Raw genomic sequence first — 133,819 nt, forward strand, 5'->3', positions numbered from 1 at the left:
CCAGGCTTGCCTCGCTCCTATGCTTCATGCCCCGGAAGGAGCAGGCTGTGCGATTCTGGTAGAGGCCACTGGCGCCTTCCTGGCCTCAGCTCCACTCCTGCCTTGCCTTTGCACCTAGGCCCCAGGCGTCCTTGGGGAAGGCTTAGGAGCCGGTGGCTTGCACACTGCCAAGCCCTCCAGCAGTGAGGCCTCTCTTAGAGGGGAAGGGAGGGCAAGTGCAGGGCTCCTCCAGCGGTCGCTTGGCCGCCCAGACTCAGCGCCGCACGGAGAGCACAAGGCTCACAGGTCCCGTGGCTGTGGTCTGCAGCCCCACACACCCGGAGGCTGACTCTGTGGGCGCCCAGAAGGTGCCTGACAGAGGTCATTTCCCTAGCGCTCTCCTCCCCAGCAGAGACGTGTGCAGGTGGTGGGGCCTGCCCCTGCGTGTCTAGGGTCCTGCCGGCAGCCCCAGCTCAAGGGAAGCAGCCCCTGAGCCAGGACATGTAGCAGGCGCGGGGCGCCCACGTCTGGAAGCCTAGTGCACAGCATGTGGGAAGCGAGCCTCCTCGGGGAAAGAGGAGGCAGCCCAGCTCCGTGCGGCTGCAATCACTTCTTGGGCGGAGCCCAGTGAGCCTCCAGTACGGCCGAGCTCCAGCTCTGCTCAGAGGCCCGATATGGCAGAGTTCCTGACGTGATGCTGCTCTGCTCTGGGCGAGCCTTGCCCAGACTTGACTCGCTGCTAGGCTTCCTGACCAGGAAGGAGCAGGCTGCGCGAGACGGGGAGATGCTCCTGGCGACTTCCTGGCCTCAGCTCCACTCCTACCTTGCCTTTGCACCTAGTCCCCAGGCGTCCTTGCGGAGGGCTTAGGGGCCAGTGGGTTGCCCGCCGACAAGGCCTCCAGCCGTGAGAGCTCTGTCATAGGGAAGGGAATGGCAACTGCAGGGCTCCTCCAGCGGTCGCGTGGCCGCCCAGACTCAACACAGCACGGAGAGCACCAGGCTCCCAGGGCCCCTGGCTGTGGTCTGCAGCCCTGCAATCCCACAGGCTGACTCCGTGGGCGCCCAGAAGTTGCCTGACAGACGTCATTTCCCTAGCGCTCTCCTCCCCAGCAGAGACGTGTGCAGGTGGTGGGGCCTGCCCCTGCATGTCTGGGCTCCCGCCGGCAGCCCCAGCTCAAGGGAAGCAGCCCCTGAACCAAGACCTGTAGGAGGCGCGGGGCGCCCCCGCCTGGAAGCCTAGTGCACAGCATGCGGGAAGCGAGCCTCCTAGGGGGAAGAGGAGGCAGCCCTGATGCGTGCGGCTGCAATCACTTCTTGGGCGGAGCCCAGTGAGCCTCCAGTACGGCCGAGCTCCAGCTCTGCTCAGAGGCCCGATCTGGCAGACTTCCTGGCGTGCGGCTGCTCTGCCCTGGGCGAGCCTTCCCCAGGCTTGCCTCGCTGCTAGGCTTCCTGCCCGGGAAGGAGCAGGCTGCGCGAGACTGGGAGAAGCCCCTGCCGCCTTCCTGGCCTCAGCTCCACTCCTGCCTTGCCTTTGCACCTAGTCCCCAGGCTTCCTTGCGGAGGGCTTAGGGGCCGGTGGGTTGCATGCCGCCAAGCCCTCCAGCCGTGAGAGCTCTGTCATAGGGAAGGGATTCGAAACTGCAGGGCTCTTCCAGCGGTCGCTTGGCCGCCGAAACTCAGCACAGCACGGAGAGCACTAGGCTCCCAGGGCCCCTGGCTGTGGTCTGCAGCCCCACACACCCGGAGGCTGAGTCCGTGAGCGCCCAGAAGGTGCCTGACAGACGTCATTTCCCTAGTGCTCTCCTACCCAGCAGAGACGTGTGCAGGTGGTTGGGGCCTGCCCCTGTGTGTCTGGGCTGCCGCCCACAGCCTCAGGTCCGGGGAAGCAGCCCCTGTGCCAAGACTTGCAGGAGGCGCGGGGCGTCCCTGCCTGGAAGCCAAGTGCACAGTACGCTTGCATGGGAGCCTCCTTGGGAAAAGTCGAGGGAGCCAAGCCCCGTGCAGCTGCAATCCCTGCTTGGGCGGAGCCGAGGGTGCCTCCAGTATGGCAGAGCTCCAGCTCTGCTCAGAGGCCGGATCTAGTCAAGTTCCTTGCGAGAGGCTGCTCTGCCCTGGGCGAGACTTGACCAGGCTTGCCTCGCTGCTGTGCTTCCTGCCCAGGAAGGAACAGGCTGCGCGATGCTGGGAGAGGCCACTGGCGCCTTCCTGGCCTCAGCTCCACTCCTGCCTTTCCTTTACATCTAGGCCCCAGGCCTCCTTGAGGAAGGCTTAGGAGCCGGTGGCTTGCACACTGCCAAGCCCTCCAGCAATGAGGCCTCTGTTAGAGGAGAGGGGAGGGCAAGTGCAGGGCTCCTCCAGCGGTTGCTTGGCCGCCCAGACTCAGCACCGCACGGAGAGCACGAGGCTCCCAGGTCCCCTGGCTGTGGTCTGCAGCCCCACACTCCCGGAGGCTGACTCCGAGATCGCCCAGACGTTGCCTGAGACGTCATTTCCCTAGTGCTCTCCCAACCAGCAGAGACGTGTGCAGGTGTTTGGGGCCTGCCCCTGCGTGTCTGGGCTGCCGCCCACAGCCTCAGCTCAGGGGAAGCAGCCCCTGTGCCAAGACTTGCAGGAGACGCGGGGCGTCCCTACCTGGAAGCCCAGTGCACAGTACGCTTGGATTCGAGACTCCTTGGGAAGAGTGGAGGGAGCCAAGACGCGTGCAGCTGCAATCCCTGCTTGGGCGGAGCCGAGTGTGCCTCCAGTACGGCAGAGCTCCAGCTCTGCTCAAAGGCCGGATCTAGTCAAGTTCCTTGCGCGAGGCTGCTCTGCCCTGTGCGAGACTTGCCCAGGCTTGCCTCGCTCCTATGCTTCATGCCCTGGAAGGAGCAGGCTGTGCGATGCTGGGAGAGGCCACTGGCGCCTTCCTGGCCTCAGCTCCACTCCTGCCTTGCCTTTGCATCTAGGCCCCTGGCGTCCTTGGGGAAGGCTTAGGAGCCGGTGGCTTGCACACTGCCAAGCCCTTCAGCAGTGAGGCCTCTCTTAGAGGGGAGGGGAGGGCAACTGCAGGGCTCCTGCAGCGGTTGCTTGGCCGCCCAGACTCAGCGCTGCACGGAGAACACAAGGCTCACAGGTCCCCTGGCTCTGGTCTGCAGCCCCACACACCCGGAGGCTGACTCCCTGGGCGCCCAGAAGTTGCCTGACAGACGTCATGTCCCTAGCGCTCTAGTCCCCACCAGAGACGTGTTCAGGTGGTGCGGCCTACCCCTGCGGGTCTGGGCTCCCGCCGGTAGCCCCAGCTCAAGGGAAGCAGCCCCTGAGCCAAGACCTGTAGGAGGCGCGGGGCGCCCCCGCCTGGAAGCCTAGTGCACAGCATGCGGGAAGCGAGCCTCCTCGGGGGAAGAGGAGGCAGGCCAGCTGCGTGCGGCTGCAATCACTTCTTGGGCGGAGTCCAGTGAGCCTCCAGTACGGCAGAGCTCCAGCTCTGCTCAGAGGCCCGAACTGGCAGAGTTCCTGGTGTGAGGCTGCTCTGCCCTGGGCGAGCCTTGCCCAGACATGCCTCGCTGCTAGGCTTCCTTCCCAGGAAGGAGCAGGCTGCAAGAGACTGGGAGACGCTCCTGGCGCCTTCCTGTCCACAGCTCCACTCCTGCCTTGCCTTTGCACCTAGTCCCCAGGCGTCCTTGTGGAGGGCTTCGGGGCCGGTGTGTTGCACGCCGCCAAGCCCTCCAGCCGTGAGAGCTCTGTCATAGGGAAGGGAATGGAAAGTGCAGGGCTCCTCCAGCGGTCGCTTGGCCGCCCAGACTCAGCACAGCACGGAGAGCACCAGGCTCCCAGGGCCCCTGGCTGTGGTGTGCAGCCCCACACACCCGGAGGCTGAGTCCGTGAGCGACCAGAAGGTGCCTGACAGACGTCATTTCCCTAGTGCTCTCCCAACCAGCAGAGACGTGTGCAGGTGGTTGGGGCCTGCCGCTGCGTGTCTGGGCTGCCGCCCACAGCCTCCGCTCCGGGGAAGCAGCCCCTGTGCCAAGACTGGCAGGAGGCGCGGGGCGTCCCTGCCTGGAAGCCAAGTGCACAGTCCGCTTGGAAGCGAGCCTGCTCTGCCCTGGACGAGACTGGCCCAGGCTTGCCTCGCTGCTAGGCTTGCTGCCCAGGAAGGAGCAGGCTGTGCGATGCTGGGAGAGGCCACTGGCGCCTTCCTGGCCTCAGCTCCACTCCTGCCTTGCCTTTGCATCTAGGCCCCGGGCGTCTTGGGGAAGGCTTAGGAGCCGGTGGCTTGCACACTGCCAAGCCCTCCAGCAGTGAGGCCTCTCGTAGAGGGGAGGGGAGGGCAAGTGCAGGGCTCCTCCAGCGGTCGCTTGGCCGCCCAGACTGAGCGCCGCACGGAGAGCACAAGGCTCCCAGGTCCCCTGGCTGTGGTCTGCAGCCCTACACTCCCGGAGGCTGACTCCGTGGGCGCCCAGAAGGTGCCTGACAGACGTCATGTCCCTAGCGCTCTGCTCCCCAGCAGAGACGTGTGCAGGTGGTGGGGCCTGCCCCTGCGTGTCTGGGCTCCCGCCGGCAGCCCCAGCTCCAGGGAAGCAGCCCCTGAGCCAAGACCTGTAGGAGGCGCGGGGCGCCCCCGCCTGGAAGCCTAGTGCACAGCATGCGGGAAGCGAGCCTCCTCGGGAGAAGAGGAGGCAGCCCAGCTGCGTGCGTCTGCAATCACTCCATGGGCGGAGCCCAGTGAGCCTCCAGTACGGCAGAGCTCCAGCTCTGCTCAGAGGCCCGATCTGGCAGAGTGGCTGGCGTGAGGCTGCTCTGCCCTGGGCGAGCCTTGCCCAGACTTGCCTCGCTGCTAGGCTTCCTGCCCGGGAAGGAGCAGGCTGCGCGAGACAGGCAGACGCTCCTGGCGCCTTCCTGGCCTCAGCTCCACTCCTGCCTTGCCTTTGCACCTAGTCCCCAGGCGTCCTTGCGGAGGGCTTAGGGGCCGGTGGGATGCCCGCTGCCAAGCCCTCCAGCCATGAGAGCTCTGTCATAGGGAAGGGAATGGCAAGTGCAGGGCTCCTCCAGCGGTCGCTTGGCCGCCCAGACTCAGCACAGCACGGAGAGCACCAGGCTTCCCAGGGACCCTGGCTGTGTCTGCAGCCCCACACACCCGGAGGCTGACTCCGTGAGCGCCCAGAAGGTGCCTGACAGACGTCATGTCCCTAGCGCTCTGCTCCCCAGCAGAGACGTGTGCAGGTGGTGGGGCCTGCCCCTGCGTGTCTGGGCTCCCGCCGGCAGCCCCAGCTCCAGGGAAGCAGCCCCTGAGCCAAGACCTGTAGGAGGCGCGGGGCGCCCCCGCCTGGAAGCCTAGTGCACAGCACGCGGGAAGAGAGCCTCCTCGGGAGGAGAGGAGGCAGCCCAGCTGCGTGCGTCTGCAATCACTCCTTGGGCGGAACCCAGTGAGCCTCCAGTACGGCAGAGCTCCAGCTCTGCTCAGAGGCCCGATCTGGCAGAGTTGCTGGCGTGAGGCTGCTCTGCCCTGGGCGAGCCTTGCCCAGATTGCCTCGCTGCTAGGCTTCCTGCCCGGGAAGGAGCAGGCTGCGCGAGACAGGCAGACGCTCCTGGCGCCTTCCTGGCCTCAGCTCCACTCCTGCCTTGCCTTTGCACCTAGTCCCCAGGCGTCCTTGCGGAGGGCTTAGGGGCCGGTGGGGTGCACGCTGCCAAGCCCTCCAGCTGTGAGAGCTCTGTCATAGGGAAGGGAATGGCAAGTGCAGGGCTCCTCCAGCGGTCGCTTGGCCGCCCAGACTCAGCACAGCACGGAGAGCACCAGGCTTCCCAGGGCCCCTGGCTGTGGTCTGCAGCCCCACACACCCAGAGGCTGACTCCGTGAGCGCCCAGAAGGTGCCTGACAGACGTCATTTCCCTAGTGCTCTCCCAACCAGCAGAGACGTGTGCAGGTGGTTGGGGCCTGCCCCTGCGTGTCTGGGCTGCCGCCCACAGCCTCCGCTCAGGGGAAGCAGCCCCTGTGCCAAGACTGGCAGGAGGCGCGGGGCGTCCCTGCCTGGAAGCCAAGTGCACAGTGCGCTTGGAAGCGAGCCTCCTTGGGAAGAGTCGAGGGAGCCAAGCCGCGTGCAGCTGCAATCCCTGCTTGGGCCGAGCCGAGTGTGCCTCCAGTACGGCAGAGCTCCAGCTCTGCTCAGAGGCCGGCTCTAGTCAAGTGCCTTGCGCGAGGCTGCTCTGCCTTGGGCGAGACTTGCCCAGGCTTGCCTCGCTGCTAGGCTTGCTGCCCAGGAAGGAGCAGGCTGTGCGATGCTGGGAGAGGCCACTGGCGCCTTCCTGGCCTCAGCTCCACTCCTGCCTTGCCTTTGCATCTAGGCCCCGGGCGTCCTTGGGGAAGGCTTAGGAGCCGGTGGCTTGCACACTGCCAAGCCCTCCAGCAGTGAGGCCTCTGGTAGAGGGGAGGGGAGGGCAAGTGCAGGGCTCCTCCAGCGGGTGCTTGGCCGCCCAGACTCAGCGCCGCACGGACGCACGGAGAGCACAAGGCTCCCAGGTCCCCTGGCTCTGGTCTGCAGCCCCACACTCCCGGAGGCTGACTCCGTGGGCGCCCAGAAGGTGCCAGACAGACGTCATGTCCCTAGCGCTGTGCTCCCCAGCAGAAAGGTGTGCAGGTGGTGGGGCCTGCCCCTGCGTGTCTGGGCTCCCGCCGGCAGCCCCGGCTCCAGGGAAGCAGCCCCTGAGCCAAGACCTGTAGGAGGCGCGGGGCGCCCCCGCCTGGAAGCCTAGTGCACAGCACGCGGGAAGCGAGCCTCCTCGGGAGGAGAGGAGGCAGCCCAGCTGCGTGCGTCTGCAATCACTCCTTGGGCGGAACCCAGTGAGCCTCCAGTACGGCAGAGCTCCAGCTCTGCTCAGAGGCCCGATCTGGCAGAGTTGCTGGCGTGAGGCTGCTCTGCCCTGGGCGAGCCTTGCCCAGATTGCCTCACTGCTGGGCTTCCTGCCCGGGAAGGAGCAGGCTGCGCGAGACAGGCAGACGCTCCTGGCGCCTTCCTGGCCTCAGCTCCACTCCTGCCTTGCCTTTGCACCTAGTCCCCAGGCGTCCTTGCGGAGGGCTTAGGGGCCGGTGGGGTGCACGCTGCCAAGCCCTCCAGCCGTGAGAGCTCTGTCATAGGGAAGGGAATGGCAAGTGCAGGGCTCCTCCAGCGGTCGCTTGGCCGCCCAGACTCAGCACAGCACGGAGAGCACCAGGCTTCCCAGGGACCCTGGCTGTGGTCTGCAGCCCCACACACCCGGAGGCTGACTCCGTGAGCGCCCAGAAGGTGCCTGACAGACGTCATTTCCCTAGTGCTCTCCCAAACAGCAGAGACCTGTGAAGGTGGTTGGGGCCTGCCCCTGCGTGTCTGGGCTGCCGCCCACAGCCTCCGCTCCGGGGAAGCAGCCCCTGTGCCAAGACGTGCAGGAGGCGCGGGGCGTCCCTGCCTGGAAGCCAAGTGCACAGTGCGCTTGGAAGCGAGCCTCCTTGGGAAGAGTGGAGGGAGCCAAGCCGCGTGCAGCTGCAATCCCTGCTTGGGCCGAGCCGAGTGTGCCTCCAGTACGGCAGAGCTCCAGCTCTGCTCAGAGGCCGGATCTAGTCAAGTGCCTTGCGCGAGGCTGCTCTGCCCTGGGCGAGACTTGCCCAGGCTTGCCTCGCTGCTAGGCTTGCTGCCCAGGAAGGAGCAGGCTGTGCGATGCTGGGAGAGGCCACTGGCGCCTTCCTGGCCTCAGCTCCACTCCTGCCTTGCCTTTGCATCTAGGCCCCGGGCGTCCTTGGGGAAGGCTTAGGAGCCGGTGGCTTGCACACTGCCAAGCCCTCCAGCAGTGAGGCCTCTGGTAGAGGGGAGGGGAGGGCAAGTGCAGGGCTCCTCCAGCGGGTGCTTGGCCGCCCAGACTCAGCGCCGCACGGAGAGCACAAGGCTCCCAGGTCCCCTGGCTCTGGTCTGCAGCCCCACACTCCCGGAGGCTGACTCCGTGGGCGCCCAGAAGGTGCCAGACAGACGTCATGTCCCTAGCGCTCTGCTCCCCAGCAGAAAGGTGTGCAGGTGGTGGGGCCTGCCCCTGCGTGTCTGGGCTCCCGCCGGCAGCCCCAGCTCCAGGGAAGCAGCCCCTGAGCCAAGACCTGTAGGAGGCGCGGGGCGCCCCCGCCTGGAAGCCTAGTGCACAGCACGCGGGAAGAGAGCCTCCTCGGGAGGAGAGGAGGCAGCCCAGCTGCGTGCGTCTGCAATCACTCCTTGGGCGGAACCCAAGCCTCCAGTACGGCAGAGCTCCAGCTCTGCTCAGAGGCCCGATCTGGCAGAGTTGCTGGCGTGAGGCTGCTCTGCCCTGGGCGAGCCTTGCCCAGATTGCCTCACTGCTGGGCTTCCTGCCCGGGAAGGAGCAGGCTGCGCGAGACAGGCAGACGCTCCTGGCGCCTTCCTGGCCTCAGCTCCACTCCTGCCTTGCCTTTGCACCTAGTCCCCAGGCGTCCTTGCGGAGGGCTTAGGGGCCGGTGGGGTGCACGCTGCCAAGCCCTCCAGCCGTGAGAGCTCTGTCATAGGGAAGGGAATGGCAAGTGCAGGGCTCCTCCAGCGGTCGCTTGGCCGCCCAGACTCAGCACAGCACGGAGAGCACCAGGCTTCCCAGGGACCCTGGCTGTGGTCTGCAGCCCCACACACCCGGAGGCTGACTCCGTGAGCGCCCAGAAGGTGCCTGACAGACGTCATTTCCCTAGTGCTCTCCCAACCAGCAGAGACGTGTGCAGGTGGTTGGGGCCTGCCCCTGCGTGTCTGGGCTGCCGCCCACAGCCTCCGCTCAGGGGAAGCAGCCCCTGTGCCAAGACTGGCAGGAGGCGCGGGGCGTCCCTGCCTGGAAGCCAAGTGCACAGTCCGCTTGGAAGCGAGCCTCCTTGGGAAGAGTGGAGGGAGCCAAGCCGCGTGCAGCTGCAATCCCTGCTTGGGCCGAGCCGAGTGTGCCTCCAGTACGGCAGAGCTCCAGCTCTGCTCAGAGGCCGGATCTAGTCAAGTGCCTTGCGCGAGGCTGCTCTGCCCTGGGCGAGACTTGCCCAGGCTTGCCTCGCTGCTAGGCTTGCTGCCCAGGAAGGAGCAGGCTGTGCGATGCTGGGAGAGGCCACTGGCGCCTTCCTGGCCTCAGCTCCACTCCTGCCTTGCCTTTGCATCTAGGCCCCGGGCGTCCTTGGGGAAGGCTTAGGAGCCGGTGGCTTGCACACTGCCAAGCCCTCCAGCAGTGAGGCCTCTGGTAGAGGGGAGGGGAGGGCAAGTGCAGGGCTCCTCCAGCGGGTGCTTGGCCGCCCAGACTCAGCGCCGCACGGAGAGCACAAGGCTCCCAGGTCCCCTGGCTCTGGTCTGCAGCCCCACACTCCCGGAGGCTGACTCCGTGGGCGCCCAGAAGGTGCCAGACAGACGTCATGTCCCTAGCGCTCTGCTCCCCAGCAGAAAGGTGTGCAGGTGGTGGGGCCTGCCCCTGCGTGTCTGGGCTCCCGCCGGCAGCCCCAGCTCCAGGGAAGCAGCCCCTGAGCCAAGACCTGTAGGAGGCGCGGGGCGCCCCCGCCTGGAAGCCTAGTGCACAGCACGCGGGAAGAGAGCCTCCTCGGGAGGAGAGGAGGCAGCCCAGCTGCGTGCGTCTGCAATCACTCCTTGGGCGGAACCCAAGCCTCCAGTACGGCAGAGCTCCAGCTCTGCTCATAGGCCCGATCTGGCAGAGTTGCTGGCGTGAGGCTGCTCTGCCCTGGGCGAGCCTTGCCCAGATTGCCTCACTGCTGGGCTTCCTGCCCGGGAAGGAGCAGGCTGCGCGAGACAGGCAGACGCTCCTGGCGCCTTCCTGGCCTCAGCTCCACTCCTGCCTTGCCTTTGCACCTAGTCCCCAGGCGTCCTTGCGGAGGGCTTAGGGGCCGGTGGGGTGCACGCTGCCAAGCCCTCCAGCCGTGAGAGCTCTGTCATAGGGAAGGGAATGGCAAGTGCAGGGCTCCTCCAGCGGTCGCTTGGCCGCCCAGACTCAGCACAGCACGGAGAGCACCAGGCTTCCCAGGGCCCCTGGCTGTGGTCTGCAGCCCCACACACCCAGAGGCTGACTCCGTGAGCTCCCAGAAGGTGCCTGACAGACGTCATTTCCCTAGTGCTCTCCCAACCAGCAGAGACGTGTGCAGGTGGTTGGGGCCTGCCCCTGCGTGTCTGGGCTGCCGCCCACAGCCTCCGCTCAGGGGAAGCAGCCCCTGTGCCAAGACTGGCAGGAGGCGCGGGGCGTCCCTGCCTGGAAGCCAAGTGCACAGTCCGCTTGGAAGCGAGCCTCCTTGGGAAGAGTCGAGGGAGCCAAGCCGCGTGCAGCTGCAATCCCTGCTTGGGCCGAGCCGAGTGTGCCTCCAGTACGGCAGAGCTCCAGCTCTGCTCAGAGGCCGGATCTAGTCAAGTGCCTTGCGCGAGGCTGCTCTGCCCTGGGCGAGACTTGCCCAGGCTTGCCTCGCTGCTAGGCTTGCTGCCCAGGAAGGAGCAGGCTGTGCGATGCTGGGAGAGGCCACTGGCGCCTTCCTGGCCTCAGCTCCACTCCTGCCTTGCCTTTGCATCTAGGCCCCGGGCGTCCTTGGGGAAGGCTTAGGAGCCGGTGGCTTGCACACTGCCAAGCCCTCCAGCAGTGAGGCCTCTGGTAGAGGGGAGGGGAGGGCAAGTGCAGGGCTCCTCCAGCGGGTGCTTGGCCGCCCAGACTCAGCGCCGCACGGAGAGCACAAGGCTCCCAGGTCCCCTGGCTCTGGTCTGCAGCCCCACACTCCCGGAGGCTGACTCCGTGGGCGCCCAGAAGGTGCCAGACAGACGTCATGTCCCTAGCGCTCTGCTCCCCAGCAGAAAGGTGTGCAGGTGGTGGGGCCTGCCCCTGCGTGTCTGGGCTCCCGCCGGCAGCCCCAGCTCCAGGGAAGCAGCCCCTGAGCCAAGACCTGTAGGAGGCGCGGGGCGCCCCCGCCTGGAAGCCTAGTGCACAGCACGCGGGAAGAGAGCCTCCTCGGGAGGAGAGGAGGCAGCCCAGCTGCGTGCGTCTGCAATCACTCCTTGGGCGGAACCCAAGCCTCCAGTACGGCAGAGCTCCAGCTCTGCTCAGAGGCCCGATCTGGCAGAGTTGCTGGCGTGAGGCTGCTCTGCCCTGGGCGAGCCTTGCCCAGATTGCCTCACTGCTGGGCTTCCTGCCCGGGAAGGAGCAGGCTGCGCGAGACAGGCAGACGCTCCTGGCGCCTTCCTGGCCTCAGCTCCACTCCTGCCTTGCCTTTGCACCTAGTCCCCAGGCGTCCTTGCGGAGGGCTTAGGGGCCGGTGGGGTGCACGCTGCCAAGCCCTCCAGCCGTGAGAGCTCTGTCATAGGGAAGGGAATGGCAAGTGCAGGGCTCCTCCAGCGGTCGCTTGGCCGCCCAGACTCAGCACAGCACGGAGAGCACCAGGCTTCCCAGGGACCCTGGCTGTGGTCTGCAGCCCCACACACCCGGAGGCTGACTCCGTGAGCGCCCAGAAGGTGCCTGACAGACGTCATTTCCCTAGTGCTCTCCCAAACAGCAGAGACCTGTGAAGGTGGTTGGGGCCTGCCCCTGCGTGTCTGGGCTGCCGCCCACAGCCTCCGCTCCGGGGAATCAGCCCCTGTGCCAAGACTTGCAGGAGGCGCGGGGCGTCCCTGCCTGGAAGCCAAGTGCACAGTGCGCTTGGAAGCGAGCCTCCTTGGGAAGAGTCGAGGGAGCCAAGCCGCGTGCAGCTGCAATCCCTGCTTGGGCCGAGCCGAGTGTGCCTCCAGTACGGCAGAGCTCCAGCTCTGCTCAGAGGCCGGCTCTAGTCAAGTGCCTTGCACGAGGCTGCTCTGCCCTGGGCGAGACTTGCCCAGGCTTGCCTCGCTGCTAGGCTTGCTGCCCAGGAAGGAGCAGGCTGTGCGATGCTGGGAGAGGCCACTGGCGCCTTCCTGGCCTCAGCTCCACTCCTGCCTTGTCTTTGCATCTAGGCCCTGGGCGTCCTTGGGGAAGGCTTAGGAGCCGGTGGCTTGCACACTGCCAAGCCCTCCAGCAGTGAGGCCTCTGGTAGAGGGGAGGGGAGGGCAAGTGCAGGGCTCCTCCAGCGGGTGCTTGGCCGCCCAGACTCAGCGCCGCACGGAGAGCACAAGGCTCCCAGGTCCCCTGGCTCTGGTCTGCAGCCCCACACTCCCGGAGGCTGACTCCGTGGGCGCCCAGAAGGTGCCAGACAGACGTCATGTCCCTAGCGCTGTGCTCCCCAGCAGAAAGGTGTGCAGGTGGTGGGGCCTGCCCCTGCGTGTCTGGGCTCCCGCCGGCAGCCCCGGCTCCAGGGAAGCAGCCCCTGAGCCAAGACCTGTAGGAGGCGCGGGGCGCCCCCGCCTGGAAGCCTAGTGCACAGCACGCGGGAAGCGAGCCTCCTCGGGAGGAGAGGAGGCAGCCCAGCTGCGTGCGTCTGCAATCACTCCTTGGGCGGAACCCAGTGAGCCTCCAGTACGGCAGAGCTCCAGCTCTGCTCAGAGGCCCGATCTGGCAGAGTTGCTGGCGTGAGGCTGCTCTGCCCTGGGCGAGCCTTGCCCAGATTGCCTCACTGCTGGGCTTCCTGCCCGGGAAGGAGCAGGCTGCGCGAGACAGGCAGACACTCCTGGCGCCTTCCTGGCCTCAGCTCCACTCCTGCCTTGCCTTTGCACCTAGTCCCCAGGCGTCCTTGCGGAGGGCTTAGGGGCCGGTGGGGTGCACGCTGCCAAGCCCTCCAGCGGTGAGAGCTCTGTCATAGGGAAGGGAATGGCAAGTGCAGGGCTCCTCCAGCGGTCGCTTGGCCGCCCAGACTCAGCACAGCACGGAGAGCACCAGGCTTCCCAGGGACCCTGGCTGTGGTCTGCAGCCCCACACACCCGGAGGCTGACTCCGTGAGCGCCCAGAAGGTGCCTGACAGACGTCATTTCCCTAGTGCTCTCCCAACCAGCAGAGACGTGTGCAGGTGGTTGGGGCCTGCCCCTGCGTGTCTGGGCTGCCGCCCACAGCCTCCGCTCCGGGGAAGCAGCCCCTGTGCCAAGACTGGCAGGAGGCGCGGGGCGTCCCTGCCTGGAAGCCAAGTGCACAGTCCGCTTGGAAGCGAGCCTCCTTGGGAAGAGTCGAGGGAGCCAAGCCGCGTGCAGCTGCAATCCCTGCTTGGGCCGAGCCGAGTGTGCCTCCAGTACGGCAGAGCTCCAGCTCTGCTCAGAGGCCGGCTCTAGTCAAGTGCCTTGCGCGAGGCTGCTCTGCCCTGGGCGAGACTTGCCCAGGCTTGCCTCGCTGCTAGGCTTGCTGCCCAGGAAGGAGCAGGCTGTGCGATGCTGGGAGAGGCCACTGGCGCCTTCCTGGCCTCAGCTCCACTCCTGCCTTGCCTTTGCATCTAGGCCCCGGGCGTCCTTGGGGAAGGCTTAGGAGCCGGTGGCTTGCACACTGCCAAGCCCTCCAGCAGTGAGGCCTCTGGTAGAGGGGAGGGGAGGGCAAGTGCAGGGCTCCTCCAGCGGGTGCTTGGCCGCCCAGACTCAGCGCCGCACGGAGAGCACAAGGCTCCCAGGTCCCCTGGCTCTGGTCTGCAGCCCCACACTCCCGGAGGCTGACTCCGTGGGCGCCCAGAAGGTGCCAGACAGACGTCATGTCCCTAGCGCTCTGCTCCCCAGCAGAAAGGTGTGCAGGTGGTGGGGCCTGCCCCTGCGTGTCTGGGCTCCCGCCGGCAGCCCCGGCTCCAGGGAAGCAGCCCCTGAGCCAAGACCTGTAGGAGGCGCGGGGCGCCCCCGCCTGGAAGCCTAGTGCACAGCACGCGGGAAGCGAGCCTCCTCGGGAGGAGAGGAGGCAGCCCAGCTGCGTGCGTCTGCAATCACTCCTTGGGCGGAACCCAGTGAGCCTCCAGTACGGCAGAGCTCCAGCTCTGCTCAGAGGCCCGATCTGGCAGAGTTGCTGGCGTGAGGCTGCTCTGCCCTGGGCGAGCCTTGCCCAGATTGCCTCACTGCTGGGCTTCCTGCCCGGGAAGGAGCAGGCTGCGCGAGACAGGCAGACGCTCCTGGCGCCTTCCTGGCCTCAGCTCCACTCCTGCCTTGCCTTTGCACCTAGTCCCCAGGCGTCCTTGCGGAGGGCTTAGGGGCCGGTGGGGTGCACGCTGCCAAGCCCTCCAGCGGTGAGAGCTCTGTCATAGGGAAGGGAATGGCAAGTGCAGGGCTCCTCCAGCGGTCGCTTGGCCGCCAGACTCAGCACAGCACGGAGAGCACCAGGCTTCCCAGGGACCCTGGCTGTGGTCTGCAGCCCCACACACCCGGAGGCTGACTCCGTGAGCGCCCAGAAGGTGCCTGACAGACGTCATTTCCCTAGTGCTCTCCCAAACAGCAGAGACCTGTGAAGGTGGTTGGGGCCTGCCCCTGCGTGTCTGGGCTGCCGCCCACAGCCTCCGCTCCGGGGAAGCAGCCCCTGTGCCAAGACTGGCAGGAGGCGCGGGGCGTCCCTGCCTGGAAGCCAAGTGCACAGTCCGCTTGGAAGCGAGCCTCCTTGGGAAGAGTCGAGGGAGCCAAGCCGCGTGCAGCTGCAATCCCTGCTTGGGCCGAGCCGAGTGTGCCTCCAGTACGGCAGAGCTCCAGCTCTGCTCAGAGGCCGGCTCTAGTCAAGTGCCTTGCGCGAGGCTGCTCTGCCCTGGGCGAGACTTGCCCAGGCTTGCCTCGCTGCTAGGCTTGCTGCCCAGGAAGGAGCAGGCTGTGCGATGCTGGGAGAGGCCACTGGCGCCTTCCTGGCCTCAGCTCCACTCCTGCCTTGCCTTTGCATCTAGGCCCCGGGCGTCCTTGGGGAAGGCTTAGGAGCCGGTGGCTTGCACACTGCCAAGCCCTCCAGCAGTGAGGCCTCTGGTAGAGGGGAGGGGAGGGCAAGTGCAGGGCTCCTCCAGCGGTTGCTTGGCCGCCCAGACTCAGCGCCGCACGGAGAGCACAAGGCTCCCAGGTCCCCTGGCTCTGGTCTGCAGCCCCACACTCCCGGAGGCTGACTCCGTGGGCGCCCAGAAGGTGCCAGACAGACGTCATGTCCCTAGCGCTCTGCTCCCCAGCAGAAAGGTGTGCAGGTGGTGGGGCCTGCCCCTGCGTGTCTGGGCTCCCGCCGGCAGCCCCAGCTCCAGGGAAGCAGCCCCTGAGGCAAGACCTGTAGGAGGCGCGGGGCGCCCCCGCCTGGAAGCCTAGTGCACAGCACGCGGGAAGCGAGCCTCCTCGGGAGGAGAGGAGGCAGCCCAGCTGCGTGCGTCTGCAATCACTCCTTGGGCGGAACCCAGTGAGCCTCCAGTACGGCAGAGCTCCAGCTCTGCTCAGAGGCCCGATCTGGCAGAGTTGCTGGCGTGAGGCTGCTCTGCCCTGGGCGAGCCTTGCCCAGATTGCCTCACTGCTGGGCTTCCTGCCCGGGAAGGAGCAGGCTGCGCGAGACAGGCAGACGCTCCTGGCGCCTTCCTGGCCTCAGCTCCACTCCTGCCTTGCCTTTGCACCTAGTCCCCAGGCGTCCTTGCGGAGGGCTTAGGGGCCGGTGGGGTGCACGCTGCCAAGCCCTCCAGCCGTGAGAGCTCTGTCATAGGGAAGGGAATGGCAAGTGCAGGGCTCCTCCAGCGGTCGCTTGGCCGCCCAGACTCAGCACAGCACGGAGAGCACCAGGCTTCCCAGGGACCCTGGCTGTGGTCTGCAGCCCCACACACCCGGAGGCTGACTCCGTGAGCGCCCAGAAGGTGCCTGAGAGACGTCATTTCCCTAGTGCTCTCCCAAACAGCAGAGACCTGTGAAGGTGGTTGGGGCCTGCCCCTGCGTGTCTGGGCTGCCGCCCACAGCCTCCGCTCAGGGGAAGCAGCCCCTGTGCCAAGACCTGCAGGAGGCGCGGGGCGTCCCTGCCTGGAAGCCAAGTGCACAGTGCGCTTGGAAGCGAGCCTCCTTGGGAAGAGTGGAGGGAGCCAAGCCGCGTGCAGCTGCAATCCCTGCTTGGGCCGAGCCGAGTGTGCCTCCAGTACGGCAGAGCTCCAGCTCTGCTCAGAGGCCGGCTCTAGTCAAGTGCCTTGCGCGAGGCTGCTCTGCCCTGGGCGAGACTTTCCCAGGCTTGCCTCGCTGCTAGGCTTGCTGCCCAGGAAGGAGCAGGCTGTGCGATGCTGGGAGAGGCCACTGGCGCCTTCCTGGCCTCAGCTCCACTCCTGCCTTGCCTTTGCATCTAGGCCCCGGGCGTCCTTGGGGAAGGCTTAGGAGCCGGTGGCTTGCACACTGCCAAGCCCTCCAGCAGTGAGGCCTCTGGTAGAGGGGAGGGGAGGGCAAGTGCAGGGCTCCTCCAGCGGTTGCTTGGCCGCCCAGACTCAGCGCCGCACGGAGAGCACAAGGCTCCCAGGTCCCCTGGCTCTGGTCTGCAGCCCCACACTCCCGGAGGCTGACTCCGTGGGCGCCCAGCAGGTGCCTGACAGACGTCATGTCCCTAGCGCTCTGCTCCCCAGCAGAGACGTGTGCAGGTGGTGGGGCCTGCCCCTGCGTGTCTGGGCTCCCGCCGGCAGCCCCAGCTCCAGGGAAGCAGCCCCTGAGGCAAGACCTGTAGGAGGCGCGGGGCGCCCCCGCCTGGAAGCCTAGTGCACAGCACGCGGGAAGAGAGCCTCCTCGGGAGGAGAGGAGGCAGCCCAGCTGCGTGCGTCTGCAATCACTCCTTGGGCGGAACCCAGTGAGCCTCCAGTACGGCAGAGCTCCAGCACTGCTCAGAGGCCCGATCTGGCAGAGTTGCTGGCGTGAGGCTGCTCTGCCCTGGGCGAGCCTTGCCCAGATTGCCTCGCTGCTAGGCTTCCTGCCCGGGAAGGAGCAGGCTGCGCGAGACAGGCAGACGCTCCTGGCGCCTTCCTGGCCTCAGCTCCACTCCTGCCTTGCCTTTGCACCTAGTCCCCAGGCGTCCTTGCGGAGGGCTTAGGGGCCGGTGGGGTGCACGCTGCCAAGCCCTCCAGCCGTGAGAGCTCTGTCATAGGGAAGGGAATGGCAAGTGCAGGGCTCCTCCAGCGGTCGCTTGGCCGCCCAGACTCAGCACAGCACGGAGAGCACCAGGCTTCCCAGGGACCCTGGCTGTGTTCTGCAGCCACACACACCCGGAGGCTGACTCCGTGAGCGCCCAGAAGGTGCCTGACAGACGTCATTTCCCTAGTGCTCTCCCAAACAGCAGAGACCTGTGAAGGTGGTTGGGGCCTGCCCCTGCGTGTCTGGGCTGCCGCCCACAGCCTCCGCTCCGGGGAAGCAGCCCCTGTGCCAAGACTGGCAGGAGGCGCGGGGCGTCCCTGCCTGGAAGCCAAGTGCACAGTGCGCTTGGAAGCGAGCCTCCTTGGGAAGAGTCGAGGGAGCCAAGCCGCGTGCAGCTGCAATCCCTGCTTGGGCCGAGCCGAGTGTGCCTCCAGTACGGCAGAGCTCCAGCTCTGCTCAGAGGCCGGCTCTAGTCAAGTGCCTTGCGCGAGGCTGCTCTGCCCTGGGCGAGACTTGCCCAGGCTTGCCTCGCTGCTAGGCTTGCTGCCCAGGAAGGAGCAGGCTGTGCGATGCTGGGAGAGGCCACTGGCGCCTTCCTGGCCTCAGCTCCACTCCTGCCTTGCCTTTGCATCTAGGCCCTGGGTGTCCTTGGGGAAGGCTTAGGAGCCGGTGGCTTGCACACTGCCAAGCCCTCCAGCAGTGAGGCCTCTGGTAGAGGGGAGGGGAGGGCAAGTGCAGGGCTCCTCCAGCGGGTGCTTGGCCGCCCAGACTCAGCGCCGCACGGAGAGCACAAGGCTCCCAGGTCCCCTGGCTCTGGTCTGCAGCCCCACACTCCCGGAGGCTGACTCCGTGGGCGCCCAGAAGGTGCCAGACAGACGTCATGTCCCTAGCGCTCTGCTCCCCAGCAGAAAGGTGTGCAGGTGGTGGGGCCTGCCCCTGCGTGTCTGGGCTCCCGCCGGCAGCCCAGGCTCCAGGGAAGCAGCCCCTGAGGCAAGACCTGTAGGAGGCGCGGGGCGCCCCCGCCTGGAAGCCTAGTGCACAGCACGCGGGAAGCGAGCCTCCTCGGGAGGAGAGGAGGCAGCCCAGCTGCGTGCGTCTGCAATCACTCCTTGGGCGGAACCCAGTGAGCCTCCAGTACGGCAGAGCTCCAGCTCTGCTCAGAGGCCCGATCTGGCAGAGTTGCTGGCGTGAGGCTGCTCTGCCCTGGGCGAGCCTTGCCCAGATTGCCTCACTGCTGGGCTTCCTGCCCGGGAAGGAGCAGGCTGCGCGAGACAGGCAGACGCTCCTGGCGCCTTCCTGGCCTCAGCTCCACTCCTGCCTTGCCTTTGCACCTAGTCCCCAGGCGTCCTTGCGGAGGGCTTAGGGGCCGGTGGGGTGCACGCTGCCAAGCCCTCCAGCCGTGAGAGCTCTGTCATAGGGAAGGGAATGGCAAGTGCAGGGCTCCTCCAGCGGTCGCTTGGCCGCCCAGACTCAGCACAGCACGGAGAGCACCAGGCTTCCCAGGGACCCTGGCTGTGGTCTGCAGCCCCACACACCCAGAGGCTGACTCCGTGAGCGCCCAGAAGGTGCCTGACAGACGTCATTTCCCTAGTGCTCTCCCAAACAGCAGAGACCTGTGAAGGTGGTTGGGGCCTGCCCCTGCGTGTCTGGGCTGCCGCCCACAGCCTCCGCTCCGGGGAAGCAGCCCCTGTGCCAAGACTGGCAGGAGGCGCGGGGCGTCCCTGCCTGGAAGCCAAGTGCACAGTGCGCTTGGAAGCGAGCCTCCTTGGGAAGAGTCGAGGGAGCCAAGCCGCGTGCAGCTGCAATCCCTGCTTGGGCCGAGCCGAGTGTGCCTCCAGTACGGCAGAGCTCCAGCTCTGCTCAGAGGCCGGCTCTAGTCAAGTGGCTTGCGCGAGGCTGCTCTGCCCTGGGCGAGACTTGCCCAGGCTTGCCTCGCTGCTAGGCTTGCTGCCCAGGAAGGAGCAGGCTGTGCGATGCTGGGAGAGGCCACTGGCGCCTTCCTGGCCTCAGCTCCACTCCTGCCTTGCCTTTGCATCTAGGCCCTGGGCGTCCTTGGGGAAGGCTTAGGAGCCGGTGGCTTGCACACTGCCAAGCCCTCCAGCAGTGAGGCCTCTGGTAGAGGGGAGGGGAGGGCAAGTGCAGGGCTCCTCCAGCGGGTGCTTGGCCGCCCAGACTCAGCGCCGCACGGAGAGCACAAGGCTCCCAGGTCCCCTGGCTCTGGTCTGCAGCCCCACACTCCCGGAGGCTGACTCCGTGGGCGCCCAGAAGGTGCCAGACAGACGTCATGTCCCTAGCGCTGTGCTCCCCAGCAGAAAGGTGTGCAGGTGGTGGGGCCTGCCCCTGCGTGTCTGGGCTCCCGCCGGCAGCCCCAGCTCCAGGGAAGCAGCCCCTGAGCCAAGACCTGTAGGAGGCGCGGGGCGCCCCCGCCTGGAAGCCTAGTGCACAGCACGCGGGAAGCGAGCCTCCTCGGGAGGAGAGGAGGCAGCCCAGCTGCGTGCGTCTGCAATCACTCCTTGGGCGGAACCCAGTGAGCCTCCAGTACGGCAGAGCTCCAGCTCTGCTCAGAGGCCCGATCTGGCAGAGTTGCTGGCGTGAGGCTGCTCTGCCCTGGGCGAGCCTTGCCCAGATTGCCTCACTGCTGGGCTTCCTGCCCGGGAAGGAGCAGGCTGCGCGAGACAGGCAGACGCTCCTGGCGCCTTCCTGGCCTCAGCTCCACTCCTGCCTTGCCTTTGCACCTAGTCCCCAGGCGTCCTTGCGGAGGGCTTAGGGGCCGGTGGGGTGCACGCTGCCAAGCCCTCCAGCCGTGAGAGCTCTGTCATAGGGAAGGGAATGGCAAGTGCAGGGCTCCTCCAGCGGTCGCTTGGCCGCCCAGACTCAGCACAGCACGGAGAGCACCAGGCTTCCCAGGGACCCTGGCTGTGGTCTGCAGCCCCACACACCCGGAGGCTGACTCCGTGAGCGCCCAGAAGGTGCCTGACAGACGTCATTTCCCTAGTGCTCTCCCAAACAGCAGAGACCTGTGAAGGTGGTTGGGGCCTGCCCCTGCGTGTCTGGGCTGCTGCCCACAGCCTCCGCTCCGGGGAAGCAGCCCCTGTGCCAAGACGTGCAGGAGGCGCGGGGCGTCCCTGCCTGGAAGCCAAGTGCACAGTGCGCTTGGAAGCGAGCCTCCTTGGGAAGAGTGGAGGGAGCCAAGCCGCGTGCAGCTGCAATCCCTGCTTGGGCCGAGCCGAGTGTGCCTCCAGTACGGCAGAGCTCCAGCTCTGCTCAGAGGCCGGCTCTAGTCAAGTGCCTTGCGCGAGGCTGCTCTGCCCTGGGCGAGACTTGCCCAGGCTTGCCTCGCTGCTAGGCTTGCTGCCCAGGAAGGAGCAGGCTGTGCGATGCTGGGAGAGGCCACTGGCGCCTTCCTGGCCTCAGCTCCACTCCTGCCTTGCCTTTGCATCTAGGCCCCGGGCGTCCTTGGGGAAGGCTTAGGAGCCGGTGGCTTGCACACTGCCAAGCCCTCCAGCAGTGAGGCCTCTGGTAGAGGGGAGGGGAGGGCAAGTGCAGGGCTCCTCCAGCGGTTGCTTGGCCGCCCAGACTCAGCGCCGCACAGAGAGCACAAGGCTCCCAGGTCCCCTGGCTCTGGTCTGCAGCCCCACACTCCCGGAGGCTGACTCCGTGGGCGCCCAGCAGGTGCCTGACAGACGTCATGTCCCTAGCGCTCTGCTCCCCAGCAGAGACGTGTGCAGGTGGTGGGGCCTGCCCCTGCGTGTCTGGGCTCCCGCCGGCAGCCCCAGCTCCAGGGAAGCAGCCCCTGAGGCAAGACCTGTAGGAGGCGCGGGGCGCCCCCGCCTGGAAGCCTAGTGCACAGCACGCGGGAAGAGAGCCTCCTTGGGAGGAGAGGAGGCAGCCCAGCTGCGTGCGTCTGCAATCACTCCTTGGGCGGAACCCAGTGAGCCTCCAGTACGGCAGAGCTCCAGCTCTGCTCAGAGGCCCGATCTGGCAGAGTTGCTGGCGTGAGGCTGCTCTGCCCTGGGCGAGCCTTGCCCAGATTGCCTCGCTGCTAGGCTTCCTGCCCGGGAAGGAGCAGGCTGCGCGAGACAGGCAGACGCTCCTGGCGCCTTCCTGGCCTCAGCTCCACTCCTGCCTTGCCTTTGCACCTAGTCCCCAGGCGTCCTTGCGGAGGGCTTAGGGGCCGGTGGGGTGCACGCTGCCAAGCCCTCCAGCCGTGAGAGCTCTGTCATAGGGAAGGGAATGGCAAGTGCAGGGCTCCTACAGCGGTCGCTTGGCCGCCCAGACTCAGCACAGCACGGAGAGCACCAGGCTTCCCAGGGCCCCTGGCTGTGGTCTGCAGCCCCACACACCCAGAGGCTGACTCCGTGAGCGCCCAGAAGGTGCCTGACAGACGTCATTTCCCTAGTGCTCTCCCAACCAGCAGAGACGTGTGCAGGTGGTTGGGGCCTGCCCCTGCGTGTCTGGGCTGCCGCCCACAGCCTCCGCTCCGGGGAAGCAGCCCCTGTGCCAAGACTGGCAGGAGGCGCGGGGCGTCCCTGCCTGGAAGCAAAGTGCACAGTCCGCTTGGAAGCGAGCCTCCTTGGGAAGAGTCGAGGGAGCCAAGCCGCGTGCAGCTGCAATCCCTGCTTGGGCCGAGCCGAGTGTGCCTCCAGTACGGCAGAGCTCCAGCTCTGCTCAGAGGCCGGATCTAGTCAAGTGCCTTGCGCGAGGCTGCTCTGCCCTGGGCGAGACTTGCCCAGGCTTGCCTCGCTGCTAGGCTTGCTGCCCAGGAAGGAGCAGGCTGTGCGATGCTGGGAGAGGCCACTGGCGCCTTCCTGGCCTCAGCTCCACTCCTGCCTTGCCTTTGCATCTAGGCCCTGGGCGTCCTTGGGGAAGGCTTAGGAGCCGGTGGCTTGCACACTGCCAAGCCCTCCAGCAGTGAGGCCTCTGGTAGAGGGGAGGGGAGGGCAAGTGCAGGGCTCCTCCAGCGGGTGCTTGGCCGCCCAGACTCAGCGCCGCACGGAGAGCACAAGGCTCCCAGGTCCCCTGGCTCTGGTCTGCAGCCCCACACTCCCGGAGGCTGACTCCGTGGGCGCCCAGAAGGTGCCAGACAGACGTCATGTCCCTAGCGCTGTGCTCCCCAGCAGAAAGGTGTGCAGGTGGTGGGGCCTGCCCCTGCGTGTCTGGGCTCCCGCCGGCAGCCCCAGCTCCAGGGAAGCAGCCCCTGAGCCAAGACCTGTAGGAGGCGCGGGGCGCCCCCGCCTGGAAGCCTAGTGCACAGCACGCGGGAAGCGAGCCTCCTCGGGAGGAGAGGAGGCAGCCCAGCTGCGTGCGTCTGCAATCACTCCTTGGGCGGAACCCAGTGAGCCTCCAGTACGGCAGAGCTCCAGCTCTGCTCAGAGGCCCGATCTGGCAGAGTTGCTGGCGTGAGGCTGCTCTGCCCTGGGCGAGCCTTGCCCAGATTGCCTCACTGCTGGGCTTCCTGCCCGGGAAGGAGCAGGCTGCGCGAGACAGACAGACGCTCCTGGCGCCTTCCTGGCCTCAGCTCCACTCCTGCCTTGCCTTTGCACCTAGTCCCCAGGCGTCCTTGCGGAGGGCTTAGGGGCCGGTGGGGTGCACGCTGCCAAGCCCTCCAGCCGTGAGAGCTCTGTCATAGGGAAGGGAATGGCAAGTGCAGGGCTCCTCCAGCGGTCGCTTGGCCGCCCAGACTCAGCACAGCACGGAGAGCACCAGGCTTCCCAGGGACCCTGGCTGTGGTCTGCAGCCCCACACACCCGGAGGCTGACTCCGTGAGCGCCCAGAAGGTGCCTGACAGACGTCATTTCCCTAGTGCTCTCCCAAACAGCAGAGACCTGTGAAGGTGGTTGGGGCCTGCCCCTGCGTGTCTGGGCTGCTGCCCACAGCCTCCGCTCCGGGGAAGCAGCCCCTGTGCCAAGACGTGCAGGAGGCGCGGGGCGTCCCTGCCTGGAAGCCAAGTGCACAGTGCGCTTGGAAGCGAGCCTCCTTGGGAAGAGTGGAGGGAGCCAAGCCGCGTGCAGCTGCAATCCCTGCTTGGGCCGAGCCGAGTGTGCCTCCAGTACGGCAGAGCTCCAGCTCTGCTCAGAGGCCGGATCTAGTCAAGTGCCTTGCGCGAGGCTGCTCTGCCCTGGGCGAGACTTGCCCAGGCTTGCCTCGCTGCTAGGCTTGCTGCCCAGGAAGGAGCAGGCTGTGCGATGCTGGGAGAGGCCACTGGCGCCTTCCTGGCCTCAGCTCCACTCCTGCCTTGCCTTTGCATCTAGGCCCCGGGCGTCCTTGGGGAAGGCTTAGGAGCCGGTGGCTTGCACACTGCCAAGCCCTCCAGCAGTGAGGCCTCTGGTAGAGGGGAGGGGAGGGCAAGTGCAGGGCTCCTCCAGCGGTTGCTTGGCCGCCCAGACTCAGCGCCGCACAGAGAGCACAAGGCTCCCAGGTCCCCTGGCTCTGGTCTGCAGCCCCACACTCCCGGAGGCTGACTCCGTGGGCGCCCAGCAGGTGCCTGACAGACGTCATGTCCCTAGCGCTCTGCTCCCCAGCAGAGACGTGTGCAGGTGGTGGGGCCTGCCCCTGCGTGTCTGGGCTCCCGCCGGCAGCCCCAGCTCCAGGGAAGCAGCCCCTGAGGCAAGACCTGTAGGAGGCGCGGGGCGCCCCCGCCTGGAAGCCTAGTGCACAGCACGCGGGAAGAGAGCCTCCTTGGGAGGAGAGGAGGCAGCCCAGCTGCGTGCGTCTGCAATCACTCCTTGGGCGGAACCCAGTGAGCCTCCAGTACGGCAGAGCTCCAGCTCTGCTCAGAGGCCCGATCTGGCAGAGTTGCTGGCGTGAGGCTGCTCTGCCCTGGGCGAGCCTTGCCCAGATTGCCTCGCTGCTAGGCTTCCTGCCCGGGAAGGAGCAGGCTGCGCGAGACAGGCAGACGCTCCTGGCGCCTTCCTGGCCTCAGCTCCACTCCTGCCTTGCCTTTGCACCTAGTCCCCAGGCGTCCTTGCGGAGGGCTTAGGGGCCGGTGGGGTGCACGCTGCCAAGCCCTCCAGCCGTGAGAGCTCTGTCATAGGGAAGGGAATGGCAAGTGCAGGGCTCCTCCAGCGGTCGCTTGGCCGCCCAGACTCAGCACAGCACGGAGAGCACCAGGCTTCCCAGGGACCCTGGCTGTGGTCTGCAGCCCCACACACCCGGAGGCTGACTCCGTGAGCGCCCAGAAGGTGCCTGACAGACGTCATTTCCCTAGTGCTCTCCCAAACAGCAGAGACCTGTGAAGGTGGTTGGGGCCTGCCCCTGCGTGTCTGGGCTGCCGCCCACAGCCTCCGCTCAGGGGAAGCAGCCCCTGTGCCAAGACTGGCAGGAGGCGCGGGGCGTCCCTGCCTGGAAGCCAAGTGCACAGTGCGCTTGGAAGCGAGCCTCCTTGGGAAGAGTGGAGGGAGCCAAGCCGCGTGCAGCTGCAATCCCTGCTTGGGCCGAGCCGAGTGTGCCTCCAGTACGGCAGAGCTCCAGCTCTGCTCAGAGGCCGGCTCTAGTCAAGTGCCTTGCGCGAGGCTGCTCTGCCCTGGGCGAGACTTGCCCAGGCTTGCCTCGCTGCTAGGCTTGCTGCCCAGGAAGGAGCAGGCTGTGCGATGCTGGGAGAGGCCACTGGCGCCTTCCTGGCCTCAGCTCCACTCCTGCCTTGCCTTTGCATCTAGGCCCCGGGCGTCCTTGGGGAAGGCTTAGGAGCCGGTGGCTTGCACACTGCCAAGCCCTCCAGCAGTGAGGCCTCTGGTAGAGGGGAGGGGAGGGCAAGTGCAGGGCTCCTCCAGCGGTTGCTTGGCCGCCCAGACTCAGCGCCGCACGGAGAGCACAAGGCTCCCAGGTCCCCTGGCTCTGGTCTGCAGCCCCACACTCCCGGAGGCTGACTCCGTGGGCGCCCAGAAGGTGCCAGACAGACGTCATGTCCCTAGCGCTCTGCTCCCCAGCAGAAAGGTGTGCAGGTGGTGGGGCCTGCCCCTGCGTGTCTGGGCTCCCGCCGGCAGCCCCAGCTCCAGGGAAGCAGCCCCTGAGGCAAGACCTGTAGGAGGCGCGGGGCGCCCCCGCCTGGAAGCCTAGTGCACAGCACGCGGGAAGCGAGCCTCCTCGGGAGGAGAGGAGGCAGCCCAGCTGCGTGCGTCTGCAATCACTCCTTGGGCGGAACCCAGTGAGCCTCCAGTACGGCAGAGCTCCAGCTCTGCTCAGAGGCCCGATCTGGCAGAGTTGCTGGCGTGAGGCTGCTCTGCCCTGGGCGAGCCTTGCCCAGATTGCCTCACTGCTGGGCTTCCTGCCCGGGAAGGAGCAGGCTGCGCGAGACAGGCAGACGCTCCTGGCGCCTTCCTGGCCTCAGCTCCACTCCTGCCTTGCCTTTGCACCTAGTCCCCAGGCGTCCTTGCGGAGGGCTTAGGGGCCGGTGGGGTGCACGCTGCCAAGCCCTCCAGCCGTGAGAGCTCTGTCATAGGGAAGGGAATGGCAAGTGCAGGGCTCCTCCAGCGGTCGCTTGGCCGCCCAGACTCAGCACAGCACGGAGAGCACCAGGCTTCCCAGGGACCCTGGCTGTGGTCTGCAGCCCCACACACCCGGAGGCTGACTCCGTGAGCGCCCAGAAGGTGCCTGAGAGACGTCATTTCCCTAGTGCTCTCCCAAACAGCAGAGACCTGTGAAGGTGGTTGGGGCCTGCCCCTGCGTGTCTGGGCTGCCGCCCACAGCCTCCGCTCAGGGGAAGCAGCCCCTGTGCCAAGACCTGCAGGAGGCGCGGGGCGTCCCTGCCTGGAAGCCAAGTGCACAGTGCGCTTGGAAGCGAGCCTCCTTGGGAAGAGTGGAGGGAGCCAAGCCGCGTGCAGCTGCAATCCCTGCTTGGGCCGAGCCGAGTGTGCCTCCAGTACGGCAGAGCTCCAGCTCTGCTCAGAGGCCGGCTCTAGTCAAGTGCCTTGCGCGAGGCTGCTCTGCCCTGGGCGAGACTTTCCCAGGCTTGCCTCGCTGCTAGGCTTGCTGCCCAGGAAGGAGCAGGCTGTGCGATGCTGGGAGAGGCCACTGGCGCCTTCCTGGCCTCAGCTCCACTCCTGCCTTGCCTTTGCATCTAGGCCCCGGGCGTCCTTGGGGAAGGCTTAGGAGCCGGTGGCTTGCACACTGCCAAGCCCTCCAGCAGTGAGGCCTCTGGTAGAGGGGAGGGGAGGGCAAGTGCAGGGCTCCTCCAGCGGTTGCTTGGCCGCCCAGACTCAGCGCCGCACGGAGAGCACAAGGCTCCCAGGTCCCCTGGCTCTGGTCTGCAGCCCCACACTCCCGGAGGCTGACTCCGTGGGCGCCCAGCAGGTGCCTGACAGACGTCATGTCCCTAGCGCTCTGCTCCCCAGCAGAGACGTGTGCAGGTGGTGGGGCCTGCCCCTGCGTGTCTGGGCTCCCGCCGGCAGCCCCAGCTCCAGGGAAGCAGCCCCTGAGGCAAGACCTGTAGGAGGCGCGGGGCGCCCCCGCCTGGAAGCCTAGTGCACAGCACGCGGGAAGAGAGCCTCCTCGGGAGGAGAGGAGGCAGCCCAGCTGCGTGCGTCTGCAATCACTCCTTGGGCGGAACCCAGTGAGCCTCCAGTACGGCAGAGCTCCAGCACTGCTCAGAGGCCCGATCTGGCAGAGTTGCTGGCGTGAGGCTGCTCTGCCCTGGGCGAGCCTTGCCCAGATTGCCTCGCTGCTAGGCTTCCTGCCCGGGAAGGAGCAGGCTGCGCGAGACAGGCAGACGCTCCTGGCGCCTTCCTGGCCTCAGCTCCACTCCTGCCTTGCCTTTGCACCTAGTCCCCAGGCGTCCTTGCGGAGGGCTTAGGGGCCGGTGGGGTGCACGCTGCCAAGCCCTCCAGCCGTGAGAGCTCTGTCATAGGGAAGGGAATGGCAAGTGCAGGGCTCCTCCAGCGGTCGCTTGGCCGCCCAGACTCAGCACAGCACGGAGAGCACCAGGCTTCCCAGGGACCCTGGCTGTGTTCTGCAGCCACACACACCCGGAGGCTGACTCCGTGAGCGCCCAGAAGGTGCCTGACAGACGTCATTTCCCTAGTGCTCTCCCAAACAGCAGAGACCTGTGAAGGTGGTTGGGGCCTGCCCCTGCGTGTCTGGGCTGCCGCCCACAGCCTCCGCTCCGGGGAAGCAGCCCCTGTGCCAAGACTGGCAGGAGTCGCGGGGCGTCCCTGCCTGGAAGCCAAGTGCACAGTGCGCTTGGAAGCGAGCCTCCTTGGGAAGAGTCGAGGGAGCCAAGCCGCGTGCAGCTGCAATCCCTGCTTGGGCCGAGCCGAGTGTGCCTCCAGTACGGCAGAGCTCCAGCTCTGCTCAGAGGCCGGCTCTAGTCAAGTGCCTTGCGCGAGGCTGCTCTGCCCTGGGCGAGACTTGCCCAGGCTTGCCTCGCTGCTAGGCTTGCTGCCCAGGAAGGAGCAGGCTGTGCGATGCTGGGAGAGGCCACTGGCGCCTTCCTGGCCTCAGCTCCACTCCTGCCTTGCCTTTGCATCTAGGCCCTGGGTGTCCTTGGGGAAGGCTTAGGAGCCGGTGGCTTGCACACTGCCAAGCCCTCCAGCAGTGAGGCCTCTGGTAGAGGGGAGGGGAGGGCAAGTGCAGGGCTCCTCCAGCGGGTGCTTGGCCGCCAAGACTCAGCGCCGCACGGAGAGCACAAGGCTCCCAGGTCCCCTGGCTCTGGTCTGCAGCCCCACACTCCCGGAGGCTGACTCCGTGGGCGCCCAGAAGGTGCCAGACAGACGTCATGTCCCTAGCGCTCTGCTCCCCAGCAGAAAGGTGTGCAGGTGGTGGGGCCTGCCCCTGCGTGTCTGGGCTCCCGCCGGCAGCCCAGGCTCCAGGGAAGCAGCCCCTGAGGCAAGACCTGTAGGAGGCGCGGGGCGCCCCCGCCTGGAAGCCTAGTGCACAGCACGCGGGAAGCGAGCCTCCTCGGGAGGAGAGGAGGCAGCCCAGCTGCGTGCGTCTGCAATCACTCCTTGGGCGGAACCCAGTGAGCCTCCAGTACGGCAGAGCTCCAGCTCTGCTCAGAGGCCCGATCTGGCAGAGTTGCTGGCGTGAGGCTGCTCTGCCCTGGGCGAGCCTTGCCCAGATTGCCTCACTGCTGGGCTTCCTGCCCGGGAAGGAGCAGGCTGCGCGAGACAGGCAGACGCTCCTGGCGCCTTCCTGGCCTCAGCTCCACTCCTGCCTTGCCTTTGCACCTAGTCCCCAGGCGTCCTTGCGGAGGGCTTAGGGGCCGGTGGGGTGCACGCTGCCAAGCCCTCCAGCCGTGAGAGCTCTGTCATAGGGAAGGGAATGGCAAGTGCAGGGCTCCTCCAGCGGTCGCTTGGCCGCCCAGACTCAGCACAGCACGGAGAGCACCAGGCTTCCCAGGGACCCTGGCTGTGGTCTGCAGCCCCACACACCCAGAGGCTGACTCCGTGAGCGCCCAGAAGGTGCCTGACAGACGTCATTTCCCTAGTGCTCTCCCAAACAGCAGAGACCTGTGAAGGTGGTTGGGGCCTGCCCCTGCGTGTCTGGGCTGCCGCCCACAGCCTCCGCTCCGGGGAAGCAGCCCCTGTGCCAAGACTGGCAGGAGGCGCGGGGCGTCCCTGCCTGGAAGCCAAGTGCACAGTGCGCTTGGAAGCGAGCCTCCTTGGGAAGAGTCGAGGGAGCCAAGCCGCGTGCAGCTGCAATCCCTGCTTGGGCCGAGCCGAGTGTGCCTCCAGTACGGCAGAGCTCCAGCTCTGCTCAGAGGCCGGCTCTAGTCAAGTGGCTTGCGCGAGGCTGCTCTGCCCTGGGCGAGACTTGCCCAGGCTTGCCTCGCTGCTAGGCTTGCTGCCCAGGAAGGAGCAGGCTGTGCGATGCTGGGAGAGGCCACTGGCGCCTTCCTGGCCTCAGCTCCACTCCTGCCTTGCCTTTGCATCTAGGCCCTGGGCGTCCTTGGGGAAGGCTTAGGAGCCGGTGGCTTGCACACTGCCAAGCCCTCCAGCAGTGAGGCCTCTGGTAGAGGGGAGGGGAGGGCAAGTGCAGGGCTCCTCCAGCGGGTGCTTGGCCGCCCAGACTCAGCGCCGCACGGAGAGCACAAGGCTCCCAGGTCCCCTGGCTCTGGTCTGCAGCCCCACACTCCCGGAGGCTGACTCCGTGGGCGCCCAGAAGGTGCCAGACAGACGTCATGTCCCTAGCGCTGTGCTCCCCAGCAGAAAGGTGTGCAGGTGGTGGGGCCTGCCCCTGCGTGTCTGGGCTCCCGCCGGCAGCCCCAGCTCCAGGGAAGCAGCCCCTGAGCCAAGACCTGTAGGAGGCGCGGGGCGCCCCCGCCTGGAAGCCTAGTGCACAGCACGCGGGAAGCGAGCCTCCTCGGGAGGAGAGGAGGCAGCCCAGCTGCGTGCGTCTGCAATCACTCCTTGGGCGGAACCCAGTGAGCCTCCAGTACGGCAGAGCTCCAGCTCTGCTCAGAGGCCCGATCTGGCAGAGTTGCTGGCGTGAGGCTGCTCTGCCCTGGGCGAGCCTTGCCCAGATTGCCTCACTGCTGGGCTTCCTGCCCGGGAAGGAGCAGGCTGCGCGAGACAGGCAGACGCTCCTGGCGCCTTCCTGGCCTCAGCTCCACTCCTGCCTTGCCTTTGCACCTAGTCCCCAGGCGTCCTTGCGGAGGGCTTAGGGGCCGGTGGGGTGCACGCTGCCAAGCCCTCCAGCCGTGAGAGCTCTGTCATAGGGAAGGGAATGGCAAGTGCAGGGCTCCTCCAGCGGTCGCTTGGCCGCCCAGACTCAGCACAGCACGGAGAGCACCAGGCTTCCCAGGGACCCTGGCTGTGGTCTGCAGCCCCACACACCCGGAGGCTGACTCCGTGAGCGCCCAGAAGGTGCCTGACAGACGTCATTTCCCTAGTGCTCTCCCAAACAGCAGAGACCTGTGAAGGTGGTTGGGGCCTGCCCCTGCGTGTCTGGGCTGCTGCCCACAGCCTCCGCTCCGGGGAAGCAGCCCCTGTGCCAAGACGTGCAGGAGGCGCGGGGCGTCCCTGCCTGGAAGCCAAGTGCACAGTGCGCTTGGAAGCGAGCCTCCTTGGGAAGAGTGGAGGGAGCCAAGCCACGTGCAGCTGCAATCCCTGCTTGGGCCGAGCCGAGTGTGCCTCCAGTACGGCAGAGCTCCAGCTCTGCTCAGAGGCCGGCTCTAGTCAAGTGCCTTGCGCGAGGCTGCTCTGCCCTGGGCGAGACTTGCCCAGGCTTGCCTCGCTGCTAGGCTTGCTGCCCAGGAAGGAGCAGGCTGTGCGATGCTGGGAGAGGCCACTGGCGCCTTCCTGGCCTCAGCTCCACTCCTGCCTTGCCTTTGCATCTAGGCCCCGGGCGTCCTTGGGGAAGGCTTAGGAGCCGGTGGCTTGCACACTGCCAAGCCCTCCAGCAGTGAGGCCTCTGGTAGAGGGGAGGGGAGGGCAAGTGCAGGGCTCCTCCAGCGGTTGCTTGGCCGCCCAGACTCAGCGCCGCACAGAGAGCACAAGGCTCCCAGGTCCCCTGGCTCTGGTCTGCAGCCCCACACTCCCGGAGGCTGACTCCGTGGGCGCCCAGCAGGTGCCTGACAGACGTCATGTCCCTAGCGCTCTGCTCCCCAGCAGAGACGTGTGCAGGTGGTGGGGCCTGCCCCTGCGTGTCTGGGCTCCCGCCGGCAGCCCCAGCTCCAGGGAAGCAGCCCCTGAGGCAAGACCTGTAGGAGGCGCGGGGCGCCCCCGCCTGGAAGCCTAGTGCACAGCACGCGGGAAGAGAGCCTCCTTGGGAGGAGAGGAGGCAGCCCAGCTGCGTGCGTCTGCAATCACTCCTTGGGCGGAACCCAGTGAGCCTCCAGTACGGCAGAGCTCCAGCTCTGCTCAGAGGCCCGATCTGGCAGAGTTGCTGGCGTGAGGCTGCTCTGCCCTGGGCGAGCCTTGCCCAGATTGCCTCGCTGCTAGGCTTCCTGCCCGGGAAGGAGCAGGCTGCGCGAGACAGGCAGACGCTCCTGGCGCCTTCCTGGCCTCAGCTCCACTCCTGCCTTGCCTTTGCACCTAGTCCCCAGGCGTCCTTGCGGAGGGCTTAGGGGCCGGTGGGGTGCACGCTGCCAAGCCCTCCAGCCGTGAGAGCTCTGTCATAGGGAAGGGAATGGCAAGTGCAGGGCTCCTCCAGCGGTCGCTTGGCCGCCCAGACTCAGCACAGCACGGAGAGCACCAGGCTTCCCAGGGCCCCTGGCTGTGGTCTGCAGCCCCACACACCCAGAGGCTGACTCCGTGAGCGCCCAGAAGGTGCCTGACAGACGTCATTTCCCTAGTGCTCTCCCAACCAGCAGAGACGTGTGCAGGTGGTTGGGGCCTGCCCCTGCGTGTCTGGGCTGCCGCCCACAGCCTCCGCTCCGGGGAAGCAGCCCCTGTGCCAAGACTGGCAGGAGGCGCGGGGCGTCCCTGCCTGGAAGCCAAGTGCACAGTCCGCTTGGAAGCGAGCCTCCTTGGGAAGAGTCGAGGGAGCCAAGCCGCGTGCAGCTGCAATCCCTGCTTGGGCCGAGCCGAGTGTGCCTCCAGTACGGCAGAGCTCCAGCTCTGCTCAGAGGCCGGATCTAGTCAAGTGCCTTGCGCGAGGCTGCTCTGCCCTGGGCGAGACTTGCCCAGGCTTGCCTCGCTGCTAGGCTTGCTGCCCAGGAAGGAGCAGGCTGTGCGATGCTGGGAGAGGCCACTGGCGCCTTCCTGGCCTCAGCTCCACTCCTGCCTTGCCTTTGCATCTAGGCCCTGGGCGTCCTTGGGGAAGGCTTAGGAGCCGGTGGCTTGCACACTGCCAAGCCCTCCAGCAGTGAGGCCTCTGGTAGAGGGGAGGGGAGGGCAAGTGCAGGGCTCCTCCAGCGGGTGCTTGGCCGCCCAGACTCAGCGCCGCACGGAGAGCACAAGGCTCCCAGGTCCCCTGGCTCTGGTCTGCAGCCCCACACTCCCGGAGGCTGACTCCGTGGGCGCCCAGAAGGTGCCAGACAGACGTCATGTCCCTAGCGCTGTGCTCCCCAGCAGAAAGGTGTGCAGGTGGTGGGGCCTGCCCCTGCGTGTCTGGGCTCCCGCCGGCAGCCCCGGCTCCAGGGAAGCAGCCCCTGAGCCAAGACCTGTAGGAGGCGCGGGGCGCCCCCGCCTGGAAGCCTAGTGCACAGCACGCGGGAAGCGAGCCTCCTCGGGAGGAGAGGAGGCAGCCCAGCTGCGTGCGTCTGCAATCACTCCTTGGGCGGAACCCAGTGAGCCTCCAGTACGGCAGAGCTCCAGCTCTGCTCAGAGGCCCGATCTGGCAGAGTTGCTGGCGTGAGGCTGCTCTGCCCTGGGCGAGCCTTGCCCAGATTGCCTCACTGCTGGGCTTCCTGCCCGGGAAGGAGCAGGCTGCGCGAGACAGACAGACGCTCCTGGCGCCTTCCTGGCCTCAGCTCCACTCCTGCCTTGCCTTTGCACCTAGTCCCCAGGCGTCCTTGCGGAGGGCTTAGGGGCCGGTGGGGTGCACGCTGCCAAGCCCTCCAGCCGTGAGAGCTCTGTCATAGGGAAGGGAATGGCAAGTGCAGGGCTCCTCCAGCGGTCGCTTGGCCGCCCAGACTCAGCACAGCACGGAGAGCACCAGGCTTCCCAGGGACCCTGGCTGTGGTCTGCAGCCCCACACACCCGGAGGCTGACTCCGTGAGCGCCCAGAAGGTGCCTGACAGACGTCATTTCCCTAGTGCTCTCCCAAACAGCAGAGACCTGTGAAGGTGGTTGGGGCCTGCCCCTGCGTGTCTGGGCTGCTGCCCACAGCCTCCGCTCCGGGGAAGCAGCCCCTGTGCCAAGACGTGCAGGAGGCGCGGGGCGTCCCTGCCTGGAAGCCAAGTGCACAGTGCGCTTGGAAGCGAGCCTCCTTGGGAAGAGTGGAGGGAGCCAAGCCGCGTGCAGCTGCAATCCCTGCTTGGGCCGAGCCGAGTGTGCCTCCAGTACGGCAGAGCTCCAGCTCTGCTCAGAGGCCGGATCTAGTCAAGTGCCTTGCGCGAGGCTGCTCTGCCCTGGGCGAGACTTGCCCAGGCTTGCCTCGCTGCTAGGCTTGCTGCCCAGGAAGGAGCAGGCTGTGCGATGCTGGGAGAGGCCACTGGCGCCTTCCTGGCCTCAGCTCCACTCCTGCCTTGCCTTTGCATCTAGGCCCCGGGCGTCCTTGGGGAAGGCTTAGGAGCCGGTGGCTTGCACACTGCCAAGCCCTCCAGCAGTGAGGCCTCTGGTAGAGGGGAGGGGAGGGCAAGTGCAGGGCTCCTCCAGCGGTTGCTTGGCCGCCCAGACTCAGCGCCGCACAGAGAGCACAAGGCTCCCAGGTCCCCTGGCTCTGGTCTGCAGCCCCACACTCCCGGAGGCTGACTCCGTGGGCGCCCAGCAGGTGCCTGACAGACGTCATGTCCCTAGCGCTCTGCTCCCCAGCAGAGACGTGTGCAGGTGGTGGGGCCTGCCCCTGCGTGTCTGGGCTCCCGCCGGCAGCCCCAGCTCCAGGGAAGCAGCCCCTGAGGCAAGACCTGTAGGAGGCGCGGGGCGCCCCCGCCTGGAAGCCTAGTGCACAGCACGCGGGAAGAGAGCCTCCTTGGGAGGAGAGGAGGCAGCCCAGCTGCGTGCGTCTGCAATCACTCCTTGGGCGGAACCCAGTGAGCCTCCAGTACGGCAGAGCTCCAGCTCTGCTCAGAGGCCCGATCTGGCAGAGTTGCTGGCGTGAGGCTGCTCTGCCCTGGGCGAGCCTTGCCCAGATTGCCTCGCTGCTAGGCTTCCTGCCCGGGAAGGAGCAGGCTGCGCGAGACAGGCAGACGCTCCTGGCGCCTTCCTGGCCTCAGCTCCACTCCTGCCTTGCCTTTGCACCTAGTCCCCAGGCGTCCTTGCGGAGGGCTTAGGGGCCGGTGGGGTGCACGCTGCCAAGCCCTCCAGCCGTGAGAGCTCTGTCATAGGGAAGGGAATGGCAAGTGCAGGGCTCCTCCAGCGGTCGCTTGGCCGCCCAGACTCAGCACAGCACGGAGAGCACCAGGCTTCCCAGGGACCCTGGCTGTGGTCTGCAGCCCCACACACCCGGAGGCTGACTCCGTGAGCGCCCAGAAGGTGCCTGACAGACGTCATTTCCCTAGTGCTCTCCCAAACAGCAGAGACCTGTGAAGGTGGTTGGGGCCTGCCCCTGCGTGTCTGGGCTGCCGCCCACAGCCTCCGCTCAGGGGAAGCAGCCCCTGTGCCAAGACTGGCAGGAGGCGCGGGGCGTCCCTGCCTGGAAGCCAAGTGCACAGTGCGCTTGGAAGCGAGCCTCCTTGGGAAGAGTGGAGGGAGCCAAGCCGCGTGCAGCTGCAATCCCTGCTTGGGCCGAGCCGAGTGTGCCTCCAGTACGGCAGAGCTCCAGCTCTGCTCAGAGGCCGGATCTAGTCAAGTGCCTTGCGCGAGGCTGCTCTGCCCTGGGCGAGACTTGCCCAGGCTTGCCTCGCTGCTAGGCTTGCTGCCCAGGAAGGAGCAGGCTGTGCGATGCTGGGAGAGGCCACTGGCGCCTTCCTGGCCTCAGCTCCACTCCTGCCTTGCCTTTGCATCTAGGCCCCGGGCGTCCTTGGGGAAGGCTTAGGAGCCGGTGGCTTGCACACTGCCAAGCCCTCCAGCAGTGAGGCCTCTGGTAGAGGGGAGGGGAGGGCAAGTGCAGGGCTCCTCCAGCGGTTGCTTGGCCGCCCTGACTCAGCGCCGCACGGAGAGCACAAGGCTCCCAGGTCCCCTGGCTCTGGTCTGCAGCCCCACACTCCCGGAGGCTGACTCCGTGGGCGCCCAGCAGGTGCCTGACAGACGTCATGTCCCTAGCGCTCTGCTCCCCAGCAGAGACGTGTGCAGGTGGTGGGGCCTGCCCCTGCGTGTCTGGGCTCCCGCCGGCAGCCCCAGCTCCAGGGAAGCAGCCCCTGAGGCAAGACCTGTAGGAGGCGCGGGGCGCCCCCGCCTGGAAGCCTAGTGCACAGCACGCGGGAAGAGAGCCTCCTCGGGAGGAGAGGAGGCAGCCCAGCTGCGTGCGTCTGCAATCACTCCTTGGGCGGAACCCAGTGAGCCTCCAGTACGGCAGAGCTCCAGCTCTGCTCAGAGGCCCGATCTGGCAGAGTTGCTGGCGTGAGGCTGCTCTGCCCTGGGCGAGCCTTGCCCAGATTGCCTCGCTGCTAGGCTTCCTGCCCGGGAAGGAGCAGGCTGCGCGAGACAGGCAGACGCTCCTGGCGCCTTCCTGGCCTCAGCTCCACTCCTGCCTTGCCTTTGCACCTAGTCCCCAGGCGTCCTTGCGGAGGGCTTAGGGGCCGGTGGGGTGCACGCTGCCAAGCCCTCCAGCCGTGAGAGCTCTGTCATAGGGAAGGGAATGGCAAGTGCAGGGCTCCTACAGCGGTCGCTTGGCCGCCCAGACTCAGCACAGCACGGAGAGCACCAGGCTTCCCAGGGCCCCTGGCTGTGGTCTGCAGCCCCACACACCCAGAGGCTGACTCCGTGAGCGCCCAGAAGGTGCCTGACAGACGTCATTTCCCTAGTGCTCTCCCAACCAGCAGAGACGTGTGCAGGTGGTTGGGGCCTGCCCCTGCGTGTCTGGGCTGCCGCCCACAGCCTCCGCTCCGGGGAAGCAGCCCCTGTGCCAAGACTGGCAGGAGGCGCGGGGCGTCCCTGCCTGGAAGCCAAGTGCACAGTCCGCTTGGAAGCGAGCCTCCTTGGGAAGAGTCGAGGGAGCCAAGCCGCGTGCAGCTGCAATCCCTGCTTGGGCCGAGCCGAGTGTGCCTCCAGTACGGCAGAGCTCCAGCTCTGCTCAGAGGCCGGATCTAGTCAAGTGCCTTGCGCGAGGCTGCTCTGCCCTGGGCGAGACTTGCCCAGGCTTGCCTCGCTGCTAGGCTTGCTGCCCAGGAAGGAGCAGGCTGTGCGATGCTGGGAGAGGCCACTGGCGCCTTCCTGGCCTCAGCTCCACTCCTGCCTTGCCTTTGCATCTAGGCCCCGGGCGTCCTTGGGGAAGGCTTAGGAGCCGGTGGCTTGCACACTGCCAAGCCCTCCAGCAGTGAGGCCTCTGGTAGAGGGGAGGGGAGGGCAAGTGCAGGGCTCCTCCAGCGGGTGCTTGGCCGCCCAGACTCAGCGCCGCACGGAGAGCACAAGGCTCCCAGGTCCCCTGGCTCTGGTCTGCAGCCCCACACTCCCGGAGGCTGACTCCGTGGGCGCCCAGAAGGTGCCAGACAGACGTCATGTCCCTAGCGCTCTGCTCCCCAGCAGAAAGGTGTGCAGGTGGTGGGGCCTGCCCCTGCGTGTCTGGGCTCCCGCCGGCAGCCCCAGCTCCAGGGAAGCAGCCCCTGAGCCAAGACCTGTAGGAGGCGCGGGGCGCCCCCGCCTGGAAGCCTAGTGCACAGCACGCGGGAAGCGAGCCTCCTCGGGAGGAGAGGAGGCAGCCCAGCTGCGTGCGTCTGCAATCACTCCTTGGGCGGAACCCAGTGAGCCTCCAGTACGGCAGAGCTCCAGCTCTGCTCAGAGGCCCGATCTGGCAGAGTTGCTGGCGTGAGGCTGCTCTGCCCTGGGCGAGCCTTGCCCAGATTGCCTCACTGCTGGGCTTCCTGCCCGGGAAGGAGCAGGCTGCGCGAGACAGGCAGACGCTCCTGGCGCCTTCCTGGCCTCAGCTCCACTCCTGCCTTGCCTTTGCACCTAGTCCCCAGGCGTCCTTGCGGAGGGCTTAGGGGCCGGTGGGGTGCACGCTGCCAAGCCCTCCAGCCGTGAGAGCTCTGTCATAGGGAAGGGAATGGCAAGTGCAGGGCTCCTCCAGCGGTCGCTTGGCCGCCCAGACTCAGCACAGCATGGAGAGCACCAGGCTTCCCAGGGACCCTGGCTGTGTTCTGCAGCCACACACACCCGGAGGCTGACTCCGTGAGCGCCCAGAAGGTGCCTGACAGACGTCATTTCCCTAGTGCTCTCCCAAACAGCAGAGACCTGTGAAGGTGGTTGGGGCCTGCCCCTGCGTGTCTGGGCTGCCGCCCACAGCCTCCGCTCCGGGGAAGCAGCCCCTGTGCCAAGACTGGCAGGAGGCGCGGGGCGTCCCTGCCTGGAAGCCAAGTGCACAGTCCGCTTGGAAGCGAGCCTCCTTGGGAAGAGTCGAGGGAGCCAAGCCGCGTGCAGCTGCAATCCCTGCTTGGGCCGAGCCGAGTGTGCCTCCAGTACGGCAGAGCTCCAGCTCTGCTCAGAGGCCGGCTCTAGTCAAGTGCCTTGCGCGAGGCTGCTCTGCCCTGGGCGAGACTTGCCCAGGCTTGCCTCGCTGCTAGGCTTGCTGCCCAGGAAGGAGCAGGCTGTGCGATGCTGGGAGAGGCCACTGGCGCCTTCCTGGCCTCAGCTCCACTCCTGCCTTGCCTTTGCATCTAGGCCCTGGGTGTCCTTGGGGAAGGCTTAGGAGCCAGTGGCTTGCACACTGCCAAGCCCTCCAGCAGTGAGGCCTCTGGTAGAGGGGAGGGGAGGGCAAGTGCAGGGCTCCTCCAGCGGGTGCTTGGCCGCCCAGACTCAGCGCCGCACGGAGAGCACAAGGCTCCGAGGTCCCCTGGCTCTGGTCTGCAGCCCCACACTCCCGGAGGCTGACTCCGTGGGCGCCCAGAAGGTGCCAGACAGACGTCATGTCCCTAGCGCTCTGCTCCCCAGCAGAAAGGTGTGCAGGTGGTGGGGCCTGCCCCTGCGTGTCTGGGCTCCCGCCGGCAGCCCAGGCTCCAGGGAAGCAGCCCCTGAGCCAAGACCTGTAGGAGGCGCGGGGCGCCCCCGCCTGGAAGCCTAGTGCACAGCACGCGGGAAGCGAGCCTCCTCGGGAGGAGAGGAGGCAGCCCAGCTGCGTGCGTCTGCAATCACTCCTTGGGCGGAACCCAGTGAGCCTCCAGTACGGCAGAGCTCCAGCTCTGCTCAGAGGCCCGATCTGGCAGAGTTGCTGGCGTGAGGCTGCTCTGCCCTGGGCGAGCCTTGCCCAGATTGCCTCACTGCTGGGCTTCCTGCCCGGGAAGGAGCAGGCTGCGCGAGACAGGCAGACGCTCCTGGCGCCTTCCTGGCCTCAGCTCCACTCCTGCCTTGCCTTTGCACCTAGTCCCCAGGCGTCCTTGCGGAGGGCTTAGGGGCCGGTGGGGTGCACGCTGCCAAGCCCTCCAGCGGTGAGAGCTCTGTCATAGGGAAGGGAATGGCAAGTGCAGGGCTCCTCCAGCGGTCGCTTGGCCGCCCAGACTCAGCACAGCACGGAGAGCACCAGGCTTCCCAGGGACCCTGGCTGTGGTCTGCAGCCCCACACACCCGGAGGCTGACTCCGTGAGCGCCCAGAAGGTGCCTGACAGACGTCATTTCCCTAGTGCTCTCCCAAACAGCAGAGACCTGTGAAGGTGGTTGGGGCCTGCCCCTGCGTGTCTGGGCTGCCGCCCACAGCCTCCGCTCAGGGGAAGCAGCCCCTGTGCCAAGACTGGCAGGAGGCGCGGGGCGTCCCTGCCTGGAAGCCAAGTGCACAGTGCGCTTGGAAGCGAGCCTCCTTGGGAAGAGTCGAGGGAGCCAAGCCGCGTGCAGCTGCAATCCCTGCTTGGGCCGAGCCGAGTGTGCCTCCAGTACGGCAGAGCTCCAGCTCTGCTCAGAGGCCGGCTCTAGTCAAGTGCCTTGCGCGAGGCTGCTCTGCCCTGGGCGAGACTTGCCCAGGCTTGCCTCGCTGCTAGGCTTGCTGCCCAGGAAGGAGCAGGCTGTGCGATGCTGGGAGAGGCCACTGGCGCCTTCCTGGCCTCAGCTCCACTCCTGCCTTGCCTTTGCATCTAGGCCCTGGGCGTCCTTGGGGAAGGCTTAGGAGCCGGTGGCTTGCACACTGCCAAGCCCTCCAGCAGTGAGGCCTCTGGTAGAGGGGAGGGGAGGGCAAGTGCAGGGCTCCTCCAGCGGGTGCTTGGCCGCCCAGACTCAGCGCCGCACGGAGAGCACAAGGCTCCCAGGTCCCCTGGCTCTGGTCTGCAGCCCCACACTCCCGGAGGCTGACTCCGTGGGCGCCCAGAAGGTGCCAGACAGACGTCATGTCCCTAGCGCTCTGCTCCCCAGCAGAAAGGTGTGCAGGTGGTGGGGCCTGCCCCTGCGTGTCTGGGCTCCCGCCGGCAGCCCCGGCTCCAGGGAAGCAGCCCCTGAGCCAAGACCTGTAGGAGGCGCGGGGCGCCCCCGCCTGGAAGCCTAGTGCACAGCACGCGGGAAGCGAGCCTCCTCGGGAGGAGAGGAGGCAGCCCAGCTGCGTGCGTCTGCAATAACTCCTTGGGCGGAACCCAGTGAGCCTCCAGTACGGCAGAGCTCCAGCTCTGCTCAGAGGCCCGATCTGGCAGAGTTGCTGGCGTGAGGCTGCTCTGCCCTGGGCGAGCCTTGCCCAGATTGCCTCACTGCTGGGCTTCCTGCCCGGGAAGGAGCAGGCTGCGCGAGACAGGCAGACGCTCCTGGCGCCTTCCTGGCCTCAGCTCCACTCCTGCCTTGCCTTTGCACCTAGTGCCCAGGCGTCCTTGCGGAGGGCTTAGGGGCCGGTGGGGTGCACGCTGCCAAGCCCTCCAGCCGTGAGAGCTCTGTCATAGGGAAGGGAATGGCAAGTGCAGGGCTCCTCCAGCGGTCGCTTGGCCGCCCAGACTCAGCACAGCACGGAGAGCACCAGGCTTCCCAGGGACCCTGGCTGTGGTCTGCAGCCCCACACACCCGAAGGCTGACTCCGTGAGCGCCCAGAAGGTGCCTGACAGACGTCATTTCCCTAGTGCTCTCCCAACCAGCAGAGACGTGTGCAGGTGGATGGGGCCTGCCCCTGCGTGTCTGGGCTGCCGCCCACAGCCTCCGCTCCGGGGAAGCAGCCCCTGTGCCAAGACGTGCAGGAGGCGCGGGGCGTCCCTGCCTGGAAGCCAAGTGCACAGTGCGCTTGGAAGCGAGCCTCCTTGGGAAGAGTCGAGGGAGCCAAGCCGCGTGCAGCTGCAATCCCTGCTTGGGCCGAGCCGAGTGTGCCTCCAGTACGGCAGAGCTCCAGCTCTGCTCAGAGGCCGGATCTAGTCAAGTGCCTTGCGCGAGGCTGCTCTGCCCTGGGCGAGACTTGCCCAGGCTTGCCTCGCTGCTAGGCTTGCTGCCCAGGAAGGAGCAGGCTGTGCGATGCTGGGAGAGGCCACTGGCGCCTTCCTGGCCTCAGCTCCACTCCTGCCTTGCCTTTGCATCTAGGCCCCGGGCGTCCTTGGGGAAGGCTTAGGAGCCGGTGGCTTGCACACTGCCAAGCCCTCCAGCAGTGAGGCCTCTGGTAGAGGGGAGGGGAGGGCAAGTGCAGGGCTCCTCCAGCGGTTGCTTGGCCGCCCAGACTCAGCGCCGCACAGAGAGCACAAGGCTCCCAGGTCCCCTGGCTCTGGTCTGCAGCCCCACACTCCCGGAGGCTGACTCCGTGGGCGCCCAGCAGGTGCCTGACAGACGTCATGTCCCTAGCGCTCTGCTCCCCAGCAGAGACGTGTGCAGGTGGTGGGGCCTGCCCCTGCGTGTCTGGGCTCCCGCCGGCAGCCCCAGCTCCAGGGAAGCAGCCCCTGAGGCAAGACCTGTAGGAGGCGCGGGGCGCCCCCGCCTGGAAGCCTAGTGCACAGCACGCGGGAAGAGAGCCTCCTTGGGAGGAGAGGAGGCAGCCCAGCTGCGTGCGTCTGCAATCACTCCTTGGGCGGAACCCAGTGAGCCTCCAGTACGGCAGAGCTCCAGCTCTGCTCAGAGGCCCGATCTGGCAGAGTTGCTGGCGTGAGGCTGCTCTGCCCTGGGCGAGCCTTGCCCAGATTGCCTCGCTGCTAGGCTTCCTGCCCGGGAAGGAGCAGGCTGCGCGAGACAGGCAGACGCTCCTGGCGCCTTCCTGGCCTCAGCTCCACTCCTGCCTTGCCTTTGCACCTAGTCCCCAGGCGTCCTTGCGGAGGGCTTAGGGGCCGGTGGGGTGCACGCTGCCAAGCCCTCCAGCCGTGAGAGCTCTGTCATAGGGAAGGGAATGGCAAGTGCAGGGCTCCTACAGCGGTCGCTTGGCCGCCCAGACTCAGCACAGCACGGAGAGCACCAGGCTTCCCAGGGCCCCTGGCTGTGGTCTGCAGCCCCACACACCCAGAGGCTGACTCCGTGAGCGCCCAGAAGGTGCCTGACAGACGTCATTTCCCTAGTGCTCTCCCAACCAGCAGAGACGTGTGCAGGTGGTTGGGGCCTGCCCCTGCGTGTCTGGGCTGCCGCCCACAGCCTCCGCTCAGGGGAAGCAGCCCCTGTGCCAAGACTGGCAGGAGGCGCGGGGCATCCCTGCCTGGAAGCCAAGTGCACAGTCCGCTTGGAAGCGAGCCTCCTTGGGAAGAGTCGAGGGAGCCAAGCCGCGTGCAGCTGCAATCCCTGCTTGGGCCGAGCCGAGTGTGCCTCCAGTACGGCAGAGCTCCAGCTCTGCTCAGAGGCCGGATCTAGTCAAGTGCCTTGCGCGAGGCTGCTCTGCCCTGGGCGAGACTTGCCCAGGCTTGCCTCGCTGCTAGGCTTGCTGCCCAGGAAGGAGCAGGCTGTGCGATGCTGGGAGAGGCCACTGGCGCCTTCCTGGCCTCAGCTCCACTCCTGCCTTGCCTTTGCATCTAGGCCCCGGGCGTCCTTGGGGAAGGCTTAGGAGCCGGTGGCTTGCACACTGCCAAGCCCTCCAGCAGTGAGGCCTCTGGTAGAGGGGAGGGGAGGGCAAGTGCAGGGCTCCTCCAGCGGGTGCTTGGCCGCCCAGACTCAGCGCCGCACGGAGAGCACAAGGCTCCCAGGTCCCCTGGCTCTGGTCTGCAGCCCCACACTCCCGGAGGCTGACTCCGTGGGCGCCCAGAAGGTGCCAGACAGACGTCATGTCCCTAGCGCTCTGCTCCCCAGCAGAAAGGTGTGCAGGTGGTGGGGCCTGCCCCTGCGTGTCTGGGCTCCCGCCGGCAGCCCCAGCTCCAGGGAAGCAGCCCCTGAGCCAAGACCTGTAGGAGGCGCGGGGCGCCCCCGCCTGGAAGCCTAGTGCACAGCACGCGGGAAGCGAGCCTCCTCGGGAGGAGAGGAGGCAGCCCAGCTGCGTGCGTCTGCAATCACTCCTTGGGCGGAACCCAGTGAGCCTCCAGTACGGCAGAGCTCCAGCTCTGCTCAGAGGCCCGATCTGGCAGAGTTGCTGGCGTGAGGCTGCTCTGCCCTGGGCGAGCCTTGCCCAGATTGCCTCACTGCTAGGCTTCCTGCCCGGGAAGGAGCAGGCTGCGCGAGACAGGCAGACGCTCCTGGCGCCTTCCTGGCCTCAGCTCCACTCCTGCCTTGCCTTTGCACCTAGTCCCCAGGCGTCCTTGCGGAGGGCTTAGGGGCCGGTGGGGTGCACGCTGCCAAGCCCTCCAGCCGTGAGAGCTCTGTCATAGGGAAGGGAATGGCAAGTGCAGGGCTCCTCCAGCGGTCGCTTGGCCGCCCAGACTCAGCACAGCACGGAGAGCACCAGGCTTCCCAGGGACCCTGGCTGTGGTCTGCAGCCCCACACACCCGGAGGCTGACTCCGTGAGCGCCCAGAAGGTGCCTGACAGACGTCATTTCCCTAGTGCTCTCCCAAACAGCAGAGACCTGTGAAGGTGGTTGGGGCCTGCCCCTGCGTGTCTGGGCTGCCGCCCACAGCCTCCGCTCAGGGGAAGCAGCCCCTGTGCCAAGACTGGCAGGAGGCGCGGGGCGTCCCTGCCTGGAAGCCAAGTGCACAGTGCGCTTGGAAGCGAGCCTCCTTGGGAAGAGTGGAGGGAGCCAAGCCGCGTGCAGCTGCAATCCCTGCTTGGGCCGAGCCGAGTGTGCCTCCAGTTCGGCAGAGCTCCAGCTCTGCTCAGAGGCCGGATCTAGTCAAGTGCCTTGCGCGAGGCTGCTCTGCCCTGGGCGAGACTTGCCCAGGCTTGCCTCGCTGCTAGGCTTGCTGCCCAGGAAGGAGCAGGCTGTGCGATGCTGGGAGAGGCCACTGGCGCCTTCCTGGCCTCAGCTCCACTCCTGCCTTGCCTTTGCATCTAGGCCCCGGGCGTCCTTGGGGAAGGCTTAGGAGCCGGTGGCTTGCACACTGCCAAGCCCTCCAGCAGTGAGGCCTCTGGTAGAGGGGAGGGGAGGGCAAGTGCAGGGCTCCTCCAGCGGTTGCTTGGCCGCCCTGACTCAGCGCCGCACGGAGAGCACAAGGCTCCCAGGTCCCCTGGCTCTGGTCTGCAGCCCCACACTCCCGGAGGCTGACTCCGTGGGCGCCCAGCAGTTGCCTGACAGACGTCATGTCCCTAGCGCTCTGCTCCCCAGCAGAGACGTGTGCAGGTGGTGGGGCCTGCCCCTGCGTGTCTGGGCTCCCGCCGGCAGCCCCAGCTCCAGGGAAGCAGCCCCTGAGCCAAGACCTGTAGGAGGCGCGGGGCGCCCCCGCCTGGAAGCCTAGTGCACAGCACGCGGGAAGAGAGCCTCCTCGGGAGGAGAGGAGGCAGCCCAGCTGCGTGCGTCTGCAATCACTCCTTGGGCGGAACCCAGTGAGCCTCCAGTACGGCAGAGCTCCAGCTCTGCTCAGAGGCCCGATCTGGCAGAGTTGCTGGCGTGAGGCTGCTCTGCCCTGGGCGAGCCTTGCCCAGATTGCCTCGCTGCTAGGCTTCCTGCCCGGGAAGGAGCAGGCTGCGCGAGACAGGCAGACGCTCCTGGCGCCTTCCTGGCCTCAGCTCCACTCCTGCCTTGCCTTTGCACCTAGTCCCCAGGCGTCCTTGCGGAGGGCTTAGGGGCCGGTGGGGTGCACGCTGCCAAGCCCTCCAGCCGTGAGAGCTCTGTCATAGGGAAGGGAATGGCAAGTGCAGGGCTCCTACAGTGGTCGCTTGGCCGCCCAGACTCAGCACAGCACGGAGAGCACCAGGCTTCCCAGGGCCCCTGGCTGTGGTCTGCAGCCCCACACACCCAGAGGCTGACTCCGTGAGCGCCCAGAAGGTGCCTGACAGACGTCATTTCCCTAGTGCTCTCCCAACCAGCAGAGACGTGTGCAGGTGGTTGGGGCCTGCCCCTGCGTGTCTGGGCTGCCGCCCACAGCCTCCGCTCCGGGGAAGCAGCCCCTGTGCCAAGACTGGCAGGAGGCGCGGGGCGTCCCTGCCTGGAAGCCAAGTGCACAGTCCGCTTGGAAGCGAGCCTCCTTGGGAAGAGTGGAGGGAGCCAAGCCGCGTGCAGCTGCAATCCCTGCTTGGGCCGAGCCGAGTGTGCCTCCAGTACGGCAGAGCTCCAGCTCTGCTCAGAGGCCGGATCTAGTCAAGTGCCTTGCGCGAGGCTGCTCTGCCCTGGGCGAGACTTGCCCAGGCTTGCCTCGCTGCTAGGCTTGCTGCCCAGGAAGGAGCAGGCTGTGCGATGCTGGGAGAGGCCACTGGCGCCTTCCTGGCCTCAGCTCCACTCCTGCCTTGCCTTTGCATCTAGGCCCCGGGCGTCCTTGGGGAAGGCTTAGGAGCCGGTGGCTTGCACACTGCCAAGCCCTCCAGCAGTGAGGCCTCTGGTAGAGGGGAGGGGAGGGCAAGTGCAGGGCTCCTCCAGCGGGTGCTTGGCCGCCCAGACTCAGCGCCGCACGGAGAGCACAAGGCTCCCAGGTCCCCTGGCTCTGGTCTGCAGCCCCACACTCCCGGAGGCTGACTCCGTGGGCGCCCAGAAGGTGCCAGACAGACGTCATGTCCCTAGCGCTCTGCTCCCCAGCAGAAAGGTGTGCAGGTGGTGGGGCCTGCCCCTGCGTGTCTGGGCTCCTGCCGGCAGCCCCAGCTCCAGGGAAGCAGCCCCTGAGCCAAGACCTGTAGGAGGCGCGGGGCGCCCCCGCCTGGAAGCCTAGTGCACAGCACGCGGGAAGCGAGCCTCCTCGGGAGGAGAGGAGGCAGCCCAGCTGCGTGCGTCTGCAATCACTCCTTGGGCGGAACCCAGTGAGCCTCCAGTACGGCAGAGCTCCAGCTCTGCTCAGAGGCCCGATCTGGCAGAGTTGCTGGCGTGAGGCTGCTCTGCCCTGGGCGAGCCTTGCCCAGATTGCCTCACTGCTGGGCTTCCTGCCCGGGAAGGAGCAGGCTGCGCGAGACAGGCAGACGCTCCTGGCGCCTTCCTGGCCTCAGCTCCACTCCTGCCTTGCCTTTGCACCTAGTCCCCAGGCGTCCTTGCGGAGGGCTTAGGGGCCGGTGGGGTGCACGCTGCCAAGCCCTCCAGCCGTGAGAGCTCTGTCATAGGGAAGGGAATGGCAAGTGCAGGGCTCCTCCAGCGGTCGCTTGGCCGCCCAGACTCAGCACAGCACGGAGAGCACCAGGCTTCCCAGGGACCCTGGCTGTGTTCTGCAGCCACACACACCCGGAGGCTGACTCCGTGAGCGCCCAGAAGGTGCCTGACAGACGTCATTTCCCTAGTGCTCTCCCAAACAGCAGAGACCTGTGAAGGTGGTTGGGGCCTGCCCCTGCGTGTCTGGGCTGCTGCCCACAGCCTCCGCTCCGGGGAAGCAGCCCCTGTGCCAAGACGTGCAGGAGGCGCGGGGCGTCCCTGCCTGGAAGCCAAGTGCACAGTGCGCTTGGAAGCGAGCCTCCTTGGGAAGAGTGGAGGGAGCCAAGCCGCGTGCAGCTGCAATCCCTGCTTGGGCCGAGCCGAGTGTGCCTCCAGTACGGCAGAGCTCCAGCTCTGCTCAGAGGCCGGCTCTAGTCAAGTGCCTTGCGCGAGGCTGCTCTGCCCTGGGCGAGACTTGCCCAGGCTTGCCTCGCTGCTAGGCTTGCTGCCCAGGAAGGAGCAGGCTGTGCGATGCTGGGAGAGGCCACTGGCGCCTTCCTGGCCTCAGCTCCACTCCTGCCTTGCCTTTGCATCTAGGCCCTGGGTGTCCTTGGGGAAGGCTTAGGAGCCGGTGGCTTGCACACTGCCAAGCCCTCCAGCAGTGAGGCCTCTGGTAGAGGGGAGGGGAGGGCAAGTGCAGGGCTCCTCCAGCGGGTGCTTGGCCGCCCAGACTCAGCGCCGCACGGAGAGCACAAGGCTCCGAGGTCCCCTGGCTCTGGTCTGCAGCCCCACACTCCCGGAGGCTGACTCCATGGGCGCCCAGCAGGTGCCTGACAGACGTCATGTCCCTAGCGCTCTGCTCCCCAGCAGAGACGTGTGCAGGTGGTGGGGCCTGCCCCTGCGTGTCTGGGCTCCCGCCGGCAGCCCCAGCTCCAGGGAAGCAGCCCCTGAGGCAAGACCTGTAGGAGGCGCGGGGCGCCCCCGCCTGGAAGCCTAGTGCACAGCACGCGGGAAGAGAGCCTCCTTGGGAGGAGAGGAGGCAGCCCAGCTGCGTGCGTCTGCAATCACTCCTTGGGCGGAACCCAGTGAGCCTCCAGTACGGCAGAGCTCCAGCTCTGCTCAGAGGCCCGATCTGGCAGAGTTGCTGGCGTGAGGCTGCTCTGCCCTGGGCGAGCCTTGCCCAGATTGCCTCGCTGCTAGGCTTCCTGCCCGGGAAGGAGCAGGCTGCGCGAGACAGGCAGACGCTCCTGGCGCCTTCCTGGCCTCAGCTCCACTCCTGCCTTGCCTTTGCACCTAGTCCCCAGGCGTCCTTGCGGAGGGCTTAGGGGCCGGTGGGGTGCACGCTGCCAAGCCCTCCAGCCGTGAGAGCTCTGTCATAGGGAAGGGAATGGCAAGTGCAGGGCTCCTACAGCGGTCGCTTGGCCGCCCAGACTCAGCACAGCACGGAGAGCACCAGGCTTCCCAGGGCCCCTGGCTGTGGTCTGCAGCCCCACACACCCAGAGGCTGACTCCGTGAGCGCCCAGAAGGTGCCTGACAGACGTCATTTCCCTAGTGCTCTCCCAACCAGCAGAGACGTGTGCAGGTGGTTGGGGCCTGCCCCTGCGTGTCTGGGCTGCCGCCCACAGCCTCCGCTCCGGGGAAGCAGCCCCTGTGCCAAGACTGGCAGGAGGCGCGGGGCGTCCCTGCCTGGAAGCCAAGTGCACAGTCCGCTTGGAAGCGAGCCTCCTTGGGAAGAGTCGAGGGAGCCAAGCCGCGTGCAGCTGCAATCCCTGCTTGGGCCGAGCCGAGTGTGCCTCCAGTACGGCAGAGCTCCAGCTCTGCTCAGAGGCCGGATCTAGTCAAGTGCCTTGCGCGAGGCTGCTCTGCCCTGGGCGAGACTTGCCCAGGCTTGCCTCGCTGCTAGGCTTGCTGCCCAGGAAGGAGCAGGCTGTGCGATGCTGGGAGAGGCCACTGGCGCCTTCCTGGCCTCAGCTCCACTCCTGCCTTGCCTTTGCATCTAGGCCCTGGGCGTCCTTGGGGAAGGCTTAGGAGCCGGTGGCTTGCACACTGCCAAGCCCTCCAGCAGTGAGGCCTCTGGTAGAGGGGAGGGGAGGGCAAGTGCAGGGCTCCTCCAGCGGGTGCTTGGCCGCCCAGACTCAGCGCCGCACGGAGAGCACAAGGCTCCCAGGTCCCCTGGCTCTGGTCTGCAGCCCCACACTCCCGGAGGCTGACTCCGTGGGCGCCCAGAAGGTGCCAGACAGACGTCATGTCCCTAGCGCTGTGCTCCCCAGCAGAAAGGTGTGCAGGTGGTGGGGCCTGCCCCTGCGTGTCTGGGCTCCCGCCGGCAGCCCCAGCTCCAGGGAAGCAGCCCCTGAGCCAAGACCTGTAGGAGGCGCGGGGCGCCCCCGCCTGGAAGCCTAGTGCACAGCACGCGGGAAGCGAGCCTCCTCGGGAGGAGAGGAGGCAGCCCAGCTGCGTGCGTCTGCAATCACTCCTTGGGCGGAACCCAGTGAGCCTCCAGTACGGCAGAGCTCCAGCTCTGCTCAGAGGCCCGATCTGGCAGAGTTGCTGGCGTGAGGCTGCTCTGCCCTGGGCGAGCCTTGCCCAGATTGCCTCACTGCTGGGCTTCCTGCCCGGGAAGGAGCAGGCTGCGCGAGACAGACAGACGCTCCTGGCGCCTTCCTGGCCTCAGCTCCACTCCTGCCTTGCCTTTGCACCTAGTCCCCAGGCGTCCTTGCGGAGGGCTTAGGGGCCGGTGGGGTGCACGCTGCCAAGCCCTCCAGCCGTGAGAGCTCTGTCATAGGGAAGGGAATGGCAAGTGCAGGGCTCCTCCAGCGGTCGCTTGGCCGCCCAGACTCAGCACAGCACGGAGAGCACCAGGCTTCCCAGGGACCCTGGCTGTGGTCTGCAGCCCCACACACCCGGAGGCTGACTCCGTGAGCGCCCAGAAGGTGCCTGACAGACGTCATTTCCCTAGTGCTCTCCCAAACAGCAGAGACCTGTGAAGGTGGTTGGGGCCTGCCCCTGCGTGTCTGGGCTGCTGCCCACAGCCTCCGCTCCGGGGAAGCAGCCCCTGTGCCAAGACGTGCAGGAGGCGCGGGGCGTCCCTGCCTGGAAGCCAAGTGCACAGTGCGCTTGGAAGCGAGCCTCCTTGGGAAGAGTGGAGGGAGCCAAGCCGCGTGCAGCTGCAATCCCTGCTTGGGCCGAGCCGAGTGTGCCTCCAGTACGGCAGAGCTCCAGCTCTGCTCAGAGGCCGGATCTAGTCAAGTGCCTTGCGCGAGGCTGCTCTGCCCTGGGCGAGACTTGCCCAGGCTTGCCTCGCTGCTAGGCTTGCTGCCCAGGAAGGAGCAGGCTGTGCGATGCTGGGAGAGGCCACTGGCGCCTTCCTGGCCTCAGCTCCACTCCTGCCTTGCCTTTGCATCTAGGCCCCGGGCGTCCTTGGGGAAGGCTTAGGAGCCGGTGGCTTGCACACTGCCAAGCCCTCCAGCAGTGAGGCCTCTGGTAGAGGGGAGGGGAGGGCAAGTGCAGGGCTCCTCCAGCGGTTGCTTGGCCGCCCAGACTCAGCGCCGCACAGAGAGCACAAGGCTCCCAGGTCCCCTGGCTCTGGTCTGCAGCCCCACACTCCCGGAGGCTGACTCCGTGGGCGCCCAGCAGGTGCCTGACAGACGTCATGTCCCTAGCGCTCTGCTCCCCAGCAGAGACGTGTGCAGGTGGTGGGGCCTGCCCCTGCGTGTCTGGGCTCCCGCCGGCAGCCCCAGCTCCAGGGAAGCAGCCCCTGAGGCAAGACCTGTAGGAGGCGCGGGGCGCCCCCGCCTGGAAGCCTAGTGCACAGCACGCGGGAAGAGAGCCTCCTTGGGAGGAGAGGAGGCAGCCCAGCTGCGTGCGTCTGCAATCACTCCTTGGGCGGAACCCAGTGAGCCTCCAGTACGGCAGAGCTCCAGCTCTGCTCAGAGGCCCGATCTGGCAGAGTTGCTGGCGTGAGGCTGCTCTGCCCTGGGCGAGCCTTGCCCAGATTGCCTCGCTGCTAGGCTTCCTGCCCGGGAAGGAGCAGGCTGCGCGAGACAGGCAGACGCTCCTGGCGCCTTCCTGGCCTCAGCTCCACTCCTGCCTTGCCTTTGCACCTAGTCCCCAGGCGTCCTTGCGGAGGGCTTAGGGGCCGGTGGGGTGCACGCTGCCAAGCCCTCCAGCCGTGAGAGCTCTGTCATAGGGAAGGGAATGGCAAGTGCAGGGCTCCTCCAGCGGTCGCTTGGCCGCCCAGACTCAGCACAGCACGGAGAGCACCAGGCTTCCCAGGGACCCTGGCTGTGGTCTGCAGCCCCACACACCCGGAGGCTGACTCCGTGAGCGCCCAGAAGGTGCCTGACAGACGTCATTTCCCTAGTGCTCTCCCAAACAGCAGAGACCTGTGAAGGTGGTTGGGGCCTGCCCCTGCGTGTCTGGGCTGCCGCCCACAGCCTCCGCTCAGGGGAAGCAGCCCCTGTGCCAAGACTGGCAGGAGGCGCGGGGCGTCCCTGCCTGGAAGCCAAGTGCACAGTGCGCTTGGAAGCGAGCCTCCTTGGGAAGAGTGGAGGGAGCCAAGCCGCGTGCAGCTGCAATCCCTGCTTGGGCCGAGCCGAGTGTGCCTCCAGTACGGCAGAGCTCCAGCTCTGCTCAGAGGCCGGATCTAGTCAAGTGCCTTGCGCGAGGCTGCTCTGCCCTGGGCGAGACTTGCCCAGGCTTGCCTCGCTGCTAGGCTTGCTGCCCAGGAAGGAGCAGGCTGTGCGATGCTGGGAGAGGCCACTGGCGCCTTCCTGGCCTCAGCTCCACTCCTGCCTTGCCTTTGCATCTAGGCCCCGGGCGTCCTTGGGGAAGGCTTAGGAGCCGGTGGCTTGCACACTGCCAAGCCCTCCAGCAGTGAGGCCTCTGGTAGAGGGGAGGGGAGGGCAAGTGCAGGGCTCCTCCAGCGGTTGCTTGGCCGCCCTGACTCAGCGCCGCACGGAGAGCACAAGGCTCCCAGGTCCCCTGGCTCTGGTCTGCAGCCCCACACTCCCGGAGGCTGACTCCGTGGGCGCCCAGCAGGTGCCTGACAGACGTCATGTCCCTAGCGCTCTGCTCCCCAGCAGAGACGTGTGCAGGTGGTGGGGCCTGCCCCTGCGTGTCTGGGCTCCCGCCGGCAGCCCCAGCTCCAGGGAAGCAGCCCCTGAGGCAAGACCTGTAGGAGGCGCGGGGCGCCCCCGCCTGGAAGCCTAGTGCACAGCACGCGGGAAGAGAGCCTCCTCGGGAGGAGAGGAGGCAGCCCAGCTGCGTGCGTCTGCAATCACTCCTTGGGCGGAACCCAGTGAGCCTCCAGTACGGCAGAGCTCCAGCTCTGCTCAGAGGCCCGATCTGGCAGAGTTGCTGGCGTGAGGCTGCTCTGCCCTGGGCGAGCCTTGCCCAGATTGCCTCGCTGCTAGGCTTCCTGCCCGGGAAGGAGCAGGCTGCGCGAGACAGGCAGACGCTCCTGGCGCCTTCCTGGCCTCAGCTCCACTCCTGCCTTGCCTTTGCACCTAGTCCCCAGGCGTCCTTGCGGAGGGCTTAGGGGCCGGTGGGGTGCACGCTGCCAAGCCCTCCAGCCGTGAGAGCTCTGTCATAGGGAAGGGAATGGCAAGTGCAGGGCTCCTACAGCGGTCGCTTGGCCGCCCAGACTCAGCACAGCACGGAGAGCACCAGGCTTCCCAGGGCCCCTGGCTGTGGTCTGCAGCCCCACACACCCAGAGGCTGACTCCGTGAGCGCCCAGAAGGTGCCTGACAGACGTCATTTCCCTAGTGCTCTCCCAACCAGCAGAGACGTGTGCAGGTGGTTGGGGCCTGCCCCTGCGTGTCTGGGCTGCCGCCCACAGCCTCCGCTCCGGGGAAGCAGCCCCTGTGCCAAGACTGGCAGGAGGCGCGGGGCGTCCCTGCCTGGAAGCCAAGTGCACAGTCCGCTTGGAAGCGAGCCTCCTTGGGAAGAGTCGAGGGAGCCAAGCCGCGTGCAGCTGCAATCCCTGCTTGGGCCGAGCCGAGTGTGCCTCCAGTACGGCAGAGCTCCAGCTCTGCTCAGAGGCCGGATCTAGTCAAGTGCCTTGCGCGAGGCTGCTCTGCCCTGGGCGAGACTTGCCCAGGCTTGCCTCGCTGCTAGGCTTGCTGCCCAGGAAGGAGCAGGCTGTGCGATGCTGGGAGAGGCCACTGGCGCCTTCCTGGCCTCAGCTCCACTCCTGCCTTGCCTTTGCATCTAGGCCCCGGGCGTCCTTGGGGAAGGCTTAGGAGCCGGTGGCTTGCACACTGCCAAGCCCTCCAGCAGTGAGGCCTCTGGTAGAGGGGAGGGGAGGGCAAGTGCAGGGCTCCTCCAGCGGGTGCTTGGCCGCCCAGACTCAGCGCCGCACGGAGAGCACAAGGCTCCCAGGTCCCCTGGCTCTGGTCTGCAGCCCCACACTCCCGGAGGCTGACTCCGTGGGCGCCCAGAAGGTGCCAGACAGACGTCATGTCCCTAGCGCTGTGCTCCCCAGCAGAAAGGTGTGCAGGTGGTGGGGCCTGCCCCTGCGTGTCTGGGCTCCCGCCGGCAGCCCCAGCTCCAGGGAAGCAGCCCCTGAGCCAAGACCTGTAGGAGGCGCGGGGCGCCCCCGCCTGGAAGCCTAGTGCACAGCACGCGGGAAGCGAGCCTCCTCGGGAGGAGAGGAGGCAGCCCAGCTGCGTGCGTCTGCAATCACTCCTTGGGCGGAACCCAGTGAGCCTCCAGTACGGCAGAGCTCCAGCTCTGCTCAGAGGCCCGATCTGGCAGAGTTGCTGGCGTGAGGCTGCTCTGCCCTGGGCGAGCCTTGCCCAGATTGCCTCACTGCTGGGCTTCCTGCCCGGGAAGGAGCAGGCTGCGCGAGACAGGCAGACGCTCCTGGCGCCTTCCTGGCCTCAGCTCCACTCCTGCCTTGCCTTTGCACCTAGTCCCCAGGCGTCCTTGCGGAGGGCTTAGGGGCCGGTGGGGTGCACGCTGCCAAGCCCTCCAGCCGTGAGAGCTCTGTCATAGGGAAGGGAATGGCAAGTGCAGGGCTCCTCCAGCGGTCGCTTGGCCGCCCAGACTCAGCACAGCATGGAGAGCACCAGGCTTCCCAGGGACCCTGGCTGTGTTCTGCAGCCACACACACCCGGAGGCTGACTCCGTGAGCGCCCAGAAGGTGCCTGACAGACGTCATTTCCCTAGTGCTCTCCCAAACAGCAGAGACCTGTGAAGGTGGTTGGGGCCTGCCCCTGCGTGTCTGGGCTGCCGCCCACAGCCTCCGCTCCGGGGAAGCAGCCCCTGTGCCAAGACTGGCAGGAGGCGCGGGGCGTCCCTGCCTGGAAGCCAAGTGCACAGTCCGCTTGGAAGCGAGCCTCCTTGGGAAGAGTCGAGGGAGCCAAGCCGCGTGCAGCTGCAATCCCTGCTTGGGCCGAGCCGAGTGTGCCTCCAGTACGGCAGAGCTCCAGCTCTGCTCAGAGGCCGGCTCTAGTCAAGTGCCTTGCGCGAGGCTGCTCTGCCCTGGGCGAGACTTGCCCAGGCTTGCCTCGCTGCTAGGCTTGCTGCCCAGGAAGGAGCAGGCTGTGCGATGCTGGGAGAGGCCACTGGCGCCTTCCTGGCCTCAGCTCCACTCCTGCCTTGCCTTTGCATCTAGGCCCTGGGTGTCCTTGGGGAAGGCTTAGGAGCCAGTGGCTTGCACACTGCCAAGCCCTCCAGCAGTGAGGCCTCTGGTAGAGGGGAGGGGAGGGCAAGTGCAGGGCTCCTCCAGCGGGTGCTTGGCCGCCCAGACTCAGCGCCGCACGGAGAGCACAAGGCTCCGAGGTCCCCTGGCTCTGGTCTGCAGCCCCACACTCCCGGAGGCTGACTCCGTGGGCGCCCAGAAGGTGCCAGACAGACGTCATGTCCCTAGCGCTCTGCTCCCCAGCAGAAAGGTGTGCAGGTGGTGGGGCCTGCCCCTGCGTGTCTGGGCTCCCGCCGGCAGCCCAGGCTCCAGGGAAGCAGCCCCTGAGCCAAGACCTGTAGGAGGCGCGGGGCGCCCCCGCCTGGAAGCCTAGTGCACAGCACGCGGGAAGCGAGCCTCCTCGGGAGGAGAGGAGGCAGCCCAGCTGCGTGCGTCTGCAATCACTCCTTGGGCGGAACCCAGTGAGCCTCCAGTACGGCAGAGCTCCAGCTCTGCTCAGAGGCCCGATCTGGCAGAGTTGCTGGCGTGAGGCTGCTCTGCCCTGGGCGAGCCTTGCCCAGATTGCCTCACTGCTGGGCTTCCTGCCCGGGAAGGAGCAGGCTGCGCGAGACAGGCAGACGCTCCTGGCGCCTTCCTGGCCTCAGCTCCACTCCTGCCTTGCCTTTGCACCTAGTCCCCAGGCGTCCTTGCGGAGGGCTTAGGGGCCGGTGGGGTGCACGCTGCCAAGCCCTCCAGCGGTGAGAGCTCTGTCATAGGGAAGGGAATGGCAAGTGCAGGGCTCCTCCAGCGGTCGCTTGGCCGCCCAGACTCAGCACAGCACGGAGAGCACCAGGCTTCCCAGGGACCCTGGCTGTGGTCTGCAGCCCCACACACCCGGAGGCTGACTCCGTGAGCGCCCAGAAGGTGCCTGACAGACGTCATTTCCCTAGTGCTCTCCCAAACAGCAGAGACCTGTGAAGGTGGTTGGGGCCTGCCCCTGCGTGTCTGGGCTGCCGCCCACAGCCTCCGCTCAGGGGAAGCAGCCCCTGTGCCAAGACTGGCAGGAGGCGCGGGGCGTCCCTGCCTGGAAGCCAAGTGCACAGTGCGCTTGGAAGCGAGCCTCCTTGGGAAGAGTCGAGGGAGCCAAGCCGCGTGCAGCTGCAATCCCTGCTTGGGCCGAGCCGAGTGTGCCTCCAGTACGGCAGAGCTCCAGCTCTGCTCAGAGGCCGGCTCTAGTCAAGTGCCTTGCGCGAGGCTGCTCTGCCCTGGGCGAGACTTGCCCAGGCTTGCCTCGCTGCTAGGCTTGCTGCCCAGGAAGGAGCAGGCTGTGCGATGCTGGGAGAGGCCACTGGCGCCTTCCTGGCCTCAGCTCCACTCCTGCCTTGCCTTTGCATCTAGGCCCTGGGCGTCCTTGGGGAAGGCTTAGGAGCCGGTGGCTTGCACACTGCCAAGCCCTCCAGCAGTGAGGCCTCTGGTAGAGGGGAGGGGAGGGCAAGTGCAGGGCTCCTCCAGCGGGTGCTTGGCCGCCCAGACTCAGCGCCGCACGGAGAGCACAAGGCTCCCAGGTCCCCTGGCTCTGGTCTGCAGCCCCACACTCCCGGAGGCTGACTCCGTGGGCGCCCAGAAGGTGCCAGACAGACGTCATGTCCCTAGCGCTCTGCTCCCCAGCAGAAAGGTGTGCAGGTGGTGGGGCCTGCCCCTGCGTGTCTGGGCTCCCGCCGGCAGCCCCGGCTCCAGGGAAGCAGCCCCTGAGCCAAGACCTGTAGGAGGCGCGGGGCGCCCCCGCCTGGAAGCCTAGTGCACAGCACGCGGGAAGCGAGCCTCCTCGGGAGGAGAGGAGGCAGCCCAGCTGCGTGCGTCTGCAATAACTCCTTGGGCGGAACCCAGTGAGCCTCCAGTACGGCAGAGCTCCAGCTCTGCTCAGAGGCCCGATCTGGCAGAGTTGCTGGCGTGAGGCTGCTCTGCCCTGGGCGAGCCTTGCCCAGATTGCCTCACTGCTGGGCTTCCTGCCCGGGAAGGAGCAGGCTGCGCGAGACAGGCAGACGCTCCTGGCGCCTTCCTGGCCTCAGCTCCACTCCTGCCTTGCCTTTGCACCTAGTGCCCAGGCGTCCTTGCGGAGGGCTTAGGGGCCGGTGGGGTGCACGCTGCCAAGCCCTCCAGCCGTGAGAGCTCTGTCATAGGGAAGGGAATGGCAAGTGCAGGGCTCCTCCAGCGGTCGCTTGGCCGCCCAGACTCAGCACAGCACGGAGAGCACCAGGCTTCCCAGGGACCCTGGCTGTGGTCTGCAGCCCCACACACCCGAAGGCTGACTCCGTGAGCGCCCAGAAGGTGCCTGACAGACGTCATTTCCCTAGTGCTCTCCCAACCAGCAGAGACGTGTGCAGGTGGATGGGGCCTGCCCCTGCGTGTCTGGGCTGCCGCCCACAGCCTCCGCTCCGGGGAAGCAGCCCCTGTGCCAAGACGTGCAGGAGGCGCGGGGCGTCCCTGCCTGGAAGCCAAGTGCACAGTGCGCTTGGAAGCGAGCCTCCTTGGGAAGAGTCGAGGGAGCCAAGCCGCGTGCAGCTGCAATCCCTGCTTGGGCCGAGCCGAGTGTGCCTCCAGTACGGCAGAGCTCCAGCTCTGCTCAGAGGCCGGATCTAGTCAAGTGCCTTGCGCGAGGCTGCTCTGCCCTGGGCGAGACTTGCCCAGGCTTGCCTCGCTGCTAGGCTTGCTGCCCAGGAAGGAGCAGGCTGTGCGATGCTGGGAGAGGCCACTGGCGCCTTCCTGGCCTCAGCTCCACTCCTGCCTTGCCTTTGCATCTAGGCCCCGGGCGTCCTTGGGGAAGGCTTAGGAGCCGGTGGCTTGCACACTGCCAAGCCCTCCAGCAGTGAGGCCTCTGGTAGAGGGGAGGGGAGGGCAAGTGCAGGGCTCCTCCAGCGGTTGCTTGGCCGCCCAGACTCAGCGCCGCACAGAGAGCACAAGGCTCCCAGGTCCCCTGGCTCTGGTCTGCAGCCCCACACTCCCGGAGGCTGACTCCGTGGGCGCCCAGAAGGTGCCTGACAGACGTCATGTCCCTAGCGCTCTGCTCCCCAGCAGAGACGTGTGCAGGTGGTGGGGCCTGCCCCTGCGTGTCTGGGCTCCCGCCGGCAGCCCCAGCTCCAGGGAAGCAGCCCCTGAGGCAAGACCTGTAGGAGGCGCGGGGCGCCCCCGCCTGGAAGCCTAGTGCACAGCACGCGGGAAGAGAGCCTCCTTGGGAGGAGAGGAGGCAGCCCAGCTGCGTGCGTCTGCAATCACTCCTTGGGCGGAACCCAGTGAGCCTCCAGTACGGCAGAGCTCCAGCTCTGCTCAGAGGCCCGATCTGGCAGAGTTGCTGGCGTGAGGCTGCTCTGCCCTGGGCGAGCCTTGCCCAGATTGCCTCGCTGCTAGGCTTCCTGCCCGGGAAGGAGCAGGCTGCGCGAGACAGGCAGACGCTCCTGGCGCCTTCCTGGCCTCAGCTCCACTCCTGCCTTGCCTTTGCACCTAGTCCCCAGGCGTCCTTGCGGAGGGCTTAGGGGCCGGTGGGGTGCACGCTGCCAAGCCCTCCAGCCGTGAGAGCTCTGTCATAGGGAAGGGAATGGCAAGTGCAGGGCTCCTACAGCGGTCGCTTGGCCGCCCAGACTCAGCACAGCACGGAGAGCACCAGGCTTCCCAGGGCCCCTGGCTGTGGTCTGCAGCCCCACACACCCAGAGGCTGACTCCGTGAGCGCCCAGAAGGTGCCTGACAGACGTCATTTCCCTAGTGCTCTCCCAACCAGCAGAGACGTGTGCAGGTGGTTGGGGCCTGCCCCTGCGTGTCTGGGCTGCCGCCCACAGCCTCCGCTCAGGGGAAGCAGCCCCTGTGCCAAGACTGGCAGGAGGCGCGGGGCATCCCTGCCTGGAAGCCAAGTGCACAGTCCGCTTGGAAGCGAGCCTCCTTGGGAAGAGTCGAGGGAGCCAAGCCGCGTGCAGCTGCAATCCCTGCTTGGGCCGAGCCGAGTGTGCCTCCAGTACGGCAGAGCTCCAGCTCTGCTCAGAGGCCGGATCTAGTCAAGTGCCTTGCGCGAGGCTGCTCTGCCCTGGGCGAGACTTGCCCAGGCTTGCCTCGCTGCTAGGCTTGCTGCCCAGGAAGGAGCAGGCTGTGCGATGCTGGGAGAGGCCACTGGCGCCTTCCTGGCCTCAGCTCCACTCCTGCCTTGCCTTTGCATCTAGGCCCCGGGCGTCCTTGGGGAAGGCTTAGGAGCCGGTGGCTTGCACACTGCCAAGCCCTCCAGCAGTGAGGCCTCTGGTAGAGGGGAGGGGAGGGCAAGTGCAGGGCTCCTCCAGCGGGTGCTTGGCCGCCCAGACTCAGCGCCGCACGGAGAGCACAAGGCTCCCAGGTCCCCTGGCTCTGGTCTGCAGCCCCACACTCCCGGAGGCTGACTCCGTGGGCGCCCAGAAGGTGCCAGACAGACGTCATGTCCCTAGCGCTCTGCTCCCCAGCAGAAAGGTGTGCAGGTGGTGGGGCCTGCCCCTGCGTGTCTGGGCTCCCGCCGGCAGCCCCAGCTCCAGGGAAGCAGCCCCTGAGCCAAGACCTGTAGGAGGCGCGGGGCGCCCCCGCCTGGAAGCCTAGTGCACAGCACGCGGGAAGCGAGCCTCCTCGGGAGGAGAGGAGGCAGCCCAGCTGCGTGCGTCTGCAATCACTCCTTGGGCGGAACCCAGTGAGCCTCCAGTACGGCAGAGCTCCAGCTCTGCTCAGAGGCCCGATCTGGCAGAGTTGCTGGCGTGAGGCTGCTCTGCCCTGGGCGAGCCTTGCCCAGATTGCCTCACTGCTAGGCTTCCTGCCCGGGAAGGAGCAGGCTGCGCGAGACAGGCAGACGCTCCTGGCGCCTTCCTGGCCTCAGCTCCACTCCTGCCTTGCCTTTGCACCTAGTCCCCAGGCGTCCTTGCGGAGGGCTTAGGGGCCGGTGGGGTGCACGCTGCCAAGCCCTCCAGCCGTGAGAGCTCTGTCATAGGGAAGGGAATGGCAAGTGCAGGGCTCCTCCAGCGGTCGCTTGGCCGCCCAGACTCAGCACAGCACGGAGAGCACCAGGCTTCCCAGGGACCCTGGCTGTGGTCTGCAGCCCCACACACCCGGAGGCTGACTCCGTGAGCGCCCAGAAGGTGCCTGACAGACGTCATTTCCCTAGTGCTCTCCCAAACAGCAGAGACCTGTGAAGGTGGTTGGGGCCTGCCCCTGCGTGTCTGGGCTGCCGCCCACAGCCTCCGCTCAGGGGAAGCAGCCCCTGTGCCAAGACTGGCAGGAGGCGCGGGGCGTCCCTGCCTGGAAGCCAAGTGCACAGTGCGCTTGGAAGCGAGCCTCCTTGGGAAGAGTGGAGGGAGCCAAGCCGCGTGCAGCTGCAATCCCTGCTTGGGCCGAGCCGAGTGTGCCTCCAGTTCGGCAGAGCTCCAGCTCTGCTCAGAGGCCGGATCTAGTCAAGTGCCTTGCGCGAGGCTGCTCTGCCCTGGGCGAGACTTGCCCAGGCTTGCCTCGCTGCTAGGCTTGCTGCCCAGGAAGGAGCAGGCTGTGCGATGCTGGGAGAGGCCACTGGCGCCTTCCTGGCCTCAGCTCCACTCCTGCCTTGCCTTTGCATCTAGGCCCCGGGCGTCCTTGGGGAAGGCTTAGGAGCCGGTGGCTTGCACACTGCCAAGCCCTCCAGCAGTGAGGCCTCTGGTAGAGGGGAGGGGAGGGCAAGTGCAGGGCTCCTCCAGCGGTTGCTTGGCCGCCCTGACTCAGCGCCGCACGGAGAGCACAAGGCTCCCAGGTCCCCTGGCTCTGGTCTGCAGCCCCACACTCCCGGAGGCTGACTCCGTGGGCGCCCAGCAGTTGCCTGACAGACGTCATGTCCCTAGCGCTCTGCTCCCCAGCAGAGACGTGTGCAGGTGGTGGGGCCTGCCCCTGCGTGTCTGGGCTCCCGCCGGCAGCCCCAGCTCCAGGGAAGCAGCCCCTGAGCCAAGACCTGTAGGAGGCGCGGGGCGCCCCCGCCTGGAAGCCTAGTGCACAGCACGCGGGAAGAGAGCCTCCTCGGGAGGAGAGGAGGCAGCCCAGCTGCGTGCGTCTGCAATCACTCCTTGGGCGGAACCCAGTGAGCCTCCAGTACGGCAGAGCTCCAGCTCTGCTCAGAGGCCCGATCTGGCAGAGTTGCTGGCGTGAGGCTGCTCTGCCCTGGGCGAGCCTTGCCCAGATTGCCTCGCTGCTAGGCTTCCTGCCCGGGAAGGAGCAGGCTGCGCGAGACAGGCAGACGCTCCTGGCGCCTTCCTGGCCTCAGCTCCACTCCTGCCTTGCCTTTGCACCTAGTCCCCAGGCGTCCTTGCGGAGGGCTTAGGGGCCGGTGGGGTGCACGCTGCCAAGCCCTCCAGCCGTGAGAGCTCTGTCATAGGGAAGGGAATGGCAAGTGCAGGGCTCCTACAGCGGTCGCTTGGCCGCCCAGACTCAGCACAGCACGGAGAGCACCAGGCTTCCCAGGGCCCCTGGCTGTGGTCTGCAGCCCCACACACCCAGAGGCTGACTCCGTGAGCGCCCAGAAGGTGCCTGACAGACGTCATTTCCCTAGTGCTCTCCCAACCAGCAGAGACGTGTGCAGGTGGTTGGGGCCTGCCCCTGCGTGTCTGGGCTGCCGCCCACAGCCTCCGCTCCGGGGAAGCAGCCCCTGTGCCAAGACGTGCAGGAGGCGCGGGGCGTCCCTGCCTGGAAGCCAAGTGCACAGTCCGCTTGGAAGCGAGCCTCCTTGGGAAGAGTGGAGGGAGCCAAGCCGCGTGCAGCTGCAATCCCTGCTTGGGCCGAGCCGAGTGTGCCTCCAGTACGGCAGAGCTCCAGCTCTGCTCAGAGGCCGGATCTAGTCAAGTGCCTTGCGCGAGGCTGCTCTGCCCTGGGCGAGACTTGCCCAGGCTTGCCTCGCTGCTAGGCTTGCTGCCCAGGAAGGAGCAGGCTGTGCGATGCTGGGAGAGGCCACTGGCGCCTTCCTGGCCTCAGCTCCACTCCTGCCTTGCCTTTGCATCTAGGCCCCGGGCGTCCTTGGGGAAGGCTTAGGAGCCGGTGGCTTGCACACTGCCAAGCCCTCCAGCAGTGAGGCCTCTGGTAGAGGGGAGGGGAGGGCAAGTGCAGGGCTCCTCCAGCGGGTGCTTGGCCGCCCAGACTCAGCGCCGCACGGAGAGCACAAGGCTCCCAGGTCCCCTGGCTCTGGTCTGCAGCCCCACACTCCCGGAGGCTGACTCCGTGGGCGCCCAGAAGGTGCCAGACAGACGTCATGTCCCTAGCGCTCTGCTCCCCAGCAGAAAGGTGTGCAGGTGGTGGGGCCTGCCCCTGCGTGTCTGGGCTCCCGCCGGCAGCCCCAGCTCCAGGGAAGCAGCCCCTGAGCCAAGACCTGTAGGAGGCGCGGGGCGCCCCCGCCTGGAAGCCTAGTGCACAGCACGCGGGAAGCGAGCCTCCTCGGGAGGAGAGGAGGCAGCCCAGCTGCGTGCGTCTGCAATCACTCCTTGGGCGGAACCCAGTGAGCCTCCAGTACGGCAGAGCTCCAGCTCTGCTCAGAGGCCCGATCTGGCAGAGTTGCTGGCGTGAGGCTGCTCTGCCCTGGGCGAGCCTTGCCCAGATTGCCTCACTGCTGGGCTTCCTGCCCGGGAAGGAGCAGGCTGCGCGAGACAGGCAGACGCTCCTGGCGCCTTCCTGGCCTCAGCTCCACTCCTGCCTTGCCTTTGCACCTAGTCCCCAGGCGTCCTTGCGGAGGGCTTAGGGGCCGGTGGGGTGCACGCTGCCAAGCCCTCCAGCCGTGAGAGCTCTGTCATAGGGAAGGGAATGGCAAGTGCAGGGCTCCTCCAGCGGTCGCTTGGCCGCCCAGACTCAGCACAGCACGGAGAGCACCAGGCTTCCCAGGGACCCTGGCTGTGTTCTGCAGCCACACACACCCGGAGGCTGACTCCGTGAGCGCCCAGAAGGTGCCTGACAGACGTCATTTCCCTAGTGCTCTCCCAAACAGCAGAGACCTGTGAAGGTGGTTGGGGCCTGCCCCTGCGTGTCTGGGCTGCCGCCCACAGCCTCCGCTCCGGGGAAGCAGCCCCTGTGCCAAGACTGGCAGGAGGCGCGGGGCGTCCCTGCCTGGAAGCCAAGTGCACAGTGCGCTTGGAAGCGAGCCTCCTTGGGAAGAGTCGAGGGAGCCAAGCCGCGTGCAGCTGCAATCCCTGCTTGGGCCGAGCCGAGTGTGCCTCCAGTACGGCAGAGCTCCAGCTCTGCTCAGAGGCCGGCTCTAGTCAAGTGCCTTGCGCGAGGCTGCTCTGCCCTGGGCGAGACTTGCCCAGGCTTGCCTCGCTGCTAGGCTTGCTGCCCAGGAAGGAGCAGGCTGTGCGATGCTGGGAGAGGCCACTGGCGCCTTCCTGGCCTCAGCTCCACTCCTGCCTTGCCTTTGCATCTAGGCCCTGGGTGTCCTTGGGGAAGGCTTAGGAGCCGGTGGCTTGCACACTGCCAAGCCCTCCAGCAGTGAGGCCTCTGGTAGAGGGGAGGGGAGGGCAAGTGCAGGGCTCCTCCAGCGGGTGCTTGGCCGCCCAGACTCAGCGCCGCACGGAGAGCACAAGGCTCCGAGGTCCCCTGGCTCTGGTCTGCAGCCCCACACTCCCGGAGGCTGACTCCGTGGGCGCCCAGAAGGTGCCAGACAGACGTCATGTCCCTAGCGCTCTGCTCCCCAGCAGAAAGGTGTGCAGGTGGTGGGGCCTGCCCCTGCGTGTCTGGGCTCCCGCCGGCAGCCCAGGCTCCAGGGAAGCAGCCCCTGAGCCAAGACCTGTAGGAGGCGCGGGGCGCCCCCGCCTGGAAGCCTAGTGCACAGCACGCGGGAAGCGAGCCTCCTCGGGAGGAGAGGAGGCAGCCCAGCTGCGTGCGTCTGCAATCACTCCTTGGGCGGAACCCAGTGAGCCTCCAGTACGGCAGAGCTCCAGCTCTGCTCAGAGGCCCGATCTGGCAGAGTTGCTGGCGTGAGGCTGCTCTGCCCTGGGCGAGCCTTGCCCAGATTGCCTCACTGCTGGGCTTCCTGCCCGGGAAGGAGCAGGCTGCGCGAGACAGGCAGACGCTCCTGGCGCCTTCCTGGCCTCAGCTCCACTCCTGCCTTGCCTTTGCACCTAGTGCCCAGGCGTCCTTGCGGAGGGCTTAGGGGCCGGTGGGGTGCACGCTGCCAAGCCCTCCAGCGGTGAGAGCTCTGTCATAGGGAAGGGAATGGCAAGTGCAGGGCTCCTACAGCGGTCGCTTGGCCGCCCAGACTCAGCACAGCACGGAGAGCACCAGGCTTCCCAGGGACCCTGGCTGTGGTCTGCAGCCCCACACACCCGGAGGCTGACTCCGTGAGCGCCCAGAAGGTGCCTGACAGACGTCATTTCCCTAGTGCTCTCCCAAACAGCAGAGACCTGTGAAGGTGGTTGGGGCCTGCCCCTGCGTGTCTGGGCTGCCGCCCACAGCCTCCGCTCCGGGGAAGCAGCCCCTGTGCCAAGACTGGCAGGAGGCGCCGGGCGTCCCTGCCTGGAAGCCAAGTGCACAGTGCGCTTGGAAGCGAGCCTCCTTGGGAAGAGTCGAGGGAGCCAAGCCGCGTGCAGCTGCAATCCCTGCTTGGGCCGAGCCGAGTGTGCCTCCAGTACGGCAGAGCTCCAGCTCTGCTCAGAGGCCGGCTCTAGTCAAGTGCCTTGCGCGAGGCTGCTCTGCCCTGGGCGAGACTTGCCCAGGCTTGCCTCGCTGCTAGGCTTGCTGCCCAGGAAGGAGCAGGCTGTGCGATGCTGGGAGAGGCCACTGGCGCCTTCCTGGCCTCAGCTCCACTCCTGCCTTGCCTTTGCATCTAGGCCCTGGGCGTCCTTGGGGAAGGCTTAGGAGCCGGTGGCTTGCACACTGCCAAGCCCTCCAGCAGTGAGGCCTCTGGTAGAGGGGAGGGGAGGGCAAGTGCAGGGCTCCTCCAGCGGGTGCTTGGCCGCCCAGACTCAGCGCCGCACGGAGAGCACAAGGCTCCCAGGTCCCCTGGCTCTGGTCTGCAGCCCCACACTCCCGGAGGCTGACTCCGTGGGCGCCCAGAAGGTGCCAGACAGACGTCATGTCCCTAGCGCTCTGCTCCCCAGCAGAAAGGTGTGCAGGTGGTGGGGCCTGCCCCTGCGTGTCTGGGCTCCCGCCGGCAGCCCCGGCTCCAGGGAAGCAGCCCCTGAGCCAAGACCTGTAGGAGGCGCGGGGCGCCCCCGCCTGGAAGCCTAGTGCACAGCACGCGGGAAGCGAGCCTCCTCGGGAGGAGAGGAGGCAGCCCAGCTGCGTGCGTCTGCAATAACTCCTTGGGCGGAACCCAGTGAGCCTCCAGTACGGCAGAGCTCCAGCTCTGCTCAGAGGCCCGATCTGGCAGAGTTGCTGGCGTGAGGCTGCTCTGCCCTGGGCGAGCCTTGCCCAGATTGCCTCACTGCTGGGCTTCCTGCCCGGGAAGGAGCAGGCTGCGCGAGACAGGCAGACGCTCCTGGCGCCTTCCTGGCCTCAGCTCCACTCCTGCCTTGCCTTTGCACCTAGTCCCCAGGCGTCCTTGCGGAGGGCTTAGGGGCCGGTGGGGTGCACGCTGCCAAGCCCTCCAGCCGTGAGAGCTCTGTCATAGGGAAGGGAATGGCAAGTGCAGGGCTCCTCCAGCGGTCGCTTGGCCGCCCAGACTCAGCACAACACGGAGAGCACCAGGCTTCCCAGGGACCCTGGCTGTGGTCTGCAGCCCCACACACCCGAAGGCTGACTCCGTGAGTGCCCAGAAGGTGCCTGACAGACGTCATTTCCCTAGTGCTCTCCCAAACAGCAGAGACCTGTGAAGGTGGTTGGGGCCTGCCCCTGCGTGTCTGGGCTGCCGCCCACAGCCTCCGCTCCGGGGAAGCAGCCCCTGTGCCAAGACGTGCAGGAGGCGCGGGGCGTCCCTGCCTGGAAGCCAAGTGCACAGTGCGCTTGGAAGCGAGCCTCCTTGGGAAGAGTGGAGGGAGCCAAGCCGCGTGCAGCTGCAATCCCTGCTTGGGCCGAGCCGAGTGTGCCTCCAGTATGGCAGAGCTCCAGCTCTGCTCAGAGGCCGGATCTAGTCAAGTGCCTTGCGCGAGGCTGCTCTGCCCTGGGCGAGACTTGCCCAGGCTTGCCTCGCTGCTAGGCTTGCTGCCCAGGAAGGAGCAGGCTGTGCGATGCTGGGAGAGGCCACTGGCGCCTTCCTGGCCTCAGCTCCACTCCTGCCTTGCCTTTGCATCTAGGCCCCGGGCGTCCTTGGGGAAGGCTTAGGAGCCGGTGGCTTGCACACTGCCAAGCCCTCCAGCAGTGAGGCCTCTGGTAGAGGGGAGGGGAGGGCAAGTGCAGGGCTCCTCCAGCGGTTGCTTGGCCGCCCAGACTCAGCGCCGCACGGAGAGCACAAGGCTCCCAGGTCCCCTGGCTCTGGTCTGCAGCCCCACACTCCCGGAAGCTGACTCCGTGGGCGCCCAGCAGGTGCCTGACAGACGTCATGTCCCTAGCGCTCTGCTCCCCAGCAGAGACGTGTGCAGGTGGTGGGGCCTGCCCCTGCGTGTCTGGGCTCCCGCCGGCAGCCCCAGCTCCAGGGAAGCAGCCCCTGAGGCAAGACCTGTAGGAGGCGCGGGGCGCCCCCGCCTGGAAGCCTAGTGCACAGCACGCGGGAAGAGAGCCTCCTCGGGAGGAGAGGAGGCAGCCCAGCTGCGTGCGTCTGCAATCACTCCTTGGGCGGAACCCAGTGAGCCTCCAGTACGGCAGAGCTCCAGCTCTGCTCAGAGGCCCGATCTGGCAGAGTTGCTGGCGTGAGGCTGCTCTGCCCTGGGCGAGCCTTGCCCAGATTGCCTCGCTGCTAGGCTTCCTGCCCGGGAAGGAGCAGGCTGCGCGAGACAGGCAGACGCTCCTGGCGCCTTCCTGGCCTCAGCTCCACTCCTGCCTTGCCTTTGAACCTAGTCCCCAGGCGTTCTTGCGGAGGGCTTAGGGGCCGGTGGGGTGCACGCTGCCAAGCTCTCCAGCCGTGAGAGCTCTGTCATAGGGAAGGGAATGGCAAGTGCAGGCCTCCTCCAGCGGTCGCTTGGCCGCCCAGACTCAGCAGAGCACGGAGAGCACCAGGCTTCCCAGGGCCCCTGGCTGTGGTCTGCAGCCCCACACACCCAGAGGCTGACTCCGTGAGCGCCCAGAAGGTGCCTGACAGACGTCATTTCCCTAGTGCTCTCCCAACCAGCAGAGACGTGTGCAGGTGGTTGGGGCCTGCCCCTGCGTGTCTGGGCTGCCGCCCACAGCCTCCGCTCCGGGGAAGCAGGCCCTGTGCCAAGACTGGCAGGAGGCGCGGGGCGTCCCTGCCTGGAAGCCAAGTGCACAGTCCGCTTGGAAGCGAGCCTCCTTGGGAAGAGTGGAGGGAGCCAAGCCGCGTGCAGCTGCAATCCCTGCTTGGGCCGAGCCGAGTGTGCCTCCAGTACGGCAGAGCTCCAGCTCTGCTCAGAGGCCGGATCTAGTCAAGTGCCTTGCGCGAGGCTGCTCTGCCCTGGGCGAGACTTGCCCAGGCTTGCCTCGCTGCTAGGCTTGCTGCCCAGGAAGGAGCAGGCTGTGCGATGCTGGGAGAGGCCACTGGCGCCTTCCTGGCCTCAGCTCCACTCCTGCCTTGCCTTTGCATCTAGGCCCCGGGCGTCCTTGGGGAAGGCTTAGGAGCCGGTGGCTTGCACACTGCCAAGCCCTCCAGCAGTGAGGCCTCTGGTAGAGGGGAGGGGAGGGCAAGTGCAGGGCTCCTCCAGCGGGTGCTTGGCCGCCCAGACTCAGCGCCGCACGGAGAGCACAAGGCTCCCAGGTCCCCTGGCTCTGGTCTGCAGCCCCACACTCCCGGAGGCTGACTCCGTGGGCGCCCAGAAGGTGCCAGACAGACGTCATGTCCCTAGCGCTCTGCTCCCCAGCAGAAAGGTGTGCAGGTGGTGGGGCCTGCCCCTGCGTGTCTGGGCTCCCGCCGGCAGCCCCAGCTCCAGGGAAGCAGCCCCTGAGGCAAGACCTGTAGGAGGCGCGGGGCGCCCCCGCCTGGAAGCCTAGTGCACAGCACGCGGGAAGCGAGCCTCCTCGGGAGGAGAGGAGGCAGCCCAGCTGCGTGCGTCTGCAATCACTCCTTGGGCGGAACCCAGTGAGCCTCCAGTACGGCAGAGCTCCAGCTCTGCTCAGAGGCCCGATCTGGCAGAGTTGCTGGCGTGAGGCTGCTCTGCCCTGGGCGAGCCTTGCCCAGATTGCCTCACTGCTAGGCTTCCTGCCCGGGAAGGAGCAGGCTGCGCGAGACAGGCAGACGCTCCTGGCGCCTTCCTGGCCTCAGCTCCACTCCTGCCTTGCCTTTGCACCTAGTCCCCAGGCGTCCTTGCGGAGGGCTTAGGGGCCGGTGGGGTGCACGCTGCCAAGCCCTCCAGCCGTGAGAGCTCTGTCATAGGGAAGGGAATGGCAAGTGCAGGGCTCCTCCAGCGGTCGCTTGGCCGCCCAGACTCAGCACAGCACGGAGAGCACCAGGCTTCCCAGGGACCCTGGCTGTGGTCTGCAGCCCCACACACCCGGAGGCTGACTCCGTGAGCGCCCAGAAGGTGCCTGACAGACGTCATTTCCCTAGTGCTCTCCCAACCAGCAGAGACGTGTGCAGGTGGATGGGGCCTGCCCCTGCGTGTCTGGGCTGCCGCCCACAGCCTCCGCTCCGGGGAAGCAGCCCCTGTGCCAAGACTGGCAGGAGGCGCGGGGCGTCCCTGCCTGGAAGCCAAGTGCACAGTCCGCTTGGAAGCGAGCCTCCTTGGGAAGAGTCGAGGGAGCCAAGCCGCGTGCAGCTGCAATCCCTGCTTGGGCCGAGCCGAGTGTGCCTCCAGTACGGCAGAGCTCCAGCTCTGCTCAGAGGCCGGCTCTAGTCAAGTGCCTTGCGGGAGGCTGCTCTGCCTTGGGCGAGACTTGCCCAGGCTTGACTCGCTGCTAGGCTTGCTGCCCAGGAAGGAGCAGGCTGTGCGATGCTGGGAGAGGCCACTGGCGCCTTCCTGGCCTCAGCTCCACTCCTGCCTTGCCTTTGCATCTAGGCCCCGGGCGTCCTTGGGGAAGGCTTAGGAGCCGGTGGCTTGCACACTGCCAAGCCCTCCAGCAGTGAGGCCTCTGGTAGAGGGGAGGGGAGGGCAAGTGCAGGGCTCCTCCAGCGGGTGCTTGGCCGCCCAGACTCAGCGCCGCACGGAGAGCACAAGGCTCCCAGGTCCCCTGGCTCTGGTCTGCAGCCCCACACTCCCGGAGGCTGACTCCGTGGGCGCCCAGAAGGTGCCAGACAGACGTCATGTCCCTAGCGCTCTGCTCCCCAGCAGAAAGGTGTGCAGGTGGTGGGGCCTGCCCCTGCGTGTCTGGGCTCCCGCCGGCAGCCCCAGCTCCAGGGAAGCAGCCCCTGAGCCAAGACCTGTAGGAGGCGCGGGGCGCCCCCGCCTGGAAGCCTAGTGCACAGCACGCGGGAAGCGAGCCTCCTCGGGAGGAGAGGAGGCAGCCCAGCTGCGTGCGTCTGCAATCACTCCTTGGGCGGAACCCAGTGAGCCTCCAGTACGGCAGAGCTCCAGCTCTGCTCAGAGGCCCGATCTGGCAGAGTTGCTGGCGTGAGGCTGCTCTGCCCTGGGCGAGCCTTGCCCAGATTGCCTCACTGCTAGGCTTCCTGCCCGGGAAGGAGCAGGCTGCGCGAGACAGGCAGACGCTCCTGGCGCCTTCCTGGCCTCAGCTCCACTCCTGCCTTGCCTTTGCACCTAGTCCCCAGGCGTCCTTGCGGAGGGCTTAGGGGCCGGTGGGGTGCACGCTGCCAAGCCCTCCAGCCGTGAGAGCTCTGTCATAGGGAAGGGAATGGCAAGTGCAGGGCTCCTCCAGCGGTCGCTTGGCCGCCCAGACTCAGCACAGCACGGAGAGCACCAGGCTTCCCAGGGACCCTGGCTGTGGTCTGCAGCCCCACACACCGGGAGGCTGACTCCGTGAGCGCCCAGAAGGTGCCTGACAGACGTCATTTCCCTAGTGCTCTCCCAACCAGCAGAGACGTGTGCAGGTGGTTGGGGCCTGCCCCTGCGTGTCTGGGCTGCCGCCCACAGCCTCCGCTCCGGGGAAGCAGCCCCTGTGCCAAGACTGGCAGGAGGCGCGGGGCGTCCCTGCCTGGAAGCCAAGTGCACAGTCCGCTTGGAAGCGAGCCTCCTTGGGAAGAGTCGAGGGAGCCAAGCCGCGTGCAGCTGCAATCCCTGCTTGGGCCGAGCCGAGTGTGCCTCCAGTACGGCAGAGCTCCAGCTCTGCTCAGAGGCCGGCTCTAGTCAAGTGCCTTGCGCGAGGCTGCTCTGCCTTGGGCGAGACTTGCCCAGGCTTGACTCGCTGCTAGGCTTGCTGCCCAGGAAGGAGCAGGCTGTGCGATGCTGGGAGAGGCCACTGGCGCCTTCCTGGCCTCAGCTCCACTCCTGCCTTGCCTTTGCATCTAGGCCCCGGGCGTCCTTGGGGAAGGCTTAGGAGCCGGTGGCTTGCACACTGCCAAGCCCTCCAGCAGTGAGGCCTCTGGTAGAGGGGAGGGGAGGGCAAGTGCAGGGCTCCTCCAGCGGTTGCTTGGCCGCCCAGACTCAGCGCCGCACGGAGAGCACAAGGCTCCCAGGTCCCCTGGCTCTGGTCTGCAGCCCCACACTCCCGGAGGCTGACTCCGTGGGCGCCCAGAAGGTGCCAGACAGACGTCATGTCCCTAGCGCTCTGCTCCCCAGCAGAGACGTGTGCAGGTGGTGGGGCCTGCCCCTGCGTGTCTGGGCTCCCGCCGGCAGCCCCAGCTCCAGGGAAGCAGCCCCTGAGCCAAGACCTGTAGGAGGCGCGGGGCGCCCCCGCCTGGAAGCCTAGTGCACAGCACGCGGGAAGCGAGCCTCCTTGGGAGGAGAGGAGGCAGCCCAGCTGCGTGCGTCTGCAATCACTCCTTGGGCGGAACCCAGTGAGCCTCCAGTACGGCAGAGCTCCAGCTCTGCTCAGAGGCCCGATCTGGCAGAGTTGCTGGCGTGAGGCTGCTCTGCCCTGGGCGAGCCTTGCCCAGATTGCCTCACTGCTGGGCTTACTGCCCGGGAAGGAGCAGGCTGCGCGAGACAGGCAGACGCTCCTGGTGCCTTCCTGGCCTCAGCTCCACTCCTGCCTTGCCTTTGCACCTAGTCCCCAGGCGTCCTTGCGGAGGGCTTAGGGGCCGGTGGGGTGCACGCTGCCAAGCCCTCCAGCCGTGAGAGCTCTGTCATAGGGAAGGGAATGGCAAGTGCAGGGCTCCTCCAGCGGTCGCTTGGCCGCCCAGACTCAGCACAGCACGGAGAGCACCAGGCTTCCCAGGGACCCTGGCTGTGTTCTGCAGCCACACACACCCGGAGGCTGACTCCGTGAGCGCCCAGAAGGTGCCTGACAGACGTCATTTCCCTAGTGCTCTCCCAAACAGCAGAGACCTGTGAAGGTGGTTGGGGCCTGCCCCTGCGTGTCTGGGCTGCCGCCCACAGCCTCCGCTCCGGGGAAGCAGCCCCTGTGCCAAGACTGGCAGGAGGCGCGGGGCGTCCCTGCCTGGAAGCCAAGTGCACAGTGCGCTTGGAAGCGAGCCTCCTTGGGAAGAGTCGAGGGAGCCAAGCCGCGTGCAGCTGCAATCCCTGCTTGGGCCGAGCCGAGTGTGCCTCCAGTACGGCAGAGCTCCAGCTCTGCTCAGAGGCCGGCTCTAGTCAAGTGCCTTGCGCGAGGCTGCTCTGCCCTGGGCGAGACTTGCCCAGGCTTGCCTCGCTGCTAGGCTTGCTGCCCAGGAAGGAGCAGGCTGTGCGATGCTGGGAGAGGCCACTGGCGCCTTCCTGGCCTCAGCTCCACTCCTGCCTTGCCTTTGCATCTAGGCCCTGGGTGTCCTTGGGGAAGGCTTAGGAGCCGGTGGCTTGCAAACTGCCAAGCCCTCCAGCAGTGAGGCCTCTGGTAGAGGGGAGGGGAGGGCAAGTGCAGGGCTCCTCCAGCGGGTGCTTGTCCGCCCAGACTCAGCGCCGCACGGAGAGCACAAGGCTCCCAGGTCCCCTGGCTCTGGTCTGCAGCCCCACACTCCCGGAGGCTGACTCCGTGGGCGCCCAGCAGGTGCCTGACAGACGTCATGTCCCTAGCGCTCTGCTCCCCAGCAGAGACGTGTGCAGGTGGTGGGGCCTGCCCCTGCGTGTCTGGGCTCCCGCCGGCAGCCCCAGCTCCAGGGAAGCAGCCCCTGAGCCAAGACCTGTAGGAGGCGCGGGGCGCCCCCGCCTGGAAGCCTAGTGCACAGCACGCGGGAAGAGAGCCTCCTCGGGAGGAGAGGAGGCAGCCCAGCTGCGTGCGTCTGCAATCACTCCTTGGGCGGAACCCAGTGAGCCTCCAGTACGGCAGAGCTCCAGCTCTGCTCAGAGGCCCGATCTGGCAGAGTTGCTGGCGTGAGGCTGCTCTGCCCTGGGCGAGCCTTGCCCAGATTGCCTCGCTGCTAGGCTTCCTGCCCGGGAAGGAGCAGGCTGCGCGAGACAGGCAGACGCTCCTGGCGCCTTCCTGGCCTCAGCTCCACTCCTGCCTTGCCTTTGCACCTAGTCCCCAGGCGTCCTTGCGGAGGGCTTAGGGGCCGGTGGGGTGCACGCTGCCAAGCCCTCCAGCCGTGAGAGCTCTGTCATAGGGAAGGGAATGGCAAGTGCAGGGCTCCTACAGCGGTCGCTTGGCCGCCCAGACTCAGCACAGCACGGAGAGCACCAGGCTTCCCAGGGCCCCTGGCTGTGGTCTGCAGCCCCACACACCCAGAGGCTGACTCCGTGAGCGCCCAGAAGGTGCCTGACAGACGTCATTTCCCTAGTGCTCTCCCAACCAGCAGAGACGTGTGCAGGTGGTTGGGGCCTGCCCCTGCGTGTCTGGGCTGCCGCCCACAGCCTCCGCTCCGGGGAAGCAGCCCCTGTGCCAAGACGTGCAGGAGGCGCGGGGCGTCCCTGCCTGGAAGCCAAGTGCACAGTCCGCTTGGAAGCGAGCCTCCTTGGGAAGAGTGGAGGGAGCCAAGCCGCGTGCAGCTGCAATCCCTGCTTGGGCCGAGCCGAGTGTGCCTCCAGTACGGCAGAGCTCCAGCTCTGCTCAGAGGCCGGATCTAGTCAAGTGCCTTGCGCGAGGCTGCTCTGCCCTGGGCGAGACTTGCCCAGGCTTGCCTCGCTGCTAGGCTTGCTGCCCAGGAAGGAGCAGGCTGTGCGATGCTGGGAGAGGCCACTGGCGCCTTCCTGGCCTCAGCTCCACTCCTGCCTTGCCTTTGCATCTAGGCCCCGGGCGTCCTTGGGGAAGGCTTAGGAGCCGGTGGCTTGCACACTGCCAAGCCCTCCAGCAGTGAGGCCTCTGGTAGAGGGGAGGGGAGGGCAAGTGCAGGGCTCCTCCAGCGGGTGCTTGGCCGCCCAGACTCAGCGCCGCACGGAGAGCACAAGGCTCCCAGGTCCCCTGGCTCTGGTCTGCAGCCCCACACTCCCGGAGGCTGACTCCGTGGGCGCCCAGAAGGTGCCAGACAGACGTCATGTCCCTAGCGCTCTGCTCCCCAGCAGAAAGGTGTGCAGGTGGTGGGGCCTGCCCCTGCGTGTCTGGGCTCCCGCCGGCAGCCCCAGCTCCAGGGAAGCAGCCCCTGAGCCAAGACCTGTAGGAGGCGCGGGGCGCCCCCGCCTGGAAGCCTAGTGCACAGCACGCGGGAAGCGAGCCTCCTCGGGAGGAGAGGAGGCAGCCCAGCTGCGTGCGTCTGCAATCACTCCTTGGGCGGAACCCAGTGAGCCTCCAGTACGGCAGAGCTCCAGCTCTGCTCAGAGGCCCGATCTGGCAGAGTTGCTGGCGTGAGGCTGCTCTGCCCTGGGCGAGCCTTGCCCAGATTGCCTCACTGCTGGGCTTCCTGCCCGGGAAGGAGCAGGCTGCGCGAGACAGGCAGACGCTCCTGGCGCCTTCCTGGCCTCAGCTCCACTCCTGCCTTGCCTTTGCACCTAGTCCCCAGGCGTCCTTGCGGAGGGCTTAGGGGCCGGTGGGGTGCACGCTGCCAAGCCCTCCAGCCGTGAGAGCTCTGTCATAGGGAAGGGAATGGCAAGTGCAGGGCTCCTCCAGCGGTCGCTTGGCCGCCCAGACTCAGCACAGCACGGAGAGCACCAGGCTTCCCAGGGACCCTGGCTGTGTTCTGCAGCCACACACACCCGGAGGCTGACTCCGTGAGCGCCCAGAAGGTGCCTGACAGACGTCATTTCCCTAGTGCTCTCCCAAACAGCAGAGACCTGTGAAGGTGGTTGGGGCCTGCCCCTGCGTGTCTGGGCTGCCGCCCACAGCCTCCGCTCCGGGGAAGCAGCCCCTGTGCCAAGACTGGCAGGAGGCGCGGGGCGTCCCTGCCTGGAAGCCAAGTGCACAGTGCGCTTGGAAGCGAGCCTCCTTGGGAAGAGTCGAGGGAGCCAAGCCGCGTGCAGCTGCAATCCCTGCTTGAGCCGAGCCGAGTGTGCCTCCAGTACGGCAGAGCTCCAGCTCTGCTCAGAGGCCGGCTCTAGTCAAGTGCCTTGCGCGAGGCTGCTCTGCCCTGGGCGAGACTTGCCCAGGCTTGCCTCGCTGCTAGGCTTGCTGCCCAGGAAGGAGCAGGCTGTGCGATGCTGGGAGAGGCCACTGGCGCCTTCCTGGCCTCAGCTCCACTCCTGCCTTGCCTTTGCATCTAGGCCCTGGGTGTCCTTGGGGAAGGCTTAGGAGCCGGTGGCTTGCACACTGCCAAGCCCTCCAGCAGTGAGGCCTCTGGTAGAGGGGAGGGGAGGGCAAGTGCAGGGCTCCTCCAGCGGGTGCTTGGCCGCCCAGACTCAGCGCCGCACGGAGAGCACAAGGCTCCGAGGTCCCCTGGCTCTGGTCTGCAGCCCCACACTCCCGGAGGCTGACTCCGTGGGCGCCCAGAAGGTGCCAGACAGACGTCATGTCCCTAGCGCTCTGCTCCCCAGCAGAAAGGTGTGCAGGTGGTGGGGCCTGCCCCTGCGTGTCTGGGCTCCCGCCGGCAGCCCAGGCTCCAGGGAAGCAGCCCCTGAGCCAAGACCTGTAGGAGGCGCGGGGCGCCCCCGCCTGGAAGCCTAGTGCACAGCACGCGGGAAGCGAGCCTCCTCGGGAGGAGAGGAGGCAGCCCAGCTGCGTGCGTCTGCAATCACTCCTTGGGCGGAACCCAGTGAGCCTCCAGTACGGCAGAGCTCCAGCTCTGCTCAGAGGCCCGATCTGGCAGAGTTGCTGGCGTGAGGCTGCTCTGCCCTGGGCGAGCCTTGCCCAGATTGCCTCACTGCTGGGCTTCCTGCCCGGGAAGGAGCAGGCTGCGCGAGACAGGCAGACGCTCCTGGCGCCTTCCTGGCCTCAGCTCCACTCCTGCCTTGCCTTTGCACCTAGTGCCCAGGCGTCCTTGCGGAGGGCTTAGGGGCCGGTGGGGTGCACGCTGCCAAGCCCTCCAGCGGTGAGAGCTCTGTCATAGGGAAGGGAATGGCAAGTGCAGGGCTCCTACAGCGGTCGCTTGGCCGCCCAGACTCAGCACAGCACGGAGAGCACCAGGCTTCCCAGGGACCCTGGCTGTGGTCTGCAGCCCCACACACCCGGAGGCTGACTCCGTGAGCGCCCAGAAGGTGCCTGACAGACGTCATTTCCCTAGTGCTCTCCCAAACAGCAGAGACCTGTGAAGGTGGTTGGGGCCTGCCCCTGCGTGTCTGGGCTGCCGCCCACAGCCTCCGCTCCGGGGAAGCAGCCCCTGTGCCAAGACTGGCAGGAGGCGCCGGGCGTCCCTGCCTGGAAGCCAAGTGCACAGTGCGCTTGGAAGCGAGCCTCCTTGGGAAGAGTCGAGGGAGCCAAGCCGTGTGCAGCTGCAATCCCTGCTTGGGCCGAGCCGAGTGTGCCTCCAGTACGGCAGAGCTCCAGCTCTGCTCAGAGGCCGGCTCTAGTCAAGTGCCTTGCGCGAGGCTGCTCTGCCCTGGGCGAGACTTGCCCAGGCTTGCCTCGCTGCTAGGCTTGCTGCCCAGGAAGGAGCAGGCTGTGCGATGCTGGGAGAGGCCACTGGCGCCTTCCTGGCCTCAGCTCCACTCCTGCCTTGCCTTTGCATCTAGGCCCTGGGCGTCCTTGGGGAAGGCTTAGGAGCCGGTGGCTTGCACACTGCCAAGCCCTCCAGCAGTGAGGCCTCTGGTAGAGGGGAGGGGAGGGCAAGTGCAGGGCTCCTCCAGCGGGTGCTTGGCCGCCCAGACTCAGCGCCGCACGGAGAGCACAAGGCTCCCAGGTCCCCTGGCTCTGGTCTGCAGCCCCACACTCCCGGAGGCTGACTCCGTGGGCGCCCAGAAGGTGCCAGACAGACGTCATGTCCCTAGCGCTCTGCTCCCCAGCAGAAAGGTGTGCAGGTGGTGGGGCCTGCCCCTGCGTGTCTGGGCTCCCGCCGGCAGCCCCGGCTCCAGGGAAGCAGCCCCTGAGCCAAGACCTGTAGGAGGCGCGGGGCGCCCCCGCCTGGAAGCCTAGTGCACAGCACGCGGGAAGCGAGCCTCCTCGGGAGGAGAGGAGGCAGCCCAGCTGCGTGCGTCTGCAATAACTCCTTGGGCGGAACCCAGTGAGCCTCCAGTACGGCAGAGCTCCAGCTCTGCTCAGAGGCCCGATCTGGCAGAGTTGCTGGCGTGAGGCTGCTCTGCCCTGGGCGAGCCTTGCCCAGATTGCCTCACTGCTGGGCTTCCTGCCCGGGAAGGAGCAGGCTGCGCGAGACAGGCAGACGCTCCTGGCGCCTTCCTGGCCTCAGCTCCACTCCTGCCTTGCCTTTGCACCTAGTCCCCAGGCGTCCTTGCGGAGGGCTTAGGGGCCGGTGGGGTGCACGCTGCCAAGCCCTCCAGCCGTGAGAGCTCTGTCATAGGGAAGGGAATGGCAAGTGCAGGGCTCCTCCAGCGGTCGCTTGGCCGCCCAGACTCAGCACAACACGGAGAGCACCAGGCTTCCCAGGGACCCTGGCTGTGGTCTGCAGCCCCACACACCCGAAGGCTGACTCCGTGAGCGCCCAGAAGGTGCCTGACAGACGTCATTTCCCTAGTGCTCTCCCAAACAGCAGAGACCTGTGAAGGTGGTTGGGGCCTGCCCCTGCGTGTCTGGGCTGCCGCCCACAGCCTCCGCTCCGGGGAAGCAGCCCCTGTGCCAAGACGTGCAGGAGGCGCGGGGCGTCCCTGCCTGGAAGCCAAGTGCACAGTGCGCTTGGAAGCGAGCCTCCTTGGGAAGAGTGGAGGGAGCCAAGCCGCGTGCAGCTGCAATCCCTGCTTGGGCCGAGCCGAGTGTGCCTCCAGTATGGCAGAGCTCCAGCTCTGCTCAGAGGCCGGATCTAGTCAAGTGCCTTGCGCGAGGCTGCTCTGCCCTGGGCGAGACTTGCCCAGGCTTGCCTCGCTGCTAGGCTTGCTGCCCAGGAAGGAGCAGGCTGTGCGATGCTGGGAGAGGCCACTGGCGCCTTCCTGGCCTCAGCTCCACTCCTGCCTTGCCTTTGCATCTAGGCCCCGGGCGTCCTTGGGGAAGGCTTAGGAGCCGGTGGCTTGCACACTGCCAAGCCCTCCAGCAGTGAGGCCTCTGGTAGAGGGGAGGGGAGGGCAAGTGCAGGGCTCCTCCAGCGGTTGCTTGGCCGCCCAGACTCAGCGCCGCACGGAGAGCACAAGGCTCCCAGGTCCCCTGGCTCTGGTCTGCAGCCCCACACTCCCGGAAGCTGACTCCGTGGGCGCCCAGCAGGTGCCTGACAGACGTCATGTCCCTAGCGCTCTGCTCCCCAGCAGAGACGTGTGCAGGTGGTGGGGCCTGCCCCTGCGTGTCTGGGCTCCCGCCGGCAGCCCCAGCTCCAGGGAAGCAGCCCCTGAGGCAAGACCTGTAGGAGGCGCGGGGCGCCCCCGCCTGGAAGCCTAGTGCACAGCACGCGGGAAGAGAGCCTCCTCGGGAGGAGAGGAGGCAGCCCAGCTGCGTGCGTCTGCAATCACTCCTTGGGCGGAACCCAGTGAGCCTCCAGTACGGCAGAGCTCCAGCTCTGCTCAGAGGCCCGATCTGGCAGAGTTGCTGGCGTGAGGCTGCTCTGCCCTGGGCGAGCCTTGCCCAGATTGCCTCGCTGCTAGGCTTCCTGCCCGGGAAGGAGCAGGCTGCGCGAGACAGGCAGACGCTCCTGGCGCCTTCCTGGCCTCAGCTCCACTCCTGCCTTGCCTTTGAACCTAGTCCCCAGGCGTTCTTGCGGAGGGCTTAGGGGCCGGTGGGGTGCACGCTGCCAAGCTCTCCAGCCGTGAGAGCTCTGTCATAGGGAAGGGAATGGCAAGTGCAGGCCTCCTCCAGCGGTCGCTTGGCCGCCCAGACTCAGCAGAGCACGGAGAGCACCAGGCTTCCCAGGGCCCCTGGCTGTGGTCTGCAGCCCCACACACCCAGAGGCTGACTCCGTGAGCGCCCAGAAGGTGCCTGACAGACGTCATTTCCCTAGTGCTCTCCCAACCAGCAGAGACGTGTGCAGGTGGTTGGGGCCTGCCCCTGCGTGTCTGGGCTGCCGCCCACAGCCTCCGCTCCGGGGAAGCAGGCCCTGTGCCAAGACTGGCAGGAGGCGCGGGGCGTCCCTGCCTGGAAGCCAAGTGCACAGTCCGCTTGGAAGCGAGCCTCCTTGGGAAGAGTGGAGGGAGCCAAGCCGCGTGCAGCTGCAATCCCTGCTTGGGCCGAGCCGAGTGTGCCTCCAGTACGGCAGAGCTCCAGCTCTGCTCAGAGGCCGGATCTAGTCAAGTGCCTTGCGCGAGGCTGCTCTGCCCTGGGCGAGACTTGCCCAGGCTTGCCTCGCTGCTAGGCTTGCTGCCCAGGAAGGAGCAGGCTGTGCGATGCTGGGAGAGGCCACTGGCGCCTTCCTGGCCTCAGCTCCACTCCTGCCTTGCCTTTGCATCTAGGCCCCGGGCGTCCTTGGGGAAGGCTTAGGAGCCGGTGGCTTGCACACTGCCAAGCCCTCCAGCAGTGAGGCCTCTGGTAGAGGGGAGGGGAGGGCAAGTGCAGGGCTCCTCCAGCGGGTGCTTGGCCGCCCAGACTCAGCGCCGCACGGAGAGCACAAGGCTCCCAGGTCCCCTGGCTCTGGTCTGCAGCCCCACACTCCCGGAGGCTGACTCCGTGGGCGCCCAGAAGGTGCCAGACAGACGTCATGTCCCTAGCGCTCTGCTCCCCAGCAGAAAGGTGTGCAGGTGGTGGGGCCTGCCCCTGCGTGTCTGGGCTCCCGCCGGCAGCCCCAGCTCCAGGGAAGCAGCCCCTGAGGCAAGACCTGTAGGAGGCGCGGGGCGCCCCCGCCTGGAAGCCTAGTGCACAGCACGCGGGAAGCGAGCCTCCTCGGGAGGAGAGGAGGCAGCCCAGCTGCGTGCGTCTGCAATCACTCCTTGGGCGGAACCCAGTGAGCCTCCAGTACGGCAGAGCTCCAGCTCTGCTCAGAGGCCCGATCTGGCAGAGTTGCTGGCGTGAGGCTGCTCTGCCCTGGGCGAGCCTTGCCCAGATTGCCTCACTGCTAGGCTTCCTGCCCGGGAAGGAGCAGGCTGCGCGAGACAGGCAGACGCTCCTGGCGCCTTCCTGGCCTCAGCTCCACTCCTGCCTTGCCTTTGCACCTAGTCCCCAGGCGTCCTTGCGGAGGGCTTAGGGGCCGGTGGGGTGCACGCTGCCAAGCCCTCCAGCCGTGAGAGCTCTGTCATAGGGAAGGGAATGGCAAGTGCAGGGCTCCTCCAGCGGTCGCTTGGCCGCCCAGACTCAGCACAGCACGGAGAGCACCAGGCTTCCCAGGGACCCTGGCTGTGGTCTGCAGCCCCACACACCCGGAGGCTGACTCCGTGAGCGCCCAGAAGGTGCCTGACAGACGTCATTTCCCTAGTGCTCTCCCAACCAGCAGAGACGTGTGCAGGTGGATGGGGCCTGCCCCTGCGTGTCTGGGCTGCCGCCCACAGCCTCCGCTCCGGGGAAGCAGCCCCTGTGCCAAGACTGGCAGGAGGCGCGGGGCGTCCCTGCCTGGAAGCCAAGTGCACAGTCCGCTTGGAAGCGAGCCTCCTTGGGAAGAGTCGAGGGAGCCAAGCCGCGTGCAGCTGCAATCCCTGCTTGGGCCGAGCCGAGTGTGCCTCCAGTACGGCAGAGCTCCAGCTCTGCTCAGAGGCCGGCTCTAGTCAAGTGCCTTGCGGGAGGCTGCTCTGCCTTGGGCGAGACTTGCCCAGGCTTGACTCGCTGCTAGGCTTGCTGCCCAGGAAGGAGCAGGCTGTGCGATGCTGGGAGAGGCCACTGGCGCCTTCCTGGCCTCAGCTCCACTCCTGCCTTGCCTTTGCATCTAGGCCCCGGGCGTCCTTGGGGAAGGCTTAGGAGCCGGTGGCTTGCACACTGCCAAGCCCTCCAGCAGTGAGGCCTCTGGTAGAGGGGAGGGGAGGGCAAGTGCAGGGCTCCTCCAGCGGGTGCTTGGCCGCCCAGACTCAGCGCCGCACGGAGAGCACAAGGCTCCCAGGTCCCCTGGCTCTGGTCTGCAGCCCCACACTCCCGGAGGCTGACTCCGTGGGCGCCCAGAAGGTGCCAGACAGACGTCATGTCCCTAGCGCTCTGCTCCCCAGCAGAAAGGTGTGCAGGTGGTGGGGCCTGCCCCTGCGTGTCTGGGCTCCCGCCGGCAGCCCCAGCTCCAGGGAAGCAGCCCCTGAGGCAAGACCTGTAGGAGGCGCGGGGCGCCCCCGCCTGGAAGCCTAGTGCACAGCACGCGGGAAGCGAGCCTCCTCGGGAGGAGAGGAGGCAGCCCAGCTGCGTGCGTCTGCAATCACTCCTTGGGCGGAACCCAGTGAGCCTCCAGTACGGCAGAGCTCCAGCTCTGCTCAGAGGCCCGATCTGGCAGAGTTGCTGGCGTGAGGCTGCTCTGCCCTGGGCGAGCCTTGCCCAGATTGCCTCACTGCTAGGCTTCCTGCCCGGGAAGGAGCAGGCTGCGCGAGACAGGCAGACGCTCCTGGCGCCTTCCTGGCCTCAGCTCCACTCCTGCCTTGCCTTTGCACCTAGTCCCCAGGCGTCCTTGCGGAGGGCTTAGGGGCCGGTGGGGTGCACGCTGCCAAGCCCTCCAGCCGTGAGAGCTCTGTCATAGGGAAGGGAATGGCAAGTGCAGGGCTCCTCCAGCGGTCGCTTGGCCGCCCAGACTCAGCACAGCACGGAGAGCACCAGGCTTCCCAGGGACCCTGGCTGTGGTCTGCAGCCCCACACACCGGGAGGCTGACTCCGTGAGCGCCCAGAAGGTGCCTGACAGACGTCATTTCCCTAGTGCTCTCCCAACCAGCAGAGACGTGTGCAGGTGGTTGGGGCCTGCCCCTGCGTGTCTGGGCTGCCGCCCACAGCCTCCGCTCCGGGGAAGCAGCCCCTGTGCCAAGACTGGCAAGAGGCGCGGGGCGTCCCTGCCTGGAAGCCAAGTGCACAGTCCGCTTGGAAGCGAGCCTCCTTGGGAAGAGTCGAGGGAGCCAAGCCGCGTGCAGCTGCAATCCCTGCTTGGGCCGAGCCGAGTGTGCCTCCAGTACGGCAGAGCTCCAGCTCTGCTCAGAGGCCGGCTCTAGTCAAGTGCCTTGCGCGAGGCTGCTCTGCCTTGGGCGAGACTTGCCCAGGCTTGACTCGCTGCTAGGCTTGCTGCCCAGGAAGGAGCAGGCTGTGCGATGCTGGGAGAGGCCACTGGCGCCTTCCTGGCCTCAGCTCCACTCCTGCCTTGCCTTTGCATCTAGGCCCCGGGCGTCCTTGGGGAAGGCTTAGGAGCCGGTGGCTTGCACACTGCCAAGCCCTCCAGCAGTGAGGCCTCTGGTAGAGGGGAGGGGAGGGCAAGTGCAGGGCTCCTCCAGCGGTTGCTTGGCCGCCCAGACTCAGCGCCGCACGGAGAGCACAAGGCTCCCAGGTCCCCTGGCTCTGGTCTGCAGCCCCACACTCCCGGAGGCTGACTCCGTGGGCGCCCAGAAGGTGCCAGACAGACGTCATGTCCCTAGCGCTCTGCTCCCCAGCAGAAAGGTGTGCAGGTGGTGGGGCCTGCCCCTGCGTGTCTGGGCTCCCGCCGGCAGCCCCAGCTCCAGGGAAGCAGCCCCTGAGCCAAGACCTGTAGGAGGCGCGGGGCGCCCCCGCCTGGAAGCCTAGTGCACAGCACGCGGGAAGCGAGCCTCCTTGGGAGGAGAGGAGGCAGCCCAGCTGCGTGCGTCTGCAATCACTCCTTGGGCGGAACCCAGTGAGCCTCCAGTACGGCAGAGCTCCAGCTCTGCTCAGAGGCCCGATCTGGCAGAGTTGCTGGCGTGAGGCTGCTCTGCCCTGGGCGAGCCTTGCCCAGATTGCCTCACTGCTGGGCTTACTGCCCGGGAAGGAGCAGGCTGCGCGAGACAGGCAGACGCTCCTGGTGCCTTCCTGGCCTCAGCTCCACTCCTGCCTTGCCTTTGCACCTAGTCCCCAGGCGTCCTTGCGGAGGGCTTAGGGGCCGGTGGGGTGCACGCTGCCAAGCCCTCCAGCCGTGAGAGCTCTGTCATAGGGAAGGGAATGGCAAGTGCAGGGCTCCTCCAGCGGTCGCTTGGCCGCCCAGACTCAGCACAGCACGGAGAGCACCAGGCTTCCCAGGGACCCTGGCTGTGTTCTGCAGCCACACACACCCGGAGGCTGACTCCGTGAGCGCCCAGAAGGTGCCTGACAGACGTCATTTCCCTAGTGCTCTCCCAAACAGCAGAGACCTGTGAAGGTGGTTGGGGCCTGCCCCTGCGTGTCTGGGCTGCCGCCCACAGCCTCCGCTCCGGGGAAGCAGCCCCTGTGCCAAGACTGGCAGGAGGCGCGGGGCGTCCCTGCCTGGAAGCCAAGTGCACAGTGCGCTTGGAAGCGAGCCTCCTTGGGAAGAGTCGAGGGAGCCAAGCCGCGTGCAGCTGCAATCCCTGCTTGGGCCGAGCCGAGTGTGCCTCCAGTACGGCAGAGCTCCAGCTCTGCTCAGAGGCCGGCTCTAGTCAAGTGCCTTGCGCGAGGCTGCTCTGCCCTGGGCGAGACTTGCCCAGGCTTGCCTCGCTGCTAGGCTTGCTGCCCAGGAAGGAGCAGGCTGTGCGATGCTGGGAGAGGCCACTGGCGCCTTCCTGGCCTCAGCTCCACTCCTGCCTTGCCTTTGCATCTAGGCCCTGGGTGTCCTTGGGGAAGGCTTAGGAGCCGGTGGCTTGCAAACTGCCAAGCCCTCCAGCAGTGAGGCCTCTGGTAGAGGGGAGGGGAGGGCAAGTGCAGGGCTCCTCCAGCGGGTGCTTGGCCGCCCAGACTCAGCGCCGCACGGAGAGCACAAGGCTCCCAGGTCCCCTGGCTCTGGTCTGCAGCCCCACACTCCCGGAGGCTGACTCCGTGGGCGCCCAGAAGGTGCCAGACAGACGTCATGTCCCTAGCGCTCTGCTCCCCAGCAGAAAGGTGTGCAGGTGGTGGGGCCTGCCCCTGCGTGTCTGGGCTCCCGCCGGCAGCCCAGGCTCCAGGGAAGCAGCCCCTGAGCCAAGACCTGTAGGAGGCGCGGGGCGCCCCCGCCTGGAAGCCTAGTGCACAGCACGCGGGAAGCGAGCCTCCTCGGGAGGAGAGGAGGCAGCCCAGCTGCGTGCGTCTGCAATCACTCCTTGGGCGGAACCCAGTGAGCCTCCAGTACGGCAGAGCTCCAGCTCTGCTCAGAGGCCCGATCTGGCAGAGTTGCTGGCGTGAGGCTGCTCTGCCCTGGGTGAGCCTTGCCCAGATTGCCTCACTGCTGGGCTTCCTGCCCGGGAAGGAGCAGGCTGCGCGAGACAGGCAGACGCTCCTGGCGCCTTCCTGGCCTCAGCTCCACTCCTGCCTTGCCTTTGCACCTAGTCCCCAGGCGTCCTTGCGGAGGGCTTAGGGGCCGGTGGGGTGCACGCTGCCAAGCCCTCCAGCGGTGAGAGCTCTGTCATAGGGAAGGGAATGGCAAGTGCAGGGCTCCTCCAGCGGTCGCTTGGCCGCCCAGACTCAGCACAGCACGGAGAGCACCAGGCTTCCCAGGGACCCTGGCTGTGGTCTGCAGCCCCACACACCCGGAGGCTGACTCCGTGAGCGCCCAGAAGGTGCCTGACAGACGTCATTTCCCTAGTGCTCTCCCAAACAGCAGAGACCTGTGAAGGTGGTTGGGGCCTGCCCCTGCGTGTCTGGGCTGCCGCCCACAGCCTCCGCTCAGCGGAAGCAGCCCCTGTGCCAAGACTGGCAGGAGGCGCGGGGCGTCCCTACCTGGAAGCCAAGTGCACAGTGCGCTTGGAAGCGAGCCTCCTTGGGAAGAGTGGAGGGAGCCAAGCCGCGTGCAGCTGCAATCCCTGCTTGGGCCGAGCCGAGTGTGCCTCCAGTACGGCAGAGCTCCAGCTCTGCTCAGAGGCCGGATCTAGTCAAGTGCCTTGCGCGAGGCTGCTCTGCCCTGGGCGAGACTTGCCCAGGCTTGCCTCGCTGCTAGGCTTGCTGCCCAGGAAGGAGCAGGCTGTGCGATGCTGGGAGAGGCCACTGGCGCCTTCCTGGCCTCAGCTCCACTCCTGCCTTGCCTTTGCATCTAGGCCCCGGGCGTCCTTGGGGAAGGCTTAGGAGCCGGTGGCTTGCACACTGCCAAGCCCTCCAGCAGTGAGGCCTCTGGTAGAGGGGAGGGGAGGGCAAGTGCAGGGCTCCTCCAGCGGTTGCTTGGCCGCCCAGACTCAGCGCCGCACGGAGAGCACAAGGCTCCCAGGTCCCCTGGCTCTGGTCTGCAGCCCCACACTCCCGGAGGCTGACTCCATGGGCGCCCAGCAGGTGCCTGACAGACGTCATGTCCCTAGCGCTCTGCTCCCCAGCAGAGACGTGTGCAGGTGGTGGGGCCTGCCCCTGCGTGTCTGGGCTCCCGCCGGCAGCCCCAGCTCCAGGGAAGCAGCCCCTGAGGCAAGACCTGTAGGAGGCGCGGGGCGCCCCCGCCTGGAAGCCTAGTGCACAGCACGCGGGAAGAGAGCCTCCTCGGGAGGAGAGGAGGCAGCCCAGCTGCGTGCGTCTGCAATCACTCCTTGGGCGGAACCCAGTGAGCCTCCAGTACGGCAGAGCTCCAGCTCTGCTCAGAGGCCCGATCTGGCAGAGTTGCTGGCGTGAGGCTGCTCTGCCCTGGGCGAGCCTTGCCCAGATTGCCTCGCTGCTAGGCTTCCTGCCCGGGAAGGAGCAGGCTGCGCGAGACAGGCAGACGCTCCTGGCGCCTTCCTGGCCTCAGCTCCACTCCTGCCTTGCCTTTGCACCTAGTCCCCAGGCGTTCTTGCGGAGGGCTTAGGGACCGGTGGGGTGCACGCTGCCAAGCTCTCCAGCCGTGAGAGCTCTGTCATAGGGAAGGGAATGGCAAGTGCAGGGCTCCTCCAGCGGTCGCTTGGCCGCCCAGACTCAGCAGAGCACGGAGAGCACCAGGCTTCCCAGGGCCCCTGGCTGTGGTCTGCAGCCCCACACACCCAGAGGCTGACTCCGTGAGCGCCCAGAAGGTGCCTGACAGACGTCATTTCCCTAGTGCTCTCCCAACCAGCAGAGACGTGTGCAGGTGGTTGGGGCCTGCCCCTGCGTGTCTGGGCTGCCGCCCACAGCCTCCGCTCCGGGGAAGCAGCCCCTGTGCCAAGACTGGCAGGAGGCGCGGGGCGTCCCTGCCTGGAAGCCAAGTGCACAGTCCGCTTGGAAGCGAGCCTCCTTGGGAAGAGTCGAGGGAGCCAAGCCGCGTGCAGCTGCAATCCCTGCTTGGGCCGAGCCGAGTGTGCCTCCAGTACGGCAGAGCTCCAGCTCTGCTCAGAGGCCGGATCTAGTCAAGTGCCTTGCGCGAGGCTGCTCTGCCCTGGGCGAGACTTGCCCAGGCTTGCCTCGCTGCTAGGCTTGCTGCCCAGGAAGGAGCAGGCTGTGCGATGCTGGGAGAGGCCACTGGCGCCTTCCTGGCCTCAGCTCCACTCCTGCCTTGCCTTTGCATCTAGGCCCCGGGCGTCCTTGGGGAAGGCTTAGGAGCCGGTGGCTTGCACACTGCCAAGCCCTCCAGCAGTGAGGCCTCTCGTAGAGGGGAGGGGAGGGCAAGTGCAGGGCTCCTCCAGCGGTTGCTTGGCCGCCCAGACTCAGCGCCGCACGGAGAGCACAAGGCTCCGAGGTCCCCTGGCTCTGGTCTGCAGCCCCACACTCCCGGAGGCTGACTCCGTGGGCGCCCAGAAGGTGCCAGACAGACGTCATGTCCCTAGCGCTCTGCTCCCCAGCAGAAAGGTGTGCAGGTGGTGGGGCCTGCCCCTGCGTGTCTGGGCTCCCGCCGGCAGCCCCAGCTCCAGGGAAGCAGCCCCTGAGGCAAGACCTGTAGGAGGCGCGGGGCGCCCCCGCCTGGAAGCCTAGTGCACAGCACGCGGGAAGAGAGCCTCCTCGGGAGGAGAGGAGGCAGCCCAGCTGCGTGCGTCTGCAATCACTCCTTGGGCGGAACCCAGTGAGCCTCCAGTACGGCAGAGCTCCAGCTCTGCTCAGAGGCCCGATCTGGCAGAGTTGCTGGCGTGAGGCTGCTCTGCCCTGGGCGAGCCTTGCCCAGATTGCCTCACTGCTGGGCTTCCTGCCCGGGAAGGAGCAGGCTGCGCGAGACAGGCAGACGCTCCTGGCGCCTTCCTGGCCTCAGCTCCACTCCTGCCTTGCCTTTGCACCTAGTCCCCAGGCGTCCTTGCGGAGGGCTTAGGGGCCGGTGGGGTGCACGCTGCCAAGCCCTCCAGCCGTGAGAGCTCTGTCATAGGGAAGGGAATGGCAAGTGCAGGGCTCCTCCAGCGGTCGCTTGGCCGCCCAGACTCAGCACAGCACGGAGAGCACCAGGCTTCCCAGGGACCCTGGCTGTGGTCTGCAGCCCCACACACCCGGAGGCTGACTCCGTGAGCGCCCAGAAGGTGCCTGACAGACGTCATTTCCCTAGTGCTCTCCCAAACAGCAGAGACCTGTGAAGGTGGTTGGGGCCTGCCCCTGCGTGTCTGGGCTGCCGCCCACAGCCTCCGCTCAGCGGAAGCAGCCCCTGTGCCAAGACGTGCAGGAGGCGCGGGGCGTCCCTGCCTGGAAGCCAAGTGCACAGTGCGCTTGGAAGCGAGCCTCCTTGGGAAGAGTCGAGGGAGCCAAGCCGCGTGCAGCTGCAATCCCTGCTTGGGCCGAGCCGAGTGTGCCTCCAGTACGGCAGAGCTCCAGCTCTGCTCAGAGGCCGGATCTAGTCAAGTGCCTTGCGCGAGGCTGCTCTGCCCTGGGCGAGACTTGCCCAGGCTTGCCTCGCTGCTAGGCTTGCTGCCCAGGAAGGAGCAGGCTGTGCGATGCTGGGAGAGGCCACTGGCGCCTTCCTGGCCTCAGCTCCACTCCTGCCTTGCCTTTGCATCTAGGCCCCGGGCGTCCTTGGGGAAGGCTTAGGAGCCGGTGGCTTGCACACTGCCAAGCCCTCCAGCAGTGAGGCCTCTGGTAGAGGGGAGGGGAGGGCAAGTGCAGGGCTCCTCCAGCGGTTGCTTGGCCGCCCAGACTCAGCGCCGCACGGAGAGCACAAGGCTCCCAGGTCCCCTGGCTCTGGTCTGCAGCCCCACACTCCCGGAGGCTGACTCCGTGGGCGCCCAGCAGGTGCCTGACAGACGTCATGTCCCTAGCGCTCTGCTCCCCAGCAGAGACGTGTGCAGGTGGTGGGGCCTGCCCCTGCGTGTCTGGGCTCCCGCCGGCAGCCCCAGCTCCAGGGAAGCAGCCCCTGAGCCAAGACCTGTAGGAGGCGCGGGGCGCCCCCGCCTGGAAGCCTAGTGCACAGCACGCGGGAAGAGAGCCTCCTCGGGAGGAGAGGAGGCAGCCCAGCTGCGTGCGTCTGCAATCACTCCTTGGGCGGAACCCAGTGAGCCTCCAGTACGGCAGAGCTCCAGCTCTGCTCAGAGGCCCGATCTGGCAGAGTTGCTGGCGTGAGGCTGCTCTGCCCTGGGCGAGCCTTGCCCAGATTGCCTCGCTGCTAGGCTTCCTGCCCGGGAAGGAGCAGGCTGCGCGAGACAGGCAGACGCTCCTGGCGCCTTCCTGGCCTCAGCTCCACTCCTGCCTTGCCTTTGCACCTAGTCCCCAGGCGTCCTTGCGGAGGGCTTAGGGGCCGGTGGGGTGCACGCTGCCAAGCCCTCCAGCCGTGAGAGCTCTGTCATAGGGAAGGGAATGGCAAGTGCAGGGCTCCTACAGCGGTCGCTTGGCTGCCCAGACTCAGCACAGCACGGAGAGCACCAGGCTTCCCAGGGCCCCTGGCTGTGTTCTGCAGCCCAACACACCCAGAGGCTGACTCCGTGAGCGCCCAGAAGGTGCCTGACAGACGTCATTTCCCTAGTGCTCTCCCAACCAGCAGAGACGTGTGCAGGTGGTTGGGGCCTGCCCCTGCGTGTCTGGGCTGCCGCCCACAGCCTCCGCTCCGGGGAAGCAGCCCCTGTGCCAAGACTGGCAGGAGGCGCGGGGCGTCCCTGCCTGGAAGCCAAGTGCACAGTCCGCTTGGAAGCGAGCCTCCTTGGGAAGAGTCGAGGGAGCCAAGCCGCGTGCAGCTGCAATCCCTGCTTGGGCCGAGCCGAGTGTGCCTCCAGTACGGCAGAGCTCCAGCTCTGCTCAGAGGCCGGCTCTAGTCAAGTGCCTTGCGCGAGGCTGCTCTGCCCTGGGCGAGACTTGCCCAGGCTTGCCTCGCTGCTAGGCTTGCTGCCCAGGAAGGAGCAGGCTGTGCGATGCTGGGAGAGGCCACTGGCGCCTTCCTGGCCTCAGCTCCACTCCTGCCTTGCCTTTGCATCTAGGCCCTGGGTGTCCTTGGGGAAGGCTTAGGAGCCGGTGGCTTGCAAACTGCCAAGCCCTCCAGCAGTGAGGCCTCTGGTAGAGGGGAGGGGAGGGCAAGTGCAGGGCTCCTCCAGCGGGTGCTTGGCCGCCCAGACTCAGCGCCGCACGGAGAGCACAAGGCTCCCAGGTCCCCTGGCTCTGGTCTGCAGCCCCACACTCCCGGAGGCTGACTCCGTGGGCGCCCAGAAGGTGCCAGACAGACGTCATGTCCCTAGCGCTCTGCTCCCCAGCAGAAAGGTGTGCAGGTGGTGGGGCCTGCCCCTGCGTGTCTGGGCTCCCGCCGGCAGCCCAGGCTCCAGGGAAGCAGCCCCTGAGGCAAGACCTGTAGGAGGCGCGGGGCGCCCCCGCCTGGAAGCCTAGTGCACAGCACGCGGGAAGCGAGCCTCCTCGGGAGGAGAGGAGGCAGCCCAGCTGCGTGCGTCTGCAATCACTCCTTGGGCGGAACCCAGTGAGCCTCCAGTACGGCAGAGCTCCAGCTCTGCTCAGAGGCCCGATCTGGCAGAGTTGCTGGCGTGAGGCTGCTCTGCCCTGGGCGAGCCTTGCCCAGATTGCCTCACTGCTGGGCTTCCTGCCCGGGAAGGAGCAGGCTGCGCGAGACAGGCAGACGCTCCTGGCGCCTTCCTGGCCTCAGCTCCACTCCTGCCTTGCCTTTGCACCTAGTCCCCAGGCGTTCTTGCGGAGGGCTTAGGGACCGGTGGGGTGCACGCTGCCAAGCCCTCCAGCGGTGAGAGCTCTGTCATAGGGAAGGGAATGGCAAGTGCAGGGCTCCTCCAGCGGTCGCTTGGCTGCCCAGACTCAGCACAGCACGGAGAGCACCAGGCTTCCCAGGGACCCTGGCTGTGGTCTGCAGCCCCACACACCCGGAGGCTGACTCCGTGAGCGCCCAGAAGGTGCCTGACAGACGTCATTTCCCTAGTGCTCTCCCAAACAGCAGAGACCTGTGAAGGTGGTTGGGGCCTGCCCCTGCGTGTCTGGGCTGCCGCCCACAGCCTCCGCTCAGCGGAAGCAGCCCCTGTGCCAAGACTGGCAGGAGGCGCGGGGCGTCCCTGCCTGGAAGCCAAGTGCACAGTGCGCTTGGAAGCGAGCCTCCTTGGGAAGAGTGGAGGGAGCCAAGCCGCGTGCAGCTGCAATCCCTGCTTGGGCCGAGCCGAGTGTGCCTCCAGTACGGCAGAGCTCCAGCTCTGCTCAGAGGCCGGATCTAGTCAAGTGCCTTGCGCGAGGCTGCTCTGCCCTGGGCGAGACTTGCCCAGGCTTGCCTCGCTGCTAGGCTTGCTGCCCAGGAAGGAGCAGGCTGTGCGATGCTGGGAGAGGCCACTGGCGCCTTCCTGGCCTCAGCTCCACTCCTGCCTTGCCTTTGCATCTAGGCCCCGGGCGTCCTTGGGGAAGGCTTAGGAGCCGGTGGCTTGCACACTGCCAAGCCCTCCAGCAGTGAGGCCTCTGGTAGAGGGGAGGGGAGGGCAAGTGCAGGGCTCCTCCAGCGGTTGCTTGGCCGCCCAGACTCAGCGCCGCACGGAGAGCACAAGGCTCCCAGGTCCCCTGGCTCTGGTCTGCAGCCCCACACTCCCGGAGGCTGACTCCATGGGCGCCCAGCAGGTGCCTGACAGACGTCATGTCCCTAGCGCTCTGCTCCCCAGCAGAGACGTGTGCAGGTGGTGGGGCCTGCCCCTGCGTGTCTGGGCTCCCGCCGGCAGCCCCAGCTCCAGGGAAGCAGCCCCTGAGGCAAGACCTGTAGGAGGCGCGGGGCGCCCCCGCCTGGAAGCCTAGTGCACAGCACGCGGGAAGAGAGCCTCCTCGGGAGGAGAGGAGGCAGCCCAGCTGCGTGCGTCTGCAATCACTCCTTGGGCGGAACCCAGTGAGCCTCCAGTACGGCAGAGCTCCAGCTCTGCTCAGAGGCCCGATCTGGCAGAGTTGCTGGCGTGAGGCTGCTCTGCCCTGGGCGAGCCTTGCACAGATTGCCTCGCTGCTAGGCTTCCTGCCCGGGAAGGAGCAGGCTGCGCGAGACAGGCAGACGCTCCTGGCGCCTTCCTGGCCTCAGCTCCACTCCTGCCTTGCCTTTGCACCTAGTCCCCAGGCGTCCTTGCGGAGGGCTTAGGGGCCGGTGGGGTGCACGCTGCCAAGCCCTCCAGCCGTGAGAGCTCTGTCATAGGGAAGGGAATGGCAAGTGCAGGGCTCCTCCAGCGGTCGCTTGGCCGCCCAGACTCAGCACAGCACGGAGAGCACCAGGCTTCCCAGGGACCCTGGCTGTGGTCTGCAGCCCCACACACCCGGAGGCTGACTCCGTGAGCGCCCAGAAGGTGCCTGACAGACGTCATTTCCCTAGTGCTCTCCCAAACAGCAGAGACCTGTGAAGGTGGTTGGGGCCTGCCCCTGCGTGTCTGGGCTGCCGCCCACAGCCTCCGCTCCGGGGAAGCAGCCCCTGTGCCAAGACGTGCAGGAGGCGCGGGGCGTCCCTGCCTGGAAGCCAAGTGCACAGTGCGCTTGGAAGCGAGCCTCCTTGGGAAGAGTGGAGGGAGCCAAGCCGCGTGCAGCTGCAATCCCTGCTTGGGCCGAGCCGAGTGTGCCTCCAGTACGGCAGAGCTCCAGCTCTGCTCAGAGGCCGGATCTAGTCAAGTGCCTTGCGCGAGGCTGCTCTGCCCTGGGCGAGACTTGCCCAGGCTTGCCTCGCTGCTAGGCTTGCTGCCCAGGAAGGAGCAGGCTGTGCGATGCTGGGAGAGGCCACTGGCGCCTTCCTGGCCTCAGCTCCACTCCTGCCTTGCCTTTGCATCTAGGCCCCGGGCGTCCTTGGGGAAGGCTTAGGAGCCGGTGGCTTGCACACTGCCAAGCCCTCCAGCAGTGAGGCCTCTGGTAGAGGGGAGGGGAGGGCAAGTGCAGGGCTCCTCCAGCGGTTGCTTGGCCGCCCAGACTCAGCGCCGCACGGAGAGCACAAGGCTCCCAGGTCCCCTGGCTCTGGTCTGCAGCCCCACACTCCCGGAGGCTGACTCCGTGGGCGCCCAGCAGGTGCCTGACAGACGTCATGTCCCTAGCGCTCTGCTCCCCAGCAGAGACGTGTGCAGGTGGTGGGGCCTGCCCCTGCGTGTCTGGGCTCCCGCCGGCAGCCCCAGCTCCAGGGAAGCAGCCCCTGAGCCAAGACCTGTAGGAGGCGCGGGGCGCCCCCGCCTGGAAGCCTAGTGCACAGCACGCGGGAAGAGAGCCTCCTCGGGAGGAGAGGAGGCAGCCCAGCTGCGTGCGTCTGCAATCACTCCTTGGGCGGAACCCAGTGAGCCTCCAGTACGGCAGAGCTCCAGCTCTGCTCAGAGGCCCGATCTGGCAGAGTTGCTGGCGTGAGGCTGCTCTGCCCTGGGCGAGCCTTGCCCAGATTGCCTCGCTGCTAGGCTTCCTGCCCGGGAAGGAGCAGGCTGCGCGAGACAGGCAGACGCTCCTGGCGCCTTCCTGGCCTCAGCTCCACTCCTGCCTTGCCTTTGCACCTAGTCCCCAGGCGTCCTTGCGGAGGGCTTAGGGGCCGGTGGGGTGCACGCTGCCAAGCCCTCCAGCCGTGAGAGCTCTGTCATAGGGAAGGGAATGGCAAGTGCAGGGCTCCTACAGCGGTCGCTTGGCCGCCCAGACTCAGCACAGCACGGAGAGCACCAGGCTTCCCAGGGCCCCTGGCTGTGTTCTGCAGCCCAACACACCCAGAGGCTGACTCCGTGAGCGCCCAGAAGGTGCCTGACAGACGTCATTTCCCTAGTGCTCTCCCAACCAGCAGAGACGTGTGCAGGTGGTTGGGGCCTGCCCCTGCGTGTCTGGGCTGCCGCCCACAGCCTCCGCTCCGGGGAAGCAGCCCCTGTGCCAAGACTGGCAGGAGGCGCGGGGCGTCCCTGCCTGGAAGCCAAGTGCACAGTCCGCTTGGAAGCGAGCCTCCTTGGGAAGAGTCGAGGGAGCCAAGCCGCGTGCAGCTGCAATCCCTGCTTGGGCCGAGCCGAGTGTGCCTCCAGTACGGCAGAGCTCCAGCTCTGCTCAGAGGCCGGCTCTAGTCAAGTGCCTTGCGCGAGGCTGCTCTGCCTTGGGCGAGACTTGCCCAGGCTTGCCTCGCTGCTAGGCTTGCTGCCCAGGAAGGAGCAGGCTGTGCGATGCTGGGAGAGGCCACTGGCGCCTTCCTGGCCTCAGCTCCACTCCTGCCTTGCCTTTGCATCTAGGCCCCGGGCGTCCTTGGGGAAGGCTTAGGAGCCGGTGGCTTGCACACTGCCAAGCCCTCCAGCAGTGAGGCCTCTGGTAGAGGGGAGGGGAGGGCAAGTGCAGGGCTCCTCCAGCGGGTGCTTGGCCGCCCAGACTCAGCGCCGCACGGAGAGCACAAGGCTCCCAGGTCCCCTGGCTCTGGTCTGCAGCCCCACACTCCTGGAGGCTGACTCCGTGGGCGCCCAGAAGGTGCCAGACAGACGTCATGTCCCTAGCGCTCTGCTCCCCAGCAGAAAGGTGTGCAGGTGGTGGGGCCTGCCCCTGCGTGTCTGGGCTCCCGCCGGCAGCCCCAGCTCCAGGGAAGCAGCCCCTGAGCCAAGACCTGTAGGAGGCGCGGGGCGCCCCAGCCTGGAAGCCTAGTGCACAGCACGCGGGAAGCGAGCCTCCTCGGGAGGAGAGGAGGCAGCCCAGCTGCGTGCGTCTGCAATCACTCCTTGGGCGGAACCCAGTGAGCCTCCAGTACGGCAGAGCTCCAGCTCTGCTCAGAGGCCCGATCTGGCAGAGTTGCTGGCGTGAGGCTGCTCTGCCCTGGGCGAGCCTTGCCCAGATTGCCTCGCTGCTAGGCTTCCTGCCCGGGAAGGAGCAGGCTGCGCGAGACAGGCAGACGCTCCTGGCGCCTTCGTGGCCTCAGCTCCACTCCTGCCTTGCCTTTGCACCTAGTCCCCAGGCGTCCTTGCGGAGGGCTTAGGGGCCGGTGGGGTGCACGCTGCCAAGCCCTCCAGCCGTGAGAGCTCTGTCATAGGGAAGGGAATGGCAAGTGCAGGGCTCCTCCAGCGGTCGCTTGGCCGCCCAGACTCAGCACAGCACGGAGAGCACCAGGCTTCCCAGGGACCCTGGCTGTGGTCTGCAGCCCCACACACCCGGAGGCTGACTCCGTGAGCGCCCAGAAGGTGCCTGACAGACGTCATTTCCCTAGTGCTCTCCCAACCAGCAGAGACCTGTGAAGGTGGTTGGGGCCTGCCCCTGCGTGTCTGGGCTGCCGCCCACAGCCTCCGCTCAGGGGAAGCAGCCCCTGTGCCAAGACGTGCAGGAGGTGCGGGGCGTCCCTGCCTGGAAGCCAAGTGCACAGTGCGCTTGGAAGCGAGCCTCCTTGGGAAGAGTGGAGGGAGCCAAGCCGCGTGCAGCTGCAATCCCTGCTTGGGCCGAGCCGAGTGTGCCTCCAGTACGGCAGAGCTCCAGCTCTGCTCAGAGGCCGGATCTAGTCAAGTGCCTTGCGCGAGGCTGCTCTGCCCTGGGCGAGACTTGCCCAGGCTTGCCTCGCTGCTAGGCTTGCTGCCCAGGAAGGAGCAGGCTGTGCGATGCTGGGAGAGGCCACTGGCGCCTTCCTGGCCTCAGCTCCACTCCTGCCTTGCCTTTGCATCTAGGCCCCGGGCGTCCTTGGGGAAGGCTTAGGAGCCGGTGGCTTGCACACTGCCAAGCCCTCCAGCAGTGAGGCCTCTGGTAGAGGGGAGGGGAGGGCAAGTGCAGGGCTCCTCCAGCGGTTGCTTGGCCGCCCAGACTCAGCGCCGCACGGAGAGCACAAGGCTCCCAGGTCCCCTGGCTCTGGTCTGCAGCCCCACACTCCCGGAGGCTGACTCCGTGGGCGCCCAGCAGGTGCCTGACAGACGTCATGTCCCTAGCGCTCTGCTCCCCAGCAGAGACGTGTGCAGGTGGTGGGGCCTGCCCCTGCGTGTCTGGGCTCCCGCCGGCAGCCCCAGCTCCAGGGAAGCAGCCCCTGAGGCAAGACCTGTAGGAGGCGCGGGGCGCCCCCGCCTGGAAGCCTAGTGCACAGCACGCGGGAAGAGAGCCTCCTCGGGAGGAGAGGAGGCAGCCCAGCTGCGTGCGTCTGCAATCACTCCTTGGGCGGAACCCAGTGAGCCTCCAGTACGGCAGAGCTCCAGCTCTGCTCAGAGGCCCGATCTGGCAGAGTTGCTGGCGTGAGGCTGCTCTGCCCTGGGCGAGCCTTGCCCAGATTGCCTCGCTGCTAGGCTTCCTGCCCGGGAAGGAGCAGGCTGCGCGAGACAGGCAGACGCTCCTGGCGCCTTCCTGGCCTCAGCTCCACTCCTGCCTTGCCTTTGCACCTAGTCCCCAGGCGTTCTTGCGGAGGGCTTAGGGACCGGTGGGGTGCACGCTGCCAAGCTCTCCAGCCGTGAGAGCTCTGTCATAGGGAAGGGAATGGCAAGTGCAGGCCTCCTCCAGCGGTCGCTTGGCCGCCCAGACTCAGCAGAGCAAGGAGAGCACCAGGCTGCCCAGGGCCCCTGGCTGTGGTCTGCAGCCCCACACACCCAGAGGCTGACTCCGTGAGCGCCCAGAAGGTGCCTGACAGACGTCATTTCCCTAGTGCTCTCCCAACCAGCAGAGACGTGTGCAGGTGGTTGGGGCCTGCCCCTGCGTGTCTGGGCTGCCGCCCACAGCCTCCGCTCCGGGGAAGCAGCCCCTGTGCCAAGACTGGCAGGAGGCGCGGGGCGTCCCTGCCTGGAAGCCAAGTGCACAGTCCGCTTGGAAGCGAGCCTCCTTGGGAAGAGTCGAGGGAGCCAAGCCGCGTGCAGCTGCAATCCCTGCTTGGGCCGAGCCGAGTGTGCCTCCAGTACGGCAGAGCTCCAGCTCTGCTCAGAGGCCGGATCTAGTCAAGTGCCTTGCGCGAGGCTGCTCTGCCCTGGGCGAGACTTGCCCAGGCTTGCCTCGCTGCTAGGCTTGCTGCCCAGGAAGGAGCAGGCTGTGCGATGCTGGGAGAGGCCACTGGCGCCTTCCTGGCCTCAGCTCCACTCCTGCCTTGCCTTTGCATCTAGGCCCCGGGCGTCCTTGGGGAAGGCTTAGGAGCCGGTGGCTTGCACACTGCCAAGCCCTCCAGCAGTGAGGCCTCTGGTAGAGGGGAGGGGAGGGCAAGTGCAGGGCTCCTCCAGCGGGTGCTTGGCCGCCCAGACTCAGCGCCGCACGGAGAGCACAAGGCTCCCAGGTCCCCTGGCTCTGGTCTGCAGCCCCACACTCCCGGAGGCTGACTCCGTGGGCGCCCAGAAGGTGCCAGACAGACGTCATGTCCCTAGCGCTCTGCTCCCCAGCAGAAAGGTGTGCAGGTGGTGGGGCCTGCCCCTGCGTGTCTGGGCTCCCGCCGGCAGCCCCAGCTCCAGGGAAGCAGCCCCTGAGGCAAGACCTGTAGGAGGCGCGGGGCGCCCCCGCCTGGAAGCCTAGTGCACAGCACGCGGGAAGAGAGCCTCCTCGGGAGGAGAGGAGGCAGCCCAGCTGCGTGCGTCTGCAATCACTCCTTGGGCGGAACCCAGTGAGCCTCCAGTACGGCAGAGCTCCAGCTCTGCTCAGAGGCCCGATCTGGCAGAGTTGCTGGCGTGAGGCTGCTCTGCCCTGGGCGAGCCTTGCCCAGATTGCCTCACTGCTGGGCTTCCTGCCCGGGAAGGAGCAGGCTGCGCGAGACAGGCAGACGCTCCTGGCGCCTTCCTGGCCTCAGCTCCACTCCTGCCTTGCCTTTGCACCTAGTCCCCAGGCGTCCTTGCGGAGGGCTTAGGGGCCGGTGGGGTGCACGCTGCCAAGCCCTCCAGCCGTGAGAGCTCTGTCATAGGGAAGGGAATGGCAAGTGCAGGGCTCCTCCAGCGGTCGCTTGGCCGCCCAGACTCAGCACAGCACGGAGAGCACCAGGCTTCCCAGGGACCCTGGCTGTGGTCTGCAGCCCCACACACCCGGAGGCTGACTCCGTGAGCGCCCAGAAGGTGCCTGACAGACGTCATTTCCCTAGTGCTCTCCCAAACAGCAGAGACCTGTGAAGGTGGTTGGGGCCTGCCCCTGCGTGTCTGGGCTGCCGCCCACAGCCTCCGCTCCGGGGAAGCAGCCCCTGTGCCAAGACGTGCAGGAGGCGCGGGGCGTCCCTGCCTGGAAGCCAAGTGCACAGTGCGCTTGGAAGCGAGCCTCCTTGGGAAGAGTCGAGGGAGCCAAGCCGCGTGCAGCTGCAATCCCTGCTTGGGCCGAGCCGAGTGTGCCTCCAGTACGGCAGAGCTCCAGCTCTGCTCAGAGGCCGGATCTAGTCAAGTGCCTTGCGCGAGGCTGCTCTGCCCTGGGCGAGACTTGCCCAGGCTTGCCTCGCTGCTAGGCTTGCTGCCCAGGAAGGAGCAGGCTGTGCGATGCTGGGAGAGGCCACTGGCGCCTTCCTGGCCTCAGCTCCACTCCTGCCTTGCCTTTGCATCTAGGCCCCGGGCGTCCTTGGGGAAGGCTTAGGAGCCGGTGGCTTGCACACTGCCAAGCCCTCCAGCAGTGAGGCCTCTGGTAGAGGGGAGGGGAGGGCAAGTGCAGGGCTCCTCCAGCGGTTGCTTGGCCGCCCAGACTCAGCGCCGCACGGAGAGCACAAGGCTCCCAGGTCCCCTGGCTCTGGTCTGCAGCCCCACACTCCCGGAGGCTGACTCCGTGGGCGCCCAGCAGGTGCCTGACAGACGTCATGTCCCTAGCGCTCTGCTCCCCAGCAGAGACGTGTGCAGGTGGTGGGGCCTGCCCCTGCGTGTCTGGGCTCCCGCCGGCAGCCCCAGCTCCAGGGAAGCAGCCCCTGAGCCAAGACCTGTAGGAGGCGCGGGGCGCCCCCGCCTGGAAGCCTAGTGCACAGCACGCGGGAAGAGAGCCTCCTCGGGAGGAGAGGAGGCAGCCCAGCTGCGTGCGTCTGCAATCACTCCTTGGGCGGAACCCAGTGAGCCTCCAGTACGGCAGAGCTCCAGCTCTGCTCAGAGGCCCGATCTGGCAGAGTTGCTGGCGTGAGGCTGCTCTGCCCTGGGCGAGCCTTGCCCAGATTGCCTCGCTGCTAGGCTTCCTGCCCGGGAAGGAGCAGGCTGCGCGAGACAGGCAGACGCTCCTGGCGCCTTCCTGGCCTCAGCTCCACTCCTGCCTTGCCTTTGCACCTAGTCCCCAGGCGTCCTTGCGGAGGGCTTAGGGGCCGGTGGGGTGCACGCTGCCAAGCCCTCCAGCCGTGAGAGCTCTGTCATAGGGAAGGGAATGGCAAGTGCAGGGCTCCTACAGCGGTCGCTTGGCCGCCCAGACTCAGCACAGCACGGAGAGCACCAGGCTTCCCAGGGCCCCTGGCTGTGTTCTGCAGCCCAACACACCCAGAGGCTGACTCCGTGAGCGCCCAGAAGGTGCCTGACAGACGTCATTTCCCTAGTGCTCTCCCAACCAGCAGAGACGTGTGCAGGTGGTTGGGGCCTGCCCCTGCGTGTCTGGGCTGCCGCCCACAGCCTCCGCTCCGGGGAAGCAGCCCCTGTGCCAAGACTGGCAGGAGGCGCGGGGCGTCCCTGCCTGGAAGCCAAGTGCACAGTCCGCTTGGAAGCGAGCCTCCTTGGGAAGAGTCGAGGGAGCCAAGCCGCGTGCAGCTGCAATCCCTGCTTGGGCCGAGCCGAGTGTGCCTCCAGTACGGCAGAGCTCCAGCTCTGCTCAGAGGCCGGCTCTAGTCAAGTGCCTTGCGCGAGGCTGCTCTGCCTTGGGCGAGACTTGCCCAGGCTTGCCTCGCTGCTAGGCTTGCTGCCCAGGAAGGAGCAGGCTGTGCGATGCTGGGAGAGGCCACTGGCGCCTTCCTGGCCTCAGCTCCACTCCTGCCTTGCCTTTGCATCTAGGCCCCGGGCGTCCTTGGGGAAGGCTTAGGAGCCGGTGGCTTGCACACTGCCAAGCCCTCCAGCAGTGAGGCCTCTGGTAGAGGGGAGGGGAGGGCAAGTGCAGGGCTCCTCCAGCGGGTGCTTGGCCGCCCAGACTCAGCGCCGCACGGAGAGCACAAGGCTCCCAGGTCCCCTGGCTCTGGTCTGCAGCCCCACACTCCTGGAGGCTGACTCCGTGGGCGCCCAGAAGGTGCCAGACAGACGTCATGTCCCTAGCGCTCTGCTCCCCAGCAGAAAGGTGTGCAGGTGGTGGGGCCTGCCCCTGCGTGTCTGGGCTCCCGCCGGCAGCCCCAGCTCCAGGGAAGCAGCCCCTGAGCCAAGACCTGTAGGAGGCGCGGGGCGCCCCCGCCTGGAAGCCTAGTGCACAGCACGCGGGAAGCGAGCCTCCTCGGGAGGAGAGGAGGCAGCCCAGCTGCGTGCGTCTGCAATCACTCCTTGGGCGGAACCCAGTGAGCCTCCAGTACGGCAGAGCTCCAGCTCTGCTCAGAGGCCCGATCTGGCAGAGTTGCTGGCGTGAGGCTGCTCTGCCCTGGGCGAGCCTTGCCCAGATTGCCTCACTGCTAGGCTTCCTGCCCGGGAAGGAGCAGGCTGCGCGAGACAGGCAGACGCTCCTGGCGCCTTCGTGGCCTCAGCTCCACTCCTGCCTTGCCTTTGCACCTAGTCCCCAGGCGTCCTTGCGGAGGGCTTAGGGGCCGGTGGGGTGCACGCTGCCAAGCCCTCCAGCCGTGAGAGCTCTGTCATAGGGAAGGGAATGGCAAGTGCAGGGCTCCTCCAGCGGTCGCTTGGCCGCCCAGACTCAGCACAGCACGGAGAGCACCAGGCTTCCCAGGGACCCTGGCTGTGGTCTGCAGCCCCACACACCCGGAGGCTGACTCCGTGAGCGCCCAGAAGGTGCCTGACAGACGTCATTTCCCTAGTGCTCTCCCAACCAGCAGAGACCTGTGAAGGTGGTTGGGGCCTGCCCCTGCGTGTCTGGGCTGCCGCCCACAGCCTCCGCTCAGGGGAAGCAGCCCCTGTGCCAAGACGTGCAGGAGGCGCGGGGCGTCCCTGCCTGGAAGCCAAGTGCACAGTGCGCTTGGAAGCGAGCCTCCTTGGGAAGAGTGGAGGGAGCCAAGCCGCGTGCAGCTGCAATCCCTGCTTGGGCCGAGCCGAGTGTGCCTCCAGTACGGCAGAGCTCCAGCTCTGCTCAGAGGCCGGATCTAGTCAAGTGCCTTGCGCGAGGCTGCTCTGCCCTGGGCGAGACTTGCCCAGGCTTGCCTCGCTGCTAGGCTTGCTGCCCAGGAAGGAGCAGGCTGTGCGATGCTGGGAGAGGCCACTGGCGCCTTCCTGGCCTCAGCTCCACTCCTGCCTTGCCTTTGCATCTAGGCCCCGGGCGTCCTTGGGGAAGGCTTAGGAGCCGGTGGCTTGCACACTGCCAAGCCCTCCAGCAGTGAGGCCTCTGGTAGAGGGGAGGGGAGGGCAAGTGCAGGGCTCCTCCAGCGGTTGCTTGGCCGCCCAGACTCAGCGCCGCACGGAGAGCACAAGGCTCCCAGGTCCCCTGGCTCTGGTCTGCAGCCCCACACTCCCGGAGGCTGACTCCGTGGGCGCCCAGCAGGTGCCTGACAGACGTCATGTCCCTAGCGCTCTGCTCCCCAGCAGAGACGTGTGCAGGTGGTGGGGCCTGCCCCTGCGTGTCTGGGCTCCCGCCGGCAGCCCCAGCTCCAGGGAAGCAGCCCCTGAGGCAAGACCTGTAGGAGGCGCGGGGCGCCCCCGCCTGGAAGCCTAGTGCACAGCACGCGGGAAGAGAGCCTCCTCGGGAGGAGAGGAGGCAGCCCAGCTGCGTGCGTCTGCAATCACTCCTTGGGCGGAACCCAGTGAGCCTCCAGTACGGCAGAGCTCCAGCTCTGCTCAGAGGCCCGATCTGGCAGAGTTGCTGGCGTGAGGCTGCTCTGCCCTGGGCGAGCCTTGCCCAGATTGCCTCGCTGCTAGGCTTCCTGCCCGGGAAGGAGCAGGCTGCGCGAGACAGGCAGACGCTCCTGGCGCCTTCCTGGCCTCAGCTCCACTCCTGCCTTGCCTTTGCACCTAGTCCCCAGGCGTTCTTGCGGAGGGCTTAGGGACCGGTGGGGTGCACGCTGCCAAGCTCTCCAGCCGTGAGAGCTCTGTCATAGGGAAGGGAATGGCAAGTGCAGGGCTCCTCCAGCGGTCGCTTGGCCGCCCAGACTCAGCAGAGCACGGAGAGCACCAGGCTTCCCAGGGCCCCTGGCTGTGGTCTGCAGCCCCACACACCCAGAGGCTGACTCCGTGAGCGCCCAGAAGGTGCCTGACAGACGTCATTTCCCTAGTGCTCTCCCAACCAACAGAGACGTGTGCAGGTGGTTGGGGCCTGCCCCTGCGTGTCTGGGCTGCCGCCCACAGCCTCCGCTCCGGGGAAGCAGCCCCTGTGCCAAGACTGGCAGGAGGCGCGGGGCGTCCCTGCCTGGAAGCCAAGTGCACAGTCCGCTTGGAAGCGAGCCTCCTTGGGAAGAGTCGAGGGAGCCAAGCCGCGTGCAGCTGCAATCCCTGCTTGGGCCGAGCCGAGTGTGCCTCCAGTACGGCAGAGCTCCAGCTCTGCTCAGAGGCCGGATCTAGTCAAGTGCCTTGCGCGAGGCTGCTCTGCCCTGGGCGAGACTTGCCCAGGCTTGCCTCGCTGCTAGGCTTGCTGCCCAGGAAGGAGCAGGCTGTGCGATGCTGGGAGAGGCCACTGGCGCCTTCCTGGCCTCAGCTCCACTCCTGCCTTGCCTTTGCATCTAGGCCCCGGGCGTCCTTGGGGAAGGCTTAGGAGCCGGTGGCTTGCACACTGCCAAGCCCTCCAGCAGTGAGGCCTCTGGTAGAGGGGAGGGGAGGGCAAGTGCAGGGCTCCTCCAGCGGGTGCTTGGCCGCCCAGACTCAGCGCCGCACGGAGAGCACAAGGCTCCCAGGTCCCCTGGCTCTGGTCTGCAGCCCCACACTCCCGGAGGCTGACTCCGTGGGCGCCCAGAAGGTGCCAGACAGACGTCATGTCCCTAGCGCTCTGCTCCCCAGCAGAAAGGTGTGCAGGTGGTGGGGCCTGCCCCTGCGTGTCTGGGCTCCCGCCGGCAGCCCCAGCTCCAGGGAAGCAGCCCCTGAGGCAAGACCTGTAGGAGGCGCGGGGCGCCCCCGCCTGGAAGCCTTGTGCACAGCACGCGGGAAGCGAGCCTCCTCGGGAGGAGAGGAGGCAGCCCAGCTGCGTGCGTCTGCAATCACTCCTTGGGCGGAACCCAGTGAGCCTCCAGTACGGCAGAGCTCCAGCTCTGCTCAGAGGCCCGATCTGGCAGAGTTGCTGGCGTGAGGCTGCTCTGCCCTGGGCGAGCCTTGCCCAGATTGCCTCACTGCTAGGCTTCCTGCCCGGGAAGGAGCAGGCTGCGCGAGACAGGCAGACGCTCCTGGCGCCTTCGTGGCCTCAGCTCCACTCCTGCCTTGCCTTTGCACCTAGTCCCCAGGCGTCCTTGCGGAGGGCTTAGGGGCCGGTGGGGTGCACGCTGCCAAGCTCTCCAGCCGTGAGAGCTCTGTCATAGGGAAGGGAATGGCAAGTGCAGGGCTCCTCCAGCGGTCGCTTGGCCGCCCAGACTCAGCACAGCACGGAGAGCACCGGGCTCCCAGGGCCCCTGGCTGTGGTGTGCAGCCCCACACACCCGGAGGCTGAGTCCGTGAGCGACCAGAAGGTGCCTGACAGACGTCATTTCCCTAGTGCTCTCCCAACCAGCAGAGACGTGTGCAGGTGTTTGGGGCCTGCCCCTGCGTGTCTGGGCTGCCGCCCACAGCCTCCGCTCCGGGGAAGCAGCCCCTGTGCCAAGACTGGCAGGAGGCGCGGGGCGTCCCTGCCTGGAAGCCAAGTGCACAGTCCGCTTGGAAGCGAGCCTCCTTGGGAAGAGTCGAGGGAGCCAAGCCGCGTGCAGCTGCAATCCCTGCTTGGGCCGAGCCGAGTGTGCCTCCAGTATGGCAGAGCTCCAGCTCTGCTCAGAGGCCGGATCTAGTCAAGTGCCTTGCGCGAGGCTGCTCTGCCCTGGGCGAGACTGGCCCAGGCTTGCCTCACTGCTAGGCTTGCTGCCCAGGAAGGAGCAGGCTGTGCGATGCTGGGAGAGGCCACTGGCGCCTTCCTGGCCTCAGCTCCACTCCTGCCTTGCCTTTGCATCTAGGCCCCGGGCGTCTTGGGGAAGGCTTAGGAGCCGGTGGCTTGCACACTGCCAAGCCCTCCAGCAGTGAGGCCTCTCGTAGAGGGGAGGGGAGGGCAAGTGCAGGGCTCCTCCAGCGGTTGCTTGTCCGCCCAGACTCAGCGCCGCACGGAGAGCACAAGGCTCCCAGGTCCCCTGGCTGTGGTCTGCAGCCCTACACTCCCGGAGGCTGACTCCGTGTGCGCCCAGAAGGTGCCTGACAGACGTCATGTCCCTAGCGCTCTGCTCCCCAGCAGAGACGTGTGCAGGTGGTGGGGCCTGCCCCTGCGTGTCTGGGCTCCCGCCGGCAGCCCCGGCTCCAGGGAAGCAGCCCCTGAGCCAAGACCTGTAGGAGGCGCGGGGCGCCCCCGCCTGGAAGCCTAGTGCACAGCACGCGGGAAGCGAGCCTCCTCGGGAGGAGAGGAGGCAGCCCAGCTGCGTGCGTCTGCAATCACTCCTTGGGCGGAACCCAGTGAGCCTCCAGTACGGCAGAGCTCCAGCTCTGCTCAGAGGCCCGATCTGGCAGAGTTGCTGGCGTGAGGCTGCTCTGCCCTGGGCGAGCCTTGCCCAGATTGCCTCACTGCTGGGCTTCCTGCCCGGGAAGGAGCAGGCTGCGCGAGACAGGCAGACGCTCCTGGCGCCTTCCTGGCCTCAGCTCCACTCCTGCCTTGCCTTTGCACCTAGTCCCCAGGCGTCCTTGCGGAGGGCTTAGGGGCCGGTGGGGTGCACGCTGCCAAGCTCTCCAGCCGTGAGAGCTCTGTCATAGGGAAGGGAATGGCAAGTGCAGGGCTCCTCCAGCGGTCGCTTGGCCGCCCAGACTCAGCACAGCACGGAGAGCACCAGGCTTCCCAGGGCCCCTGGCTGTGTTCTGCAGCCCCACACACCCGGAGGCTGACTCCGTTAGCGCCCAGAAGGTGCCTGACAGACGTCATTTCCCTAGTGCTCTCCCAAACAGCAGAGACCTGTGAAGGTGGTTGGGGCCTGCCCCTGCGTGTCTGGGCTGCCGCCCACAGCCTCCGCTCAGCGGAAGCAGCCCCTGTGCCAAGACGTGCAGGAGGCGCGGGGCGTCCCTGCCTGGAAGCCAAGTGCACAGTGCGCTTGGAAGCGAGCCTCCTTGGGAAGAGTGGAGGGAGCCAAGCCGCGTGCAGCTGCAATCCCTGCTTGGGCCGAGCCGAGTGTGCCTCCAGTACGGCAGAGCTCCAGCTCTGCTCAGAGGCCGGATCTAGTCAAGTGCCTTGCGCGAGGCTGCTCTGCCCTGGGCGAGACTTGCCCAGGCTTGCCTCGCTGCTAGGCTTGCTGCCCAGGAAGGAGCAGGCTGTGCGATGCTGGGAGAGGCCACTGGCGCCTTCCTGGCCTCAGCTCCACTCCTGCCTTGCCTTTGCATCTAGGCCCCGGGCGTCCTTGGGGAAGGCTTAGGAGCCGGTGGCTTGCACACTGCCAAGCCCTCCAGCAGTGAGGCCTCTGGTAGAGGGGAGGGGAGGGCAAGTGCAGGGCTCCTCCAGCGGTTGCTTGGCCGCCCAGACTCAGCGCCGCACGGAGAGCACAAGGCTCCCAGGTCCCCTGGCTCTGGTCTGCAGCCCCACACTCCCGGAGGCTGACTCCGTGGGCGCCCAGCAGGTGCCTGACAGACGTCATGTCCCTAGCGCTCTGCTCCCCAGCAGAGACGTGTGCAGGTGGTGGGGCCTGCCCCTGCGTGTCTGGGCTCCCGCCGGCAGCCCCAGCTCCAGGGAAGCAGCCCCTGAGGCAAGACCTGTAGGAGGCGCGGGGCGCCCCCGCCTGGAAGCCTAGTGCACAGCACGCGGGAAGAGAGCCTCCTCGGGAGGAGAGGAGGCAGCCCAGCTGCGTGCGTCTGCAATCACTCCTTGGGCGGAACCCAGTGAGCCTCCAGTACGGCAGAGCTCCAGCTCTGCTCAGAGGCCCGATCTGTCAGAGTTGCTGGCGTGAGGCTGCTCTGCCCTGGGCGAGCCTTACCCAGATTGCCTCGCTGCTAGGCTTCCTGCCCGGGAAGGAGCAGGCTGCGCGAGACAGGCAGACGCTCCTGGCGCCTTCCTGGCCTCAGCTCCACTCCTGCCTTGCCTTTGCACCTAGTTCCCAGGCGTTCTTGCGGAGGGCTTAGGGACCGGTGGGGTGCACGCTGCCAAGCTCTCCAGCCGTGAGAGCTCTGTCATAGGGAAGGGAATGGCAAGTGCAGGGCTCCTCCAGCGGTCGCTTGGCCGCCCAGACTCAGCAGAGCACGGAGAGCACCAGGCTTCCCAGGGCCCCTGGCTGTGGTCTGCAGCCCCACACACCCAGAGGCTGACTCCGTGAGCGCCCAGAAGGTGCCTGACAGACGTCATTTCCCTAGTGCTCTCCCAACCAGCAGAGACGTGTGCAGGTGGTTGGGGCCTGCCCCTGCGTGTCTGGGCTGCCGCCCACAGCCTCCGCTCCGGGGAAGCAGCCCCTGTGCCAAGACTGGCAGGAGGCGCGGGGCGTCCCTGCCTGGAAGCCAAGTGCACAGTCCGCTTGGAAGCGAGCCTCCTTGGGAAGAGTCGAGGGAGCCAAGCCGCGTGCAGCTGCAATCCCTGCTTGGGCCGAGCCGAGTGTGCCTCCAGTACGGCAGAGCTCCAGCTCTGCTCAGAGGCCGGATCTAGTCAAGTGCCTTGCGCGAGGCTGCTCTGCCCTGGGCGAGACTTGCCCAGGCTTGCCTCGCTGCTAGGCTTGCTGCCCAGGAAGGAGCAGGCTGTGCGATGCTGGGAGAGGCCACTGGCGCCTTCCTGGCCTCAGCTCCACTCCTGCCTTGCCTTTGCATCTAGGCCCCGGGCGTCCTTGGGGAAGGCTTAGGAGCCGGTGGCTTGCACACTGCCAAGCCCTCCAGCAGTGAGGCCTCTGGTAGAGGGGAGGGGAGGGCAAGTGCAGGGCTCCTCCAGCGGGTGCTTGGCCGCCCAGACTCAGCGCCGCACGGAGAGCACAAGGCTCCCAGGTCCCCTGGCTCTGGTCTGCAGCCCCACACTCCCGGAGGCTGACTCCGTGGGCGCCCAGAAGGTGCCAGACAGACGTCATGTCCCTAGCGCTCTGCTCCCCAGCAGAAAGGTGTGCAGGTGGTGGGGCCTGCCCCTGCGTGTCTGGGCTACCGCCGGCAGCCCCAGCTCCAGGGAAGCAGCCCCTGAGGCAAGACCTGTAGGAGGCGCGGGGCGCCCCCGCCTGGAAGCCTAGTGCACAGCACGCGGGAAGCGAGCCTCCTCGGGAGGAGAGGAGGCAGCCCAGCTGCGTGCGTCTGCAATCACTCCTTGGGCGGAACCCAGTGAGCCTCCAGTACGGCAGAGCTCCAGCTCTGCTCAGAGGCCCGATCTGGCAGAGTTGCTGGCGTGAGGCTGCTCTGCCCTGGGCGAGCCTTGCCCAGATTGCCTCACTGCTAGGCTTCCTGCCCGGGAAGGAGCAGGCTGCGCGAGACAGGCAGACGCTCCTGGCGCCTTCCTGGCCTCAGCTCCACTCCTGCCTTGCCTTTGCACCTAGTCCCCAGGCGTCCTTGCGGAGGGCTTAGGGGCCGGTGGGGTGCACGCTGCCAAGCCCTCCAGCCATGAGAGGTCTGTCATAGGGAAGGGAATGGCAAGTGCAGGGCTCCTCCAGCGGTCATTTGGCCGCCCAGACTCAGCACAGCACGGAGAGCACCAGGCTTCCCAGGGCCCCTGGCTGTGGTCTGCAGCCCCACACACCCGGAGGCTGACTCTGTGAGCGCCCAGAAGGTGCCTGACAGACGTCATTTCCCTAGTGCTCTCCCAACCAGCAGAGACGTGTGCAGGTGTTTGGGGCCTGCCCCTGCGTGTCTGGGCTGCCGCCCACAGCCTCCGCTCCGGGGAAGCAGCCCCTGTGCCAAGACTGGCAGGAGGCGCGGGGCGTCCCTGCCTGGAAGCCAAGTGCACAGTCCGCTTGGAAGCGAGCCTCCTTGGGAAGAGTCGAGGGAGCCAAGCCGCGTGCAGCTGCAATCCCTGCTTGGGCCGAGCCGAGTGTGCCTCCAGTATGGCAGAGCTCCAGCTCTGCTCAGAGGCCGGATCTAGTCAAGTGCCTTGCGCGAGGCTGCTCTGCCCTGGGCGAGACTGGCCCAGGCTTGCCTCACTGCTAGGCTTGCTGCCCAGGAAGGAGCAGGCTGTGCGATGCTGGGAGAGGCCACTGGCGCCTTCCTGGCCTCAGCTCCACTCCTGCCTTGCCTTTGCATCTAGGCCCCGGGCGTCTTGGGGAAGGCTTAGGAGCCGGTGGCTTGCACACTGCCAAGCCCTCCAGCAGTGAGGCCTCTCGTAGAGGGGAGGGGAGGGCAAGTGCAGGGCTCCTCCAGCGGTTGCTTGTCCGCCCAGACTCAGCGCCGCACGGAGAGCACAAGGCTCCCAGGTCCCCTGGCTGTGGTCTGCAGCCCTACACTCCCGGAGGCTGACTCCGTGGGCGCCCAGAAGGTGCCTGACAGACGTCATGTCCCTAGCGCTCTGCTCCCCAGCAGAGACGTGTGCAGGTTGTGGGGCCTGCCCCTGCGTGTCTGGGCTCCCGCCGGCAGCCCCGGCTCCAGGGAAGCAGCCCCTGAGCCAAGACCTGTAGGAGGCGCGGGGCGCCCCCGCCTGGAAGCCTAGTGCACAGCACGCGGGAAGCGAGCCTCCTCGGGAGGAGAGGAGGCAGCCCAGCTGCGTGCGTCTGCAATCACTCCTTGGGCGGAACCCAGTGAGCCTCCAGTACGGCAGAGCTCCAGCTCTGCTCAGAGGCCCGATCTGGCAGAGTTGCTGGCGTGAGGCTGCTCTGCCCTGGGCGAGCCTTGCCCAGATTGCCTCACTGCTGGGCTTCCTGCCCGGGAAGGAGCAGGCTGCGCGAGACAGGCAGACGCTCCTGGCGCCTTCCTGGCCTCAGCTCCACTCCTGCCTTGCCTTTGCACCTAGTCCCCAGGCGTCCTTGCGGAGGGCTTAGGGGCCGGTGGGGTGCACGCTGCCAAGCTCTCCAGCCGTGAGAGCTCTGTCATAGGGAAGGGAATGGCAAGTGCAGGGCTCCTCCAGCGGTCGCTTGGCCGCCCAGACTCAGCAGAGCACGGAGAACACCAGGCTTCCCAGGGCCCCTGGCTGTGTTCTGCAGCCCCACACACCCGGAGGCTGACTCCGTTAGCGCCCAGAAGGTGCCTGACAGACGTCATTTCCCTAGTGCTCTCCCAAACAGCAGAGACCTGTGAAGGTGGTTGGGGCCTGCCCCTGCGTGTCTGGGCTGCCGCCCACAGCCTCCGCTCAGCGGAAGCAGCCCCTGTGCCAAGACGTGCAGGAGGCGCGGGGCGTCCCTGCCTGGAAGCCAAGTGCACAGTGCGCTTGGAAGCGAGCCTCCTTGGGAAGAGTGGAGGGAGCCAAGCCGCGTGCAGCTGCAATCCCTGCTTGGGCCGAGCCGAGTGTGCCTCCAGTACGGCAGAGCTCCAGCTCTGCTCAGAGGCCGGATCTAGTCAAGTGCCTTGCGCGAGGCTGCTCTGCCCTGGGCGAGACTTGCCCAGGCTTGCCTCGCTGCTAGGCTTGCTGCCCAGGAAGGAGCAGGCTGTGCGATGCTGGGAGAGGCCACTGGCGCCTTCCTGGCCTCAGCTCCACTCCTGCCTTGCCTTTGCATCTAGGCCCCGGGCGTCCTTGGGGAAGGCTTAGGAGCCGGTGGCTTGCACACTGCCAAGCCCTCCAGCCGTGAGGCCTCTGGTAGAGGGGAGGGGAGGGCAAGTGCAGGGCTCCTCCAGCGGTTGCTTGGCCGCCCAGACTCAGCGCCGCACGGAGAGCACAAGGCTCCCAGGTCCCCTGGCTCTGGTCTGCAGCCCCACACTCCCGGAGGCTGACTCCGTGGGCGCCCAGCAGGTGCCTGACAGACGTCATGTCCCTAGCGCTCTGCTCCCCAGCAGAGACGTGTGCAGGTGGTGTGGCCTGCCCCTGCGTGTCTGGGCTCCCGCCGGCAGCCCCAGCTCCAGGGAAGCAGCCCCTGAGGCAAGACCTGTAGGAGGCGCGGGGCGCCCCCGCCTGGAAGCCTAGTGCACAGCACGCGGGAAGAGAGCCTCCTCGGGAGGAGAGGAGGCAGCCCAGCTGCGTGCGTCTGCAATCACTCCTTGGGCGGAACCCAGTGAGCCTCCAGTACGGCAGAGCTCCAGCTCTGCTCAGAGGCCCGATCTGTCAGAGTTGCTGGCGTGAGGCTGCTCTGCCCTGGGCGAGCCTTACCCAGATTGCCTCGCTGCTAGGCTTCCTGCCCGGGAAGGAGCAGGCTGCGCGAGACAGGCAGACGCTCCTGGCGCCTTCCTGGCCTCAGCTCCACTCCTGCCTTGCCTTTGCACCTAGTCCCCAGGCGTTCTTGCGGAGGGCTTAGGGACCGGTGGGGTGCACGCTGCCAAGCTCTCCAGCCGTGAGAGCTCTGTCATAGGGAAGGGAATGGCAAGTGCAGGGCTCCTCCAGCGGTCGCTTGGCCGCCCAGACTCAGCAGAGCACGGAGAGCACCAGGCTTCCCAGGGACCCTGGCTGTGGTCTGCAGCCCCACACACCCAGACGCTGACTCCGTGAGCGCCCAGAAGGTGCCTGACAGACGTCATTTCCCTAGTGCTCTCCCAACCAGCAGAGACGTGTGCAGGTGGTTGGGGCCTGCCCCTGCGTGTCTGGGCTGCCGCCCACAGCCTCCGCTCCGGGGAAGCAGCCCCTGTGCCAAGACTGGCAGGAGGCGCGGGGCGTCCCTGCCTGGAAGCCAAGTGCACAGTCCGCTTGGAAGCGAGCCTCCTTGGGAAGAGTCGAGGGAGCCAAGCCGCGTGCAGCTGCAATCCCTGCTTGGGCCGAGCCGAGTGTGCCTCCAGTACGGCAGAGCTCCAGCTCTGCTCAGAGGCCGGATCTAGTCAAGTGCCTTGCGCGAGGCTGCTCTGCCCTGGGCGAGACTTGCCCAGGCTTGCCTCGCTGCTAGGCTTGCTGCCCAGGAAGGAGCAGGCTGTGCGATGCTGGGAGAGGCCACTGGCGCCTTCCTGGCCTCAGCTCCACTCCTGCCTTGCCTTTGCATCTAGGCCCCGGGCGTCCTTGGGGAAGGCTTAGGAGCCGGTGGCTTGCACACTGCCAAGCCCTCCAGCAGTGAGGCCTCTGGTAGAGGGGAGGGGAGGGCAAGTGCAGGGCTCCTCCAGCGGGTGCTTGGCCGCCCAGACTCAGCGCCGCACGGAGAGCACAAGGCTCCCAGGTCCCCTGGCTCTGGTCTGCAGCCCCACACTCCCGGAGGCTGACTCCGTGGGCGCCCAGAAGGTGCCAGACAGACGTCATGTCCCTAGCGCTCTGCTCCCCAGCAGAAAGGTGTGCAGGTGGTGGGGCCTGCCCCTGCGTGTCTGGGCTCCCGCCGGCAGCCCCAGCTCCAGGGAAGCAGCCCCTGAGGCAAGACCTGTAGGAGGCACGGGGCGCCCCCGCCTGGAAGCCTAGTGCACAGCACGCGGGAAGAGAGCCTCCTCGGGAGGAGAGGAGGCAGCCCAGCTGCGTGCGTCTGCAATCACTCCTTGGGCGGAATCCAGTGAGCCTCCAGTACGGCAGAGCTCCAGCTCTGCTCAGAGGCCCGATCTGGCAGAGTTGCTGGCGTGAGGCTGCTCTGCCCTGGGCGAGCCTTGCCCAGATTGCCTCACTGCTAGGCTTCCTGCCCGGGAAGGAGCAGGCTGCGCGAGACAGGCAGACGCTCCTGGCGCCTTCCTGGCCTCAGCTCCACTCCTGCCTTGCCTTTGCACCTAGTCCCCAGGCGTCCTTGCGGAGGGCTTAGGGGCCGGTGGGGTGCACGCTGCCAAGCCCTCCAGCCATGAGAGGTCTGTCATAGGGAAGGGAATGGCAAGTGCAGGGCTCCTCCAGCGGTCATTTGGCCGCCCAGACTCAGCACAGCACGGAGAGCACCAGGCTTCCCAGGGCCCCTGGCTGTGGTCTGCAGCCCCACACACCCGGAGGCTGACTCTGTGAGCGCCCAGAAGGTGCCTGACAGACGTCATTTCCCTAGTGCTCTCCCAACCAGCAGAGACCTGTGCAGTTGGTTGGGGCCTGCCCATGCGTGTCTGGGCTGCCGCCCACAGCCTCCGCTCAGGGGAAGCAGCCTCTGTGCCAAGACCTGCAGGAGGCGCGTGGCGTCCCTGCCTGGAAGCCAAGTGCACAGTCCGCTTGGAAGCGAGCCTCCTTGGGAAGAGTCGAGGGAGCCAAGCCACGTGCAGCTGCAATCCCTGCTTGGGCCGAGCCGAGTGTGCCTCCAGTACGGCAGAGCTCCAGCTCTGCTCAGAGGCCGGATCTAGTCAAGTGCCTTGCGCGAGGCTGCTCTGCCCTGGGCGAGACTTGCCCAGGCTTGCCTCGCTGCTAGGCTTGCTGCCCGGGAAGGAGCTGGCTGTGCGATGCTGGGAGAGGCCACTGGCGCCTTCCTGGCCTCAGCTCCACTCCTGCCTTGCCTTTGCATCTAGGCCCCGGGCGTCCTTGGGGAAGGCTTAGGAGCCGGTGGCTTGCACACTGCCAAGCCCTCTAGCAGTGAGGCCTCTGGTAGAGGGGAGGGGAGGGCAAGTGCAGGGCTCCTCCAGCGGGTGCTTGGCCGCCCAGACTCAGCGCCGCACGGAGAGCACAAGGCTCCCAGGTCCCCTGGCTGTGGTCTGCAGCCCCACACTCCCGGATGCTGACTCCGTGGGCGCCCGGAAGGTGCCTGACAGACGTCATGTCCCTAGCGCTCTGCTCCCCAGCAGAGACGTGTGCAGGTGGTGGGGCCTGCCCCTGCGTGTCTGGGCTCCCGCCGGCAGCCCCAGCTCCAGGGAAGCAGCCCCTGAGCCAAGACCTGTAGGAGGCGCGGGGCGCCCCCGCCTGGAAGCCTAGTGCACAGCACGCGGGAAGCGAGCCTCCTTGGGAGGAGAGGAGGCAGCCCAGCTGCGTGCGTCTGCAATCACTCCTTGGGCGGAACCCAGTGAGCCTCCAGTACGGCAGAGCTCCAGCTCTGCTCAGAGGCCCGATCTGGCAGAGTTGCTGGCGTGAGGCTGCTCTGCCCTGGGCGAGCCTTGCCCAGATTGCCTCGCTGCTAGGCTTCCTGCCCGGGAAGGAGCAGGCTGCGCGAGACAGGCAGACGCTCCTGGCGCCTTCGTGGCCTCAGCTCCACTCCTGCCTTGCCTTTGCACCTAGTCCCCAGGCGTCCTTGCGGAGGGCTTAGGGGCCGGTGGGGTGCACGCTGCCAAGCTCTCCAGCCGTGAGAGCTCTGTCATAGGGAAGGGAATGGCAAGTGCAGGGCTCCTCCAGCGGTCGCTTGGCCGCCCAGACTCAGCACAGCACGGAGAGCACCAGGCTCCCAGGGCCCCTGGCTGTGGTGTGCAGCCCCACACACCCGGAGGCTGAGTCCGTGAGCGACCAGAAGGTGCCTGACAGACGTCATTTCCCTAGTGCTCTCCCAACCAGCAGAGACGTGTGCAGGTGTTTGGGGCCTGCCCCTGCGTGTCTGGGCTGCCGCCCACAGCCTCCGCTCCGGGGAAGCAGCCCCTGTGCCAAGACTGGCAGGAGGCGCGGGACGTCCCTGCCTGGAAGCCAAGTGCACAGTCCGCTTGGAAGCGAGCCTCCTTGGGAAGAGTCGAGGGAGCCAAGCCGCGTGCAGCTGCAATCCCTGCTTGGGCCGAGCCGAGTGTGCCTCCAGTATGGCAGAGCTCCAGCTCTGCTCAGAGGCCGGATCTAGTCAAGTGCCTTGCGCGAGGCTGCTCTGCCCTGGGCGAGACTGGCCCAGGCTTGCCTCGCTGCTAGGCTTGCTGCCCAGGAAGGAGCAGGCTGTGCGATGCTGGGAGAGGCCACTGGCGCCTTCCTGGCCTCAGCTCCACTCCTGCCTTGCCTTTGCATCTAGGCCCCGGGCGTCTTGGGGAAGGCTTAGGAGCCGGTGGCTTGCACACTGCCAAGCCCTCCAGCAGTGAGGCCTCTCGTAGAGGGGAGGGGAGGGCAAGTGCAGGGCTCCTCCAGCGGTTGCTTGTCCGCCCAGACTCAGCGCCGCACGGAGAGCACAAGGCTCCCAGGTCCCCTGGCTGTGGTCTGCAGCCCTACACTCCCGGAGGCTGACTCCGTGGGCGCCCAGAAGGTGCCTGACAGACGTCATGTCCCTAGCGCTCTGCTCCCCAGCAGAGACGTGTGCAGGTGGTGGGGCCTGCCCCTGCGTGTCTGGGCTCCCGCCGGCAGCCCCAGCTCCAGGGAAGCAGCCCCTGAGGCAAGACCTGTAGGAGGCGCGGGGCGCCCCCGCCTGGAAGCCTAGTGCACAGCACGCGGGAAGCGAGCCTCCTCGGGAGGAGAGGAGGCAGCCCAGCTGCGTGCGTCTGCAATCACTCCTTGGGCGGAACCCAGTGAGCCTCCAGTACGGCAGAGCTCCAGCTCTGCTCAGAGGCCCGATCTGGCAGAGTTGCTGGCGTGAGGCTGCTCTGCCCTGGGCGAGCCTTGCCCAGATTGCCTCACTGCTGGGCTTCCTGCCCGGGAAGGAGCAGGCTGCGCGAGACAGGCAGACGCTCCTGGCGCCTTCCTGGCCTCAGCTCCACTCCTGCCTTGCCTTTGCACCTAGTCCCCAGGCGTCCTTGCGGAGGGCTTAGGGGCCGGTGGGGTGCACGCTGCCAAGCTCTCCAGCCGTGAGAGCTCTGTCATAGGGAAGGGAATGGCAAGTGCAGGGCTCCTCCAGCGGTCGCTTGGCCGCCCAGACTCAGCACAGCACGGAGAGCACCAGGCTTCCCAGGGCCCCTGGCTGTGTTCTGCAGCCCCACACACCCGGAGGCTGACTCCGTTAGCGCCCAGAAGGTGCCTGACAGACGTCATTTCCCTAGTGCTCTCCCAAACAGCAGAGACCTGTGAAGGTGGTTTGGGCCTGCCCCTGCGTGTCTGGGCTGCCGCCCACAGCCTCCGCTCAGCGGAAGCAGCCCCTGTGCCAAGACGTGCAGGAGGCGCGGGGCGTCCCTGCCTGGAAGCCAAGTGCACAGTCCGCTTGGAAGCGAGCCTCCTTGGGAAGAGTCGAGGGAGCCAAGCTGCGTGCAGCTGCAATCCCTGCTTGGGCGGAGCCGAGTGTGCCTCCAGTACGGCAGAGCTCCAGCTCTGCTCAGAGGCCGGCTCTAGTCAAGTGCCTTGCGCGAGGCTGCTCTGCCCTGGGCGAGACTTGCCCAGGCTTGCCTCGCTGCTAGGCTTGCTGCCCAGGAAGGAGCAGGCTGTGCGATGCTGGGAGAGGCCACTGGCGCCTTCCTGGCCTCAGCTCCACTCCTGCCTTGCCTTTGCATCTAGGCCCCGGGCGTCCTTGGGGAAGGCTTAGGAGCCGGTGGCTTGCACACTGCCAAGCCCTCCAGCAGTGAGGCCTCTGGTAGAGGGGAGGGGAGGGCAAGTGCAGGGCTCCTCCAGCGGGTGCTTGGCCGCCCAGACTCAGCGCCGCACGGAGAGCACAAGGCTCCCAGGTCCCCTGGCTCTGGTCTGCAGCCCCACACTCCCGGAGGCTGACTCCGTGGGCGCCCAGAAGGTGCCAGACAGACGTCATGTCCCTAGCGCTCTGCTCCCCAGCAGAGACGTGTGCAGGTGGTGGGGCCTGCCCCTGCGTGTCTGGGCTCCCGCCGGCAGCCCCAGCTCCAGGGAAGCAGCCCCTGAGGCAAGACCTGTAGGAGGCGCGGGGCGCCCCCGCCTGGAAGCCTAGTGCACAGCACGCGGGAAGCGAGCCTCCTCGGGAGGAGAGGAGGCAGCCCAGCTGCGTGCGTCTGCAATCACTCCTTGGGCGGAACCCAGTGAGCCTCCAGTACGGCAGAGCTCCAGCTCTGCTCAGAGGCCCGATCTGGCAGAGTTGCTGGCGTGAGGCTGCTCTGCCCTGGGCGAGCCTTGCCCAGATTGCCTCACTGCTGGGCTTCCTGCCCGGGAAGGAGCAGGCTGCGCGAGACAGGCAGACGCTCCTGGCGCCTTCCTGGCCTCAGCTCCACTCCTGCCTTGCCTTTGCACCTAGTCCCCAGGCGTCCTTGCGGAGGGCTTAGGGGCCGGTGGGGTGCACGCTGCCAAGCTCTCCAGCCGTGAGAGCTCTGTCATAGGGAAGGGAATGGCAAGTGCAGGGCTCCTCCAGCGGTCGCTTGGCCGCCCAGACTCAGCACAGCACGGAGAGCACCAGGCTTCCCAGGGACCCTGGCTGTGTTCTGCAGCCCCACACACCCGGAGGCTGACTCCGTAGCGCCCAGAAGGTGCCTGACAGACGTCATTTCCCTAGTGCTCTCCCAACCAGCAGAGACGTGTGCAGGTGGTTGGGGCCTGCCCCTGCGTGTCTGGGCTGCCGCCCACAGCCTCCGCTCAGGGGAAGCAGCCCCTGTGCCAAGACCTGCAGGAGGCGCGGGGCGTCCCTGCCTGGAAGCCAAGTGCACAGTCCGCTTGGAAGCGAGCCTCCTTGGGAAGAGTCGAGGGAGCCAAGCCGCGTGCAGCTGCAATCCCTGCTTGGGCCGAGCCGAGTGTGCCTCCAGTACGGCAGAGCTCCAGCTCTGCTCAGAGGCCGGATCTAGTCAAGTGCCTTGCGCGAGGCTGCTCTGCCCTGGGCGAGACTTGCCCAGGCTTGCCTCGCTGCTAGGCTTGCTGCCCAGGAAGGAGCAGGCTGTGCGATGCTGGGAGAGGCCACTGGCGCCTTCCTGGCCTCAGCTCCACTCCTGCCTTGCCTTTGCATCTAGGCCCCGGGCTTCCTTGGGGAAGGCTTAGGAGCCGGTGGCTTGCACACTGCCAAGCCCTCCAGCAGTGAGGCCTCTCGTAGAGGGGAGGGGAGGGCAAGTGCAGGGCTCCACCAGCGGGTGCTTGTCCGCCCAGACTCAGCGCCGCACGGAGAGCACAAGGCTCCCAGGTCCCCTGGCTGTGGTCTGCAGCCCCCACACTCCCGGAGGCTGACTCCGTGGGCGCCCAGAAGTTGCCTGACAGACGTCATGTCCCTAGCGCTCTGCTCCCCAGCAGAGACGTGTGCAGGTGGTGGGGCCTGACCCTGCGTGTCTGGGCTCCCGCCGACAGCCCCAGCTCCAGGGAAGCAGCCCCTGAGCCAAGACCTGTAGGAGGCGCGGGGCGCCCCCGCCTGGAAGCCTAGTGCACAGCTTGCGGGAAGCGAGCCTCCTCGGGAGAAGAGGAGGCAGCCCAGCTGCGTGCGTCTGCAATCACTCCATGGGCGGAGCCCAGTGAGCCTCCAGTACGGCAGAGCTCCAGCTCTGCTCAGAGGCCCGATCTGGCAGAGTTGCTGGCGTGAGGCTGCTCTGCCCTGGGCGAGCCTTGCCCAGACTTGCCTCGCTGCTAGGCTTCCTGCCCGGGAAGGAGCAGGCTGCGCGAGACAGGCAGACGCTCCTGGCGCCTTCCTGGCCTCAGCTCCACTCCTGCCTTGCCTTTGCACCTAGTCCCCAGGCGTCCTTGCGGAGGGCTTAGGGGCCGGTGGGGTGCACGCTGCCAAGCCCTCCAGCCGTGAGAGCTCTGTCATAGGGAAGGGAATGGCAAGTGCAGGGCTCCTCCAGCGGTCGCTTGGCCGCCCAGACTCAGCACAGCACGGAGAGCACCAGGCTTCCCAGGGCCCCTGGCTGTGGTCTGCAGCCCCACACACCCGGAGGCTGACTCCGTGTGCGCCTTGAAGGTGCCTGACAGACGTCATTACCCTAGTGCTCTCCCAACCAGCAGAGACGTGTGCAGGTGGTTGGGGCCTGCCCCTGCGTGTCTGGCTGCCGCCCACAGCCTCCGCTCAGGGGAAGCAGCCCCTGTGCCAAGACCTGCAGGAGGCGCGGGGCGTCCCTGCCTGGAAGCCAAGTGCACAGTCCGCTTGGAAGCGAGCCTCCTTGGGAAGAGTGGAGGGAGCCAAGCCGCGTGCAGCTGCAATCCCTGCTTGGGCCGAGCCGAGTGTGCCTCCAGTACGGCAGAGCTCCAGCTCTGCTCAGAGGCCGGATCTAGTCAAGTGCCTTGCGCGAGGCTGCTCTGCCCTGGGCGAGACTTGCCCAGGCTTGCCTCGCTGCTAGGCTTGCTGCCCAGGAAGGAGCAGGCTGTGCGATGCTGGGAGAGGCCACTGGCGCCTTCCTGGCCTCAGCTCCACTCCTGCCTTGCCTTTGCATCTAGGCCCCGGGCTTCCTTGGGGAAGGCTTAGGAGCCGGTGGCTTGCACACTGCCAAGCCCTCCAGCAGTGAGGCCTCTGGTAGAGGGAGGGGAGGGCAAGTGCAGGGCTCCTCCAGCGGTTGCTTGGCCGCCCAGACTCAGCGCCGCACGGAGAGCACAAGGCTCCCAGGTCCCCTGGCTCTGGTCTGCAGCCCCACACTCCCGGAGGCTGACTCCGTGGGCGCCCAGCAGGTGCCTGACAGACGTCATGTCCCTAGCGCTCTGCTCCCCAGCAGAGACGTGTGCAGGTGGTGGGGCCTGCCCCTGCGTGTCTGGGCTCCCGCCGGCAGCCCCAGCTCCAGGGAAGCAGCCCCTGAGCCAAGACCTGTAGGAGGCGCGGGGCGCCCCCGCCTGGAAGCCTAGTGCACAGCACGCGGGAAGCGAGCCTCCTCGGGAGGAGAGGAGGCAGCCCAGCTGCGTGCGTCTGCAATCACTCCTTGGGCGGAACCCAGTGAGCCTCCAGTACGGCAGAGCTCCAGCTCTGCTCAGAGGCCCGATCTGGCAGAGTTGCTGGCGTGAGGCTGCTCTGCCCTGGGCGAGCCTTGCCCAGATTGCCTCGCTGCTAGGCTTCCTGCCCGGGAAGGAGCAGGCTGCGCGAGACAGGCAGACGCTCCTGGCGCCTTCCTGGCCTCAGCTCCACTCCTGCCTTGCCTTTGCACCTAGTCCCCAGGCGTCCTTGCGGAGGGCTTAGGGGCCGGTGGGGTGCACGCTGCCAAGCCCTCCAGCCGTGAGAGGTCTGTCATAGGGAAGGGAATGGCAAGTGCAGGGCTCCTCCAGCGGTCGCTTGGCCGCCCAGACTCAGCACAGCACGGAGAGCACCAGGCTTCCCAGGGACCCTGGCTGTGTTCTGCAGCCCCACACACCCGGAGGCTGACTCCGTAGCGCCCAGAAGGTGCCTGACAGACGTCATTTCCCTAGTGCTCTCCCAACCAGCAGAGACGTGTGCAGGTGGTTGGGGCCTGCCCCTGCGTGTCTGGGCTGCCGCCCACAGCCTCCGCTCAGGGGAAGCAGCCCCTGTGCCAAGACCTGCAGGAGGCGCGGGGCGTCCCTGCCTGGAAGCCAAGTGCACAGTCCGCTTGGAAGCGAGCCTCCTTGGGAAGAGTCGAGGGAGCCAAGCCGCGTGCAGCTGCAATCCCTGCTTGGGCCGAGCCGAGTGTGCCTCCAGTACGGCAGAGCTCCAGCTCTGCTCAGAGGCCGGATCTAGTCAAGTGCCTTGCGCGAGGCTGCTCTGCCCTGGGCGAGACTTGCCCAGGCTTGCCTCGCTGCTAGGCTTGCTGCCCAGGAAGGAGCAGGCTGTGCGATGCTGGGAGAGGCCACTGGCGCCTTCCTGGCCTCAGCTCCACTCCTGCCTTGCCTTTGCATCTAGGCCCCGGGCTTCCTTGGGGAAGGCTTAGGAGCCGGTGGCTTGCACACTGCCAAGCCCTCCAGCAGTGAGGCCTCTCGTAGAGGGGAGGGGAGGGCAAGTGCAGGGCTCCACCAGCGGGTGCTTGTCCGCCCAGACTCAGCGCCGCACGGAGAGCACAAGGCTCCCAGGTCCCCTGGCTGTGGTCTGCAGCCCCACACTCCCGGAGGCTGACTCCGTGGGCGCCCAGAAGTTGCCTGACAGACGTCATGTCCCTAGTGCTCTGCTCCCCAGCAGAGACGTGTGCAGGTGGTGGGGCCTGACCCTGCGTGTCTGGGCTCCCGCCGACAGCCCCAGCTCCAGGGAAGCAGCCCCTGAGCCAAGACCTGTAGGAGGCGCGGGGCGCCCCCGCCTGGAAGCCTAGTGCACAGCTTGCGGGAAGCGAGCCTCCTCGGGAGAAGAGGAGGCAGCCCAGCTGCGTGCGTCTGCAATCACTCCATGGGCGGAGCCCAGTGAGCCTCCAGTACGGCAGAGCTCCAGCTCTGCTCAGAGGCCCGATCTGGCAGAGTTGCTGGCGTGAGGCTGCTCTGCCCTGGGCGAGCCTTGCCCAGACTTGCCTCGCTGCTAGGCTTCCTGCCCGGGAAGGAGCAGGCTGCGCGAGACAGGCAGACGCTCCTGGCGCCTTCCTGGCCTCAGCTCCACTCCTGCCTTGCCTTTGCACCTAGTCCCCAGGCGTCCTTGCGGAGGGCTTAGGGGCCGGTGGGGTGCACGCTGCCAAGCCCTCCAGCCGTGAGAGCTCTGTCATAGGGAAGGGAATGGCAAGTGCAGGGCTCCTCCAGCGGTTGCTTGGCCGCCCAGACTCAGCACAGCACGGAGAGCACCAGGCTTCCCAGGGCCCCTGGCTGTGGTCTGCAGCCCCACACACCCGGAGGCTGACTCCGTGTGCGCCTTGAAGGTGCCTGACAGACGTCATTACCCTAGTGCTCTCCCAACCAGCAGAGACGTGTGCAGGTGGTTGGGGCCTGCCCCTGCGTGTCTGGGCTGCCGCCCACAGCCTCCGCTCAGGGGAAGCAGCCCCTGTGCCAAGACCTGCAGGAGGCGCGGGGCGTCCCTGCCTGGAAGCCAAGTGCACAGTCCGCTTGGAAGCGAGCCTCCTTGGGAAGAGTGGAGGGAGCCAAGCCGCGTGCAGCTGCAATCCCTGCTTGGGCCGAGCCGAGTGTGCCTCCAGTACGGCAGAGCTCCAGCTCTGCTCAGAGGCCGGATCTAGTCAAGTGCCTTGCGCGAGGCTGCTCTGCCCTGGGCGAGACTTGCCCAGGCTTGCCTCGCTGCTAGGCTTGCTGCCCAGGAAGGAGCAGGCTGTGCGATGCTGGGAGAGGCCACTGGCGCCTTCCTGGCCTCAGCTCCACTCCTGCCTTGCCTTTGCATCTAGGCCCCGGGCTTCCTTGGGGAAGGCTTAGGAGCCGGTGGCTTGCACACTGCCAAGCCCTCCAGCAGTGAGGCCTCTCGTAGAGGGGAGGGGAGGGCAAGTGCAGGGCTCCACCAGCGGGTGCTTGTCCGCCCAGACTCAGCGCCGCACGGAGAGCACAAGGCTCCCAGGTCCCCTGGCTGTGGTCTGCAGCCCCACACTCCCGGAGGCTGACTCCGTGGGCGCCCAGAAGTTGCCTGACAGACGTCATGTCCCTAGCGCTCTGCTCCCCAGCAGAGACGTGTGCAGGTGGTGGGGCCTGACCCTGCGTGTCTGGGCTCCCGCCGACAGCCCCAGCTCCAGGGAAGCAGCCCCTGAGCCAAGACCTGTAGGAGGCGCGGGGCGCCCCCGCCTGGAAGCCTAGTGCACAGCTTGCGGGAAGCGAGCCTCCTCGGGAGAAGAGGAGGCAGCCCAGCTGCGTGCGTCTGCAATCACTCCATGGGCGGAGCCCAGTGAGCCTCCAGTACGGCAGAGCTCCAGCTCTGCTCAGAGGCCCGATCTGGCAGAGTTGCTGGCGTGAGGCTGCTCTGCCCTGGGCGAGCCTTGCCCAGACTTGCCTCGCTGCTAGGCTTCCTGCCCGGGAAGGAGCAGGCTGCGCGAGACAGGCAGACGCTCCTGGCGCCTTCCTGGCCTCAGCTCCACTCCTGCCTTGCCTTTGCACCTAGTCCCCAGGCGTCCTTGCGGAGGGCTTAGGGGCCGGTGGGGTGCACGCTGCCAAGCCCTCCAGCCGTGAGAGCTCTGTCATAGGGAAGGGAATGGCAAGTGCAGGGCTCCTCCAGCGGTTGCTTGGCCGCCCAGACTCAGCACAGCACGGAGAGCACCAGGCTTCCCAGGGCCCCTGGCTGTGGTCTGCAGCCCCACACACCCGGAGGCTGACTCCGTGTGCGCCTTGAAGGTGCCTGACAGACGTCATTACCCTAGTGCTCTCCCAACCAGCAGAGACGTGTGCAGGTGGTTGGGGCCTGCCCCTGCGTGTCTGGGCTGCCGCCCACAGCCTCCGCTCAGGGGAAGCAGCCCCTGTGCCAAGACCTGCAGGAGGCGCGGGGCGTCCCTGCCTGGAAGCCAAGTGCACAGTCCGCTTGGAAGCGAGCCTCCTTGGGAAGAGTGGAGGGAGCCAAGCCGCGTGCAGCTGCAATCCCTGCTTGGGCCGAGCCGAGTGTGCCTCCAGTACGGCAGAGCTCCAGCTCTGCTCAGAGGCCGGATCTAGTCAAGTGCCTTGCGCGAGGCTGCTCTGCCCTGGGCGAGACTTGCCCAGGCTTGCCTCGCTGCTAGGCTTGCTGCCCAGGAAGGAGCAGGCTGTGCGATGCTGGGAGAGGCCACTGGCGCCTTCCTGGCCTCAGCTCCACTCCTGCCTTGCCTTTGCATCTAGGCCCCGGGCTTCCTTGGGGAAGGCTTAGGAGCCGGTGGCTTGCACACTGCCAAGCCCTCCAGCAGTGAGGCCTCTGGTAGAGGGGAGGGGAGGGCAAGTGCAGGGCTCCTCCAGCGGTTGCTTGGCCGCCCAGACTCAGCGCCGCACGGAGAGCACAAGGCTCCCAGGTCCCCTGGCTCTGGTCTGCAGCCCCACACTCCCGGAGGCTGACTCCGTGGGCGCCCAGCAGGTGCCTGACAGACGTCATGTCCCTAGCGCTCTGCTCCCCAGCAGAGACGTGTGCAGGTGGTGGGGCCTGCCCCTGCGTGTCTGGGCTCCCGCCGGCAGCCCCAGCTCCAGGGAAGCAGCCCCTGAGCCAAGACCTGTAGGAGGCGCGGGGCGCCCCCGCCTGGAAGCCTAGTGCACAGCACGCGGGAAGCGAGCCTCCTCGGGAGGAGAGGAGGCAGCCCAGCTGCGTGCGTCTGCAATCACTCCTTGGGCGGAACCCAGTGAGCCTCCAGTACGGCAGAGCTCCAGCTCTGCTCAGAGGCCCGATCTGGCAGAGTTGCTGGCGTGAGGCTGCTCTGCCCTGGGCGAGCCTTGCCCAGATTGCCTCGCTGCTAGGCTTCCTGCCCGGGAAGGAGCAGGCTGCGCGAGACAGGCAGACGCTCCTGGCGCCTTCCTGGCCTCAGCTCCACTCCTGCCTTGCCTTTGCACCTAGTCCCCAGGCGTCCTTGCGGAGGGCTTAGGGGCCGGTGGGGTGCACGCTGCCAAGCCCTCCAGCCGTGAGAGGTCTGTCATAGGGAAGGGAATGGCAAGTGCAGGGCTCCTCCAGCGGTCGCTTGGCCGCCCAGACTCAGCACAGCACGGAGAGCACCAGGCTTCCCAGGGACCCTGGCTGTGTTCTGCAGCCCCACACACCCGGAGGCTGACTCCGTAGCGCCCAGAAGGTGCCTGACAGACGTCATTTCCCTAGTGCTCTCCCAACCAGCAGAGACGTGTGCAGGTGGTTGGGGCCTGCCCCTGCGTGTCTGGGCTGCCGCCCACAGCCTCCGCTCAGGGGAAGCAGCCCCTGTGCCAAGACCTGCAGGAGGCGCGGGGCGTCCCTGCCTGGAAGCCAAGTGCACAGTCCGCTTGGAAGCGAGCCTCCTTGGGAAGAGTCGAGGGAGCCAAGCCGCGTGCAGCTGCAATCCCTGCTTGGGCCGAGCCGAGTGTGCCTCCAGTACGGCAGAGCTCCAGCTCTGCTCAGAGGCCGGATCTAGTCAAGTGCCTTGCGCGAGGCTGCTCTGCCCTGGGCGAGACTTGCCCAGGCTTGCCTCGCTGCTAGGCTTGCTGCCCAGGAAGGAGCAGGCTGTGCGATGCTGGGAGAGGCCACTGGCGCCTTCCTGGCCTCAGCTCCACTCCTGCCTTGCCTTTGCATCTAGGCCCCGGGCTTCCTTGGGGAAGGCTTAGGAGCCGGTGGCTTGCACACTGCCAAGCCCTCCAGCAGTGAGGCCTCTCGTAGAGGGGAGGGGAGGGCAAGTGCAGGGCTCCACCAGCGGGTGCTTGTCCGCCCAGACTCAGCGCCGCACGGAGAGCACAAGGCTCCCAGGTCCCCTGGCTGTGGTCTGCAGCCCCACACTCCCGGAGGCTGACTCCGTGGGCGCCCAGAAGTTGCCTGACAGACGTCATGTCCCTAGCGCTCTGCTCCCCAGCAGAGACGTGTGCAGGTGGTGGGGCCTGACCCTGCGTGTCTGGGCTCCCGCCGACAGCCCCAGCTCCAGGGAAGCAGCCCCTGAGCCAAGACCTGTAGGAGGCGCGGGGCGCCCCCGCCTGGAAGCCTAGTGCACAGCTTGCGGGAAGCGAGCCTCCTCGGGAGAAGAGGAGGCAGCCCAGCTGCGTGCGTCTGCAATCACTCCATGGGCGGAGCCCAGTGAGCCTCCAGTACGGCAGAGCTCCAGCTCTGCTCAGAGGCCCGATCTGGCAGAGTTGCTGGCGTGAGGCTGCTCTGCCCTGGGCGAGCCTTGCCCAGACTTGCCTCGCTGCTAGGCTTCCTGCCCGGGAAGGAGCAGGCTGCGCGAGACAGGCAGACGCTCCTGGCGCCTTCCTGGCCTCAGCTCCACTCCTGCCTTGCCTTTGCACCTAGTCCCCAGGCGTCCTTGCGGAGGGCTTAGGGGCCGGTGGGGTGCACGCTGCCAAGCCCTCCAGCCGTGAGAGCTCTGTCATAGGGAAGGGAATGGCAAGTGCAGGGCTCCTCCAGCGGTCGCTTGGCCGCCCAGACTCAGCACAGCACGGAGAGCACCAGGCTTCCCAGGGCCCCTGGCTGTGGTCTGCAGCCCCACACACCCAGAGGCTGACTCCGTGTGCGCCTTGAAGGTGCCTGACAGACGTCATTACCCTAGTGCTCTCCCAACCAGCAGAGACGTGTGCAGGTGGTTGGGGCCTGCCCCTGCGTGTCTGGGCTGCCGCCCACAGCCTCCGCTCAGGGGAAGCAGCCCCTGTGCCAAGACCTGCAGGAGGCGCGGGGCGTCCCTGCCTGGAAGCCAAGTGCACAGTCCGCTTGGAAGCGAGCCTCCTTGGGAAGAGTGGAGGGAGCCAAGCCGCGTGCAGCTGCAATCCCTGCTTGGGCCGAGCCGAGTGTGCCTCCAGTACGGCAGAGCTCCAGCTCTGCTCAGAGGCCGGATCTAGTCAAGTGCCTTGTGCGAGGCTGCTCTGCCCTGGGCGAGACTTGCCCAGGCTTGCCTCGCTGCTAGGCTTGCTGCCCGGGAAGGAGCAGGCTGTGCGATGCTGGGAGAGGCCACTGGCCTCTTCCTGGCCTCAGCTCCACTCCTGCCTTGCCTTTGCCTCTAGGCCCCGGGCGTCCTTGGGGAAGGCTTAGGATCCGGTGGCTTGCACACTGCCAAGCCCTCCAGCAGTGAGGCCTCTCGTAGAGGGGAGGGGAGTGCAAGTGCAGGGCTCCACCAGCGGGTGCTTGTCCGCCCAGACTCAGCGCCGCACGGAGAGCACAAGGCTCCCAGGTCCCCTGGCTGTGGTCTGCAGCCCCACACTCCCGGAGGCTGACTCCGTGGGCGCCCAGAAGTTGCCTGACAGACGTCATGTCCCTAGCGCTCTGCTCCCCAGCAGAGACGTGTGCAGGTGGTGGGGCCTGACCCTGCGTGTCTGGGCTCCCGCCGACAGCCCCAGCTCCAGGGAAGCAGCCCCTGAGCCAAGACCTGTAGGAGGCGCGGGGCGCCCCCGCCTGGAAGCCTAGTGCACAGCTTGCGGGAAGCGAGCCTCCTCGGGAGAAGAGGAGGCAGCCCAGCTGCGTGCGTCTGCAATCACTCCATGGGCGGAGCCCAGTGAGCCTGCAGTACGGCAGAGCTCCAGCTCTGCTCAGAGGCCCGATCTGGCAGAGTTGCTGGCGTGAGGCTGCTCTGCCCTGGGCGAGCCTTGCCCAGACTTGCCTCGCTGCTAGGCTTCCTGCCCGGGAAGGAGCAGGCTGCGCGAGACAGGCAGACGCTCCTGGCGCCTTCCTGGCCTCAGCTCCACTCCTGCCTTGCCTTTGCACCTAGTCCCCAGGCGTCCTTGCGGAGGGCTTAGGGGCCGGTGGGGTGCACGCTGCCAAGCCCTCCAGCCGTGAGAGCTCTGTCATAGGGAAGGGAATGGCAAGTGCAGGGCTCCTCCAGCGGTTGCTTGGCCGCCCAGACTCAGCACAGCACGGAGAGCACCAGGCTTCCCAGGGCCCCTGGCTGTGGTCTGCAGCCCCACACACCCGGAGGCTGACTCCGTGTGCGCCTTGAAGGTGCCTGACAGACGTCATTACCCTAGTGCTCTCCCAACCAGCAGAGACGTGTGCAGGTGGTTGGGGCCTGCCCCTGCGTGTCTGGGCTGCCGCCCACAGCCTCCGCTCAGGGGAAGCAGCCCCTGTGCCAAGACCTGCAGGAGGCGCGGGGCGTCCCTGCCTGGAAGCCAAGTGCACAGTCCGCTTGGAAGCGAGCCTCCTTGGGAAGAGTGGAGGGAGCCAAGCCGCGTGCAGCTGCAATCCCTGCTTGGGCCGAGCCGAGTGTGCCTCCAGTACGGCAGAGCTCCAGCTCTGCTCAGAGGCCGGATCTAGTCAAGTGCCTTGCGCGAGGCTGCTCTGCCCTGGGCGAGACTTGCCCAGGCTTGCCTCGCTGCTAGGCTTGCTGCCCAGGAAGGAGCAGGCTGTGCGATGCTGGGAGAGGCCACTGGCGCCTTCCTGGCCTCAGCTCCACTCCTGCCTTGTCTTTGCATCTAGGCCCCGGGCTTCCTTGGGGAAGGCTTAGGAGCCGGTGGCTTGCACACTGCCAAGCCCTCCAGCAGTGAGGCCTCTGGTAGAGGGGAGGGGAGGGCAAGTGCAGGGCTCCTCCAGCGGTTGCTTGGCCGCCCAGACTCAGCGCCGCACGGAGAGCACAAGGCTCCCAGGTCCCCTGGCTCTGGTCTGCAGCCCCACACTCCCGGAGGCTGACTCCGTGGGCGCCCAGCAGGTGCCTGACAGACGTCATGTCCCTAGTGCTCTGCTCCCCAGCAGAGACGTGTGCAGGTGGTGGGGCCTGCCCCTGCATGTCTGGGCTCCCGCCGGCAGCCCCAGCTCCAGGGAAGCAGCCCCTGAGCCAAGACCTGTAGGAGGCGCGGGGCGCCCCCGCCTGGAAGCCTAGTGCACAGCACGCGGGAAGCGAGCCTCCTCGGGAGGAGAGGAGGCAGCCCAGCTGCGTGCGTCTGCAATCACTCCTTGGGCGGAACCCAGTGAGCCTCCAGTACGGCAGAGCTCCAGCTCTGCTCAGAGGCCCGATCTGGCAGAGTTGCTGGCGTGAGGCTGCTCTGCCCTGGGCGAGCCTTGCCCAGATTGCCTCGCTGCTAGGCTTCCTGCCCGGGAAGGAGCAGGCTGCGCGAGACAGGCAGACGCTCCTGGCGCCTTCCTGGCCTCAGCTCCACTCCTGCCTTGCCTTTGCACCTAGTCCCCAGGCGTCCTTGCGGAGGGCTTAGGGGCCGGTGGGGTGCACGCTGCCAAGCCCTCCAGCCGTGAGAGGTCTGTCATAGGGAAGGGAATGGCAAGTGCAGGGCTCCTCCAGCGGTCGCTTGGCCGCCCAGACTCAGCACAGCACGGAGAGCACCAGGCTTCCCAGGGACCCTGGCTGTGTTCTGCAGCCCCACACACCCGGAGGCTGACTCCGTAGCGCCCAGAAGGTGCCTGACAGACGTCATTTCCCTAGTGCTCTCCCAACCAGCAGAGACGTGTGCAGGTGGTTGGGGCCTGCCCCTGCGTGTCTGGGCTGCCGCCCACAGCCTCCGCTCAGGGGAAGCAGCCCCTGTGCCAAGACCTGCAGGAGGCGCGGGGCGTCCCTGCCTGGAAGCCAAGTGCACAGTCCGCTTGGAAGCGAGCCTCCTTGGGAAGAGTGGAGGGAGCCAAGCCGCGTGCAGCTGCAATCCCTGCTTGGGCCGAGCCGAGTGTGCCTCCAGTACGGCAGAGCTCCAGCTCTGCTCAGAGGCCGGATCTAGTCAAGTGCCTTGCGCGAGGCTGCTCTGCCCTGGGCGAGACTTGCCCAGGCTTGCCTCGCTGCTAGGCTTGCTGCCCAGGAAGGAGCAGGCTGTGCGATGCTGGGAGAGGCCACTGGCGCCTTCCTGGCCTCAGCTCCACTCCTGCCTTGCCTTTGCATCTAGGCCCCGGGCTTCCTTGGGGAAGGCTTAGGAGCCGGTGGCTTGCACACTGCCAAGCCCTCCAGCAGTGAGGCCTCTCGTAGAGGGGAGGGGAGGGCAAGTGCAGGGCTCCACCAGCGGGTGCTTGTCCGCCCAGACTCAGCGCCGCACGGAGAGCACAAGGCTCCCAGGTCCCCTGGCTGTGGTCTGCAGCCCCACACTCCCGGAGGCTGACTCCGTGGGCGCCCAGAAGTTGCCTGACAGACGTCATGTCCCTAGCGCTCTGCTCCCCAGCAGAGACGTGTGCAGGTGGTGGGGCCTGACCCTGCGTGTCTGGGCTCCCGCCGACAGCCCCAGCTCCAGGGAAGCAGCCCCTGAGGCAAGACCTGTAGGAGGCGCGGGGCGCCCCCGCCTGGAAGCCTAGTGCACAGCTTGCGGGAAGTGAGCCTCCTCGGGAGAAGAGGAGGCAGCCCAGCTGCGTGCGTCTGCAATCACTCCATGGGCGGAGCCCAGTGAGCCTCCAGTACGGCAGAGCTCCAGCTCTGCTCAGAGGCCCGATCTGGCAGAGTTGCTGGCGTGAGGCTGCTCTGCCCTGGGCGAGCCTTGCCCAGACTTGCCTCGCTGCTAGGCTTCCTGCCCGGGAAGGAGCAGGCTGCGCGAGACAGGCAGACGCTCCTGGCGCCTTCCTGGCCTCAGCTCCACTCCTGCCTTGCCTTTGCACCTAGTCCCCAGGCGTCCTTGCGGAGGGCTTAGGGGCCGGTGGGGTGCACGCTGCCAAGCCCTCCAGCCGTGAGAGCTCTGTCATAGGGAAGGGAATGGCAAGTGCAGGGCTCCTCCAGCGGTCGCTTGGCCGCCCAGACTCAGCACAGCACGGAGAGCACCAGGCTTCCCAGGGCCCCTGGCTGTGGTCTGCAGCCCCACACACCCGGAGGCTGACTCCGTGTGCGCCTTGAAGGTGCCTGACAGACGTCATTACCCTAGTGCTCTCCCAACCAGCAGAGACGTGTGCAGGTGGTTGGGGCCTGCCCCTGCGTGTCTGGGCTGCCGCCCACAGCCTCCGCTCAGGGGAAGCAGCCCCTGTGCCAAGACCTGCAGGAGGCGCGGGGCGTCCCTGCCTGGAAGCCAAGTGCACAGTCCGCTTGGAAGCGAGCCTCCTTGGGAAGAGTGGAGGGAGCCAAGCCGCGTGCAGCTGCAATCCCTGCTTGGGCCGAGCCGAGTGTGCCTCCAGTACGGCAGAGCTCCAGCTCTGCTCAGAGGCCGGATCTAGTCAAGTGCCTTGTGCGAGGCTGCTCTGCCCTGGGCGAGACTTGCCCAGGCTTGCCTCGCTGCTAGGCTTGCTGCCCGGGAAGGAGCAGGCTGTGCGATGCTGGGAGAGGCCACTGGCCTCTTCCTGGCCTCAGCTCCACTCCTGCCTTGCCTTTGCCTCTAGGCCCCGGGCGTCCTTGGGGAAGGCTTAGGAGCCGGTGGCTTGCACACTGCCAAGCCCTCCAGCAGTGAGGCCTCTCGTAGAGGGGAGGGGAGTGCAAGTGCAGGGCTCCTCCAGCGGTTGCTTGGCCGCCCAGACTCAGCACCGCACGGAGAGCACAAGGCTCCCAGGTCCCCTGGCTGTGGTCTGCAGCCCCACACTCCCGGAGGCTGACTCCGTGGGCGCCCAGAAGGTGCCTGACAGACGTCATGTCCCTAGTGCTCTGCTCCCCAGCAGAGACGTGTGCAGGTGGTGGGGCCTGCCCCTGCGTGTCTGGGCTCCCGCCGGCAGCCCCAGCTCCAGGGAAGCAGCCCCTGAGGCAAGACCTGTAGGAGGCGCGGGGCGCCCCCGCCTGGAAGCCTAGTGCACAGCACGCGGGAAGAGAGCCTCCTCGGGAGGAGAGGAGGCAGTCCAGCTGCGTGCGTCTGCAATCACTCCTTGGGCGGAACCCAGTGAGCCTCCAGTACGGCAGAGCTCCAGCTCTGCTCAGAGGCCCGATCTGTCAGAGTTGCTGGCGTGAGGCTGCTCTGCCCTGGGCGAGCCTTGCCCAGATTGCCTCGCTGCTAGGCTTCCTGCCCGGGAAGGAGCAGGCTGCGCCAGACAGGCAGACGCTCCTGGCGCCTTCCTGGCCTCAGCTCCACTCCTGCCTTGCCTTTGCACCTAGTCCCCAGGCGTCCTTGCGGAGGGCTTAGGGGCCGGTGGGGTGCACGCTGCCAAGCCCTCCAGCCGTGAGAGGTCTGTCATAGGGAAGGGAATGGCAAGTGCAGGGCTCCTCCAGCGGTCGCTTGGCCGCCCAGACTCAGCACAGCACGGAGAGCACCAGGCTTCCCAGGGACCCTGGCTGTGTTCTGCAGCCCCACACACCCGGAGGCTGACTCCGTGAGCGCCCAGAAGGTGCCTGACAGACGTCATTTCCCTAGTGCTCTCCCAACCAGCAGAGACGTGTGCAGGTGGTTGGGGCCTGCCTCTGCGTGTCTGGGCTGCCGCCCACAGCCTCCGCTCAGGGGAAGCAGCCCCTCTGCCAAGACGTGCAGGAGGCGTGGGGCGTCCCTGCCTGGAAGCCAAGTGCACAGTGCGCTTGGAAGCGAGCCTCCTTGGGAAGAGTGGAGGGAGCCAAGCCGCGTGCAGCTGCAATCCCTGCTTGGGCCGAGCCGAGTGTGCCTCCAGTACGGCAGAGCTCCAGCTCTGCTCAGAGGCCGGATCTAGTCAAGTGCCTTGCGCGAGGCTGCTCTGCCCTGGGCGAGACTTGCCCAGGCTTGCCTCGCTGCTAGGCTTGCTGCCCGGGGAGGAGCAGGCTGTGCGATGCTGGGAGAGGCCACTGGCCTCTTCCTGGCCTCAGCTCCACTCCTGCCTTGCCTTTGCCTCTAGGCCCCGGGCGTCCTTGGGGAAGGCTTAGGAGCCGGTGGCTTGCACACTGCCAAGCCCTCCAGCAGTGAGGCCTCTCGTAGAGGGGAGGGGAGTGCAAGTGCAGGGCTCCTCCAGCGGTTGCTTGGCCGACCAGACTCAGCACCGCACGGAGAGCACAAGGCTCCCAGGTCCCCTGGCTGTGGTCTGCAGCCCCACACTCCCGGAGGCTGATTCCGTGGGCGCCCAGCAGGTGCCTGACAGACGTCATGTCCCTAGCGCTCTGCTCCCCAGCAGAGACGTGTGCAGGTGGTGGGGCCTGCCCCTGCGTGTCTGGGCTCCCGCCGGCAGCCCCAGCTCCAGGGAATCAGCCCCTGAGGCAAGACCTGTAGGAGGCGCGGGGCGCCCCCGCCTGGAAGCCTAGTGCACAGCACGCGGGAAGAGAGCCTCCTCGGGAGGAGAGGAGGCAGCCCAGCTGCGTGCGTCTGCAATCACTCCTTGGGCGGAACCCAGTGAGCCTCCAGTACGGCAGAGCTCCAGCTCTGCTCAGAGGCCCGATCTGTCAGAGTTGCTGGCGTGAGGCTGCTCTGCCCTGGGCGAGCCTTGCCCAGATTGCCTCGCTGCTAGGCTTCCTGCCCGGGAAGGAGCAGGCTGCGCGAGACAGGCAGACGCTCCTGGCGCCTTCCTGGCCTCAGCTCCACTCCTGCCTTGCCTTTGCACCTAGTCCCCAGGCGTCCTTGCGGAGGGGTTAGGGGCCGGTGGGGTTCACGCTGCCAAGCTCTCCAGCCGTGAGAGCTCTGTCATAGGGAAGGGAATGGCAAGTGCAGGGCTCCTCCAGCGGTCGCTTGGCCGCCCAGACTCAGCACAGCACGGAGAGCACCAGGCTTCCCAGGGCCCCTGGCTGTGGTCTGCAGCCCCACACACCCAGAGGCTGACTCCGTGAGCGCCAGGACTGTGCCTGACAGACGTCATTTCCCTAGTGCTCTCCCAACCAGCAGAGACGTGTGCAGGTGGTTGGGGCCTGCCCCTGCGTGTCTCGGCTGCCGCCCACAGCCTCCGCTCAGGGGAAGCAGCCCCTGTGCCAAGACCTGCAGGAGGCGCGGGGCGTCCCTGCCTGGAAGCCAAGTGCACAGTCCGCTTGGAAGCGAGCCTCCTTGGGAAGAGTGGAGGGAGCCAAGCCGCGTGCAGCTGCAATCCCTGCTTGGGCCGAGCCGAGTGTGCCTCCAGTACGGCAGAGCTCCAGCTCTGCTCAGAGGCCGGATCTAGTCAAGTGCCTTGCGCGAGGCTGCTCTGCACTGGGCGAGACTTGCCCAGGCTTGCCTCGCTGCTAGGCTTGCTGCCCGGGAAGGAGCAGGCTGTGCGATGCTGGGAGAGGCCACTGGCCTCTTCCTGGCCTCAGCTCCACTCCTGCCTTGCCTTTGCCTCTAGGCCCCGGGCGTCCTTGGGGAAGGCTTAGGAGCCGGTGGCTTGCACACTGCCAAGCCCTCCAGCAGTGAGGCCTCTCGTAGAGGGGAGGGGAGGGTAAGTGCAGGGCTCCTCCAGCGGTTGCTTGGCCGCCCAGACTCAGCGCCGCACGGAGAGCACAAGGCTCCCAGGTCCCCTGGCTGTGGTCTGCAGCCCCACACTCCCGGAGGCTGACTCTGTGGGCGCCCAGAAGGTGCCTGACAGACGTCATGTCCCTAGCGCTCTGCTCCCCAGCAGAGACGTGTGCAGGTGGTGGGGCCTGCCCCTGCGTGTCTGGGCTCCCGCCGGCAGCCCCAGCTCCAGGGAAGCAGCCCCTGAGCCAAGACCTGTAGGAGGCGCGGGGCGCCCCCGCCTGGAAGCCTAGTGCACAGCACACGGGAAGCGAGCCTCCTCGGGAGAAGCGGAGGCAGCCCAGCTGCGTGCGTCTGCAATCACTCCTTGGGCGGAGCCCAGTGAGCCTCCAGTACGGCAGAGCTCCAGCTCTGCTCAGAGGCCCGACCTGGCAGAGTTGCTGGCGTGAGGCTGCTCTGCCCTGGGCGAGCCTTGCACAGATTGCCTCACTGCTAGGCTTCCTGCCCGGGAAGGAGCAGGGTGTGTGATGCTGGGAGAGGCCACTGGCGCCTTCCTGGCCTCAGCTCCACTCCTGCCTTGCCTTTGCATCTAGGCCCCGGGCGTCCTTGGGGAAGGCTTAGGAGCCGGTGTCTTGCGCACTGCCAAGCCCTCCAGCAGTGAGGCCTCTCGTAGAGGGGAGGGGAGGGCAAGTGCAGGGTTCCTCCAGCGGGTGCTTGTCCGCCCAGACTCAGCGCCGCACGGAGAGCACAAGGCTCCCAGGTCCCCTGGCTGTGGTCTGCAGCCCCACACTCCCGGAGGCTGACTCCGTGGGCGCCCAGAAGGTGCCTGACAGACGTCATGTCCCTAGCTAGCGCTCTGCTCCCCAGCAGAGACGTGTGCAGGTGGTGGGGCCTGCCTCTGCGTGTCTGGGTTCCCGCCGGCAGCCCCAGCTCCAGGGAAGCAGCCCCTGAGGCAAGACCTGTAGGAGGCGCGGGGCGCCCCCGCCTGGAAGCCTAGTGCACAGCATGCGGGAAGCGAGCCTCCTCGGGAGAAGAGGAGGCAGCCCAGCTGCGTGCGTCTGCAATCACTCCATGGGCGGAGCCCAGTGAGCCTCCAGTACGGCAGAGCTCCAGCTCTGCTCAGAGGCCCGATCTGGCAGAGTTGCTGGCGTGAGGCTGCTCTGCCCTGGGCGAGCCTTGCCCAGACGTGCCTCGCTGCTAGGCTTCCTGCCCGGGAAGGAGCAGGCTGCGCGAGACAGGCAGACGCTCCTGGCGCCTTCCTGGCCTCAGCTCCACTCCTGCCTTGCCTTTGCACCTAGTCCCCAGGCGTCCTTGCGGAGGGCTTAGGGGCCGGTGGGGTGCACGCTGCCAAGCCCTCCAGCCATGAGAGCTCTGTCATAGGGAAGGGAATGGCAAGTGCAGGGCTCCTCCAGCGGTCGCTTGGCCGCCCAGACTCAGCACAGCACGGAGAGCACCAGGCTTCCCAGGGCCCCTGGCTGTGGTCTGCAGCCCCACACACCCGGAGGCTGACTGCGTGAGCGCCCAGAAGGTGCCTGACAGACGTCATTTCCCTTGTGCTCTCCCAACCAGCAGAGACGTGTGCAGGTGGTTGGGGCCTGCCCCTGCGTTTCTGGGCTGCCGCCCACAGCCTCCGCTCAGGGGAAGCAGCCCCTGTGCCAAGACCTGCAGGAGGCGCGGGGCGTCCCTGCCTGGAAGCCAAGTGCACAGTCCGCTTGGAAGCGAGCCTCCTTGGGAAGAGTCGAGGGAGCCAAGCCGCGTGCAGCTGCAATCCCTGCTTGGGCCGAGCCGAGTGTGCCTCCAGTACGGCAGAGCTCCAGCTCTGCCCAGAGGCCGGGTCTAGTCAAGTGCCTTGCGCGAGGCTGCTCTGCCCTGGGCGAGAATTGCCCAGGCTTGCCTCGCTGCTAGGCTTGCTGCCCAGGAAAGAGCAGGCTGTGCGATGCTGGGAGAGGCCACTGGCGCCTTCCTGGCCTCAGCTCCACTCCTGCCTTGCCTTTGCATCTAGGCCCCGGGCGTCTTGGGGAAGCCTTAGGAGCCGGTGGCTTGCACACTGCCAAGCCCTCCAGCAGTGAGGCCTCTCGTAGAGGGGAGGGGAGGGCAAGTGCAGGGCTCCTCCAGCGGTTGCTTGGCCGCCCAGACTCAGCGCCGCACGGAGAGCACAAGGCTCCCAGGTCCCCTGGCTCTGGTCTGCAGCCCCACACTCCCGGAGGCTGACTCCGTGGGCGCCCAGCAGTTGCCTGACAGACGTCATGTCCCTAGTGCTCTGCTCCCCAGCAGAGACGTGTGCAGGTGGTGGGGCCTGCCCCTGCGTGTCTGGGCTCCCGCCGGCAGCCCCAGCTCCAGGGAAGCAGCCCCTGAGGCAAGACCTGGAGGAGGCGCGGGGCGCCCCCGCCTGGAAGCCTAGTGCACAGCACGCGGGAAGAGAGCCTCCTCGGGAGGAGAGGAGGCAGCCCAGCTGCGTGCGTCTGCAATCACTCCTTGGGCGGAACCCAGTGAGCCTCCAGTACGGCAGAGCTCCAGCTCTGCTCAGAGGCCCGATCTGTCAGAGTTGCTGGCGTGAGGCTGCTCTGCCCTGGGCGAGCCTTGCCCAGATTGCCTCGCTGCTAGGCTTCCTGCCCGGGAAGGAGCAGGCTGCGCGAGACAGGCAGACGCTCCTGGCGCCTTCCTGGCCTCAGCTCCACTCCTGCCTTGCCTTTGCACCTAGTCCACAGGCGTCCTTGCGGAGGGCTTAGGGGCCAGTGGGGTGCACGCTGCCAAGCTCTCCAGCCGTGAGAGCTCTGTCATAGGGAAGGGAATGGCAAGTGCAGGGCTCCTCCAGCGGTCGCTTGGCCGCCCAGACTCAGCACAGCACGGAGAGCACCAGGCTTCCCAGGGCCCCTGGCTGTGGTCTGCAGCCCCACACACCCGGAGGCTGACTCCGTGAGCGCCGAGAAGGTGCCTGACAGACGTCATTTCCCTAGTGCTCTCCCAACCAGCAGAGACGTGTGCAGGTGGTTGGGGCCTGCCCCTGCGTGTCTGGGCTCCCGCCGGCAGCCCCAGCTCCAGGGAAGCAGCCCCTGAGCCAAGACCTGTAGGAGGCGCGGCGCGCCCCCGCCTGGAAGCCTAGTGCACAGCACGCGGGAAGCGAGCCTCCTCGGGAGGAGAGGAGGCAGCCCAGCTGCGTGCGTCTGCAATCACTCCTTGGGCGGAACCCAGTGAGCCTCCAGTACGGCAGAGCTCCAGCTCTGCTCAGAGGCCCGATCTGGCAGAGTTGCTGGCGTGAGGCTGCTCTGCCCTGGGCGAGCCTTGCCCAGATTGCCTCACTGCTAGGCTTCCTGCCCGGGAAGGAGCAGGCTGCGCGAGACAGGCAGACGCTCCTGGCGCCTTCCTGGCCTCAGCTCCACTCCTGCCTTGCCTTTGTACCTAGTCCCCAGGCGTCCTTGCGGTGGGCTTAGGGGCCGGTGGGGTGCACGCTGCCAAGCCCTCCAGCCGTGAGAGGTCTGTCATAGGGAAGGGAATGGCAAGTGCAGGGCTCCTCCAGCGGTCGCTTGGCCGCCCAGACTCAGCACAGCACGGAGAGCACCAGGCTTCCCAGGGACCCTGGCTGTGTTCTGCAGCCCCACACACCCGGAGGCTGACTCCGTGAGCGCCCAGAAGGTGCCTGACAGACGTCATTTCCCTAGTGCTCTCCCAACCAGCAGAGACGTGTGCAGGTGGTTGGGGCCTGCCTCTGCGTGTCTGGGCTGCCGCCCACAGCCTCCGCTCAGGGGAAGCAGCCCCTGTGCCAAGACCTGCAGGAGGCGTGGGGCGTCCCTGCCTGGAAGCCAAGTGCACAGTGCTCTTGGAAGCGAGCCTCCTTGGGAAGAGTGGAGGGAGCCAAGCCGCGTGCAGCTGCAATCCCTGCTTGGGCCGAGCCGAGTGTGCCTCCAGTACGGCAGAGCTCCAGCTCTGCTCAGAGGCCGGATCTAGTCAAGTGCCTTTCGCGAGGCTGCTCTGCCCTGGGCGAGACTTGCCCAGGCTTGCCTCGCTGCTAGGCTTGCTGCCCAGGAAGGAGCAGGCTGTGCGATGCTGGGAGAGGCCACTGGCGCCTTCCTGGCCTCAGCTCCACTCCTGCCTTGCCTTTGCATCTAGGCCCCGGGCGTCCTTGGGGAAGGCTTAGGAGCCGGTGGCTTGCACACTGCCAAGCCCTCCAGCAGTGAGGCCTCTCGTAGAGGGGAGGGGAGGGCAAGTGAAGGGCTCCTCCAGCGGTTGCTTGGCCGCCCAGACTCAGCGCCGCACGGAGAGCACAAGGCTCCCAGGTCCCCTGGCTCTGGTCTGCAGCCCCACACTCCCGGAGGCTGACTCCGTGGGCGCCCAGCAGTTGCCTGACAGACGTCATGTCCCTAGTGCTCTGCTCCCCAGCAGAGACGTGTGCAGGTGGTGGGGCCTGCCCCTGCGTGTCTGGGCTCCCGCCGGCAGCCCCAGCTCCAGGGAAGCAGCCCCTGAGCCAAGACCTGTAGGAGGCGCGGGGCGCCCCCGCCTGGAAGCCTAGTGCACAGCACACGGGAAGCGAGCCTCCTCGGGAGAAGCGGAGGCAGCCCAGCTGCGTGCGTCTGCAATCACTCCTTGGGCGGAGCACAGTGAGCCTCCAGTACGGCAGAGCTCCAGCTCTGCTCAGAGGCCCGACCTGGCAGAGTTGCTGGCGTGAGGCTGCTCTGCACTGGGCGAGCCTTGCCCAGATTGCCTCACTGCTAGGCTTCCTGCCCGGGAAGGAGCAGGCTGTGCGATGCTGGGAGAGGCCACTGGCGCCTTCCTGGTCTCAGCTCTACTCCTGCTTTGCCTTTGCACCTAGTCCCCAGGCGTCCTTGTGGAGGGCTTAGGGGCCGGTGGGGTACCCGTTGCCAAGCCCTCCAGCCGTGAGAGCTCTGTCATAGGGAAGGGAATGGCAAGTGCAGGGCTCCTCCAGCGGTTGCTTGGCCGCCCAGACCCAGCACAGCACGGAGAGCACCAGGCTTCCCAGGGCCCCTGGCTGTGGTCTGCAGCCCCACACACCCGGAGGCTGACTCCGTGAGCGCCCAGAAGGTGCCTGACAGACGTCATTTCCCTAGTGATCTCCCAACCAGCAGAGACGTGTGCAGGTGGCTGGGGCCTGCCCCTGCGTGTCTGGGCTCCCGCCCACAGCCTCCGCTCAGGGGAAGCAGCCCCTGTGCCAAGACCTGCAGGAGGCGCGGGGCGTCCCTGCCTGGAAGCCAAGTGCACAGTCCGCTTGGAAGCGAGCCTCCTTGGGAAGAGTGGAGGGAGCCAAGCCGCGTGCAGCT

Source organism: Budorcas taxicolor, chromosome X (assembly GCF_023091745.1).
Source record: "Budorcas taxicolor isolate Tak-1 chromosome X, Takin1.1, whole genome shotgun sequence".
NCBI lineage: Eukaryota > Metazoa > Chordata > Mammalia > Artiodactyla > Bovidae > Budorcas > Budorcas taxicolor.